Source organism: Oncorhynchus clarkii, chromosome 2, assembly GCF_045791955.1.
Source record: "Oncorhynchus clarkii lewisi isolate Uvic-CL-2024 chromosome 2, UVic_Ocla_1.0, whole genome shotgun sequence".
NCBI lineage: Eukaryota > Metazoa > Chordata > Actinopteri > Salmoniformes > Salmonidae > Oncorhynchus > Oncorhynchus clarkii.
This window is the reverse complement of record NC_092148.1, coordinates 32,258,386-32,380,281: the sequence shown is the minus strand read 5'-3', so window position 1 is coordinate 32,380,281 and position 121,896 is coordinate 32,258,386. Positions and strand designations below refer to the sequence as shown.

General features: G+C 43.2%; 9 protein-coding genes across 24 annotated transcripts in view; 3 read left to right on the top strand and 6 right to left on the bottom strand.

Moving 5' to 3' along the window:
• Positions 1–2,486: 2,486 nt before the first annotated feature.
• LOC139366855 (CD209 antigen-like protein C) lies at positions 2,487–6,868 on the bottom strand. Of its 2 annotated transcripts, none has more exons than XM_071104546.1 (6): positions 6,148–6,868; positions 5,472–5,582; positions 4,665–4,796; positions 3,893–4,044; positions 3,679–3,800; positions 2,487–3,314 (listed from the first exon to the last, which is right to left on the bottom strand). In XM_071104546.1, exons 1-6 carry the CDS (start codon positions 6,230–6,232, stop codon positions 3,152–3,154), a joined length of 765 nt encoding a protein of 254 aa, XP_070960647.1. In that variant the 5' UTR covers positions 6,233–6,868; the 3' UTR covers positions 2,487–3,151. The 2 variants fall into 2 exon arrangements, with proteins under 2 accessions (XP_070960647.1, XP_070960655.1); XM_071104554.1 differs by lacking the exon at positions 5,472–5,582 and adding an exon at positions 5,343–5,396 and having other exon boundaries at positions 6,148–6,574.
• Positions 6,869–7,451: 583 nt separating this feature from the next.
• Positions 7,452–9,880, top strand: LOC139366866 (perlucin-like). The gene is made up of 5 exons (XM_071104565.1): positions 7,452–7,661; positions 7,956–8,204; positions 8,808–8,965; positions 9,049–9,170; positions 9,374–9,880. The coding sequence occupies exons 1-5, from the start codon at positions 7,637–7,639 to the stop codon at positions 9,540–9,542; spliced, it is 723 nt and encodes a 240-aa protein (XP_070960666.1). The 5' UTR covers positions 7,452–7,636; the 3' UTR covers positions 9,543–9,880.
• A 1,352-nt stretch (positions 9,881–11,232) lies between these two features.
• LOC139366845 (T-cell surface glycoprotein CD4-like) lies at positions 11,233–22,274 on the bottom strand. The gene is given in 12 exon segments (XM_071104535.1): positions 11,233–11,346; positions 11,662–11,711; positions 11,839–11,945; positions 12,879–13,136; positions 13,814–14,212; positions 14,373–14,633; positions 15,268–15,423; positions 15,806–15,881; positions 15,883–15,959; positions 16,098–16,168; positions 16,331–16,407; positions 22,247–22,274. Coding segments are annotated over 10 exon segments (1,473 nt in total). The 5' UTR covers positions 16,156–16,168; positions 16,331–16,407; positions 22,247–22,274; the 3' UTR covers positions 11,233–11,315.
• A 10,074-nt stretch (positions 22,275–32,348) lies between these two features.
• Positions 32,349–37,829, bottom strand: LOC139380960 (T-cell surface glycoprotein CD4-like). 2 transcript variants are annotated; one of them, XM_071124173.1, is made up of 9 exons: positions 37,297–37,796; positions 36,332–36,373; positions 35,561–35,740; positions 35,254–35,391; positions 34,519–34,770; positions 34,329–34,433; positions 33,784–33,932; positions 33,287–33,354; positions 32,349–32,996 (listed from the first exon to the last, which is right to left on the bottom strand). In XM_071124173.1, the coding sequence occupies exons 2-9, from the start codon at positions 36,366–36,368 to the stop codon at positions 32,927–32,929; spliced, it is 999 nt and encodes a 332-aa protein (XP_070980274.1). In that variant the 5' UTR covers positions 36,369–36,373; positions 37,297–37,796; the 3' UTR covers positions 32,349–32,926. The 2 variants fall into 2 exon arrangements, with proteins under 2 accessions (XP_070980274.1, XP_070980266.1); XM_071124165.1 differs by having other exon boundaries at positions 32,816–32,996; positions 37,704–37,829.
• A 1,338-nt stretch (positions 37,830–39,167) lies between these two features.
• LOC139366817 (ubiquitin carboxyl-terminal hydrolase 5-like) lies at positions 39,168–50,906 on the bottom strand. 4 transcript variants are annotated; one of them, XM_071104527.1, is made up of 20 exons: positions 50,343–50,906; positions 49,612–49,740; positions 48,747–48,813; positions 48,283–48,410; positions 47,572–47,717; positions 47,021–47,205; positions 46,657–46,751; positions 46,110–46,303; positions 45,852–45,923; positions 45,126–45,216; positions 44,806–44,931; positions 44,548–44,701; positions 42,805–42,979; positions 42,375–42,463; positions 41,955–42,083; positions 41,382–41,525; positions 41,000–41,142; positions 40,572–40,722; positions 40,149–40,233; positions 39,168–39,929 (listed from the first exon to the last, which is right to left on the bottom strand). In XM_071104527.1, exons 1-20 carry the CDS (start codon positions 50,448–50,450, stop codon positions 39,836–39,838), a joined length of 2,505 nt encoding a protein of 834 aa, XP_070960628.1. In that variant the 5' UTR covers positions 50,451–50,906; the 3' UTR covers positions 39,168–39,835. The 4 variants fall into 4 exon arrangements, with proteins under 4 accessions (XP_070960628.1, XP_070960616.1, XP_070960622.1 ...); XM_071104515.1 differs by having other exon boundaries at positions 41,898–42,083; positions 50,343–50,657; XM_071104521.1 differs by having other exon boundaries at positions 41,898–42,083; positions 48,747–48,810; positions 50,343–50,630.
• Positions 50,907–51,438: 532 nt separating this feature from the next.
• LOC139380956 (prolyl 3-hydroxylase 3-like) lies at positions 51,439–70,178 on the top strand. Its single transcript, XM_071124153.1, has 16 exons — positions 51,439–51,833; positions 52,074–52,258; positions 52,711–52,869; positions 53,444–53,636; positions 54,635–54,766; positions 54,962–55,104; positions 55,557–55,646; positions 57,681–57,733; positions 57,846–57,925; positions 58,133–58,260; positions 60,165–60,260; positions 60,373–60,523; positions 61,392–61,509; positions 63,145–63,220; positions 68,762–68,902; positions 69,609–70,178. The coding sequence occupies exons 1-16, from the start codon at positions 51,521–51,523 to the stop codon at positions 69,786–69,788; spliced, it is 2,238 nt and encodes a 745-aa protein (XP_070980254.1). The 5' UTR covers positions 51,439–51,520; the 3' UTR covers positions 69,789–70,178.
• A 4,711-nt stretch (positions 70,179–74,889) lies between these two features.
• Positions 74,890–84,072, top strand: LOC139366806 (guanine nucleotide-binding protein G(I)/G(S)/G(T) subunit beta-3-like). The gene is made up of 9 exons (XM_071104510.1): positions 74,890–75,056; positions 78,735–78,857; positions 80,126–80,271; positions 81,371–81,434; positions 81,640–81,802; positions 81,964–82,030; positions 82,488–82,689; positions 82,967–83,183; positions 83,457–84,072. The coding sequence occupies exons 2-9, from the start codon at positions 78,801–78,803 to the stop codon at positions 83,561–83,563; spliced, it is 1,023 nt and encodes a 340-aa protein (XP_070960611.1). The 5' UTR covers positions 74,890–75,056; positions 78,735–78,800; the 3' UTR covers positions 83,564–84,072.
• Positions 84,073–84,628: 556 nt separating this feature from the next.
• On the bottom strand, positions 84,629–95,618 carry LOC139366790 (cell division cycle-associated protein 3-like). 2 transcript variants are annotated; one of them, XM_071104504.1, is made up of 6 exons: positions 95,546–95,566; positions 95,017–95,174; positions 89,698–89,815; positions 87,939–88,850; positions 87,774–87,853; positions 84,629–85,030 (listed from the first exon to the last, which is right to left on the bottom strand). In XM_071104504.1, the coding sequence occupies exons 2-6, from the start codon at positions 95,152–95,154 to the stop codon at positions 84,938–84,940; spliced, it is 1,341 nt and encodes a 446-aa protein (XP_070960605.1). In that variant the 5' UTR covers positions 95,155–95,174; positions 95,546–95,566; the 3' UTR covers positions 84,629–84,937. The 2 variants fall into 2 exon arrangements, with proteins under 2 accessions (XP_070960605.1, XP_070960601.1); XM_071104500.1 differs by having other exon boundaries at positions 84,630–85,030; positions 95,550–95,618.
• A 6,737-nt stretch (positions 95,619–102,355) lies between these two features.
• The window catches only part of LOC139366725 (peroxisomal targeting signal 1 receptor-like), a 22,444-nt gene continuing 2,903 nt past the window's right edge, over positions 102,356–121,896 (bottom strand). For 3 of the 10 annotated variants that reach the window (XM_071104427.1, XM_071104418.1, XM_071104434.1), the window contains 15 exons: positions 121,129–121,167; positions 120,849–120,969; positions 120,432–120,581; positions 120,196–120,280; positions 119,368–119,458; positions 118,826–118,948; positions 117,964–118,077; positions 117,370–117,453; positions 114,393–114,512; positions 113,691–113,834; positions 113,460–113,530; positions 109,855–110,067; positions 106,686–106,851; positions 104,354–104,511; positions 102,356–104,092 (listed from right to left, as the gene is read on the bottom strand). In XM_071104427.1, the coding sequence (XP_070960528.1) occupies positions 103,852–104,092; positions 104,354–104,511; positions 106,686–106,851; positions 109,855–110,067; positions 113,460–113,530; positions 113,691–113,834; positions 114,393–114,512; positions 117,370–117,453; positions 117,964–118,077; positions 118,826–118,948; positions 119,368–119,458; positions 120,196–120,280; positions 120,432–120,581; positions 120,849–120,969; positions 121,129–121,167 (1,920 nt within the window). In that variant the 3' untranslated portion in view covers positions 102,356–103,851. The remainder of the gene's footprint in view (positions 104,093–104,353; positions 104,512–106,685; positions 106,852–109,854; positions 110,068–113,459; positions 113,531–113,690; positions 113,835–114,392; positions 114,513–117,369; positions 117,454–117,963; positions 118,078–118,825; positions 118,949–119,367; positions 119,459–120,195; positions 120,281–120,431; positions 120,582–120,848; positions 120,970–121,128; positions 121,168–121,896) is intronic. The other 7 variants (XM_071104451.1, XM_071104443.1, XM_071104459.1 and 4 more) reach the window with 3 other exon arrangements.

Genomic DNA, 121,896 nt, shown 5'->3' with positions numbered 1-121,896 from the left:
ACGTTGAGACTGGACTATTTAATGAAGCTGCCAGTTGAGGACTTGTGAGGCGTCTGTTTCTCAACCTAACCACCCTAATGTACTTGTCCTCTTGCTTAGGTGTGCACCGTGGCCTCCCACTCCTCTTTCTATTCTGGTTAGAGCCAGTTTGCGCTGTTCTGTGAAGGGAGTAGTGCACAGCGTTGTACAAGATCTTCAGTTTTTTGGCAATTTCTCGCATGGAATTGCCTTCATTTTCAGAAGAAAGTTAATTGTTTCTGGCCATTTGGAGCCTGTAATCGAAACAACAAATGCTGATGCCCCAGATATTCAACTAGTCTAAAGACCAGTTTTATTGCTTCTTTAATCAGAACAACAGTTTTCAGCTGTGCTAACATAATTGCAAAAGGGTTTTCTAATGATCAATTAGCCTTTTAAAATTATGAACTTGGATTAGCTAACACAACGTGTCATTGGACCACAGGAGTGATGGTTGCTGATAATGTAGATATTCCATAAAAAAATCTGCCGTTTCCAGCTACAATAGTAATTTACAACATTAACAATGTCTACACTGTATTTCTGATCAAGTTTATGTTATTTTAATGGACAAAAAAATGGCTTTTCTTTCAAAAACAAGGACATTTTTAATTGACCCCAAACTTTTGAACAGTAGTCTACATGGTCCTCAATGAGGAATGCCCTGCCCCCCACTCCTTCCCCATCAGACAGCGCATCACATTTTGCACCTTCTTACACTTTCACACCACTCTCTCAATGTGTTCTGCCCAGGTTGAGTTAAGTGTCAAAGTATACCCCAAGGAACCTGAAGACCCCCGCCCTCTCCAAGTTTCTCCCATATAACCTCAAGCATATCTTATCTCCCACCTTCCTCCTCGCAAAATGAAACACTGTCTGAGTTTTCTCTACAGAGAACCTGAATCCCCACATTAAAAACTTTTTCAGGATCGGTGGGTCCCCTGCGGGACAGTTGAGGTTGTAAGTGACAAGAAAATATCCCAGGACATAGACATATCTGATATTGGCAGAAAGCTTAAATTCTTGTTAATCTAACTGCAATGTCCAATTTACAGTAGCTATTACAGTAAAATAATGCTGTGCTATTGTTTGAGGAGAGTGCACAGTTTTGAACATGAAAAGTTATTAATAAACAAATTAGGCACATTTGTTCCGTCTTCATACAACATTTTGAACATAAATGCATTGGTTCATTGGATCAGTCAAAAACTTTGCAAACTCACTGCTGCCATCTAATTGCACCTGGGCTGGACTAATACATTATGGCCTTTCTCTTGCATTTCAAAGATGATGGTACAATAATTTTTTTAAACGGTTGTTTTTTTATTTGTATGATCTTTTACCAGATCTAATGTGTTGTATTCTCCTACATTCCTTTCACATTTCCACAATCTTCAAAGTGTTTCCTTTCAAATGGTACCAAGAATATGCATGTCCTTGCTATAGGCAGTTAGATTTGTGTATGTCGTTTTAGGCGAAAATTGGGGAAAAAAGGGTCCGATCCTACTACCCACCACTCTACCTCATCAATTTCTTCCTTTACCTTCCTGACTGTTTATGGCACATTTCTCCCCCTCTTTCATAAGGCCCCATAATCTCCAAATAACGACCTACCAATATCCGGCCGTACCTGAGAGTAAACATCATTCATTTTGATTGAGAACAACAGAGGACTAATCACGCTTCCCTGCAGGTAGCTAGCTGCCTGATAGAGATTTCCCCACCCTCACCAAACAGGAAATCCTGTATCCAGTTGTACGTTCTTCCTCTTACCCCAATAATATCAATTTTTATTAAAAACCCCTTCTTCCACATCATATTATACTCCTTCTCCACATCAAAAAAAGACAACTACAACAGTCTCCTTGTCCACTTGAGCCTTCCTAACCTCTGCTACTAAGCAGAGCACTGGGTCCATATTTCCCCTACCCTTCCTGAACCCACTCTAATGTGGCGATAACAGCCCCCTGATCTCCAGGAAGTAAGTTGGCTTTTCTGTAATTATACGTTCCATAATCTTACATACATGTGATGTATGTAGTTGGCCGATAGTTTGTTGGCCTAGTTGGGTCCTTCCCTGGCTTCCGGATTGGTACCACTACTGCCTCCTTCCAGCTGCCTGCCTTACCCCTCCTCCCACCCTATGTTGTACAACACCAAGGCAAAATATGATGTAAGAAACAGTGTTGTCTTAAAGAAATTAAAATACGATTTCTGGATTAGAAATACGGAATAAAAAATACTTTCAGCAAATAAATATGTTTAAATGTGTTAAAAAACCACATGAAAACACATTCCTTTTTCAGGCTACATCATTGAGCAATAAAACTTTGGATGAGCAAAGACACAGGAGAAACCAACAGATGTTCGCCAAAGTCAATAAAAAAAAGGATATATTCCAGTAAAATGAAACATGCACGGGTAAAAACCCAGACACAAAACAGAAAGAGACATCAGCGGAAGAGTAATTCATTTGAACATACAGTTTTATTGACTCTCAGGAATTAATGTTCATGGTTAGTGCAGCAATACATCATATTTGGGAGATTTATGTACAGGTCACACACGTATAAAAAAAGCACTCAGATTGCTCAAAAGTATCCCAGCAATCAGTTTGGCAAGCAGCAGAGTTGATTAGAGCATCTACCTCCTTGATTGCATTAACTGATTTACTAAATTGAGTGCATTCATTGAAATTCTCCTTGCAGAAGGTGCCAGATTTGCAAAATGTTTGCATCTATTATTTTGAGTAGGGAATGAACATTTCATGAAACTAGCTATACCACAAAACTATCTTTATCTCCTCTTGTCATTCTATATCTTAGCCCTTCTCTTAACCTTTTCTGTCCCATTTTGTTTCATGGTTTCTGAAAAAATACAAAGTAATACACACACTTGGCAGTGTAGTTGAGTAAATCTGACCCATAACCTAGTTTAGTTTCTAGTTCTGATGCTTCCAGTAAGAATAATCATTTCACTTTTATAGCGCTTTTCATTGCACTAAAACATCTCAAATCGCTTGAAAGACATAAAAAGGATAAGCTATTTAAGAAAACATTGCCATCATTCATGAATGCATGGACAGTAGATCTAGATAATTGGGAAATTCATGGCTTAGTTTAAGTCCTGTGATTCAGTCTAGCCGGATGGCATCCATCTGACAAATGCGTTTGTAGATGTGGTCACACGGTACGTCAAACCAGGTCTGCGAATGGCTGTCCAGGGTGGCACAGTCCTCCCCGTGTGATCCTCCTGAGTGATGATTGTCAGGCTCAGAGCTATACTCATTCCAATACCTGAAAGAGAGACAGGGAGAGAAGGACGGTGAGAGAGAGAAAGAGAGAGACAGAGACAGAGAGAGAGACAGAGAGAGAGAGAGAGAGAGAGACAGAGGGTGAAGGCAGAGAAAATAGAGAGAGGGGGTAGGGGAGAGGGAGTAAGAGAGAGGGAGAGAAGTAGAAATCCCCAAAACAAAAGGAGGGAGTTAGGGAAAGAGGTAGAAAAAAAGGAAACAAGATAATAGAATGAAAGAAGAGGAAGAAGGAAAATACAAATGGAGAAAGGGAGCAAGGGAATGAAACATTGTAGAAAAGTAACTATTTGCCTCCCTCTCATTATAACACATGTGAAATTGGATTATTTAGGACGGGCTTCACATACTTATTTGTCAGTGTTGTGTTGTCCACCCATCTCCAATCCCCTTCCTTCTCTATATCTGATAGGCCAATCCAGAAGTGGTAGTCAAACCCGCCAATCCTCCGGGCCTCTTTTTCCAGAGCGTCCTACAAGCAAACAGTCATGGTTACAATGAGGGGAATACACATACACAAATACACACACACACACACACACACACACACAGACACTATCTTACATGCTGTTCCTTGCTGTGCAGGATGGTAAGGTGGCTGCCCAGGGAAGTACAACTGTCTCTGCTGCTCGGCCAGTCCATCTTGTCATTACTGAAGGAGTAACATTTCTCATCTACATGAATCCAGCTCTCAGGACACTCCCTACACTTACTTACTGTGAGAAGAGGAGAGGAGAAAGAGAAGAGGAGGAGAACAGGAATAGAGAGGGAGAAGAGGAGGATAAGAAGATGAAGAGGTGAAGATGAAAAGGACAAAGAGAGACGGATGAGTAAAAATGCATGGGTAATTCATATCTTATGTATATTGTACAGTGTACACTTTAAAGTAAGACTGTACATTATACAGTCATTTGGGGTATTATCAACAGTATGATACTGTGAAACGTTTTACTGCAGCATACTGTGAATTGTGATGCGTTGTAGGAACATTTTCTGGGCGGGGAAAGAATTGCTCTATTTTGAATGGTACTGCATTTCTGTCCCACAGAATACAGTATTGTAGTGTATTCTTGGAGCACCAAAAACCTTTTGACCACTAGCAGGTGCATGGTATTGTTGTTTCTGGCTCTATTTTTGTTGCACCCTTTAGTGAGAGTGCTGTACCAACTTAACTGTAGTAGTAGTAGTGCAGCATCAAGTTAAAATAAATAGTTGACAGATTCCTGTAAGTAACTGTTAACTTCACGGCAACCCCTTTACAGTGTACCATTTCTTACGTGAATGACAGTTGTCTAAAGTATCTATCCACTCTGAATAACACTTAACCCCCCTTTACCTGTCTTTGAGCAGCTCTGGCCCAGTTTGGAGTAGTCATCACAGAGACGGACATAACGTCCTCGAACTGAGTTCAGCTTCAGGGTCAGAGATGCTGTCTCCAGGGGAACACTAGGTAACGGCCTGCTCAACACTGAGAGAGAGAGAGAGAGAGAGAGAGAGAGAGAGAGAGAGAGAGAGAGAGAGAGAGAGAGAGAGAGAGAGAGAGAGAGAGAGAGAGAGAGAGAGAGAGAGAGAGAGAGAGAGAGAGAGAGAGAGAGAGAGAGAGAGAGAGAGAGAGAGAGAGAGAGAGAGAGAGAGAGAGAGAGAGAGAGAGAGAGAGAGAGAGAGAGAGAGAGAGAGAGAGAGAGAGAGAGAGAGAGAGAGAGAGAGAGAGAGAGAGAGAGAGAGAGAGAGAGAGTGAAATGTGAATAATTTTGCACGCCCAATTTTTCAGTTTTTGATTTGTTAAAAAAGTTTGAAATATCCAATAAATGTCATTCCACTTCATGATTGTGTCCCACTTGTTGTTGATTCTTCAAAAGGTCGCAAAGTTCAAGGGGGCCGAATACTTTCGCAAGGCACTGTAACTACTGAACAGTCTGGGCTGCCAGAGACTGAGAGTCCTGGGAGGGAGCAAATTTCACAGTTCTGGACTTTTGTTCCTTTTGGATTGCACAACTGCCACAACTGTTGTTGCCATTCTGCATGCCCAAAAAGGCATGACGAGGAAGAGTGAGGGAGAGGGGTGGTGCTGGGTTGGAGAGAGAGAAAAAGAGACATACAGACAGAGAGAGAGAGAGAGAAAGAGAGAGAGATGTTAACTCACAGAGCACGCTCAGAGCGATGTTGGCACAGATGGAGGCCAATAGACCAATCAGCACAAAGAGGGCTGTCTGACCTCTGAGACACTCTGACCCCCTCTTCAGCCCCTGGGCACCTGATCGGACAGATTACAGCTCAATGCAAAGAGTGACACATTTTCATTTGCATTCACATTGGAGTCATTTAGCATTTAACTATAGGCACAAAAAATAACCACATATAACAGTCATTGCAAGTCAAACCTTCTTCAAAATAGCATTCATCTGTCAAATCAGTACCAGTAAGAAAAGACAAGTGCGAGTGTGACAGGGCATTTTTTTTGTTCACCTGTCATTCACCTTTCATGCTTCAGATGTTTTTCTTGTCCAGACAAGTCCTTTGACTATGAACACTACCTCTCTAATCTACCTGTAACTGCCTACAATTGTACAGTGGGCTAACATGGAACCATAACGTTGTAAAAAGGTGACAATTCAAAATATTTCAAATGATTTGTTCTAAAGGATTCCAAAGGAACAGATGATAAACAGCCAATAAACTGAAAGACTATCTGTAAAACTCACACTGACTATTCCCTAAAGAGACACCATGTCCTTAGAGTTATGGTCAATCTCACACTTATGCACGCACGCACGCACACACGCACACGCACGCACGCACACACACGCACACACACTTACTGTGGTTGTTTAGGATAGGCTTGTTTCCTCTGGAGGATATGTCCTCAGTAAACTCGTGTAGACTGGTATAGTTCTCTACCTCCATGATTGAAGTTTCAGTTCTTCACCAGCTCTTCTCACCACAATCACTGTTTAACTTACTTATACCAACTATTGCAGAATCTCCCGACTTTGTAACTAACGGTAAATGAAGTCACTGCTGGGAAATAAAGTTTGTAATTCCAAACAGCTGAGATGGGAGTTGATTTCGCAATTCTGTTCCGTCAAATAGTTTTCTCAGTATTTATTGTTCTTCCTCCAGAAATTCACTGGCAGTTCTTTTAGTATTGCATCAAACCTGCTTACTCTTGGTCTCTCTCTGGCTCTGGCTCTCTGGCTCTCTTTTTGCTCTCGCTGAATCTGGCCAGAAGGACTGTGTGATAGGGGGATGAGGCAGGAGAGCGTGTGTGTGTCCGTGTGTGTGTGTTTGAACAAAAACTCTCAAGAAATTGGAAACTGGAAGGAGGGTCCATCATACTGTGTGTGTTTGTATGGAAAGTAGTGGATTTAGGAAATAACATAATCATGCTGTGTGTGTTTGTATGGAAAGTAGTGGATTTAGGAAATAACATAATCATGCTGTGAAGTAACGTCTTTGACTCTGTTTCTCTATGTGATTTGGTGTGTTAGAATCTGGCCAAAATGACTCTGTTTCTCTATGTGATTTGGTGTGTTAGAATCTGGCCAAAATGACTCTGTAACGTGCTAGTGAACTGGAGCCTGGAGGGACGATAGCATGCCAAGTTAAACAACTAGACATCTTACGGGAAGAGGTTGGGCAACATGCTGTGTATGTCCTTCTGTGTGTGTGTGTGTGTGTGTGTGTGTGTGTGTGTGTGTGTGTGTGTGTGTGTGTGTGTGTGTGTGTGTGTGTGTGTGTGTGTGTGTGTGTGTGTGTGTGTGTGTGTGTGTGTGTGTGTGTTTGCATATACACATGGATTTGATGCAGCTGCTCATTTGTGAAAACAAAACAAGTAAACCCATGCTGTTACAGAGCGTTCGGCTTAAAGTGCAATGTCATGCCTTTGTTGTAAACCTCTCTGTCAACCTCATGAAAATGCACAGTCATGTTTAGTGACTGTGCATTAGAGAGAACCTTGATCGCTCAGACCATTGGCAAATAATGTTCAAACTCCGTGACAAATCCAGTTAGTTCGGTAGCATTTGTTTGTTCACTGAGACTATTGATCCAACTCTGCATGACCAGCAGGGTTTAATTCCATGACAGATTTTCTGCTATTGCACCAGATCTATTGATTCACTTTCCCCATTCAAATCTGTCTCAGGTCCAGCAAAACGTTATTTCCACAATTTGTACTTTCCAACCAATTGCCTACACTCACAAACACACGCCGCGTCGGTATATAACACCAACTCTGAGTGGAAAGAGAGACAAATTTGATTTATGAACGGTTAACTGACCATGTACCAGTGATATTACACAGGGAACATGAAGAACTACCATTCTAAGCAAGGTAAAATAAACTTTTCGGTCTACACCACTGTGTGTGTGTGTGTGTGCGTGCGTGCGTGCGTGCGTGCGTGCGTGCGTGTGCGTACTTGTGTGTATCAAATTTGGGCAAGTCACTTTGTTACAATATTTAGGTTAATTTAAAATATGTAAAAAAACACATCCTGTATGTAGAACTGTTGCTGGAATACGAATTGTCACCTCAATTCTAGTCAGGTTAAACTGTCCCCTGACTGACATGCACAGTATTCTGTATAATATAACTCTATTGAGCTCTCTCTTTGATCAATCCAATCAGGTTCCCAGGGGGGGAAGAAGTGGGCAGGACTTCTGACGTGTCAGACCATCCTCCTTGTGCTGATTGGCCTCTTGGTATCCATCAACACCAATCAGGCAGCTGCAGAGCCCCTGTCAAATGTCACTCAACCTCGGGAGACCCCCGAGGAAGAGTTGGCAGCCCTGAAGTTGGATCTGAGTACTGTGCTGCGTCGCTACAGCCGCCTACGTGATAACTATGCCAGTCTGGCAAAAAACTGCTCTGCCACAGGTTAGCGCTAGCCATAAAACTCTATGTACGTGTTTGAGAATAACTCCATTGCCACTAGACGGCACAGAATCACTGATGGACAAATTACTGATCTCCTAAATAACTGCTCATTGTGTGATCGTGGTTAGTGCTTCCTGTTTAAACGTATCCCATCAAATATTCTGTATATTGTATGTTCCCAGATGGTTAGGACAGGGTCAGGAGGTCACACGGTCAGGTTCATGTGATTAGTGGCCCTAATAACATTCCCCAATCTATGGCTCTACATTCCCCTACCTCTTTTATCAAGTTCTCTGAATATTTCCATAATGCATTGCAGCAACATTTTCATAAATCTTGGGACATTCCACCTTTGACACAGGACATGAACCCACAGCTGGGTATAGTGAATACTATTTCTATCATACAGTACAAAGGTAGAATTATATCCAAATATCTTTCTTTCTCTCTCTCTCTCTCTCTCCCTCTCTCTCTTTCTTTCTTTCTTTCTTTCTTTCTTTCTTTCTTTCTTTCTTTCTTTCTTTCTTTCGCTCTCCCTCCCTCTCTCTCTCTCTCTTTCTTTCTCTCCATCTCTCTCTCACCATCTCTCTCTCTGGTTTATAGTGGTGAATTTCACAGGGTGTCCTGAGGGGTGGCTTCATGTACTGGTAAATGAAAAATGTTACTACTTCAGTAATGACAAGATGGACTGGCCGAGCAGCAGAGACAATTGTACATCAATGGGCAGCCACCTTAGCATCCTGCACAGCAAGAGCTTGCATGTAAGAAACTGTGTGTGCGCGTGTGTGTGCGCGTGTGTGTTCGTGTGTGTGTGTTCTCATCGCAACCATGTGTTTGTTTATAGGAAGCCCTGGAAAAAGAGGCAAGTAGGATTGGTGGGTTTAATAACTACTTCTGGATCGGCCTATCAGACAGAGAGATGGAGGGGGACTGGAGATGGGTGGACAACACAACGCTCACAAATAAGTATGTAGGGTCTGCAAACCCATTCAACAATCTCAACATGACACGTACAACATTGACTCAAAATATCTCAGTTGCTTTTTTCTCCACCATTTGTCCCCTCCTTTTTAACTTTTTTTCTTCTGTCTTATCGCTCTCCCTCTCTGTGACTTCAATTCCATCCTACCTGTCATATTTTCTCTCCCCCTACCTCCCTTTCCCTGTAGCTTCTGGCAACCGTACAGCTTGGAGCCTGATAACAATGTCTCCGGTGGGCTGGAAGGTGAGGACTGTGTGGTCCTGCAGAGTAACACTCATGCCTGGTCCGACGTGCCCTGTGAATTCCTCTACCACCGCATCTGTCAAATGGATGCCTTCCCCACTACTTCTCCTTGAATCAGCGGGTGAAAGACACCGCTGACCATGAAATGAACTTAGAGTGGCAGGGATTCAATAGAAGGCGCATTGTAGGGTTGCACTGTTGACAATGTGCATTTTAAATGCGATTTTCCCCATGTTTTAGGAATTCAAATTCCGTGTAAACGCGGTGGTAATCAAGTGTAAATTCCCTTTTAAAGTCAAACGCAATGTGCATTTCCCTAACGTGCATTGGATTGAATCCCAGTCACGGTAATGTAATCAGTCAAAACAGATGAAGAAGTGACCGTTGGTATCTACTTGTGTTGGTGTCCACCCACCACTGAAGGTATTTCAATAAAGCTGCCAATCAGTCACCCCTCAGTCACTGCTTGTTTAATTCAATCATTTCAATGAAATCAAACATTTTATTCGACAGTCCTATAACACAACAACAATAACCCCTGTATTTTCTCTGTTACTAATTCAAACAATTCAACAAAACTTTGGAACAAGCCTGATCACGCAGCGGTCTGCTCACACCACCTGAAACCGTAAGAAACTATAGTATTAAGACGGTTTTCCATTCTCTTAATAAAATATTCAGTAAATAATGGACTCTAAAACAGTCCTATGCAATATCCACTGAGTATACCAAAAATTTGGAACGCCTTCCTAGTATTGAGTTGCACCCCCCCCCCCCCCCCGAACAGCGTCAACTTGTCGTGACATGGACTCTACAAGGTGTCGAAAAGCGCTCCACAGGGATGCTGGCCCATGTTGACTCCAATGATTCCCACAGTTTGGCTGGATGTCCTTTGGGTGGTGGACCATTCTTGATATCAGTCGACTGGACGGATTCAAGTATGTTTATCCCCGTTTCGTTCTGTTTGCTTCCATTTAAGAAACGTTTTTCAACAGAGTCAACGGAATGAATAGACCCCTGATCACACGCAAACACAGTTCACTTTCATAGCAGCCACATGAAAACAGAATGATCACTCGGCGCGTTGTATAACTCCTTCTCGGGACTATCTACTCGCTCTCCTCCCCTTCGCTTGTGGACTTCAGTGCACAACACATCAGCTGTCTGTGACCAGGCGAAAAAAACAAAGGAAGACAGAAGCTAGCTGTCCCCCGGCTACACCATGGTGCTAACCTACAGAGTGCTGCTGAGGCTACTGTAGACCTTCCTTTCAGAACAGTGTGTTTTAATCAACTATTTGTTGACATGAATATATTTAGTATAGTTTTATCTAAAAAGGATTTAAAAAAATTATGTTTCACTATTTTAATTTTTAGGACATTCACTCAGGAGGATGGTCCTCCCCTTCCTCCTCTGAGGAGCCTCCACTGCGATACACACAGGAAACTGTTGACCGTGAAAACCCCAAGAGTGTTGCAGTTCTTGACACAAACCGGTGCGCCTGGCACCTACTACAAGTACCCCGCTCAAAGACACTTACATTTTGTGTCTTGCCCATTCAGCATCTGAATGGCACATGCACACAACCCATGGTGAATTTAACAAGTGACATAGCTTTCACCTGGATTAACCTGGACAGTCTATGTCATGGAACAGTAATACAGTGTACAGTAATACAAAAGTGACAGTAGCTATACATATTTATATACAGTATTTGTTCAATTGTAGCTCAATTATAGGTCATAAAGCATGACAATATACACTTGTGAAATCAATGATCAAACATCACATGAAAACATCTTCTTTCTTTGTGTCAGAATAGAATAGCTAAGACAAAACAGTAGACACATTGTCCATTGACAGGGATTCCGGTCTGTACAATATCTCTAGTTTCTGTAGAATCCTTTTGGTTTGGGGCTGTAACAGAGAGAAACAGAATGGTTAGCACTGTAAATAACCATTCTCACACAGTATTTCTTAAATATGGGAGGTGCAACAGATAGCCCAAGGCAACAAAATGTAGTTGGCAAGAGAGGCAAAATAGTTTAGGCTTCTACCTTGAACACGTGCGTGTGTATGTGTGTGTGTGTGTGTGTGTGTGTGTGTGTGTGTGTGTGTGTGTGTGTGTGTGTGTGTGTGTGTGTGTGTGTGTGTGTGTGTGTGTGTGTGTGTGTGTGTGTGTGTGTGTGTGTGTGTGTGAGCGCGCGTGCGTGCGCAGGAAATTACACTCACTCTTGGCAGTTGCAGAATCTGCGTTTGCCACGTCTGGGCATCATCACCCGCTGAAAACCGACAGAAACACACACAGGAAAGCTCAGTAACACTACCAACAAGACACAGCAAAATGTAAGAGATAGTGAGTACATTTTTATGCTAAAATAAATATCTGATTAAATCACCAAACTGTACCTGTCTGTGGCGTCGGATGAGGATGACAGTGAGGATGAGGAGGAGGATGAAGATGACGGCTGCGGCACAGATGGTGACCAACAGCCACACGTCCATGGGGACTCGCTCTGTCCATCAGAACAATATCAAGAGAAACAGAATCAGTATGCAAGTTCTACACTGATAACTTTACATTTACACTGATAACTTTACATTTACCTCAGATTTCTTTAAATTTACCCCAGATAACTTTACATTTACCCCAGATAACTTTACATTTACCCCAGATAACTTTAAATTTACCCCAGATAACTTTACATTTACCCCAGATAACTTTACATTTACCCCAGTTGGGTCGGCAGGGTAGCCTAGTGGTTAGAGAGTTAGACTAGTAACCGGAAGGTTGCAAGTTCAAACCTCCCGAGCTGACAAGGTACAAATCTGTCGTTCTGCCCCTGAACAGGCATTTAACCCACCATTCCTAGGCCGTCATTGAAAATAAGAATTTGTTCTTAACTGACTTGCCTAGTTAAATAAAGATCACTTTACATTTACACTGATAACTTTACATTTACACTGATAACTTTACATTTACAATGATAACTTTACATTTACACTGATAACTTTACATTTACACTGATAACTTTACAGCCTATCAAACCAATAAAGAAGTATTAACGTATGACAGTATGTGGTTTTCAATAAGAGTATTATAATTTTTTTTAAGTGATATATTGTATTTCTGGGTAGGCTTTACTGAAATATACCTCTATGCTCATAGCATACTGAATAGCATACCTGTAAGGTAGGTGTGCAAAGCACACATCAGAGCTTCCTTCTTTACAGGCTTATAGTACTGTCTGCTATAAGTACATTGTACTTAATTACTGTAGTAGTACTGTAGTACTATACTGTTTAAAGTGCTGCAGTAAGCATGGCCACTGACCAGTGAGGCTAATTTCACCCTAACCTCAATAGGTACAACCTAACCTCTACACACACACTCACCACACACCCTAACCACATCCTGACCATGTCACTTCCTGTTTCTCCTTTCTCACCTATCTTCAGAGTGATCTCCACTGACGTCAGCTTGGTTTTGTTCCTCCACAATTCACACCTCCACCTCCCACCATTTCCATACGTCGCTTCGGGGATGGTGAGAAGGGTGGGGTGGGGGGAGGAGTCTAAAGGGAGGAGGGAGGAGTGATGTGGTGGGATCCATTTCACTTCCAGGTCAGAGGTCAGAGGCTGGCCCAGGGTACAGGTGAGGTTGACCTCCTGACCTAAAAAGGCCACTGGACCTGGAGAGGTAAACACTGGACAGGAGAGAGAGAGCAAGAGAGAGAGAGAGAGAGCGTGAGCGAGAGTGAGACAGACAGAGAAAGAAAGAAAATTCACCTTTTTGATGTGATAAAAAGGCAGAGACAGACAAAATATTTTTTTACTTTTTTTTTCCCAAAAACGTGTAGAAACACATTTTTTTTGTTAGTATCCATCCAGCTGGCATATTATCCTGGCAGAGAGAAACCTCATTAAACACTATTAAAACAAGTGGAGCCAGACAAGTGTATTATCCAATGAATTAGACACAGGTCACAATACACCGGGGACAGACTGTTCCCAATGAACGACAGAAGGAGATGAGAAAACTGTCTGGGTGCAATAAACAGAAGCATAGAAAGAGGGAGTTGCATTGCCATGACGATGGTCTGGCGGGTTTGAATGACAATGAAGGGAGAAAGAGGGAAAGAGGGATAGAGAGGGAAGAAGGGAAGGTTAGAGAGATGTCGGGAGGTACTGATTATACAATTGAGCGCTGACAAATCAAAGTGATTTGTCACTCCTCACTTTTGTAGGCAGAAAGAAGTGGGAAATAAGCAAGGGAAGAGTTAAAAGGAAGGAGGAAGGAAGGTAGCGACAAAGTTAGGAAGTAAAGAAGGTAGGAAGAAAGGAGAAGCACATTTTCTCAGGACTGCCACAAAGCTTGACTTACCCTGTAGCACCTCCACACGCATTTCTCTCTTCAGGGTGTCCCCCCTCTGGAACTCCACAGCGCAGGTGTAGTCGCCCCTGTCCCCCTCCGTCACCCCTTTCTTTGACAGGGAGAGGTTTAGATTTTTCCTCTGCAGGGCTGAGACATCCAGCCCTCTCTTCTGATTGGCCACCCAGGCTAATGGAGGCCCCGGGGAGAGGTTGACGAGGGTCTGGACGACCCCAGTGAGGGAGCCTGCCGCTGGGCTTGGGGTAAAGGTCCAGCGGCCTCCCTGGATGCCCTTCTCCTGGCTGTCTGACCAGGATAGAGGAAGCGGAATGGAAAAGAAACATGGCAGATGGAGAAGAGAGAGGGAGGAGACGGAGGTGTAGATAGGCTGTGGATGAGCAGGGGAGAGGTCTGAGAAGGGGAGCGAGATTGAGAGAGTGAGAGAGAGCAAGAGAGTGAGGAGAGGGGCAGTTTAACCTCAGTCTGAAGACATTTTACTTCTTGAGGGGAAATGATTTAATCTAGAACACCATAAACCATAATCTAGAAGACCATACAATTTAACACTTACCTATTACAGTAACAGGGGTGTTGGCATAGGCTTCCCTGCCCTGGTATGTCACCACACAGGTCCACTCTCCATTGTCTTGGCCTGTGACATTCATTACGGTCAGGCCCCCGTTATTTCCAATCTGGGCACGCTTGTCCTTGTTCAGGTCCTGTTTCTGGGGACTAAGCCATCTTCTCTGTGTCCCCTCAATTATTTCCTTTATGTCACACTTCAGATTAAGATTCTTCCCAGCCAACAGGGGAGAGACTGGCTGTACACTCACTGAGAGAGGAGAGATGGAGAGAGAGAGAAATAGAGAGAGACAGAGACAGAGAGAGAGAGAGAGAGAGAGAGAGAGAGAGAGAGAGAGAGAGAGAGAGAGAGAGAGAGCAAAGAAAGAGAGAGAGAGCGCGAGAGAGAGAGAGAGAGAGAGAGAGAGAGAGAGAGAGAGAGAGAGACCAAGAGAGGGAGAGAGAGAGAAAGAGAGAGAGAGAGAGAGAGAGAGAGAGAGAGAGAGAGAGAGAGAGAGAGAGAGAGAGAGAGAGAGAGAGAGAGAGAGAGAGAGAGAAAGAGAGAGACCAAGAGAGGGAGAGAGAGAGAGAGAGAGAGAGAGAGAGAGAGAGAGAGAGAGAGAGAGAGAGAGAGAGAGAGAGAGAGAGAGAGAGAGAGAGAGAGAGAGAGAGAGAGAGAGAAAGAGAGAGACCAAGAGAGGGAGAGAGAGAGAGAAGAGAGAGAGAGAGAGAGAGACAGAGAGAGAGAGGAGGGGTAAACAAAGGTACATTTGCATACATGCGTGTGCAGTACTTGTTTCCCCCACATGATGGTGACAGAACACAATGTCCCCATTTCCTTCCTCATCTTTCTCATAACAGACATGAGACATAGAAATCCCTTCTCTCTATCACTCTGCACTTACCACGGGACAGTCTGAATGTGGTGATTAAGGTAATTTGTTTTGGGCTGAAATCTTTCAGTTCACATTTGAAGGATTTGAAGTCCTCCAGTCTGATTTTGTTGATGATCAGGGAGAAGTCAGTCTTGGACAGAGACAGCCTGTCTTTCCACTCTGGATCTGCATGTCAATAATCAAGTGATTAATAGTAGTAGTAGTAGTAGTAGTAGTAGTGTGAATGAGAAATGTGTCTTCTTGCTGTCTTATATTATTCCCAACCACCTGGACACCACACAAACATATGAGAACGTGGAAGCAGCAGAGGGCTACCTGCAGAGGCAGAGCAGTAAACCTGAGCAGGTCAAGGGTTAAGTGCTCAAGAGAACAACAGTAGTAGGCACCTGATATTCTGTTTGCCAGCAACCCTCAAATTGTAAGCTAGTCAAAATCACGTTAAAAAAAGCCAACTACCAAATACTGTTAAGCTCAATATGTTTCTAGCTCAAAAAAAATGGTCACGCTTGATTAAAGCTGGATACCCTCTCGCACTAATCTCACTCACCTATTATCTCTCGACCCTGGGCATTGCGGAATATCAAAGATTTTTGGTCCATCCCAAAGTACCATTGTACCGTCCGTCACCTTATCTGAACCCCACTTCAATCTGGGGAGTGTGACCGTCCCTCCCACCTGACCATACACCACATCTTCAGCCCCTGAGGGAGAACACAGAAGGCAAGATATATATATATATGTATACTTTACGTCCAATAGTAAGTTACCTTTACAGAAATGTATCTGTTGCTATATAATATAACATAGAGTATAAACACTCTCAGAAAATTCTATCTTACCTGTTGAAGAGATGAACAAAGCAATAACGATGGAAAGGAATCCAGAAACATAATTCATTTTGTAGCTTCTCCTGAAAACAAAGAGCAACAAACGCTGAATAAGGCGACTTGCTGTAGTCATGTATTTCCTGTCACCCAAGATCAAATACTGTGGAAACAAATCAACAGTTCACATCAAGTAGTAGCGCTTCTTCTTGGAATATAAAAGGTTAAACAATAACATCTAGCTATACCTTTTATATCCTACAGTATGACGGTATGATTGAGGAGATGATTGTGGACTTCAGGAAACAGCAGAGGGAACACCCCCCTATCCACATCGATGGAACAGTAGTGGAGAGGGTAGCAAGTTTTAAGTTCCTCGGCATACACATCCCAGACAAACTGAATTGGTCCACTCACACAGACAGCATCGTGAAGAAGGCGCAGCAGCGCCTCTTCAACCTCAGGAGGCTGAAGAAATTCGGCTTGTCACCAAAAGCACTCACAAACTTCTACAGATGCACAATCGAGAGCATCCTGGCGGGCTGTATCACCGCCTGGTATGGCAACTGCACCGCCCTCAACCGTAAGGCTCTCCAGAGGGTAGTGAGGTCTGCACAACGCATCACCGGGGGCAAACTACCTGCCCTCCAGGACACCTACACCACCCGATGTCACAGGAAGGCCATAAAGATCATCAAGGACATCAACCACCCGAGCCACTGCCTGTTCACCCCGCTATCATCCAGAAGGCGAGGTCAGTACAGGTGCATCAAAGCTGGGACCGAGAGACTGAAAAACAGCTTCTATCTCAAGGCCATCAGACTGTTAAACAGCCACCACTAACACTGAGTGGCTGCTGCCAACACACTGACACTGACTCAACTCCAGCCACTTTAATAATGGGAATTGATGGGAAATGATGTAAATATATCACTAGCCACTTTAAACAATGCTACCTTATATAATGTTAATGTTAATGTTACATTATTCATCTCATATGCATACGTATATACTGTACTCTATATCATCGACTGTATCCTTATGTAATACATGTATCACTAGCCACTTTAAACTATGCCACTTTGTTTACATACTCATCTCATTTGTACATACTGTACTCGATACCATCTACTGTATCTTGCCTATGCTGCTCTGTACCATCACTCATTCATATATCCTTATGTACATATTCTTTATCCCCTTACACTGTGTACAAGACAGTAGTTTTGGAATTGTTAGTTAGATTACTTGTTATTACTGCATTGTCGGAACTAGAAGCACAAGCATTTCGCTACACTCGCATTAACATCTGCTAACCATGTGTATGTGACAAATACAATTTGATTTATTTGATTTATTTGATTTATTTTGATGTCAGCAAAAACTGTCACTGAAGAGACCCAATTTCTGTTCCTCCCTTTTGTCATGTACTGTAAACGCCATCTTTTACCCATTTAAAACACACACATTTCGATAAATTCACTGATTCACATTAAATTGATTTAATTTACTTGACTGAAATTGGAGTACATTAACCCCGACTGATTCCCATTCACATGACAGTGATTCTTGTTGTCAGAGTAAAAAAAAAAAAAGAGAGAAAGGATGGGGTTTGTGGTGGTCTCTGATTTAGAGAAGTTGAGAGACAGACAAAAAGAAGAGGAAGAACGAAGAAAGGTGGAGGGAGAGAAGCAGTAGCTTTGTGGTGGGCCTTGGTTGAGAGAGGGATGGGGGAGGAGAGAGAGGGGGCGAATGCCTGAGGCTGTGGTGGACCCTGATTTCACAAAGTGTAGATTCGTATCCATATCCTCACCTCCTCTCCTCCCCGCTCACTCACTCACACACCCCCTCCCTTCCTCCTCTATTCCACGAAAGGCGGATTTCTCCACGCTTGATGGAAGAAAAAAAAGACCACAATGGCAGTCGTACACTGGGAGTGTGGTCTATGGTAGTTGTTTATTCTGTTTTCTGTGTTGTGTGTTCATGCATGCGCGTGTGTGTACGTGTGTGTACGTGTGTGAACGTGTGTGTACGTGTGTGTGTGTGTTTGTGTGTGTGTGTGTGTGTGTGTGTTTTAGTCGTAGGTGTGTTGTGGGTACTGTCACAATTTTTGTCTGAAGCATTCTGCACTCTTTTTTCTCTTTTCATCTCAATGCTTTAACCTGTGTGTGAACGGAGTACAGTCAGCTCCTGATGAATGTAACAGCTCGGGCTGTCATGACAGGGATGTGCACTTAAAGGTAGCATAGAGTTGTCAGGAGCAATTTAAGGAACGCAATATAATCACATCCAAAGTGCTCATCAGGTTTCAACTGTATCGTGTGTTGTGTCAACTAGGCTGCAAACAATTTCCCATTAGGGGATGATCATGATCTACTGAATGTAAACAATGCAGAATTACTCCACCAAACTACAAATATGTGCATTAATAAAAACACAGTTATATAACCTCCTCCCTGTAGGCCGTCTCGCCGTTGTTGGTAATCAAGCCTACCACTGTTGTGTCGTCCGCAAACTTGATGATTGTGGCCACGCAGTCGTGGGTGAACAGGGAGTACAGGAGAGGGCTCAGATGCACCCTTGTGGGGCCTCAGTGTTGAGGATCAGCGGGGTGGAGATGTTGTTACCTACCCTCAACACCTGGGGGCGGCCCGTCAGGAAGTCCAGTACCCAGTTGCACAGGGCTGGGTCGAGACCCAGGGTCTCGAGCTTGATGACGAGTTTGGAGGGTACTATGGTGTTAAATGCTGAGCTGTAGTCGATGAACAGCATTCTCACATAGGTATTCCTCTTGTCCAGATGGGTTAGGGCAGTGTGCAGTGTGGTTGAGATTGCATCGTCTGTGGACCTATTTGGGCGGTAAGCAAATTGGAGTGGTTCTAGGGTGTCAGGTAGGGTGGAGGTGATATGGTCCTTGACTAGTCTCTCAAAGCACTTCATGATGACGGAAGTGAGTGCTACGGGGCGGTAGTCGTTTAGCTCAGTTACCTTAGCTTTCTTGGGAACAGGAACAATGGTGGCCCTCTTGAAGCATGTGGGAACAGCTGACTGGGATAAGGATTGATTGAATATGTCCGTAAACACACCAGCCAGCTGGTCTGCGCATGCTCCAGTTTGCAAAGTTTCTCCCATTCCTCTCTGCAGATCTGTCAGGTTGGATGGGGAGCGCCGCTGCACAGCTATTTTCAGGGTTCAAGTCTGGACTCTAGCTGAAGCCACTCCTGCATTGTCTTGGCTGTGTGCTTAGTGTTGTCCTGTTGGAAGGTGAAGCAGTCTGAGGTCCTGAGTGCTCTGGAGCAGGTTTTCATCAAGGATTTCTCTGTACTTTGCTCTGTTGATCTTTCCCTCGATCCTGACTATTCTCCCAGTCCCTGCCGCTGAAAAACATCCGCATAGCATGATTTTATTTTTACTTTATTTAACTTGGCAAGTCAGTTAAGAACAAATTCTTATTTTCAATGACGGCCTAGGAACAGTGGGTTAACTGCCTGTTCAGGGGCAGAATGACAGATTTTTACCTTGTCAGCACAGGGATTCGCTCTTGCAACCTTTCGGTTACAAGTCCAACGCTCTAACCACTAGGCTACCTGCTGCCCATATGATTCTGTAGGGATGGTGCCAGGTTTCCTCCAGACGTGACGTTTGGCATTCAGACCAAAGAGTTCAATCTTGGTTTCATCAGACCAGAGAATCTTGTCTGAGAGTCCTTCACATCCCTTTTAACAAACTCCAAGCGGGCTGCCTTTTACTGAGGAGTGGCTTCCGTCTGGCCACTCTACCATTAAGGCCTGATTGGTGGAGTGCTGCAGAGATGGTTTTCATTCTGGAAGGTTCTCCCATCTCCATAGAGCAACTCTGGAGCTCTGTCAGAGTGACCACCTGGTTCTTGGTCACCTCCCTAACCAAGGCCCTTCTCCCCCGATTGCTCAGTTTGGCCAGGCAGCCTGCTCTAGGAAGAGTCTTGGTGGTTCCAAACTTCTTCCATTTAATGAATGATGGAGGCCACTGTGTTCTTGGGGACCTTGAATGCTGCAGAAAATTTTTGGTACCTTCCCCAGATCTGTGCCACGACACAATCCTGTCTCGGATCTCTACAGACAACCTCACTGTCAAATGTGGGACCTTATCTGGACAGGTGTGTGCCTTTCCAAATCATGTCCAATCAACTGAATTTACGTCAAGTTGTAGAAACATCTCAAAAGTAATCAATGGAAATAGGATTTACCTGAGCTCAATTCTCATAGCAAAGGGTCTGAATGTAAATAAGTATTTTTTATACATTTGCAAAATGTTCTAAAAACCTGTTTCGCTTTATCATTATGGGGTATTGTGTGTAGATTGAGGGAAAATTAATTTAATACATTTTAGAATAAGGCTGCAATGTAACAACATTTGGAAAAAGTGAAGGGGTCTGAATACTTTCCAAATGCACTGATAAGCACCCAAATAAGTATCAGCAGGTGCATGGGGAAAAATATATACAGTATATGCAGTCGTTACGGACCCAGATGAAGGTTTATTGAAACCATAAAAATAAAATAGCAATGTGCTGGAGTTTTCCTTTTTATTTATTAGCCTGACTCTTCATAATATGAAAATGCTTTTATTTAAGTGGCATAAAAAGATTCTAAAAAGCTTGGAGGCATTTCGGCCTTCGTCAAGATGCCGAAACTCATCTTGGCCTTCGTTGTTCCGATCTCTTTTCATGACAACCTCACCTCATCATTCTACTTCATCTCCTGCTACTAAAGGACAGGGGAATGTGTCTCCCTTTTGCCTTTCTCTTTATAAAAATGACTTTACATGTTTTTAAGATAAATGTTAGATAGAGATTTCAGGCGGTAGTTTGTGTAACTAAAATGTTATTTCATTCAGGCCAGCTGTTAGGCCTATGTTAATTGTTGTAGTACAGTACAATACAATATGATGAGATAAAATATGTTTTGAGAAATGTTTTGAAATATCTGTGTAGGTCATTCCTCACCTCTGAACTTTGTAAGACTTATCTGTCCGTTGAGGTTGGTAACGGCAGTGGGATATGAGACAAGTAGTGAGGTTCTGGAGGAAGAGGAAGTATAGAGCTATATAGAAGCGATAGAGGGAGCAAGACAGAGAGAGAGAGAGGACGAGTGATAGAGAGAGAGAGAGAGAGAGAGAGAGAGAGAGAGAGAGAGAGAGAGAGAGAGAGAGAGAGAGAGAGAGAGAGAGAGAGATCGCACCTGAACAGTTAACCCAGAAAAGCAGATGATCGTGTCTGTGGTCAGGGCGGAGGTTAAACAGCAAAGAGGGGGATGTGAAGGGGAAGGGAGGGGGAGGGAGGGAGGACAGGATACATCTATGTAAAAAGGTGAAGGAATAATCTTACAGAATTGTCTCCCATTTTAAGATAGTGGAACTCTGATACTGATCCCTGCAATTTGATTGTACACAGTACAAAACTGTGGAGTGTAAAATCGGACTAAATCATTCTTCCCCACAGAGCTTATCAGTATAAGTAATATGAGTATAATTGTTGAACCTTTATGACTTGTATGTGAGGTGTGTATAGCCATGTCACATCTGTAAACCAGGGGCTTGAATTTCAATGGGACCAGATAGGCCTAGCGCAAAGAGGAGTGTCTTTCGGTGTGAGAGCATCAGCTCAGAGAGAGCCTTTACAGTACATTAAAAAGTCATCATGAAATGTCTGCGAAACGTGGTAAAATACAATGGCAATGAAACCATGAAATGTCTATTTACCGGGGTAGCACGACAGGTAAACCCATCGGTGGACAAATGCGTTGGGTTGACTGCCATTTCAACATTTATCTGAAACGCACTTGTTACCTCTCTTATTCTAATTTAAGGTTAAGTTAACAGGTTTTACTTTACTGTGAATGCAAAGCGGGCATACGCTTATAGGACAGCATGTAACATTTGATGAAAGTGCAATAAATTGTGACAAATATTCTGCATTCACTAATGCAGAAGAAACCCACATATGTTTTCTCTGTAAATATAGTTGATTTAGACACTCGGTGGTCTACTACGAGCAGTCATAACAATGATTAATAGAGTTATTACATCAATACTTTCACATTGGGATACCACAAAACAATGATCATAGAGCGCTATTATACCATATTACGTCTAGCATCTCAGTTAACATCCTTTTCTATACTTACGTTCGGCGGATAGCATCGAGAGTCCCTCGCCAATGACGAAGAGCCAGGCGGAAATGTTGATTTTCAGAGAAACAACATTGCTTTTAAACCCTGTTGCACCTCCCTCACTACTGATTGGTCTAAAAGGAATCAGGAAATGTACAGTTATTGGCCAGGTGCATTAAGACCAAAGCAGTGATATTTTTAATTGGCTGAAGAAAGGGTGGATTATGTTAGCAAAAGTTTTCGCTAGCGTTTTAGCGCAGTAACAGCCGGTAATAACAAAATAGGCCACATAATAGTTATTATTTGAACCATTATTATTATATTCATTGTTGTTATCATCATCGTCAATATTATTCTAACCCACATGTCAACAATAGTTAGTCAATTTGATGTACTTCTGCCAGTCGTTGTTCACCTTACATTGCTTCGCTCGGGCCATAAAATTACAAATGTTTTACTCATCCACAGGTTTCATCTACATTAGACAGAACATAAATCAGCAGAGAGAAACAAGCAATCTATTAACACACACAAATACGTATCTCTGTTGTTTCATTGTAGATAACCAAACTACAGTTTAAACATGAAACTGGGTGCCTGCAGCACATGTTTATTGAATCATTAAAATTACCAAAACTGACATCAATATATATATATGTATGTGTGTAGCCCTTTCCTGCAGTCAAATTATGTTATTCATATTTTTCATAATTTTTCATAATTTCACAATTAATAAAAATAAATAAATAACCATGTGTGTGCGTACTTTTGTTTCAAAGTAGATTTGTTCAAGACTACCCAGAAACACTCTGTGTGGCCCTGATTTAGCCCACTGCAGTAAAAGCTTAACTAGGTGTACCGATTATAGGCCTGAATCAGATTCGTAGGCCTTTGAAATATACAAAGTTTAACAAAGCATCACATTTAAGAGCTTATAATAATGCTTTACTAAAGCTTCATCAAAAAAGCTGACCACTGAAAGACAAATGGACCTGGCCAATTCATCTGTGGTACTGAACCCTTGAAAAAGATAACACCATATTTAGCAGGATCCATTTTGAAAGCGCATAATCCATCCTTATTCTAATGACCACCATCAGACCATTTTTGGTTATTTAAGAAATGTAATCATTATCCCACAAACACATGCTCAGATTTGTAGCCTACATTTCCACACATGAACAAGTGAATAATTTAAAGAAGAATTCATCTTTCATGTGATTTGGTTGATTGTTTTTTTGTTGGTAAAAGCAACACGGTAACGTCACAAGATTGGGTACATGAATAAGAGCAGTTGAACGTAGACTATGTAATTAATTGAAATGACCATGGAACAGCAGGAACTATTGTAGATTGCATCTTTAAATGTTCCCACAGATTTGATGCGACTGTACCAGTACGCTACGTATTTAACATTGACCTTGAGTCATGCTATTGTTACTCATAATCAGACATACACATTGAACAATGTATTCAATGATATTCAATTTCCTACCCAGAGTCACAATGTTTACAAGATAATCAAATGACTTCAATCCTCTTCACAATGATTCCAAACTTATGTATATAACTCAAAATTTGTAATTCATAGCACACCTTATCCAATTGGTGCCCCGTGTGAGGAGCATCCCTTACACAATTTGTGCCCCGTGTGAGGACAATCTCCATCAGTACGAACCTCATCCCACATTGAGAATAACAATGATCTATTCTAGTAAATCAATGTCAAGTTCGGTTCATGTATTAAGCTATGTAAAATTCACCACTAGGCAAATTTTGTGGTGCACAATTTCGAAAAGAAAGAGTTGAGATAACTGAAATACATAAATGACACAAATGGTCAAGTATGATATACCAATAACAGAAATGTTCTTTCAAATACAAAAAATTGCAAAGAGTCATGCATAATCATTCATCGATGCTACCTCAAAGTTGAAAAAATGTACTAAATGTAATAGAGTGAATTGAAGCTTGATGGCACTTTTCTGTTTCACTCTACAACTATGATTGAATGTTTTACTAAGTTCAATATAAAACCCATAGCAATTGCAACACCCTTGAATCTAGTGCGTACCCTATTTGATAACTTTAAAAAAAAGCCTAGCAGGTTCTAACCGTTGTCTTGGGTGAAGAAACACCTGTGTTCACGTCACATGTGCCTCTCCATGCTGTATATACCCTCCTTAGTACATAGCTTTGCAGAAAGTGGGATCATGTGTGCACTCAAAACTACAGTAGAACCCCAGAACCCCATATACCACCTGTTAATCTATGTGTCCCTAACTACCTGCATTACAAGTTACTGTATATGAAACTAACTCTTAGAGCTGAAGTTTAGAGATAAAGTTGAGATGTGCTCGCGTAACTTGTCCACCACGTAAAGGCATTTCAAGACTTGTCTTGGTGAAGACATGACAGCCTAAAAGTCAACAACAAAAAGTATCCAACGTTCAATCCAATTGTTTTTGATTTTCAATAGTATGTTGGCTTTACGGTGTCGTTATGGGAAAGAGAACATGGGCGCCAGGTAGCCTAGCGATTAAGAGTGTTGGGCCTGTAACTGAAAGATCGCTGGTTCAAATCGCTGAGCCGACTAGGTGAAAATTCTGTCGATGTGCCCTTGAGCAAAAGCATTTAGCTCTAATTGCTCCTGTAAGTCACTCTGGATAAGAGAGTTTGCTAAATGACACACAAAAAAACTGTCTAACCGTTCAAGACCATCTTCTAAGTGAAATACATTGGCAAGGACAAAAAGGTTGATCTGACAAAGGTTCACAATGTGTTTGTACATTTGAGTGTGGGCAAGAAGTATCATAGTGTTTTCTAACGAGAACCTGTTTTCTATCTAGCTCCATGAAATGTGTGTGTTTGACTACAAATTAGGCCACTAAAGCCATTTTTCAACTGAAGAGTTACCTGTACTAGAGAAACACTGCTCAGGTGGTTTGGAGACAAGAACCACAACAAGCAACAAACAAACAAGTCACTCACGTCTCATCTCTCTCTGATGTTGGCATTCTTTCGTGCTCTCTTTGTCTGCCGTGCTCTGTTCTGAGATGAGCTGAAAAAAGGGTTGATCACTCCCGGTCTCGGAATTATCACCTACTTGGGCCTTCCGGTGGGACTTTAGAATGCTGCATGTATAAAGGTCTTGATAACGGTTTTACTAACTCTCTACGCATCAATACAGAAGTTAGGCGTAGGACCTCTGACGGAAATGTACTGGTTCAAGGACATCATCATCCTCACTCAAAAAATGTGAAAGACTGCAAAACCAGTTCAAAGCTCAAATACAGTAAGATATGTTATGCATTGACCCATAGAAATACACGTTGTCTCAGATTCCCAAACATTCAAAGTTTGTTGTAGTTATATTTGCTGATGCAGCATGGGAATGAGAAAACGTTGTAAAAAATTTACCAAAAAATATCCTGTGGAAAACACCTGAAAGTGAGGACTCCCTCGTTAGTCAGAGACCTAGCGATTTGAAGGTGTTGTGCCACACACCACACAAAGTCATTACCGAAAAAGAGAATGAGAGATAGTGTGGGGGGTAGGGATAAAAGAGGGGGTGATTGGTTTTTCGAGACATCCCTGATTCTTCTTATGATGTTCCCCTCTTTCCTATAGATTGGGTCTCTCTCACTCTCTCTCTCTCTCTCTCTCACTCTCTCTCTCTCTCTCTCTCTCTCTCTCTCTCTCTCTCTCTCTCTCTCTCTCTCTTTAACTCATAGGGTGTTTGATGGTCCATTAGACCACTGGATCTCCATATTTGATACGAAAGGCAGTCGAACTGAGACACGAAGAGAGCTGTGACCAAGACAGATAGGGAGGTACCTGGCACGGTTCCCTTTGCTTTCTGTCACTTTCAATCATACATACATGAACTCAGTTGTTTTCTTGTGTTTAAAGAAATAACAGTTAAATGTCAGGGGGAAGAGAGGCTAAGAATAGCAGATATGTGACATTTTGTGAAATGATTGTGAAAACACCTTTTTTTGCAATACACAATTCATGTCAGGTAAACTTGTTCAAGGCCTTTTGAAACCCCTGTGTTGTGTAACTGCCTTCGTTAGCCCAGAGAGTTTGTTTATCTGTTTATCTCTTTCTCTTTCTCTTTCTCTTTCTCTTTCTCTTTCTCTTTCTCTTAATCTTTCTCTTTCTCTTTCTCTTTCTCTTTCTCTTTCTCTACTATCCCCATGGTCTGCATGCTTTGATGTTTTCATACCGTAAAATGTTATGATTCATTTTATGTAAGTGTCCTGCTTGAAAACAACTTACCCCAATGTATGTACTTACTCCAACTCGATGTATATACTTACTCCAACTCAATGTATGTACTTACTCCAACTCGATGTATATACTTACTCCAACTCAATGTATGTACTTACTCCAACTCGATGTATATACTTACTCCAACTCAATGTATGTACTTACTCCAACTCGATGTATATACTTACTCCAACTCAATGTATGTACTTACTCCAACTCGATGTATATACTTACTCCAACTCAATGTATGTACTTACTCCAACTCGATGTATGTACTTACTCCAACTCAATGTATGTATTTACTCCAACTCAATGTATGTGCTTACTCAAACTCAATGTATGTACTTACTCCAACTCAATGTATGTACTTACTCCAACTCAGTGTATGTACTTACTCCAACTCAATGTATGTACTTACTCCAACTCCAACATGACTGAAACATCATAGTAATGAAACAATTGTCAAAATAATTTAGCATTAGGTATTTTTAGCAAACCACATTGAACACTTGTTGTGAATCAGGTGAAATTATATTTTGTCATGAAAACCTTGTCATAAGCTGACTGACGTATGTTTGCTGGAATTAAAAACGACAACCCAAGTGGAAATACAAGAGGGAGGACCAAATGTCAAACACAAAATCTCAGTCTTGCTTTGAATGGAGAAAACTGATCAACAGAGAGAGAGAGAGAGAGAGAGAGAGAGAGAGAGAGAGAGAGAGAGAGAGAGAGAGAGAGAGAGAGAGAGAGAGAGAGAGAGAGAGAGAGAGAGAGAGAGAGAGAGAGAGAGAGAGAGAGAGAGAGAGAGAGAGAGAGAGAGAGAGCGAGAGAAAGAAAGAAAGAGCAATTAGTCATGTTTATGAAAGTCTGAACGAGGGAATCCTTGTATCTCATTATGAAAAATTATCCCTCGCTTGCACAGTATTGGAAACATGAGATTATTTCTAGAGTGACTTTAACCAAAGGAACCACCTGCCTCAGCCTGAATGTCTGTTCTCAATTTTTTCAATGCACCTGCAAGAGAGGACCAAATATATATATATATATATATATTTCATAACAAAATATGTATGTTAAGACTATATTCCTTTACTTTTGTGTTCATAGGCATCCACCCATTCCTTTAATAGGCCATAGTTGTCAGTAGTGTTCATCAGTACTCAAGTATACTGTACGTGTCGTAACAGTAAACTACACCAGTAGCTTAAACTACACACATTTCAAATGACTGAAACCAGTACAGGTTAGTGTTAATGTAATATACTTTACAACACTGCAGCTTAGGCCCAAAATAAGATACAAGGAACCCAAACCAATGAAATGCAAGTAAAATATTCTAAACAGAATATCTGAATAATATCAGAATATCTGAATGGTGCATAGTGTGGCTTTGTACAATACTGTGCTGATTAGCCGACGTGTTGGATTAAAATGTGGGGTGAATACTATAGCATTGAATGTATTCACAATCAAGTCATACCGTAAATCCACAGAATTATGTACATTTACTCACTACACTGGGTGATGTGCAGATCCAAGTACAATGTACACCATTTGAAAAATAGTGCTTTATGAAAAGTACATCTCTGTTTGAGTATACTATTGTGAATGACGTTTTCACAATTACATTTGCTGGGATTTGCAGCCCTGGGGTTAAATGCATCTGGACTGAAGACTGCACCAATTTGATTGTTCTCAATATGGTATTCTATCGGAAACATTTTATAATAATGAATTTTAAGGTCTGCCTAAATTGCTTATCTTCATTGTTACGCAGTTAGGTGACCATGAAGTAAATAGATGTGCATCATTTTCTGTTCTTGATCTACACTGTATCTGACTACAGGAATGTGTAAATATGTGTTAAGAAATACATTCATTAGTGACATATCATGATTTACAACCAAGTAATAGTTTATTAGCTATTTAGCGGATCTTTAAATAAAGTGTTACAATAATCTATATATATATATATATATATATACATAATTATAATCCACTGATGTGTTTTGAGCTTGACTAAATATCATCTGTCAGGATTATAGCTATTCAATTGTAGTAGATACTGTGTACGCGTTGCAACTGAATACCTATCATTTTGGCTGCTTTTTAATGTTATCAGCACAAGCTGGGATGTTTCCTGTTGTTCAACGGACATTTAAATGAATGATATACCCATCCAATGAATGCTTTGTTTTCATTTGAGTTTTAGTAAACAATCGTATAAATGTATATCTTGGAAATATCATATCGATCTCAGGGACGGACCTCTTCTGGCATCCATTTGGAACGAAACAAACACTTAAGACTGTGACAGTGACATATTGTGATTGCCTTGGACAGGCACATGACTATAATGTTGTGTTCGTTCACATGACCATCCTCACGTTCCTTAACATTTAAAATAAAGAAATGTAGTGATTGAGTTTGCGGACCGTCTCTAGCAGGCCTAACCATTATTTTCCAAAGGACAGTGAAAAATACTACCCTTCGGGGTTGGGCTCAATTCCATTTCAATTCAGTCAAATCGGGAAGGAAACTGAAATTCCCAATCCAATTCCAATTTTACTCAACGCTTCTATATGTGACTGAATTCGATTTGAATCCTTGCTACTTGTATCACTGCTACTTGTTTCCCAAATGATATGTAAAGGAGGGACCCACTGGTGAACTGTATCCAATTCCTACTTGACCGCAGCTAAAGTCTGTGCTACTGCCAGAAAGACAATTCAAACAGCTTTGGGTGGGACATGACCCAAAGACGTTCATGTATCATGTCTCTCTTGCCACAGTTGCTGTTGTTTCCTTGGCCTCGGCCCTCATCAATAGACAGGACTTGTAAACGCTCCTCAGCAGTACTGAGACGTACATATATGTGTATACATTACACCTTACAAACACATAGAACTTGACAAAACTCCAGTGCCGTTGTAAACTTAATTTCTTGATGGTGGATATTATATCCAATCTCCTCCAGAGGACTTGTGGGTCTTTATATTAAGCGACTCGCGGTTACAACAGGTCAAATACTCGATCTTGCATTAGTTCTCTGATCACAAGAGCGCAGCCAAGTAGGAGTTACATCTTCTCTTTACCCTCTGGACGCACACAGGTAACTTCTGGGAATAATTCCGTTCTTCACAATAAAGGCCTTAAAAGAGGTCAGTAATAATGACTCGATAGTACTATACAAAAACCGAGGCTACACTATTGGTACAGTACGAGTACATGTTTTACCAGATATGTATGGCATACCCAATGCAAATGTTACTACGATCCCATGCTGCTATTGCGAACACACTTGTTATTGTCACAGAGAGCCTAGGCTAGAATAGGACCTAATCAGATTAGATATACAGCAAGTTGACATCTCTGCATACACTGTAGGCTGAACAATAGTCACACCCATTAGTGCATTTACTCACACCAAACACTGACTTCAAAGCAATCATAGAATTTACACCAAATAGCATCTGGCCAGCCATCACCCAATACTATCAACATGCCTGAAAAAGACCGTATTCAACACGTTATTACATTGCAACTCTGGAAGCATCTAAAGAAGGTGTGAGAATGGTTTAAATCACTATTGTAGGGAATGGCGACAGTGTAAGATCCCTTACGGGTCTCCTAGCATCGTAACAGGCCTACCTAGGCAAGGTTTGTTACACAGTCCCTTCCCTTCGGGAGAACGTGTCCCCACGCTTCACTATACCAATACCCTCTCTGACGGCCCCCAAGGCAACATCCCACATCCCACTAATTTTTGCAAATGGCAACAATGTAATGCCCCTTGTGGGTCTCAAACCTAGGTCTTCCAGCCTGTAGGCAAGACCTGCTAACCACTGTACCAATAAGAGTTAACTCCTTTTTGAGGGGATTGTAAACACAGTATATTCTACATAACCTGCATGTGTCAATTCTGTTGGATGTAGCCTACATACACTCAACCCGTTATTTTTAATAATCCGTCATATCTTCCGATATATATGGTTCCAGCAGTCACAAAGCATACAACTATCTAAGCTCCTGCATTTGAAAATAATATATACATGTACTGTATCTCAGGCAATTGTCCAGGTACAGATGGCCATGTGGGTGGAAAGGCCATACACTCGTTTACAGTTACGTCAGGATCATATTGCGAAATATTGGCAGGTATTTCACAAGTCCATGTTTGTTTGTTTGTTGCTGTTCTAAAACCTCCCTGCAACACATACGATTCCACCAACATCTTATTATTAGAAGCTGTGTCTTTTTCTCATTGTGTCAATTGTGCCACCAGAGAATATACGATTGATAAAAGTTTATATGGCTCTGGGTACCACTCATCCATAGCTATGTATTCCTTTAGTCCAATGTTATTAGAATTCTTAGTACTAGCACAGTGAATTAACTATTGTTTTTTTCCCTAGATAACAATTTGCCTCTACATTATCCTCAGTCTGACAAATCCATCTTTATCATAAGTGTGAAAAACACATATAGTAATGCTGTACTCACCAGTCTGATGCTCCCAGTGCAGAGATGAGATCAGGTCTGACATCACTCAAACTGTACTCACTGTTACACACAGGGAGACAGGAAGCTAGAATGCACTATAAGGTCCCCTCTGATCCTCTCACTGGTGCCTTCTGTGTTACATGCACGTGTACACACACACACACACACACACAGAGTGGTGTAAAGTACTTAAGTAAAAATACTTCAAAGTCGTTTTTTGGGGTATCTGTACTTTACTATTTATATTTTTGACAACTTTTACTTTTACTTCACTATATTTTCCCTGACACCCAAAAGTACCAGGACAATGGTCCAATTGACGCACTTATTGAGACAACATCCCCTGGTCATGTCTATTGCCTCTGATCTGGCGGACTCACTAAGCACACACTAACCACGCTTCTTTTGTAAAGGATTGAGTATTGGAGTCTGCCCCTGGTTATCCGTACATGTAAAAAACAAGAAAATGGTGCCGTCTGGTTCACTTAATATAAGGAATTCGGCTTTCCACATCTGCGGTAGAAGGTGGCCGAGCTACATCCGTGTTTGTCAGACCAGGAAACCTCACAAAAATCGGTCTTCTCACAAAAACGTGTGTAGCGTCCGAGCGGTTTGGCCTTTAAACACTATTATGGAATGGGTAGACTAACGAACACGATCGTGTTCTCCGTTTTGCTCTACGACCCCCACAAGTGTCACGAAGTTTGGAGGTAGTTTTGTGCCAAGAAAAACAAGGGGTTAAATATGTGTCCAAAAAAACAAATATATTTATTTTTTTGTCATTTATGAATGTGTTATTCAATGCGTTTCTAAGGGCTATAGTAGTAAAGACCAAATTCAATATTCTATTAAATAAAACAAATTCTAATCATTTCTGATACCTAAAGGGGTCCTAAAATTCTAAACGATCAATGGTATGACCATCTTAAAACAATTCCATATGTTAGCTTAGACAGCTAACCTTTTAGAGGTTTTAAATATATTTAAAACCTCATACTTTTAGACTTTTACTCAAGTAGTGTTTTACTGGGTGACTTTCACTTTTACTTGAGTCATTTTCTATCAAGTTATCTTTACTTTTACTCAAGTAGGACAATTTGGTACTTTTTTTTACACACACAGACACACCTGCATACTATTTTTTACTAGACTCGCACTCCCAAGACATAACTCGACATGGTTGGAGTCTACATTGTTACTGACAGCTGTCTGCACTCTACTGCACCAGTTAAGTGAAACATAACCACGGACAACGCCACTAGAATGTATGTAATAGGAGGCTGAAGTAAGTGGTAAAAAAGACTCAAGTAAAAAGTATACTCATTAAAAGTGAGACAAAGACTGCAAAAAATATGCTTTATTGGTTACTATGATCTTCATTCCCTTCAACAAGAAAACACATGAACTGAACAGGCATATCAATTCATAACTTAACAAGCAGGTATTTAAAAAAAAAAAGTAGCCATAAAGTTGACAAAATTGCAACGTCTGTAAATAGGCCACGCTGAACAATATAACAGCAAGAATCATTGCAAAAGCCTTCGAAAACCGTACGGTATACATCTGCGGCTTTGTGTGAAAATGAATAATCATTGAGTATTATCTAAGTACAAAGATGCAATGCATTAGAGGATGGCCGTACAATGCCAGGAAAGACGTCTGATGACATTCAATAACATAGGTAAGAATAACATTGCTTGTTTCTTTCTTCAACACGTGATTTTCAGTTTATATCATTTCATCATTCATATTTTTTAAATGGACATAAGCCCATTTACATTATCTCACCCCCCCCCCCACCCCCTCTCTCTCTCCCTTGGGTCACTCTAACTGTATAAGACTACTTTTCTCTCTCTCTCATTTTTCCATCCACCCTGTGTCGTCGATCAAGCCTGTTCCAGCCCATAATGCTACGCTCCATCAGCGCTGTTTCAGTGGTACAGCCAAAGGCTTCTCTCTCTGTGTCCTCCGAGGTGGACCCACTTGTGTGCTGTGAAATACATGTGTTACAATATTAAACTTGACAATGTATCACTAACTACTTTATATTACACAGTTCCGTGTATTTTAACTATTATTTCCATAGCCGGCAAACCTGATTCAACTTGTAAACTAATCATCAAGCACTTGAATAGGCGAATCAGGTGAGCTAGTTCAGAGCTACAACAAATTGTAAAGGGGGAGGTTTGAAAACCACTGGTCTATGTGACCGTTCAGGAATATACAGTGTGCAGAAATTCCCTTCTATGATTCTACTAGATATAGCAATAGAGTAGCTACCGGTTACACTGGCAGTAGTCGTTGGACTTCAAGGGCTCTCTGTTGTTCTTCACCTTCCGGGCTCTTCTCTGAGGGAGAAAAAAAAGTATTGTCTTTCTCTTTCATTTGCTGTTAAGCACTTGCTCCACTTGAATATAACTAAATGAATATTTAATTGGGTTATAGACATAGCTGTGGGAAGTCTGGGTGCTGCAGCACCCCCTGAAAAATCTGAATTTAAAAAAGTTATTAATAAAAATATATTTTTTCTCTCAAACCAGTAGTGCGTGCACTGGGCCTTTACTAGTCTTGTATTAGCAGACCAATACAGCTTTCTGTACAGACTTTAAAAAAAAAAAAAAATATATATATATATATATATATATATATATATATATATAAATATATAGAAATATTGCTTATATTATATATTATATTGCTTATAGATCACTTTGGGTTATAAGTTTGGCAGTGACATTTTCATTGATCCCTTCCTCCCCTCCTGCCTGTCTCCTTACCTTAATTATTTTGTTCCTGTGGTACAGGAGAACAATGGTCACCAGGAGTAAGACCACGACCAAGCATCCTGCTCCCACTGCCACCCACACCCACAGGCTTAAGCCCAGTATGGACACCCCCTCAACGGGCTGCTCAACGCCTTTGGTACCTGAGAGACACACAACCAGGGAGCGCCTCAGTGAAGACCTTGAAGTGACACTCACTACAAAATCTCTGTATTGACGTCAATGCACGGTTGACTCGAAATTTGGCATTTCACACCATGGTTTTTCAAGTTAGGATTTGTCCCCTATCTGTCAAATGGTGTGGAGATAGAATGTACCATAGTTTCTTTTGTGAATAATTGATTTTATTGAATCACTTTAGATTAATGAGAAACATTCAAGTATTTTGTTGTTTTTACTTTTTCAACAACCCCTCCTCCCACCCTGAATTGACCAATGTCAAGGAGGGATTGAATCAAGTAAGAGCTTCCAATACCTTTACCATGATGAAAATGAAACTATGAATCAGTATACAGTGTTCATAAAGTAGTGATACTCACAGTGATCGCAAGCTGTCACAGTTTTTACATCAGAGTTAGGTCCACTGTGCCCCTGCTCATCATCTGGGCCCTTCACCGGCAAGAGGGGCTTAGCAGTCAACAAACCTGGGAGAGAAAAGACAAAAGCATTGTTATTTAAATTTTTATCATGATTGTATTGGGGATGCTACCAAAACCACCTTTTACCTACTTTTCACATTGATGGTCTGAGTCTCTTTGTGTATCTTCTCATTCTGAGTAATCTGACATGTCCATTCTCCTGTGTCTGACAGGGCCACAGAGCTGAAAGTGACATTCCCAAAGCCAGGTCGTACAGGGGCCCCTGCCGCCATTCCACCTGGACTAAGCCACTCCACACTGGGCAAGGGATCCACTCCGGTCACCTGGCACTCGAGGATAGCATTGGTGCCTTGGATGAGGACATTGGTGGGGTGGACATTGACTGGTACAGACAGGAGGGGGGGGAGAGGGGAAATAAAGAGGGAGGGGTAGAGTATGAAAAGAAAGAGAGGAGGAAAAGATAGGGAGAGAAGAGACAGAGGGAGAAATGTCTAAATTGAACATGGAAGCTTTCGCCACATGAATTCTTCCATTATAATTTGCCTCTGGTGAAGACCTGGGTTTAAATACTATTTTAAATATTATATTAGCTTTAGCCTGCCTGGAGTGCTAAGTGGATGGGGATTGCACTTTTGAGACATTTCTATTGGTTCCATTGCAACATGGAAGCTCAATCAAGCACAGATACAGCATTCAAAATGATTTAAAATAGTATTTGAACCCAGATCTGCTTGGGTGGTGTCATTCAAATGTACTAGCAATAATAATATCACTTCATTATCACTGCTATAAAAACTGCTAGTTTGCAGGACTGGTGTCCACATTCACTTGCTAAACACCCCCATAACCCTATGTGGAGTGACACCTGTGACAATGTCGAGTCTGTGATCCATCTTTTTCCCGTCCACCATACAGATGTAAAGTCCGGCGTCACCACCCTGTAGAGCAGAGATTTCCAGCTTGTCCCCTCTTATTTTCGCCCTTTCAACCATGGGAGCATTTCCTGGCATGGGGAAAAGACACAGACTATAATGAACACGTACAAAGCGCCATGTGTACATTTGTTATACTTCATATGATCTCTGCAGTATTTTAGGAAACACTTATTGTTACTGCTACTTTTTCATGAAATAACCAATGTATTTCTTTATAATGAGCTCTCTTCTATCCACCTTTCCGCTGGCTGCCAGTCTTCCCTTTAATGCCCATGATCGACACAGATTCACTTTCACCCACAGCTTTATGTCTCCACTCTACATCCTTGTTAGAGGTCTTGACTCCACAATCAATATTGACGGGCAGACCAATTCTCTTGTAGATCACCTCACCCACCACATGGAGAATACACAGGGCTGAGCGGAGAAAGAGAGAGAATAAGAGAGGGAGAGAAAGTACTGCAATCACTTTATTATTGTTTAAGTACTTATGTTACTTGTATTATTATTTATTATTAACTTTCCATTTCAATAAAGCATATTGAATTGAAACTGAATTCATAGAGAGAGATATCTGTTCATTTATTTTCCCTTTCATACTATTTGCACATTGTTACAACACTGTACATAGCCAGCAATATAACATTTGAAATGTACATATTATTTTAAAACTTTTGTGAGTGTAATGTTTACTGTTCATTTTGGATGGTTTTTAGTTCCCTTGTTTATTTCCCTTTTGTTAATAGTCTATTCCACTTGCATTGGCAATGTAAACATATGTTTCCCATGCCCATAACGCCCTTTGAGTGTAATAGAAAGAGAAAGAAGAGAAAAATGTGTGTGTATGTGAAAAAGGTGTGTGTGTGTGTGTGTGTGTGTGAAAAAGTGTGTGTGTGTGTGTGTGTGTGAAAAAGGTGTGTGTGTGTGTGTGTGAAGGGTCAAAGTAAGAGTAAAATGAATACAATAACATTTTAATATTTCATTCATGTAGTGTAGATCTTTACCCACCAAACACAAACCAGGACAAGGTCTTCATATAGGACATTTTATCTGAAATATGGAATACAAATTTAAATTACATTCTTGCAGTCACAATGCATAGAACATTTTAAGGAGAGATTGACACTTTTGAAACATCTAAAATGTCAAATATATTCTATAAAAATTATCTTAAACCTTTGTTTGGCTTAAGTACATTTCTAAGTAGAGTTTAATCTAGACTTTATGTTCTTACACGTGCTTCTGTTTGAGCGAACTTGTGGATTCTAACCACAATTTTGAAATGGACAAAAATGCAGTAGCCAAATGATTCTTAGATTCGTATTATCATGATGTATTATCGCACCTTGATTAACTCACAAACAGTGATAGGCTACAGACAATTATTGTTTGATATTGTGTAGGTTATTGAGTAGGCGGTTAATCTATGGTTGATTTATTTGCAAAGAAGTAGCCTAACAAATAAAACATGGTAAAAAACGTAGATGCCTGTTCGATAAAAGCCTATGCTACAATATCTAATTGATATACTATTGATAAAGAGCGATTCATTTGCTATAACTATTATTTTTTAAACATATAATTATTCAAGTTAATGAAACATCATACATTTCCTTGTGTGTTATGGAACATTGTAATAGCCTACTTGATCGTGGTGATTCAACAGTTTTAAGGCCAGGCCCCACAGGCTGAAACAATTTTTTTTGCATCTACCTATCAGTTTTGACATTTGTTGGTGTTTGTCTGTTAATATTTGTATTTTCAAAAAGTAAACATAAAAATGCCAAAAACTTGATGAAAATGTAGATTTTCTTTAGTTAATCATACTACCATCATCAACATTTTAATGAATTTTAAACACTTTAAAATCGACGTATATCAATATTTTCAAAGCTCACTACAATAAATTACAGATAATGTAAATTCCCATTTCATAGAGAATGTCACAAACTGGACTATATTTAGTAACTTACTTTGAAGAGATGGTGATTCGGTCTAAATAGGCGTTTGGTAGTCTAAATTCAGTGTGTTAACTGCCATTTCCCTGAAGTCAGATTCTTCCCACACCCCAACTAAGAAGCATCTGCGTTAATCAAATTTTAGTCCGGTCCGGGAGTGTTTTAACAAAATGAAACCAAAATATTTAGGCTGGCTTCGTCCAGAAAAATGGATTTGTGCAATATAGTTGTGTCTAAATTCAACTGTTAAATGTTGATTGTCCGTCCCCTCTTGCCTTCAGCATTTCCCACGTTTAAAAAAATAAAAATAAAACTCCTCTCCTCTCCGGGTAAAAAAAAAACCCATATAGCCCATGTAACTGAACTAGCTCCGACAAAACATACGGAAACATTAATATTACCTGATCTGATTTGTAATTTACCTGAACTGGATTCTCAAAACGGCTTAGGTTACAAAAATCTGAGAAAAAAATCCTTACGCGACAATACACTAATGAGTATGCGTTGAGGATAGTGACAGTAGAGCAGAATGAGATCGAAGAAAAAACTTCTGCACTTTGGAAAGATTGTGGGTTTCCGCATGCTACCTGCATGCGCCTTTGCAAACTCCTTATTTGATTCTGTATTTACCTTCCACCACAGTGACCCAACTTCATAGGAAATGGGCTCCTTACTATTAAAGGTGCAATCTGACTGACTGCATATAACTAACAAGTATCGTGATATACTTTATGATTATCCTTTATAACGTGAACTTGACCGTGATACCGCCTAAACGTCTAATGTAAATATAGTATGTGCTTTTCCATTATCAATTGTAGCCTACTTTAAAAATCGACCTCATAAAACCACGCTATTAAAGAAAATAAATGTCGGATAGTCTTTTTTCCGCCTATCATCCAAATAAAATCGAATGGCAAAACTGATATTAATCAATGGGATGGCCTTGGGTCTTCGATGCATGTGGCCATGAAGATACACACACCTGAAAGACTACTAAATTAGTTATTTGAAGATCCTAGTAACAACCAGAGTAAAATGAGTCACAATGCAGTATGGCATCAGGTATAACTGATATCAACCAATTAACCCCCCTCCAAGCCACACAATGATCCCACTCCCACCCAGTGATGAAGACTAGACCTATGATTGCACTCTCACCATGTGTCCCTGTCATGTAACTGTTAGAGGAATTTTGATTCCTAGATGTTCATTAACCAATTCAATTAAAACACTCTGTCCGTTTCTAAGAATTTGTAAGATCCTTATTTGCATAAAATGGACAGAGACCAGCCTTAAAAGTAATCAGTAGAATTTATTTCCGAGAGCTCTGCTCTTAATCACATGTTCATTAGGTTATATCACACATAGCGTCATAGCTTTTATTATGTCCCTCCTCTTCTTGGACATTGTCTCTCTTCCTCTTGGACAATGGCTTAGCTACTTTTCAATGTAATTCCAACACACACATATTGTTTCTTATGTTACACAATCTATTGCAAGTCTTACGGTTTTTCCCCTCCCTGGATAGGGTCAGAATTTTCTCCTGTTGTTAGTTTCACTGTGGTCACAAGTTGTCTGTTAACACTTCCTCTTGGTCTATGTACAAACATCTTACTCTTCAGGAAGCATAGAATTCTGTTAATTAATGTTCGTTATAATTCCACATAAAATGTATACACTATTTAGTCATTATTGATAAAAATCCTCCAACAGTAACAACCCTCTGGAAGATGTTGAGCCTGTGGCCTGAAGTCAGTGCAGAGCACCATGACTCACCTGGTGTCCCTGGCTCTTCAGTAAGAGCCTGAATGTAAGGACCCAGCGCAGCAGGGCCACTAGACGACCAGTCACATCCATCTCAACACAATCACACAACAAGCAGGGGCAGCAGAAAGACATCTTTATTTTGTCACAGCAGAAGTAACAAAGTTATTTATTTTAACAAAATAAACAAAAATACACCAGATATCACCCTCACCACACTTGAAAGAACAACCAGTTTGGTTTTTTTAATACACATTTTATGACATTTTTTTGTATATTAACTCTCTCTATTACTGTGGACGCCGAACTTATGAAAATGCGATGTCGGAACACAGAAGGGAGGCGGTGCTTGGCTTAAGAAGCAATGACAACACAACAGATGCTAGTCAATAAGAGATGAGTGGCATGTTGTTCAGGGAAGAGGGGGGTGGGAACATTGTTGCATTAGACACTGTATAATGATACCAGTATCTATTATGAGTTGACTGGTGTCAGTTGCAAGATGAGTATAGACTTAGAAGGGGTGAACACACCAGCAGCCTTCCACCAACACTACAGTGTTTATTGTAAAAGTGAAATAAAAATGGAAAGACACTTCTCCTTTAAACACCCCATCCATTCCACCTGCCTGTGTCTGCGTACATAGCTGTAGGAAAATTGTATTTATTTAAACCCTACATTTGTCAGTTCAGAAGCTTGTGTCAGAGCATTCTTAGTAGCTCAGTGTGAGTGTGTACATGTTAGCGACCCTCTTCCCCTCCCTAAGTGAAACTCTGCCCCCCTCCGTTCACTCGGTGACTCTCCGGTAGAAGTAGAGGTAACCCAGGTCCTTGGGCGGCTTCTCTGAGGCACACACTTTCTGATCGTTAAAGATAACCCACCTGTGAGTGAGAGAAGAGGGAAGAGAAAAGGCACAGACAGACATGAGAAGACAAGAAACAGTACTTTAAAGCTTTGTCGAGATTGTTATAGCCACAGAATCTCAATAGCAACACCGTGCGCAACAGCAGTGGGGTATTAAGTAGAACGACAGTCATGTATCAAGTGTGTGTATAAAGGAGTGGTTTCTTCTATATGAAATGAAAGAGGATGGCGCTTACTGTTGGTCCTTCTTGATGTGGCAGACGTAGTGGCCGCACATAGTGCTCGTGCCCATGTGACTGATGAAGGCAAACAGCTCATACTCTGGAAGAGAGGGGGAGGGAGAGGAGTGGGGGGGATAGAGGAGAAAAAACAAGACATGCAAAGCGGAGACATCAGTGACAGTGTGCATCTATACTGCAAAAGGACATCAATTTGGAGTCTGTGCGTATTGTCGAAACACATTTAAATATGCTTTCCACAAAGAGTAAGTCAATAACCAATACATGTTGAGGGGGAAAAAAAGGAGTATATTCTTTGTTTTCCAGGAGTGCATACCTGTTCTTATAATAATAATAAAAAAAAGGATGCTTGAAGAGAATATTAAAATATGTTCAAACATCCAACCCAAACTAAATCCCTTCCTCTCACTGTTGACTTACTGCCAGGTCCGTCTCGGACTTTAGGCCCAGGAGGGGGCTCCCTGGACCCCTCACTCTCGGCGGCCGAGCGGCCCCCCTCCGAAACTTCCATGGACTCTAGATCATCCAGGTGGGAGAAGATCCAGTCCACGGCGCGCTCTAGGACGTTACTCTGGAAGAGAGGGATAGGAGAGACCACTTGGTTAAAGGTTGGAGACCTGACCAGCAGCACAAATGAGTGTGAACTTCAAACGTGTGCTAGAATAGAATATATTGTGCCAAAGGTCTAATCATATCAGTAAATTCCACAAGGTGAATACAGCTACTGAGCATGTGTGAAATCTCACTGCAGTTTTTGTATCATTTCTTTTCAGCAACATCAAGGAGTGCTGTCACTACAGCAGTGCTAGATGTGAAGGGTAGTAATGTTAAGGGAAACACTGTCTCACCGTGGCCCTCAGTGCACGCGTGGCCTGGTCTCGGCTGAAGCCCATGGAGACGATGGTTGCTAGGTGCTCCTCAGAAACGCTCTCTGTGGGCGTGGTTCCGGGAGCCGAGCTGGTGCCTGGCAACACCATGGGAGCGGAGAAATCTGCAGCCAATCCACAGATGGGGAGGAAACGTGAATGTAATAGTGAAATTACTATTGTAAAACTTGAGTAACAACATTGCTGGAAATTACTGACTGGTTCTACTTCACGTTCAAACACATGGCAGTCCATACCATCTAATTAAATCACTTACATTTCTCAACAACCACCACCCACTTACAGCCCTACATCCATTACAGACACACGTGTTTGATGGTGTATTTGGCACAACTGATCCCACCTGGGTCGTCCATGTGGCCCATGACCCAGTTCATGGCTGCGTCGATTCCAGTATTCCCAGTATAGTACACAGCCTTCCTGCAGGCCTCCAGTGGGAATCCCATCTCACACAACTGGGACACGGTGGAGTCGTCCAGGACTGGGGCTGAGAGAGAGAGAGAGAGAGAGAGAGCGAGCGAGGAGGGGACAGGGTCTAATTATGTGGATGCACTCCACAGACGGCAGCAACAATAAGGATGTCATGAATGGACTTAACTGCTGAGAAACTGGACATTTGGAGACGGACAACGAAATAAAACCACATGTTGGCAAACCATACTAAACTCATATTCTGGACAATAAGAGCAAACCAAGTCTCTTTCGCACCACATCACCTCATTGAAAATACAAAAACAAACTTCAAAAAAGGTTTGAACACAAAAACATGGAGAAAACATAAAAGAGGGAAAGAAGAAAGGAAAAGATGGTGACGGGACGACAGGATGAAGGAAGGGAAGATCAGAAAAGACAGACTGACACAGTAGTGGGGAGTAGAGCGAGTCGTCCTCCTCGTTGCCGTGGGAACCCAGGATACCTTTGACCTCCACGTCAGGGGTCATGAGAGGGGGTGGGGCCACCTCTGGCAGAAGCTCCTCCCCCGGCTGCTGGCCGGTCCCACGAAGCGCAGTCAGGTCCAGCGTGTCGGGAACGTCGATGCTCACGTCTGCAGGGATAAACAAACATCTATTTAGTTGACCGGGACTGTGCCACATTAATCCAACGTTCAATTCTCCCATTAATGGAAAAGTCATTTCATCTGTGGTTCCTTGGACTTGTCAAGAAACTACAGTGGAATTTCCCACTTGAATTTAACTGATAGCGTCTGTGATAACCCACAGGTGTAGATGTTGCATGCGTATAAATGACAATAAATGACAAATGTAAATGACAATACAATTCAATACAGAAGATCACGTAGACCTTGTTTACACTGTGTGCAGAGCAGACTACTCACCCAGTTTCTTGGGGACCCAGTCCTGTCCAAAAGTGAACTTCTTAACCTGGATAACCATGTGGTCAGGGAAAGAGGCAAAGCGGGTGGTCCTGAAAGAGGGGTGAAGAGAGAGAGAGGGAGACTAATTACAAACAACATTTTCCCTAGGAAAATGCATTGATTGATGGATGATTTAATTCAGTGTTTTACAACTCCAGTCCCCCCAACAGCACAGATTTTTGTTGTACCCCCCCGGGCAAACTCACCTGATTCAACTCATTGAGGGCTTGATGATTAGTTGACAAGTTGAATCAGGCGTGCCTGTCCGGGGCTATAACAAAAATCTGTGCTGTGGTGGGTACTCGTGGACTGGAGTTGGGAAATACATTTCATTGACTGGGAAACTGATTGATAGATTGATTGACTGACTGAATCGTGTGCGTTGTCATACTTGGTGGCGGTGGTCTTGGCCTGCGCGGCGGAGCTCCAGAAGTCTGTGAGAGTCTCTGGTTCGCTGAGCGCCGCCATGCACGCTGTGAACGGGATACAGGCGCGCACCGGCGCGGGGGGAGGGGCTCCCGACGAGTCTGCCTCCTCGCGCCGACGCTCAGCCTCCTGCAGCTCCTCTGATAGAGACATAATTCATTTTTTACATTTAAATAAATGTTATTTTATGAAGAATATACACTACCGTTCAAAAGTTTGGGGTCACTTAGAAATGTCCTTGTTTTTGAAAGAAAAGCAAATGTTTTGTCCATTAAAATAACATTAAATTGATCAGAAATACAGTGTAGACATTGTTAATGTTGTAAATAGCTATTGTAGCTGGAAACAGCTGATTTTTTATGGAATATCTACATAGGTGTACAAAGGCCCATTATCAGCTACCATCACTCCTGTGTTCCAATGGCACGTTGTGTTAGCTAATCCAAGTTTATCATTTTAAAAAGGCTAAATGATCATTAGAAAACCCTTTTGCAATTATGTTAGCACAGCTGAAAACTGTTGTGCTGATTAAAGGAGCAATAAAACTGGCCTTCTTTAGACTAGTTGAGTATCTGGCTCTAACCAGAATAGAAAGGAGTGGGAGGCCACAGTGCACAACTGAGCAAGAGGACAAGTACATCAGTGTGTCTAGTTTGAGAAACAGACGCCTCACAAATCCTCAACTGGCAGCTTCATTAAATAGTACCCGCAAAACACCAGTCTCAACGTCAACAGTGAAGAGGTGGACTCCGGGATGCTGGCCTTCTTGGCAGAGTTGCAAAGAAAAAGTTCTCAGACTGGCTAATAAAAAGAAAAGATTAAGATGGGAAAAAGAACACAGACACTGGACAGAGGAAGATTGGAAAAAAGTGTTATGGACAGACAAATCTAAGTTTGAAGTGTTCTGATCACAAAGAACAACATTCGTGAGACGCAGAAAAAACGAAAAGATGCTGGAGGAGTGCTTGACACCATCTGTCAAGCATGGACAAGGCAATGTGATGGTCTGGGGTGCTTTGGTGATGGTAAAGTGGGAGCCTTGTACAGGGAAAAAGGGATCTTGAAGGACGAAGGCTATCACTCCATTTTGCAACGCCATGCCATACCCTGTGGACGGCGCTTAATTGGAGCCAATTTCCTCCTAAAACAGGACAATGACCCAAAGCACAGGTCCAAACTATGCAAGAACTATTTACGGAAGATGCAGTCAGCTGGTATTCTGTCTATAATGGAGTGGCCAGCACAGTCACCAGATCTCAACCCTATTGAGCTGGTGTGGGAGCATCTTGACCGTACGTAAGAAGTGCCCATCAAGCCAATCCAACTTGTGGGAGGTGCTTCAGGAAGCATGGGGTGAAATCTCTACAGATTACCTCAACAAATTGACAACTAGAATGCCAAAGGTCTGTAAGGCTGTAATTGCGGCAAATGGAGGATTCTTTGACGAAAGCAAAGTTTGAAGGACACAATTATTTCAATTAAAAATCATTATTTACAACTTTGTCAACATCATGACTATATTTCCTATTCATTTTGCAACTCATTTCATGTATTTCTAAGTGACCCCAAACTTTTGAACGGTAGTGCATTTGACTTATAAAAACTTGTTGTTTGACTTATTTAATGAGGCTTCAATAAAAAACAAGGGCAGTTGATGGAGCAGAAGTAGACTCGCTGACACAAACTACATTTCCCTTGAGCCCCTCACCGGTGTTGGTGGCCTGGTCCATGGGCACAGGTAGCTGGAGGATGTAGTCCACCCTCTGCGTGTACTTTGCTTTCTGTGATTGCTGACACACGATCCTCTCCTCTACTAGGAAACGGAAGGCTTCAGACGGGTTCACCCCCGAACGACAGTTTCTCTGAAGTGGTGGTTAATAAAACAAAACTAAGAAAATGGGGTACAACAGGAGGGAACAATCTGATGACAGAAGATGGAAAGGGATGGAGTATGGGATGACTTTACCTCCACCATATTAATGAAGTGTAATAAGAACTCCTGGGCGTCTTGTTGCCGATTGGTGGAGAACTCTGGGTGGCCCCGCCCAACAAGTGCTTTGAACATGCGTGCCGCTATGCCAACCTGGTCACCCTGGAAACAAAACCATTTTTTATTTATTTAGACAATACACATGGAAAGTGAACACACAATCGCTTAATGTAAACAACTGGAAAAATCTTGTCATTTTGGAGGCAGGTGTTTGAGGCGCCAGTGCGCCAGGTTGCTAGCATTCTGACTTCTGAGAAAAACTTCTGCACAATCTTCCAGTGCTTCCATTCACTTACTCTGGGTTCAGAGCTGGGTTCAGAGCCCTCTCCGGGGTCAGGTGCTGGTTTGGAATACTCGCCCGACAACAGACCATAGCCCAGCTTTGCTCTGAAATAAGGAAGAGATGTTGAACACCAAAACAACATTGGAATAAAGTCCATTTAAAAATGTAGAAATAGAGGATAATAAAAACAGGAATTACTGATCCATCGGGAGAAATTCTACTTCTTAAAACTCTTATAAATTGTTTAAAGAGATTTGGTCCTAAGCCTGCAGATAGGTTTTTAGCCTGCATTTTGTTCTTCTTCAAATACTTAAAAATAAGTGCTAACAATTACCATCCCCGTATTTTATCTAATGCTAGCAGTGGCCATAGAAATTGATTGTTTTTGCTCAGATAAGTGAACAGTTAATGACATCTGGTGGAGAAAGACTGGCCTTTAGACAATGACCTACTGTCCATCCAAACATAACGCATGCATCTCACAGTGCCAATGACTATGCATGTGTGCCATAACAGTTGTATGCCAGTGTGACTAGCTTTGAATACACATGTGTTATAACCCCGACTCTGTGCTACTTCCAGACGCAGGTGTGTGTAGTCTCAAGGTTGTTGGGAAAGGGCAGGTTTAATTAACCTTATTTATGTTTGAGACTAAATGGTTAACAACGTTAAGTTTGTGTGTGTGTGTGTGCATGTTACACTGAAAAAAAAAAAAAAACAGCATTTGGTGGAAACTCACACTTGGGTTTTGAAGTCCTGGGTGGGGTCGCTTGGAGCTTCATCGAAGATCTTGTCAATGTTGGAGACGTACCTGAGGCGGGGTACACACACGACAGAGGGGTTTCGTGAGTATTTTCCAGCACTCTTTTCACAATCTGTCTCAATTTCTCTTTATCTCGGAGCCAATGGGCCCTGGTCAAAAGTAGTGCACCAGAAAAGGAATAGAGTTGAATCTGGGACGCAGACTAAGAGGTAGAAGTGATAGACGGTTACTGACTTGCTCTGGAAGTCAGGCACGGTGAAGAGGACTTGCATGACCGAGTTGAGGTAGCAGCTGTTGCCCAGGTTCTTCATGCCGGTGAGGCCAGGGCCTGACAGAGGCCGGAGGGTGGCCCCTGACTCCTGGATCACCTCCCACTCCCCCACACGCTGGTTCACCGCTATCTCCAGCTCTGTCATCGTATGCTCCGTCTGCAGGGGAAGAGAGGTGTCGAGGAGAGAGAGAAGAGAAACGGGGAAGGAACCGGAGAGGGAAAGACAATGACAGATGAACCAGATGGAGAGGACTGATCTCACTATGAGCCCCATCTCTCATTTCGTTGTTATAACACAATACATATGAGCTATTTAAAATGGGGCCAGGCCAGCTTTGAACATAATTTTGTCACTAAAACACTGGTAAGGCAAGTACGGAAAAGTATAGTCATTATTCATGAAGGAAAATGTCTGTCACTAAAGAAGAAGAGTCCTTAAACCACAACACAGCAGCAGGAGAGAGCCTGCCCATCGAGAACCTGTATCTTTTTTGATTTCGGCAGTCCTACCTTTTCCATGGTCATCATGTCGATGCCAAAGTGGGACAGGTGTTCGGGGAGCTTTGGATCCAGTACCATATCATCCTCGTCATAGGAGTACACATCTGGAAAGGCCACAGAAGCAAGTCAGACATCAAAAGCTCAAAGAATATAGCCTCTTACCCAGTTACAACTGTCTTCGAGTCAGACTTAAGTCTCAGAGTCCTTTTCCTTGCCAGTGTTTTCTTAATCTTCCCTTTTTAATAATAAGGGTAAGCTTCTCAATAGGGATTTGGTGACTGCTGGAATATTGGGACTAGTGAGAAGCACTTGGTAAATAAAACGGTATTGTGTTGTTTCAAGTGTCCAAGTATTCGTATTGTGTTGTCATCACCTGCTCCGTCGGGGGTGATGGTGCCCAGTTTGACGGCTAGAGGGTGTCCCGTCTGCTGGAAGTGCAGGAGGGCATGGTTGTTCCCCCCGGAGCCGTCAAAATACCTGCGACCGCAGAACACCCTTCCGTCCGACAGGTTCATCCACAGGTTCTCCTGCAGGTCACACACCTCACACCGCCAACCACTGGAAGACAGAGACAGAGCGAAAGGGGGGGGAAAGAGATGGAGAGGGGTGGGGAGAGCCAGAGAGAGAAAGAGAGAATCATCGAATTGTGGAGTGGAAGATGTAGGGACAATGAGAGATTGATAGAGAATTAACGATCATTCACTGAAACATTTATTTAGGCTACATATTGACATACATTATTTAATCAATTAATTACATTATCAGACCTTGTATAGGGTCCAAGTCTATAATGAAATTAATGGACATTTATGAAGCAAAAAGGAGGAAAATTGTCAACGTGTAAGTTCCTTTAATGCTGGAGTGCTCGTGACATTGTAGCCAATGCCAGCTCAGAACAGCAACCTAGCCTAACCAGCCTCTCACCTGGGAGGTATCTTGGTGCCGTTGTCGAGCTGCTTGAGTTCGACGGCGTGCCGGGACTCCGCCCGCACCTCGCCGTCCCACTGCTGCACCTGCAGGGCATGAGACACTGAGTCTGCAGACATCAGCCCTGCCATGGCTAGAGATACCTATAGGGATATAGAGAAGGTTAAAGGTGGTTACAACAAGAATGCATGGTCAATTTATATGAAGTGTAATACCTAGAGCAGGGGTCGTCAACAGGCTGCCCGTAAGGCTGCCCGTAGGCCAGAACCCTCCCGCTAGTGATTTTTTTGCCCCTCAAAGTTTTGTAAAAAAAAATAATAATAAGTGGAGGGTTCCCAAAAAAAATACTAAATTCAGCCAAAATTAGTTTACTTCAGGAAATCTGTTCCCAAGTATTCCCCACAACAAAAATTAGTGATTGTGTTTGAAAATAATTGAGACACGATCTCTTTTTGCGCTTAGCTGTGGTCAATTTGAAGAGTACAAATTATAATTAATTTCCATCTCCACAACCATTCCCTCTGACAAAAAAAAAAAAGCAGAATCGTGTTAGTTTCCTATGCACACACTGAATGAAGAGATTCAAAACTACATGCCCATGGCAATGATAGGGCCTATTTCTAAACACAGACAAACGCACAACACTCTTAAGAGATAATTAGCAAAGTTGAGGCAACACTTGAAGTGTTCACCCACAAAGTGTCTCACCCGCTCTCTCACAAGGTCCGGCATGGTGGCGAGGTCATCGGATGTAACTTCCTGTCTATCGGGGAAGAGGACGACTTTTACTTCCTCCTCATACTGCTCATGCTCCACGTTGAACCCACCCTCGATACCTGAGATAGAGAGAGGAGGAGGAGTATCAATAGTCATGATATAAGTTTCATCGATCTATCATGGCAGACTAATTTCTGAAAGTTTTGGTTCAACTGGATAGAATGGAAAATGTTGGTGTCAGCATCCCTAAAGGCTAGCCTGGGTACCAGTATGTTTAGTTATCATTCCACTCTTTATCATATGCTAAACACATGCTTTTCATGACATGGAATACAAGGATTGGAATGTTAGTAGAAACAGACTGGTACCCAGGCTACCTGAAGGCTGCTTCGGGATTCTTTGCACCTTTATAGCCCTGTCTGCTGAAAATGTGTTACTGTTAACTCTGCTGTTACCTATGGCTAATCGGGTTGGCTTCTTCTTGGGTGGGTCACCGGATCCAGAGTTCTCCTCATCTTCCTTCTGGGGAAAATGACAGTTCAAATTTAGTGAATTGTGGAATGTCTCCATCCACAAGAAAGGTGGGGCGGCAGGGTTAGAGTGTTGGACTAGTAACCGAAAGGTTTTAAGTTCAAATCCCCGAGCTGACAAGGTCTGTCGTTCTGCCCCTGAACAGGCATCATTGGCCGTCATTGAAAATAAGAATTTGTTCTTAACTGACTTGCCTAGTTAAATAAAGATAACTTTACATTTACACTGATAACTTTACAGCCTATCAAACCAATAAAGAAGTATTAACGTATGACAGTATGTGGTTTTCAATAAGAGTATTATAATTTTTTTAAAGTGATATATTGTATTTCTGGGTTCTGCCCCTGCCCTGGAAGAACGACACACACTGCCGTCATTGAAAATAAGAATTTGTTCTTCTAGAGACTTTGAGCAATCCAAACGGAATTAAAACCTGCTGAACAGGCCTCATTAGATGCTGCCACTTATATTTATTTTGTACGTCAATACTTTTGATACCAACTGAAATTTGGTATCAATGTGTTTGTGTGGCCGCTATTTATATTTTACCTTTATTTAACTTGGTAAATAGTTAAATAAACAAATTCTTATTTTCAATTAACAGAACGACAGATTTTTACCTTGTCAGCTCTGGGATTCGATCTTGCAACCTTTCGGTTACTAGGCTACCTGCCGCCCCAAGTGCCTCTACTGCTGGTTAGGCTACCTGCAGACACAAGTGCCTCTACTGCTGGCTAGACTCAGCCAGAGACTTCAGTAAAAGGTTTGAAGGAACAGCGTGTAACTCACCGGAGCTTTGCGGGTCCGGGAGATGTGCAGGTAAGCCCGCTGTCCGCTCCTGGTGTGGTGTCTATCCACATACTGGCTGCCGAACCCAAGGAAACTGTTCATGCACACATATAAGCCTCCTTCACTCTCCTAAAAAAAAGTTAAAATAAATGCGAGAACATTAAAAAGGGTTAGGCATTACATTGGCTGTCTTGGTAACTGGACAGCTGCTAGTTTACCCAACAACATATAACCGTACAGTAGTTGAAGTTTCCCACGCGACCAACTCATAACACTGAAGATTATCATGACAACAAATGACAGTGTGATTTTCTAGCATGCTAACTAGCCAGTTAGTTAGCTAAACAGTTGGAATGACACGTCGAGTGACAGCCATAGTTAGCCAACTGGCTAGCTAGCGTTAAACTTGAAATGTAACGTTGGCTAACTACGTAACGTTACTGCGAGTTCATGATGATAGTCGAAAATTATTTGACAACCTCTGGTTACGGCAGCTTGCTAACGTTAGCTGAATGGTAAAGATGTTAGCTGGCTAACGTTAACGTTTCTCAATGTAGCTACAGTAACGTTAGCAAACTAGTTAACGCGTTAGCTAGCTAACTACCCACTAGCTAGCTGTATAACTGGTAATTACACATAAAAAAATAAACAGCCCCAAAGAAAAAGTGTATATAAAAAAGACAGGTTTAATACTAAGCTAATAACGTTCGATCAGAAGATGGGTTACTCACCGGAGAAGAAAATGACAAGGCGCATTCGTCTTTGTGGACACGGTCCCCGGGCCTCGGAACCCGAATTGTGGACAGAACCGACATCAAAACCTCGCTTACCTCCGCCATCTCAAACTAACTAATTCTGCCTTCCAGTCGGACACTTGTTCCTGAGTTTGGACCCCAAGCTTTTGATTCCCCAGCTTTGAATATTGTCTGTTTGTATTGCTCTTCCCCTCTCTCTGTCTTCCTCCCAATGAATGGCTTGATGCCCCCCTGTTTGTGTGGACTCAAGGCCGAACGCGTATAGCACGCACCCGGTATCGTGGTAATCGTAATATATAGAGTATAAACTACTGCACAATTATGCGATGTTGCATTTGAGAGAGAAACATGAATTAAGTATGAATTCAGATAGCCAATTAATCAAATCTATATTAAAACGTTAATTAACTTCTAACAAATACATACAATAAGACGCACAGGCAAAATAGACAACATCTGCTTTATATCAAACGTAACCTTTTCCGTAATTACGGTCATGTTTAAAGGCTCGCCACCTCGACGATGAGAAGGCGAAAATGTCAGGGTTTTAACGCACCAAATTAACTACTGCCACCGCGTGGGTGGAAAGAGACTTCACACAAACCTCAGATATGGCAATGAAATAGTCTATTCATTGTAATTAATAGACTATGGAAAAAGATACAGGGTTGGATGTGTCATATCAGCTGCCACCTTTAATGCTGATTAACAAATTACTTTGTAGTCAAACAGGGTAAACATGTTACATGTTGCATGTTCAGACCTGCCAGGATTGATGTTTGGCCTATATAGCCTAAATAGTATGATTAAAAAAATTCTGCTATGAAAAAATAGGAGACTATGAAGACTGGAAACAATGTTTTTTTTGTGTGTAGCCTATACAGTGTTATGAATGAGTGTGTGTAGACTGTAAGCATGTACACTAAGCTAGACTATAATATTATTTTAGCATTATTTTAGTGTTTCCAAACACTGTTATTTACTGTGTCAATAAATCTACTTTCAAGTGTACTGCCTCTCTTTTTCTTCACGCATCCCACTCCTTCTCCTCCTCCCCTCATCACTACCTAGTACGTCTTTCCTGCCTTTCCCCACTTTACACTGTCTGGCCCTTTTCGTCCCGCTCTCTTTCTCCAAAATAACTACGGCATGCTATGGCACTTTTCGCAAATCACAACTCTGTCTACGTGGCGCTGCACATCCCTCTTATTCACTATCTTTTCTCATTCTTCGATTTCACCTCTCCAGTTGCTGGCATCGGGGCTTCTGCAGGATCGGCGTCCGGACTCATACCCTCTTACGATGTTTTGTATTATACCGGGGTACGTGCATACTTTAGCGAGGAGTGGGAGAAAGCTGCGGAGCTGCTCGAAAAGTCGATGACGACCCGGGAGGCTCTGTTTCGGACACGACGGCAGTGCCATGAAGAATGTCTGCCAGCGGGACATGACAGGCTCCCAAAACTGGGTGTGTTTGTGTTTACTGTGTTGTATGTGGTCGATTCATAGGGTGTGTGTGATATGTCTTTCTGTCTCCACGTGTGTGCTGTGTGCATGCATTAAATATATACAATTATAAGCTTGCATTCGGGCCTATATATCTCCCGGGAGTCAGTGATGACCCTATCTATGGTCATGAGTGCAAGACAGTCCTGGTATGGTACATTCCAGTAATGTTGCATCTATGTGTGTGCGTGTGTGTCCTCAGACACCGAGAAAGGGAATGTGTGGGACCTATGGGCAGTGGACTGGGTCCAGCAGCGGGCTGAGTGTGCGCGGTTCTGTTTGGGACGGGCTGTCACTCCTGCAGGACAGCTTCCTGTGTCTGCCGACATCGAGTACGAGTTTAGCACCCGGAACCCCTATAACTTCCTCCAGGTCGTCTACTGGAATGTAACTATTAGTATATTCACCTGCTGTTTCATTATGTTCCTGTGCATATGCGTGGCTAACATGTTGAATTGTAGATCTGAAGTGATAAGTGCTGCATCATTGCATGCTAAAGCGATTACATTGGTTATTCCACTGGTAGTTAGTTACTCTACTGGTAGTTAGTTACTCTGGTATAAAGCCTATATGACGTAATGTGCTAGCTCACTTTACTACATACTGTAGCAACAATACCCTACAACTTCATGCACTCCAGGTCATCTGTACTTAACTTTTCTTCTTAGTCGTCTACCTCATCCTCCTGTTATTTTTTTCCTCCTCCCCTCGTTCCCCTCTTCTACCTCGTTCTCGCTCTCTTTCCCCTCCTCTCCTCTGCTCTTCCTCCTTCTCTTCGTCTTTTACCTCATTCTCTATCTCTATCAACTTTTCCTCTCCTCCCTTCACTTCTTCCTCAGCTAGGGAAAGTACAAAAGGCGGCGTCAGCAGCCCACACATTCTTCGTGGCCAACCCCAGCCACCTGGAGATGAGGAACAACATTGAGAAGTATAGACGGATGGAGGGAGTAACAGAGGACGCATTCCAGGATAGAGAGATGGAGACAGAGAAACACTGGGTAATTTTTTTTTAAAAGAGTGGGAGGGGGGAGGGTTGTGTGTGTCTGAGAAATTGTCAAATACTGTAAACGCTAGATTGGATGCATAAATAAGTATTCATGAATCTCGTTGTAAGAAATATGCTTTGAAGATTCCCACATGTGGCCTGAGGGTTCAAATTCCTCTCTGTGTTTCACCTTGGGTACCTAACCAATCGTAAAAGCCCTTTGGGCTCAGTAATGTCTGAGTAACCTTACACAGTAACCTCTGCATGCACCCACAGCATTCCTGATAACATGTTACTAATGGAGTGTACTATAAATGAGAACACATCATGTGAACTTTACTGGACTTTTGATATCACTGAAGCCTAACAGGAAACAAAAAAATGCAGTTCATTTCACTGCTCTGTTTTGTTTGTCTCCAGCATGTCTTTGTGCTTTCCGTACGTACTATGCCCATTGGGAGTATAGGCCATCGACGACTCCTCTCCGTCGCACTCTGTTCTTGATGTTTACCAATTATAGCCAACCTTTCCAGTTAACATTCCTCCCTCCTCTTTACCCATAACCTCCATCCCTCTATTAACCACAGGTCCTGTATGACTCCGCCCTCACCTCTGAGGCCTCCTTTGATTGGACGCACGCCGTGGAGAAATGGAGGGAGTGTGTGAACGAGACACTGAGACAGACTGATGAGTGTAGGGCGCAGTGTGAGGTCGCCTCACAGCGGCTCCCTGAGAACAGAGGAGAGGATGGAATGGACGGGGTGTTTGAGAAGGCTGCAGGTGAGAAAAACATGTTTGTTTGTTTAAAAATGTATATTTTTAAGGGTTTTATATATCCTGATTGAGATAGGACAGTGAAGAGGACTGAAAAGTTGGAGAGATTGTGAGTCAGAAGGGCATGGGTCGGATTTGAACCCATGCTGAGATTGGAAGCTGGGCTGTACACGTGACACTAACCACAGGGCCACACAGGTCACAAGAAAAACATGTTTGTGTTCATGAATCTGGTTGTCTATGCAGGGCTATAACTCATTCATTGCTAGGAGGCTGAACCTCTAGTAGGCTGAAAATGTCTGTAAGGTGTTATGTAGCGTTATAAAGGCCTTATTACAGGGGGAGTGTTACCAAGACAGCTGACTGTATACAGTATAATGTCACGCAGTGCATATTTGGGTTGGTCCAAAACAAAGCAAAGATTGTAATTCTTATTTTTTAATTAAAATAGATTTTTTTACCGCTTTTTCTCCCCAATTTCGTGGTATCCAATTGGTAGTTACAGTCCTGTCTCATTGCTGCAACTCCCGTACGGACTCGGGAGAGACGAAGGTCGAGAGCCGTGCGTCCTCCCAAACACAACCCAACCAAGCCGCACTGGTTCTTGACACAATGCCCACTTAACCCGGAAGCCAGCCTCACCACACCATATACCTGGCTACCGTGTCAGCGTGCACTGTGCCCGGCCCGCCACAGGAGTCGCTAGTGCGTGATGGGACAAGGACATCCTTGCTGGCCAACCCTCCCTTAACCCGGACGGCTGGGTCAATTGTGCGTCGCCCCGTGGGTCTCCCGGTCGCGGCTGGCTGCGACAGAGCCTGGACTCGAACCCAGAATCTCTAGAGGCACAGCTAGCACTGCGATGCAGCGCCTTAGACCACTATGCCACTCTGGAAGCCTGTAATTAGTTTTACGTGTAGTTGTCCTACTATTTTATTCTTATGCTATTCTCTACTTTTCTAATCTTTCTCCTTATCATGTGACTTTTATCTCCCGTCCTCCAGCACTCTCCCTCTCCCTCCTGTCCTGCCAGCAGGCCTGTGTGACCCAGGTGGCAACGCGACCCGGAAGGATTTCAGCCCAGGAGGACCTCCTACCCACACAGCTGGAGCATCTACACAGTGCACAGTTCAAAGGTTAGACAGGGGAACGGTCATATCTGAAGTTACAGTAATGACCACATGATGACGCTAATGACAATTATGATGGTAACTCTGCTTCTACTGCAGCTGATTTTTTTAAATGGGCTCTGGTGCTTCATACAGGAGTTGACATATCTAGTGAACAACCAAATCCCATCTCCCTCTCTCTCTCTCACCTATTTCCCGCAGAGGGCGATCTAGGAGGAGCGGTGTGTTCTCTGCGGTCTCTCCTCCTGTTCTACCCCTCAGACAAAGACTCCCTCAGTAACCTAGAGCTCTACACAGAGACACTGGGAGGCGACACTGAGGCACACGGGACAAAGCCCTTCCAGGTACTACTGGTGCTCAGCCTCAAATCAACAACCCCTAGCCTGGCCCACTAGGGAGGTTTCATTTTAGAAACAACACTCCTCAAATTTGATAGATACATTATTGTATCTTACTCTACTGTCAAGACCAGTATATTGGTGTTCTCCGTAGGCATCACTCTTTTAATTAAAAAAATATATATATATTGGTCGCATACATGCTTTAGTTCCTAGCTCCAACAGTGCAGCAGTATCTAACAATACACACAAATCTAAAATAATAGAATTAAGAAATATATAAATATTAGGACGAGCAATGTTGGAGTGGCATTGACTAGAATACAGTAGAATACAGTATATACATATGAAATGAGTAAAACAGTATGTAAACATTATTCAAGTGACAAGTGATTCCATGTCTATGTACACAGAGCAGCCTCTAAGGTGCGTCTAAGCCTCTGTCTTTATATTCTCAGGAGATAGCCAGGTATGTGAGCCGCTCACTGCAGGAGAAAAAGCTACTCTACTTCGGAATGGAAAACCTCAACTTTAATTTCACCGACCCGGTATGTTGACGTTGTTTATTGATTATCACTGGATCTGGTTTGGCCCAGAGCCATAAAGTAGCTACTGTATATCTAAGCTATATATGGCTCTGATTTGGTCTGTAACGCTTCTCCTCTTCGTCTGAGGAGGAGTAGGAAGGATCGGACCAATATGCAGCGTGGTAAGTGTCCATGTTCATTTATTAGAACTGAACACACAAAACACTAACAAAGTGAATGAAAGAAACGAAACAGTCCTGTCAGGTGAAACAACACACTAAACAGAAAATAACTACCCACACCCATAGTGGGAAAACAGGCTGCTTAAGTATGGTTTTCAATCAGAGACAACAATTGCCAGCTGCCTCTGATTGGGAACCATACCAGGCTGAAAACACAAAACAGAATGCCCACCCCAACTCACACCCTGACCAAACTAAAATAGAGACCTAAAAAGGGAACTAAGGTCAGGACGTGACAGTACCCCCCCCCCCCCCCCCCCCCCCCAAAGGGGCGGACTCCGGCCGCAAAGACAGCCTGGTGCGTGGGGCTGACGGGCTCCTGACTGACGGGCGGCTCCGGCAGCTCCTGACTGACGGGCGGCTCCGGCAGCTCCTGACTGACGGGCGGCTCCGGCAGCTCCTGACTGGCGGGCGGCTCCGGCAGCTCCTGACTGGCGGGCGGCTCCGGCAGCTCCTGACTGGCGGGCGGCTCCGGGAGCTCCTGACTGGCGGGAGACTCTGGAAGCGCCGGACAGGCGGGAGAACCTGGAGGGAGGAGACGGAGAGACAGCCTGGTGCGTGGGGCTGCCACAGGACCCACCAGGCTGGGGAGACCTACAGGAGGCCTGGTGCGTGGAGGAGGCACCGGATGGACCGGGCTGTGGGGGAGCACTGGAGCTCTGGTGCGCTGCCTTGGCACCACTCCTCCAGACTGGATGACCACTTTAGCCCGGACCCTCCAGAGTGCAGGCACAGGTTGAACCGGGCTGTGGGTGAGCACTTGAGATCTGTTGCATACCACTCACACCTCTCTCTTTGGCTCAATGCCCATATTCACCCGGCACGGGCGGAGCGCAGGCATAGGGCGAACTGCACCCTCCCAGCTCCCCGGAGACAAAGCACGCAGCGCCGGCGCAGGATACCCTGGGCCGAAATGGCGTACCGGAGATCAAACACGCTGGGCCGGCACAACACGCCCTGGCTGAATGCCCACTCTCGCATGGCACTTGCGGGGGGCTGCGATGTAGCGCACTAGGCTATGCATGCGCACTGGGGACACCGTGTGCTTCACCGCATAACACGGTGCCTTCCCGGTCGCTCTCTCGCCACGGTAAGCACGGGGAGTTGGCTCAGGTCTCCTACCCGACTTTGCCAATCTCCCTGTGTGCCCCACCAAAACATTTTTTTGGGCTGCCCCTCGTGCCTGTTGCGCTGCCTTACCTTATACCACCGCCGCTCTGCCTTGGGGCGGAGATATTCCCCAGCCTGTGCCCAGGGTCCCTTGCCGTCCAATATCTCCTCCCAAGTCCAGGAGTCCAGAACCCTCTGCTCCTGGTTACCACGCTGCTTGGTCCGTTTGTGGTGGGTAGTTCTGTAACGCTTCTCCTCTTCGTCTGAGGAGGAGTAGGAAGGATCGGACCAATATGCAGCGTGGTAAGTGTCCATGTTAATTTATTAGAACTGAACACACAAAACAAAATAACAAAGTGAATGAAAGAAACGAAACAGTCCTGTCAGGTGAAACAACACACTAAACAGAAAATAACTACCCACACCCATAGTGGGAAAACAGGCTGCTTAAGTATGGTTTTCAATCAGAGACAACGATTGCCAGCTGCCTCTGATTGGGAACCATACCAGGCCAAACACAAAGAAATAGAAAACATAGAACACAAAACATAGAATGCCCACCCCAACTCACGCCCTGACCAAACTAAAATAGAGACCTAAAAAAGGAACTAAGGTCAGGATGTGACATGGTCACTCACATTTACTTTCAAACTGAACGATACAGCAGTTTGTTCCTTTTGTGTTTTTTTCCCCTCCCATATAGGATCTCTGGACTCCAGAGGAGGTTGTTCCTGAATTGCTAAAAGACACATGGAGGTAAGAGGAAACGTGAAGGAGAAAGTTACTGCAAAAGAGGACGGGAGTGTGGAGAGAAAGGGCCTTGAAGTGCTATTGGGCGGTTGAAAGCCATTTCCTTTTTGATTTCCAGAGCAGAAAAGGAAGTGCTGAATGAGAAAATGAAGGAGGGAGAGAAAGAGGTGGAGATGGACGATAGTGGATTCTATGCAGGTAAGGATAAACATTAGTGTTAGGCATGTTACAAGCACTCATTGACAGATTGGTAATGACAAAAAAACATAATTGGCTCGGGTCTCTGAGGATTGGGAAACACTCATCTGATAAACATTTATTTGATTTAAATGTTTGTGTGTGTGCGTGTGTGTGTGGACCCTCTTCCTGTGTCTCACTCACACCTCCGTTCTGTTCCCTCCCCAGGGGGTCCCGTACCTCAGGTTGGTGTCACCATCAGCATGGACGACAATTCTTTAAATGGAACTAATCGCGTCATGCTGGACGGAGTTCTAGATCAGAAGGAATGCGATACAGTACTGCGCCTAGCTACCGTAAGCTTGCATATGATTCGCTCAGGAAACAAGACTCCTTCAAACACAGGAAGAGAAGTTCAACAGAGATATGGAATTTGAATGAGCCCTGTCCCTTTGGTGTTTCCCATTGGATTGGAAATAGTAACTAAACCTGCAATATAGTGAAAATCACACCGAGCATATCAGGGGCCATATACAGTATATACACTGCTCAAAAAAATAAAGGGAACACTAAAATAACACATCCTAGATCTGAATGAATGAAATATTCTTATTAAATACTTTTTTCTTTACATAGTTGAATGTGCTGACAACAAAATCACACAAAAATTATCAATGGAAATCAAATGTATCAACCCATGGAGGTCTGGATTTGGAGTCACACTCAAAATTAAAGTGGAAAACCACACTACAGGCTGATCCAACTTTGATGTAATGTCCTTAAAACAAGTCAAAATGAGGCTCAGTAGTGTGTGTGGCCTCCATGTGCCTGTATGACCTCCCTACAACTCCTGGGCATGCTCCTGATGAGGTGGTGGATGGTCTCCTGAGGGATCTCCTCCCAGACCTGGACTAAAGCATCCGCCAACTCCTGGACAGTCTGTGGTGCAACGTGGCGTTGGTGGATGGAGCGAGACATGATGTCCCAGATTGCTCAATTGGATTCAGGTCTGGGGAACGGGCGGGCCAGTCCATAGCATCAATGCCTTCCTCTTGCAGGAACTGCTGACACACTCCAGCCACATGAGGTCTAGCATTGTCTTGCATTAGGAGGAACCCAGGGCCAACCGCACAAGCATATGGTCTCACAAGGGGTCTGAGGATCTCATCTCGGTACCTAATGGCAGTCAGGCTACCTCTGGCGAGCACATGGAGGGCTGTGCGGCCCCCCAAAGAAATGCCACCCCACACCATGACTGACCCACCGCCAAACCGGTCATGCTGGAGGATGTTGCAGGCAGCAGAACGTTCTCCACGGCGTCTTCAGACTCTGTCACGTGTGCTCAGTGTGAACCTGCTTTCATCTGTGAAGAGCACAGGGCGCCAGTGGCGAAGTTGCCAATCTTGGTGTTCTCTGGCAAATGCCAAACCTCCTGCATGGTGTTGGGCTGTAAGCACAACCCCCACCTGTGGACGTCATACCACCCTCATGGAGTCTGTTTCTGACCGTTTGAGCAGACACATGCACATTTGTGGCCTGCTGGAGGTCATTTTGCAGGACTCTGTTAGTGCTCCTCCTTGCACAAAGGTGGAGGTAGCGGTCCTGCTGCTGGGTTGTTGCCCTCCTACAGCCTCCTCCACGTCTCCTGGTAGCGCCTCCATGCTCTGGACACTACGCTGACAGACACAGCAAACCTTCTTGCCACAGCTCGCATTAATGTGCCATCCTGGATGAGCTGCACTACCTGAGCCACTTGTGTGGGTTGTAGACTCCGTCTCATGCTACCACTAGAGTGAAAGCACCGCCAGCATTCAAAAGTGACCAAAACATCAGCCAGGAAGGATAGAAACTGAGAAGTGGTCTGTGGTCCCCACCTGCAGAACCACTCCTTTATTGGGGGTGTCTTGCTAATTGCCTATAATTTCCACCTGTTGTCTATTCCATTTGCACAACAGCATGTGAAATTTATTGTCAATCAGTGTTGCTTCCTAAGTGGACAGTTTGATTTCACAGAAGTGTGATTGACTTGGAGTTACATTGTGTTGTTTAAGTGTTCCCTTTATTTTTTTGAGCAGTATATATATATATATATATATATATATATATATTAATTATACACTTTATGAATTTAGGCCATGATCTTTATGGTTCTTAGGGATATGAGCCAGGGGTGGATTTGGAAATCAGCAATAACAGAAGTATTCAAAAAGGGCTATGAGCTCAAATCCTCCATGATGACTTCCTGTGTTGTCCCTGACAGAATGCTGCGTCCACTGGGGATGGTTACCGGGAGCGACGGTCCCCACACACTCCACATGAGAAGTTTGAGGGCCTGACTGTCCTCAGAGCTGTCAAGGTGAGAACGATGGATCTGGAGATGAAATCTATCTCTCCGTCTGTCTGTCTTATCTCTCTGTCTCACATGGCCACATAGCTAATGAACAGTTAAACACTTTTCTGCTCTGCAGTTGGCTCAGGACGGCATGGTGAACCAATCAGACGCTAAGCTGCTGCATGAGATGGGGGAGAGGGTGAGAACCCTCCTGCACTCCTACTTCAGGAGCCCCTCAGGGCTCCATTTCTCCGACACACATCTAGTGTGCCGCAGCGCCATCACAGGTATGGTCCACTCAAGCAATGCCCTCTATTTCTTGAAATGATGGTTCCACATCTTCATATTTCATGTTCATTTCTGTTGACTCCATTATGTATTACACTTGTGGGTCTCAATGCAAAACGCTTTTCCCATTTCTAGTGTAACCCAATAGCTAACCCCTGACTTGTATCAGGTGTCTTATCTGCTCTGTGTTATGTCACCCGTTGTGTTACCGGGGTCGTGTTCATTAGGGCATGCAATGGAAAATTGTCTAAAACATTTTGCAACGGAAAACTAAAATGAGTGTTTCATATTGGACAACTCCAGGATGTCCCTATATTTCAGTCCATTTTCTTCTGCTTGGTGCTGTTAGGTTCTAATTCTCAGAGTAAAAACTCGACTGACACTCTGAAAGCTCAAACCAAGTATATTCTTCCCAGAGGGTCAATACAGCTGCAATAGACAAAGACATGTTTACAATAGCTGTGGTATATGTACCCCACTTTGGGTGGAGTCTCCTCCTTCTCGCTACATTGTATCTTTATTGCTAGGCAGGAAACGTAAGTGATACGGGCCATAAACTTTTCTTTCTCCCTTAACGTGACCTGACCGTGACCCCCTTCATCGCTAATCCATGGCTCTCTTCCCTTATCAATGCCTGCCACATGTGATCGTTTTCCCTGCACTCAGCACATTCTAAGCTTAATTGTACACACAATATACCTTCCTCCTACAGATAACCATTCACTTCTGGTGTAGACCCTCTGAACCTAAGCACTCGATATTTCAATAGGATACCTAATAATTAACCCTATCCCAAGTTTAGGAGTTAGTACCCAGAATCTATCGGTGCCTAATGAACATGGCCCTCATTTTGTGTGTCCTGTCCAGGGGACCAGGAGGGGAGACTGGACCTGTCTCACCCTGTTCATGTGGACAACTGTCTACTGGAACCTGAGACCAGACAGTGCTGGAGAGAACCACCTGCCTTTACACACAGAGACCTGAGGTACACACACACACATTCATGCGCACACACGCACAAGCTGTCAGGACGCAAAAACACACACACGCATACTGGCAAAACTATGCATGCACAGACATGTAATTACACTTAAAAAAACACACACAAGACTTGGAAGTTGAGCTATATAATACCACATACACTCCCATGTGTATGTAATTGGACAGTGAAGCTAAAATTGTAAATCTGTCTCTATACTCCAGCAGTTTGGATTTGAGATCAACTGTTTCATACGAGGCGACAGTACAGAATGTAACTTTTATTTGAGGGTATTTTCATACATATCTGTTTTACCATTTACAAATGGAAACACTATGTATTTTGTCGCCAATTGGCAGTTTCATTAAATAGTACCCGCAAAACACCAGTCTCAACGTCAACAGTGAAGAGGCGACTCCGGGATGCTGTCCTTCTAGGCAGATTTCCTCTGTCTAGTGTCTGTGTTCTTTAGCCCATCTTAATATTTTCTTTTTATTGGCCAGTCTGAGATATGGCTTTTTCTTTGCAGCTCTGCCTCTTCAATGTTGACGTTGAGACTGATGTTTTGCGGGTACTATTTAATGAAGCTGCCAATTGAGGACTTGAGGCATCTGCTTCTCAAACTAGACACTCTACTGTACTTGTCCTCTTGCTCAGTTGTGCACCGGGGCCTCCCACTCCTCTTTCTATTCTGGTTAGAGACAGTTTGCGCTGTTCTGTGAAGGGGGTAGTACACAGTGTTGTACGAGATCTTCAGTTTCTTGGCAATTTCTCGCATGGAATAGCCTTCATTTCTCAGAACAAGAATAGACTGACGAGTTTCAGAAGAAAGTGTTTGTTTTTGGCCATTTTGAGCCTGTAATCGAACCCACAAATGCTGATGCTCCAGATTACTAGTCTAAAGAACAGTAGTGTGAGTATGTAAATGTGATATTTCAGTTTTTTATGTTTAATACATTTGCAAAAAAAACATTTGAACCTGTTTTTGCTTTGTTATTATGATATATTGTGTGTAGATTGATGAGGATTTTTAGAATAAGGCTGTAATGTAATAAAATGTGGAAAAAGTTGAGGGGTCTGAAAACTTCCAAATACGTCCAAATACTTATGACTTCTTCAAATGGGGAGACAGGATACATACTATGCTTTTATTTCTAAACGGAAAAACAGATACGCCTGAAAATACCCTCAAATAAAAGGTGACATTCTGTACTGTCGCCTCATATGAAACATTTGATCACCAATCCAAAAATGCTGGAGTGTAAAGCCACATTTGAAAACATTGCTTCACTGTCCAAATACATACGGAGTTGAGTGTATGTACATATCATGAACAGACATTCCCATCCTGAACAAACTCAAACCAGTACGGCATGGCATCTTAATACTAACATTGTTTGATGGTCTCCTCATTCGAGGGTAAACAAACACAGCATTCAAACGAACACAGGTGCCATTCCACAGCCAGGTCTAAGATTCTTGATTTCAGGCAGGGGGGGTGTGTGGAAATAATGTGACATGCCTCTGGCAGTGTGCTATATAGTACCACTAGGTTTGTTTACTAAGCAATAAAGATGGCAACTGACAACTTTGATTAGACTTGTTAAGTGCCGACTTAAACCATGTCTGATTACATTCCAGCGCTGTGCTTTATCTGAACGACGACTTTGACGGTGGGGAGCTCTTCTTCACAGACAGGGATGCCAAGACTGTCACAGTAAGTCACTTGACATGAAAACTCAAGTAGAACACTTCACACTGGCTGGTCTTCACATGACCTTTGACCTATGCCCCCCCCCTGTGACCCGGTCATCACTATCTGGTCATGCTAGAAGGGATGGAAGCACAGCTTTCTAACATATTGTTATGGTGAGTGAATGAGGACCCAAAAGCGAACTAACTTAAACAGAGCTTCTTTAATAACCAAACATAGGTAGGCTCAGATAGACCGGCAGATTCCGACAGGACAGGACAAGGTTACAGCAAACATGACGATAGTCTGGCTCAGGCATGAAACACAAACAAGAATCCGACAAGGACAGGAACAGAAACAGAGAGAGATATAGGGACCTAATCAGAGGGAAAAAGGGAACAGGTGGGAAACGGGGTGAATGGGTAGTTAGAGGAGACAAGGAACAGCTGGGAGAAAGCGGGGGAGAAAAGGTAACCTAACAACGACCAGCAGAGGGAGACAGGGTGAAGGGAAAGGACAGAGACAAGACACAACATGACAGTACCCCCCCACTCACCGAGCGCCTCCTGGCGCACTCGAGGAGGAAACCTGGCGGCAACGGAGGAAATCCTCGATCAGCGCACGGTCCAGCACGTCCCGAGAGGGAACCCAACTCCTCTCCTCAGGACCGTACCCCTCCCAATCGACAAGGTACTGGTGACCACGGCCCCGAGGACGCATGTCCAAAATCCTGCGGACCCTGTAGATGGGTGCGCCCTCGACAAGGATGGGGGGGGGGGGGGGGGGAAGACGAGCGGGGGCGCGAAGAACGGGCTTAATACAGGAGACATGGAAGACCGGGTGGACGCGACGAAGGTATCGCGGAAGAAGAAGTCGTCTTAAGGGGAAGGTTCTGAGTGGAGAGCCAAACTCTCTGACCGCGACAATATCTAGGACTCTTAGTTCTACGCTTATTAGCAGCCCTCACAGTCTGCGTCCTATAACGGCAAAGTGCAGACCTGACCCTCTTCCAGGTGCGCTCGCAACGTTGGACAAAAGCCTGAGCGGAGGGGACGCTGGACTCGGCGAACTGAGATGAGAACAGCGGAGGCTGGTACCCGAGGCTACTCTGAAAAGGAGATAGCCCGGTCGCAGACGAAGGAAGCGAGTTGTGGGCGTATTCTGCCCAGGGGAGCTGTTCTGACCAAGACGCAGGGTTGCGAAAAGAAAGACTGCGTAAGATGCGACCAATAGTCTGATTGGCCCGTTCTGCTTGACCGTTAGACTGGGGGTGAAAGCCGGAAGAGAGACTGACGGAAGCCCCAATCAAACGGCAAAACTCCCTCCAAAATTGAGACGTGAATTGCGGACCTCTGTCCGAAACGACGTCTGACGGAAGGCCATGAATTCTGAAAACATTCTCGATGATGATTTGTGCCGTCTCTTTAGCAGAAGGAAGCTTAGCAAGGGGAATGAAATGGGCCGCCTTAGAGAACCTATCGACAACCGTAAGAATAACAGTCTTCCCCGCTGACGAAGGCAGTCCGGTGACAAAATCTAAGGCGATGTGAGACCACGGTCGAGAGGGAATAGGAAGCGGCCTGAGACGGCCGGCAGGAGGAGAGTTACCGGACTTAGTCTGCGCGCAGACCGAACAAGCAGCCACGAAACGACGCGTGTCATGCTCCCGGGTGGGCCACCAAAAACGCTGGCGAATGGAAGCAAGCGTACCCCGAACGCCAGGGTGGCCGGCTAACTTGGCAGAGTGAGCCCACTGAAGAACGGCCAGACGAGTAGGAACGGGAACGAAAAGAAGGTTCCTAGGACAAGCGCGCGGCGACGGAGTGTGAGTGAGCGCTTGTTTTACCTGCCTCTCAATTCCCCAGACAGTCAACCCGACAACACGCCCCTCAGGGAGAATCCCCTCGGGGTCAGTGGAGGCTACTGAAGAACTGAAGAGACGAGACAAAGCATCAGGCTTGGTGTTCTTAGAGCCCGGACGATAAGAAATCACGAACTCGAAACGAGCGAAAAACAGCGCCCAACGCGCCTGACGCGCATTAAGTCGTTTGGCAGAACGGATGTACTCAAGGTTCCTATGGTCAGTCCAAACGACAAAAGGAACGGTCGCCCCCTCCAACCACTGTCGCCATTCGCCTAGGGCTAACCGGATGGCGAGCAGTTCGCGGTTACCCACATCATAGTTACGTTCCGACGGCGACAGGCGATGAGAAAAATACGCGCATGGGTGGACCTTGTCGTCAGAGAGGGAGCGCTGAGAAAGAATGGCTCCCACGCCCACCTCTGACGCGTCAACCTCGACAACGAACTGTCTAGAGACGTCAGGTGTAACAAGGATAGGAGCGGATGTAAAACGATTCTTGAGGAGATCAAAAGCTCCCTGGGCGGAAACGGACCACTTAAAGCACGTCTTGACAGAAGTAAGGGCTGTGAGAGGAGCGGCCACCTGACCGAAATTACGGATGAAACGACGATAGAAGTTCGCGAAGCCGAGAAAGCGCTGCAGCTCGACGCGTGACTTAGGGACGGGCCAATCAATGACAGCTTGGACTTTAGCGGGATCCATCTTAATGCCTTCAGCGGAAATAACAGAACCGAGAAATGTGACGGAGGAGGCATGAAAAGTGCACTTCTCAGCCTTCACAAAAAGACAATTCTCTAAAAGGCGCTGGAGGACACGTCGAACGTGCTGAACATGAATCTGGAGTGACGGTGAAAAAATCAGGATATCGTCAAGGTAAACGAAAACAAAGATGTTCAGCATGTCTCTCAGGACATCATTGACTAATGCCTGAAAGACAGCTGGAGCGTTAGCGAGGCCGAAAGGAAGAACCCGGTATTCAAAGTGCCCTAACGGAGTGTTAAACGCCGTCTTCCACTCGTCCCCCTCCCTGATGCGCACGAGATGGTAAGCGTTACGAAGGTCCAACTTAGTGAAAAACCTGGCTCCCTGCAGGATCTCGAAGGCTGAAGACATAAGAGGAAGCGGATAACGATTCTTAACTGTTATGTCATTCAGCCCTCGATAATCTATGCAGGGGCGCAGAGACCCGTCCTTCTTCTTGACAAAAAAAAACCCCGCTCCGGCGGGAGAGGAGGAGGGGACTATGGTACCGGCGTCAAGAGCTACAGACAAATAATCCTCGAGAGCCTTACGTTCGGGAGCCGACAGAGAGTATAGTCTACCCCGGGGGGGAGTGGTTCCCGGAAGGAGATCAATACTACAATCATACGACCGGTGTGGAGGAAGAGAGGTGGCCCTGGACCGACTGAACACCGTGCGCAGATCGTGATATTCCTCCGGCACCCCTGTCAAATCACCAGGCTCCTCCTGTGAAGAAGAGACAGAGGAAACAGGAGGGATAGCAGACATTAAACATTTCACATGACAAGAGACGTTCCAGGAGAGGATAGAATTACTAGACCAATTAATGGAAGGATTATGACAAACTAGCCAGGGATGGCCCAAAACAACAGGTGTAAAAGGTGAACGAAAAATCAAAAAAGAAATGGTTTCGCTATGATTACCAGAAACAGTGAGGGTTAAAGGTAGCGTCTCACGCTGAATCCGGGGGAGAGGACTACCATCCAGGGCGAACAAGGCCGTGGACTCCCTTAACTGTCTGAGAGGAATGTCATGTTCCCGAGCCCAGGTCTCGTCCATAAAACAGCCCTCCGCCCCAGAGTCTATTAAGGCACTGCAGGAAGCTGACGAACCGGTCCAGCGTAGATGGACCGACAAGGTAGTGCAGGATCTTGAAGGAGAGACAGGAGTAGTAGCGCTCACCAGTAGCCCTCCGCTTACTGATGAGCTCTGGCTTTTACTGGACATGAAGTGACAAAATGACCAGCAGAACCGCAATAGAGACAGAGGCGGTTGGTGATTCTCCGTTCCCTCTCCTTAGTCGAGATGCGGATACCTCCCAGCTGCATAGGCTCAGCTCCCGAGCCGGCAGAGGAAGATGGTAGTGATGCGGAGAGGGGGGCAACGGAGAACGCGAGCTCCTTTCCACGAGCTCGGTGACGCAGATCAACCCGTCGCTCAATGCGAATAGCGAGTTCAATCAGGGAATCCACGCTGGAAGGGACCTCCCGGGAGAGAATCTCATCCTTTACCTCTGCGCGGAGACCCTCCAGAAAACGAGCGAGCAAAGCCGGCTCGTTCCAGCCACTGGAGGCAGCAAGAGTGCGAAACTCAATAGAGTAGTCTGTTATGGATCGATTACCTTGACATAGGGAAGACAGGGCCCTGGAAGCCTCCTCCCCAAAAACAGATCGATCAAAAACCCGTATCATCTCCTCCTTAAAGTCCTGATACTGGTTAGTACACTCAGCCCTTGCCTCCCAGATTGCCGTGCCCCACTCACGAGCCCGTCCAATAAGGAGAGATATGACGTAGGCGACACGAGCAGTGCTCCTGGAGTAAGTGTTGGGCTGGAGAGAAAACACAATATCACACTGGGTGAGGAACGAGCGGCATTCAGTGGGCTCCCCAGAGTAACACGGCGGGTTATTGATTCTGGGCTCCGGAGATTCGAAAGCCCTGGAAGTGGCCGGTGGATCGAGGCGGAGATGGTGAACCTGTTCTGTGAGGTTGGAGACTTGGGTGGCCAGGGTCTCAACGGCATGTCGAGCAGCAGACACTTCCTGCTCGTGTCTGCCTAGCATCGCTCCCTGGATTCCGACGGCTGAGTGGAGAGGATCCGAAGTCGCTGGGTCCATTCTTGGTCGGATTCTTCTGTTATGGTGAGTGAATGAGGACCCAAAAGCGAACTAACTTAAACAGAGCTTCTTTAATAACCAAACATAGGTAGGCTCAGATAGACCGGCAGATTCCGACAGGACAGGACAAGGTTACAGCAAACATGACGATAGTCTGGCTCAGGCATGAAACACAAACAAGAATCCGACAAGGACAGGAACAGAAACAGAGAGAGATATAGGGACCTAATCAGAGGGAAAAAGGGAACAGGTGGGAAACGGGGTGAATGGGTAGTTAGAGGAGACAAGGAACAGCTGGGAGAAAGCGGGGGAGAAAAGGTAACCTAACAACGACCAGCAGAGGGAGACAGGGTGAAGGGAAAGGACAGAGACAAGACACAACATGACACATATGCTATTCTAACCTTAACCCGTTCAGTAACCGTACACCTAATATTATCCCTAACACTAAATTAAGAATAAATAGTTTGTGTTGTGTGTACTTCTCAGTAAGTTCTGACCATATTGCCTCTTCTATCCATTCTAGCATGGCCCTTATAGAGGCTACCCTTTCTGACGCTCTCTTTTCCTCTCTCTCTTTTCCCCTCTCCCTCTCTCTTGTCCCCTCTCCCTTTTTCCTCTCTCTCTCGCGCTTTTCCTCTCTCTCCTTTTCTCTCTCTCTTTTCCTCTCTTTTCCTCTCTCGCTCTCTTCTTCTCTCTCTCTTTTCCTCTCTCTCTTTTCCCCTCTTTTCTTCTCTCTTTTTCGCTCTCTCTCTCTCTCTTCCTCGCTCTTTCTTTTCCTCTCTCTCTCTTTTCCTCTCTCTCTTCTTCTCTCTCTCTCTTTTCCTCTCTGTCTGTCTGTAGGCCCGGGTGAAGCCCACCTGTGGTCGACTGGTGGGGTTCTCCTCCGGTCCTGTCAACCCCCATGGTGTGACCGCTGTGACCTCCGGCCGCAGGTGTGCACTGGCCCTCTGGTTCACCAAGGAGAAGCACCACAGGGATATGGTGAGAACTGTTATTGGATTGGTTGTTCTATATAAGCCTGGCTCAGATCAGATACGTTTGGCATGACAATGACCATAGGAGTTGGCAAGACAGCACAAACAGATCGGGGACCAGGCTAACACTATAACACTATAGAGTTTTTGTGTTGCCCCTAACCACTTTTTTAAAATAAATATATTGTATTAATAGTTAGGTAGGCGAAGCTGATCCTAGATCAGCGGTTAAGGTGAACTTCTACCACAAGCGGTGAAGTTACAAAAGTGACTGCAAGGTTATTGTTTATAGCAACATACTGTACATAGCAACAAGATCAGCTGCAGACAAACAAACAGAATGTACATGCAAATGTAATGGTTGTTGCTTTTTCATTTTTCCCCATCTAGCGCTGACATCTCAAAGCTATTTTCCCTATGCTAATTCACTTTTTGTTTAGATATCGCTTTTGAACAATAAGTCTACGGCAGTTAGGGTTGGCAGTCAAATAACATAGGCACTTCGATTTGACCGTTGGTCAGTTTATTAATCATCTATAATGTTAAGGTTGAACTTGAGGAAAGTTCTGGCACAATTTTCCCTAGATTTGAAAGGAGCACTTCTGCTTCTTACCCAGCTAGCCTGGATTTTGTCTGATCACGGCCGTGGTGTGAATAAGGTCCATTTAACCTCACTTTACCTCACATTACTGTACCTTCTGTGCCTCATGCAGGAGAGGGAGGAGGCCGAGGCCCTGTGGGCTGCGGATGGACAGAGTGTGACGAAAGGAGGAGAAGTCAAAGAGGAGGGAAGAGAGGGCACCGCTTCCCCTGCTCGGAGTGGTAGAAGCGGAAGCCAGTCGTCGAGGAGTAGAGGGAGGGGCAGGGTGACAGGGGGAAAGGACGAGCTGTGATGAGCTGCTGTGATGGATTTAAAGACTGAACCACCCACGCTGAACAACGGGGTAGTCCTGTTCACCTCCCTGTCCTACTTGGTGGACCGTCCCGGTCCAGCCACCAGTCCCCTCTCCCAAAAGACCATGAACTCTTCTCTATTTTTACACCAGGCTTTTCAATCCCTACCCACGCTACCTCTTTCGCTCTCTCTCTGTGAGACCATTTGTGAAAGAAAGTATTTTTTGTGGTCTTTCCATCCCCTCCATTGACAATCAGTCCATTTGTGTTACAGTGTAGGCCTTAGTGTTTGCTGTGTGTTACAGTGTAGGCCTTAGTGTTTGCTGTGTAATAATTGTTACATACCTGCTGGAGAAAAGTAAGAGAAATTGAATAAAAGGTATTCAAAATGGCGGAGAGAGTGGCGAGAGTGGGAATGAAAAGGCCATAGCCGAGGTGCTTCCGAAGTGGCATCTCCCCTCTGTCGGGAAAGAGGTATAATAAGTGGGAGAGAGAGAATTTAGAAATCCCCTTTATTGGGTCAAGGCCATACATTGCACGTTAAAACCATGACCTATTATACATCGACATCCACAAAATCTCTCATACACAACCCTGTCCAAGGTTAAAAGATCAACCCCAAACCGCCTGCATGATCAACTGTTTAACCCTTTACACTTATACCCGTGTAGGGGTTGAACATGGCAGATTTAGAACGCAGTGGCTGTACGGTAAAACGCTATCCACGACGTTAGAGCTCTGGCTTTGCGCTTCACAGCGCTGTATGGGTTTTGACTGACCGCCGTTTTGGATTTGAGCACCGCGCACGACAAGACGTTGCCCCCGGATCCCACCTGGTAATTGGGCCACCTTCGCAAATGTTTTGTTGACTGAGTGAGCGAAACGCGGTAAATTACGATGACTCAATGTATTCTGAAAGATGAGACGTTGAGGGTTATAATAAATACAGCTTTGATGTCATACAAGCAAGACAAACACCCATAGGGACCAAACGTGCACTTCACATTTCCAAATCATAAAACTCATGTCATATACAGTGTCAACGTTTATGATCACTATGTTTGATGTACAGTTAGAAGATGACATGGCGTCATACCCTGGGTTGTTCTGAACAGAATGAGTTTACGTTTGTTTATTGTTAAGAAAATGTGCCGTGGCACGCGCTCCTCCTCATGACTCCTTTCAATGCGCACCAAAATGACGATCTGTTTCTCTGAATTGCCTTGTGAAAGCCTAACACTGGAAGATCGTACAAAACGGGTTGGCAACCGAACAAGCTTTCAAATCACGCTCACCTGACCCAGATTGTAATTTTACAATGGACCGTTTTTGGATTGCGTAAAAACAACACCAGTAATTCTGTGATGGCAGGTGATGCAGGGTTGCTTTCCAAACCAAACAACCACAAGTGTGCTTGCTCTAGTTCCTCAACGGCACAGCTGGGAGAGCATTTTCCAGGAATATCTTTTCATAATACTGAATGTATCTAGATCATTTTCTGATTTCGTTGTCAACAAAAGCGGCGAAAAGTACAGTAAATGTCAAATGCACAAACTCCACAGTGTAGTGTTTCGATTCAGTCTTGTGTCAGTTGAACTGTTGCGTACTGACCTTTGGTCCAATAATTTCCCCATTATCTACACAATGTTCCCTTTCAATTGGTACCAGGGTTATGTATATGGTTTTCATATTTATTCTGGAAGAAACATTTCAATTTAGCCCTATCCATATAGGCAAATGCCCACGAGTGTAAAGGGTTATAAAACAACAACTGCATGTGACTAGAGAGAGAGACTGAGGGAGAAGTGTTGGGGTTGAGATAATGGGGATAGGTGTGGATTCGTAGAGTCCATTAACTGATTACCTCAGTGCCAGGCTGCCCTTTAACTGTGTGGAGATTAAGACCATGAAACCAAGAGAGGGTTAATGTTTGAGTGTCAGAGATGGAGGAGAGGTAGAGGAGGGGAAGGGAAGGGAAGGGAGGAGAGAGGTAGACAGATAAGGAGAAAGATATCACACCTGCTCAGGGACTAGACCCTGCAGTTCAGAAACACTGACATAGAAAGGGAAAGACAGAGAGGGAGGGGGAGATAGACCAAGCCCTGCAATGCATTAAAAACTGATGCTTACGGGGGGAGAGAGAGGGAGAGGCAGAAAGAGACAGAGAGAGGTATGCAGAAGGGGGGAAGGATAGAAAGAGAGATTACCGTTAATCCCTCATAAATGAGTGCATTTGTTTATGAAGCTTAGGAAACGTCTCCCATTTAGAATATGGAATCATAATCCAACTAGAAATCATTTAAAAATTCACATCCAGTCGGACACACTCACATCTTCTCTCCCATTAAAAACATTCCCCAATTTATATCTCCCACCCTTCTCCCCCTCCTCGCATTACTGAGTCACGGTCAGTCAAGCACTGTTTACCACCCATATTAACTCTCTCACCCCCCCCGCGTCATAATCCGCGAGTGCTGCAGAATTGGGTCGACTGGCCTGTTAATGGACTCCTGGTTTTAACCGCTTCCATCCCTTAGGCTACCCTCTCCAGCTGCTGTTTCCCTTAAAGGCCCAGTTAATCTGTGTTTGAGCAGGCGTACATCCATGTCGTGCATCTCAAGCACCCCACTATCTAGTGTCAAATGATGTGTCTATATGGTGTTTCCTCTAATTGACTAAGCATACACATCCATATTATATACAGTATATACACTTAAGTGTACAAAACCTCTTTCCATGACACAGGCTGACCAGGTGAATCCAGGTGAAAGCTATGATCCCTTATTGATGTCGATCGTTAAATGCACTTCAATCAGTGCCGATGAAGGGGAGGAGACAGGATAAAGAAGGATTTTTACGCCTTGAGACAATTGAGACGTGGATTGTGTATGTGTGCCATTCAGAGGGTGAATGGGCAAGACAACATATTTAAATGCCTTTGAACGGGGCAAGGTAGTAGGTGCCAGGCGCACCGGTTTGTGTGAAGAACTGCAACGGTGCTGGGTTTTTCACACTCAACAGTTTCCTGTGTGTATCAAAATGGTCCACCAGGAGGACATCCAGCCAACTTGACACAACTGTGGGAAGCATTGGAGTCAACATGGGCCAGCATCCCTGGGGAACGCTTCCGGGCACCTTGTAGAGTCCACGCCCTGACGAATTGAGGCTTTTTTAGGAATATTAGGAAGGTGTTCTTAATGTTTTGTACACTTAGTGTATATACATGTCAATATCCATATATCCTTTTCAGTATGTCCTACTAAGATTTAAGCAAACATTAGCTCCTCTAAGGCCGGTTTAAATATACCCTTTTTGATACTTGTATAGTGTCAAGTCGAGTGATCCTGTCATTTTAACTAGTTCATGTAGTTGCACGCTTGTAGGTTAGTGCCGTCACACTGTAGAAGCACATAGGTTGAAGGTGACAAAGACAGGCTGATAAAAGTATCGCAACAATTGACCGAGACAGGGTTGTTTAGTATTAGGTAGGCTTTCACTTCAGTGTCTTCCCAGGTTGTTTGTCGATGGCGGATTCCTCTGGCTGTGCGATATGACATTTAACCCCATCCTCCCCTTCCCTTTGTTTAAGACTGGGACAGAGAGACAGTGGGGGCTGCTAATGGCTGTAGTATTATTATTATGCTGTATAGCATCACAAAGCAACAGAAGGCTCAGTGCTCTTTCCTGGCTGTCACATCCCAGCTGCAGCCAAAAGCTGCTCTGCAGGCTCACCGCTGACGCGTGTAACTTAGCTGAATGTGCGAGACCAATAGAGACGACCCACACAAAGCTTAACAGATTATATTTCTCTGCCCCACGCTGGTTCGCTCACATTCCCCGCCATAACTCTTGCTCCCCTACTCTCTTTCTATCTCCTGAATCCAGCGTCAGCGCTGTCAGAAAAAGGGGAGCGTCTGTTCAATCAAGTCCTGTTGCTATTTGACCATGCGAGAGAGGGTGGAAGTACTGGGTTAATACTAACTATCAAAAAAAAGTGTTCAACTAACTATCCACTAACCTATGATTATTTCACCAGAGATAAGGTATTGTTTTGTTGAACGGAATAACCTTTTTGCTAAGCAAACGCTAACAATCGTAGGCTACTGAGTCAGCAGCGTGAAGATAAGTTCAGAAAGTCAAAAGGGCAATGTAGTGAAACTCTGCCTGTCGCTTACTCGCTGTTTGTTTCCTCTCACTCTCTCTCTCACTCCCTGGACACTTTCTGTATCTCTCCTTTTTACTGTGTCTCACTTTTAGCACATTGCCTTTTGGATGCATATTGTACAGTATAATGTAGCTCATCGATACAATGAAAAGTGCCGTAAATACAGTATTATGGACCACACCTATGAACCACGGTACGAGCCTGAGAAAGAGAATGTCCTTCTCAGAGGACAATAGAATCTATTCTATTCTTACATTTGCTACAAAGCCACATGGGTATCTTCATCAGGTCATTGTTAGGCAGGTTGAGGTGCTGGCCTTAGAGGTTCATTCATGCAGGTGTACTAGAGGAACCTCTCTCCCCTGGTGGCCTGAGATGTGTGCGCGTGAGTTAACAACGTCACCACTGTCCCCTCGTCTGGTCCCCATCTCCCTGTCTCTGTCTCTGTCTGTGCTACTGGCTTTTCTTATATTATACTTTTGTCAAGTTTACAAAACACTGAAGCCCCCTGCCAGTCACAGGCTTTCATACCACACCATAAAAAACCATGGCCAGGAGTGCATTTTTTACTTCATTTTTTTATTAACGCAGGACCGGTTCCTGTCTTTTGACCCCATGACACGTTTGCCCACGTTGTTTGGTGTGCTTTGCTCGCCTCTCTCTCTCTCACTCCCTTTCTCTCTCGCTATGTCTCCCACTCTCTCTCTCTGTTTCTCCTTCTCGCTCTCTCTCTGTTTCTCTTTCCCTCTCACTCTCTCTCTGTCTCTCCCTCCCTCTCACTCTCTGTCTCTCTCTTTCTCCCTCTCTCACCCCCCTCACCCTCTCTCTCTGTCCATCGCTGGATTTATCCCTTCATCCCTGATCTCTCTTCATCCGCTCCAATCCTCATCTGTTCCTCACAGGAGAGAGAGTGTGTGAGAGAGAGATATAGAGAGACAGAGAGAGCAAGAGGGTGGAATATCCATTCTGTGTGTGACAGGAAAACTGAATAAAAAAACTGAAAGTTTAGTAACAGAAGAGGGGTAAACATATGACAACCAAACAGAGGGACCCTGAAAAGTGAGAACAGGTTAAGAAACCCACTGGAGAACTTCCTTATTTGGTGAGTGGGCAGACATATCATTTTCTTTTACACCTCAATTGTTGTTTTTGTTTGTTTGTAGTCTTTGATTGGATATGTGAATAGATGTGTAAGTGAAACACTCTGGTCACAGTAGTGCTGTATGGAGCTCTTGGTTAAAACAGATTTGTACATTTTTGTCATTTAGCATACACTCTTATCCAGATCAACTTACAGGAGCAATTTGGGTTAAGTGCCTTGCTCAAGGGCACATCGGCATATTTTTTTTTTAACCTATTTGGCTCGGGGATTAAAACCTGTGACCTTTTGGTTACTGGACCAATGCTCTTAACCTTTTACTGCAGTGGGCTAAATCAGGGTCACCCAGAGTGATTCTTGGTAGTCTTAAACAAAAGCATACATCTCACACACACACGGTTTTCAAAAAATAAGACACCTGCACCATGTCAGATATAGAGTTGAAATGTATTACATTTAGAGTTTGCATCCCAATATTACATCACAGAAGACTGAAACGTAGCAACACTGTTTGACGTAGAAACACAGGATTGTCATCCGTTTTTTTTTTTTTACATAATCTTTATTAATGATGAAATGATGAAAAATATTAATAACATTCCACCGATGAGGCCGCTTTTGGTAATTGACTGTAGGAAAGGGCTACCCGCTAGGCTACCAGCTGCCTGCTGCCGCCAGATTAGTTTGGGGGAGTGTAGAAGTACTTTTAGTTCTGGATTGAGTGTGTCCTGATTTTCTCATATAATCAAAGTGAGTGGGGTCTGTGGGATAAGTATCCATTTCATTTGATAGCACTATGACGAGGGTGCCGTTTAATGGCGACAAAGAACAAACAGTTAATCAATACTGTAAAAATCGATTAATTTTCTCTCTACAACATGGAAGGGAATTTAATTTAAGAAGTATGGAAGCATGGTCAATTCCTTTGAGATTACATGGAAAGAGAACATTAACTTGGATTGGATATATTTATTGAATGTTTTACATTTCATCATAACGAGGATTTGCATATGATGTATATATTATAAGGCATGTAATATTGCTATTGCACTACTAATGCCCTACTCTGCTTACAGATAATCTTAAAGGAAAACATTAATTGTATCTTCTAAGTGGATTTTCCCCATTGACAGACCGTTTACACATGCAGCTTAATTCTCATATTTTTTCCACTAATTGGTCTTGACCAATCACATCAGACCTTTTCACCTCAAATCTTTTTCAGGGCTGATGTGATTGGGCAAAAGACCAATTAGTGGGAAAACAAAATCCGAATTGGGCTAACGCAGTCCATTTGAATGATCACATCATTTGTTTAAGTGTTTTTTTAAAGAGCATTTTAAAGTGTTCTCTCTGATACATCCATTTTGGAATGCATTTGATTCTCTGCCAGTGGTATGACTAGTGTTGTGGGTGTCTAGCTGGCATAGGTGCTGAAACTTGGTACTTTGTGTTAGACCCTTTCATAGCATGGAAACACAGTTCAAGGCGTTGTCATTCAAATCAAAACTGAAGTGTCTTGCTACAAATTGGAAACAGTTCTTCAGTCCCGTTCTCAGAAAATACTATTTTAGTGCTAAATTCTCACTAAGGGATGGCCACCGGTCACCGTTTTTCAATCTGCCTAATAGTATGTGACACAATACTAATGGCGTGTCAATAGTGAAAAGGTGAAACATTTACAGCGAGAAAACAAGATCGACTTACACATCCCTACAGTCACTAGCTCTAGTTCATTGCCCATTTAATACAGAAATCACCTCTCTCACCCTATCCTAGATTTTAACCACCCCATTCTCTCCCTTCTCCCTCCCTCTTATCCACCACCACCAGTTTGCCCCTCCCTCTCTCATCTCTCCATCACGCCCCTCTCTCTCTCCACCTCTTATCCAGATGCAAAGAGCAGTCAGTAATCGGATGAGAGCAGATTTGATTCAAAAGGCTTCCTTTAAAATCTCAGCCACTAGGATTTAAACTCACTCTCTCATGCGTCGCCTCTACACACAGCCCCACCCCCATTCTCTTTCTCTCTTTTTCTCCCACCCCCCTCTCTCTCTGTGTTAATGCACTCCACTCTGCGACAACCTCTAGCAGGCATTTAATCACATGCAACAATGGCAGGCCAGGGTCTCAGGGACAGGATGGCAAAAGGGCAATAGCACAGTTGAAACACTTTTTTAAAAACGGTCCCGTTTTATTGGGTTAGTACTATTTATAAATGTAATTTTCTCAGGGAACCAAATATATGGCCTAAATCAGATGAAGGCTAGATAAGGTGACCATTGTGGATACTACTCCCTTTAGGTGAGGGAGCAGGACACCTATGAGCGCAGCTAACTTCAGATGGATGCAATCGCCTTAGGGTTAATTGTTTTAGGCATTTCTATATTTAGACGTACAATTTACAGTGTTTTCATACATGCATGTGCCCTACAGTACTAGACAGATAGGAACAGCAAGGAACAACAGAAAGGGAATATCTTTCTCTCTCTGAGTCACTGCCTCTTCTCTCTCCCTCTACCTTTCTCCTCAAACAAATGAGAGGCAAATTAATTTGGTAATGAGATTTGACAGAGACACTTTAGACAAATAGAGAGAGAGAGAGATTGAAGCAAAGAAACAGAAACACATCAAAGCCAGGGATATAAGGCTATTCTTCTCCTGGTAGTTTTCAAGGTAAGAAAGAGTACGATCCGAATAATTCAATCTGTCACAAATATTATGAAAACATGTTATTAGATGTGTGGATGTTACATGAAATGTTATGTTATGTGATTATCATGTTTAGAGTGTTTTAAAGTAAGGGTTATCTTCTGATTTCATAGAGAATAGTCTGATACCATTGCCAGTTTAAAAGTTCCTTATTTGATAATGTGACAGAGATACTTGAGAAAGTTGATTCTGACTTTTTGTCTTTACTGTATAGTAGGCCTAAACTTAGAATATTTTGGCCTGTCAAAAAACTACTCAGTCCTCATTGATTCAGTCGACATGATTAACTGCATCATTAGAGCGCTGTGAAGTGATATCACTGGAATCACAAAAACACAAGTGCTTTCCGGGCTGACGTAAGATTGGAAAACTTTCAAAGTCTATGGCACTAAAGTGTATTGAGATAGAAAAGGGCAAAGTAAATACTGTGTTCGCTTAGCTAGTATAAGCATGAGGATGAGGAGAGATGTCAAACAAGAAAAGTGTGAGCATTAAGATGACACACCATACAGGTTTGAGTTTACAATCAGGGTGGGAAAGTGTGTTCATGTATATGCCGTATGTGTCATATGAACTAGTTCATGTAGTTGCACGCTTGTATGTGTGTGTGTGTGTGTGTGTGTGCATATGCATATCTGTGCAAGTGAGCTTGTTTGACTATGGGTGTGGGTTTGTGAGTGTATGGGTATTAGTGTGTGTGTGTATGTGTGTGTGTGTGTGTGTGTGTGTGTGTGTGTGTGTGTCTGTGAGGGTTTGCAAAGCAGTTGAGGGAGGTTTGAATTGCAAAACAGTAGCTAAACAACAAATAAAAGGGTAGACCTTGATCTAAAAAGCTGGTAACATGCACATATATATATATATATCATGTGTTGCTGTGTACAGGTACAAGACATTGACATTACAGTGAGAAGAATGGATAATTAACTGATCAAATACCATTTTCCATTTTTTTCCCTCTCTCTTCCCCAGGATTACGTCTGCTCACCTGATTTCACTTCCTGTCTCCATCGGTGACAACGCCTACCAACCGTTGCCATGGGCGAAATGGAGGAGCTGCGAAAGGAGGCGGACAACCTCAAAGATCAGATCACTGTCAGTTATCAACCAATAATTAAGATCATATTATTGATCAAATGCACACAGCATCCAACCAAATTTTGACTTCCGCTTTTAAGTCAACCCCTCCCAAAGACACACATACAGTACACACACATACAGTACATATACAGGTTTTGGAGAGTTGCGGGCGCTGCCACACTGGGCGCCCGGGGAGCTGTTGTTGTGGGGGGCTAAGTTCCTTGCCCAAGAGCACCACGGCAGGCAATGTCATTTAGGATTTGATACCAGCAACCCTCTATTTGCCAGCTCACTTCCCGCCCATTTTCTTACCGTCAGACACAGGATTCGAACTGGCAGCCCTCCGGATGCTGTCTCCTTTCTAACCGCTAGGCAATAATCAATCACTAGTGTGAATAGAACGCCTGTCTGTGTTCCTTGGATCTCATATGCTAGTACTTTATTAAACTATTTGCATTTTGCTGAACATTTTATCATGATCATCAACCATAAACTGAGCAAGAATCATCATCCTATAGACCCTCAAAGGCCACGTATAGACCACAAAAACCCTAATTAGAACTGGGCAAAAGAGATTTTACCTCAGGGCAGTGAAGTCCTGGAACTTCTTGACAAAAAGTTTTAAAAACTTGCCAAATAGTTGTTTGAAGAGATGAATTCATAAAATGTATTGAATGACTAGAGTGGGTCTATGAAGTTCCAGTAATATGTTATGTTGTATTTAAATTCATATGTGGACATGAGGTATGTGGGTAGGGGGAAGGAGGGGGAGGGGCTGGGGGGGGGGGGTGTTACTCATAATATGTCTAGGTAATAGGAATGTGAAACTTTGTTTTTGTGCTTTAATTTCAGCTTTTGTTGTTTTTCTAATTTCTACATGTTTTTTTAAAAACATTTCTTAAGGACTTTTGGAAAACTATCCCTTGGGCTAAAAGAGATTATAATACAATAATATAACATCCTAACTGTTCTGATTCTCCTTACGGTCCAGAGAGGAATCACTGTCCTTCTCCGTATAGGTGTTCATAGCACCACAGTCATATCTATGACAACCGCTATGACCATACATCCCCACCCCTGACCGCTCTGTTCGTCCAAAGGCAGGAGGAGAAGGTGTAAACAGCAGTTTTGTAAAATGCAATATGTTTTCTTCTGAGACCAGGTTGCAGCAGCAGCAGCACACCTTGAAAATTACAATAGTTATGACAGTGGTTTTAGCCATATTTAAGTGGACCATAGTTATTATAACCATAACTTGACCATACACAACCATCACTCTACAGGAGGCCCGAAAGGTAGTGCAGGACACCACCCTGCAGGAGGCGGTTGCTGGGACGACGCTGGTGGGGCGTGTCCAGCTGAAGACCAGGAAGACGCTGAGGGGTCACCTGGCCAAGATCTATGCCATGCACTGGGGCACTGACACCAAGTAAACACACATACACCCACACAAACAGGCACACAAAACGTACACACAGGCATGCATACACACACAAACTGGACCACTAGCTCAAAGTGGACAATGACCCTTCACAGACTTGTAGCCTGCACTCTTTTCCTGGGGATTTCTTGTCGAGTCGTTAAAGTATTCATTTAAGTATTCATTCAATCGTTCAATACTTTATGTTAGCTCTATCATTAGCCATTATAGCAATATATATATTAATCTGCTCATCCGTTCATTCAAACATATTGCTGTTACAAATACTGCCATAGTTTAAAACAGGCGTCACGTGGTGCTCTGCGTTTATTGGTTAATTGGATTGGTGTGGCAATTCCATCCCTTGTTTTAATTGGATGAATTAGTGGAGCCAGGAAACACTAACTGACTGTCTGGCAACACTTTAAACCAACATTACCCCTGAATCAATTAATTATTGCTGATACTACAACTTGAATGTGCACTAACCAACCTTTTACCCTTCATGTTGTCCTCCTCTCCTTCTTACCTCTCCCTATATTCTCATTTCATCTTATCTCTTCTCTTTCTCAGTTGTAGCAAGTTAGTAAGCTTATTAGCTTCTCCTGGGTTTACAATACTTGGGGTGTCCTACATTTAGTGGGTCTAAAAGACAGCTTTTACTAACTTAACCAGTGCTGGGCTTAGAGGTTCTGTTACAATGCCTCTCTCGGTCTTAACACAATACAATCCAATACAACTTTATTGTCCCTCAAAAGGGGAACTCATTTGGCAACTGTGAACACTGAACAGACAACATATTCACACACACTCCTCCATAGTGGCTCGACATAACTACATAGCACACTATATCATCATCACCAGCATCATCATCCCCATCATCATTTGTCCCGGGAAACACCTGGAAACATTAGTCAGTTACCATGTCATGGCTTTTTAGATCAGTCATAGTGAAGACATGTTGCCATTGAGACAGAATAGTCTCTGTATCTATTATCGATCTGTCTGTCTATTTACCTTGAGCTGCTGCATCTTTTACTGTACGCTGTCTCTCTCTCTCCCGCTGTCTGTTTCTGTCGCTCTACTCCTGACTTGTTCTCTCTACCAGGTTGTGTGTCAGTGCCTCTCAAGATGGAAAGCTGATAGTGTGGGACACCCTGACCACCAACAAGGTATGGCTGGGTTTACAGTCTGGGGAGTTTCGGTCATGGGACAGTGTTTTTCCTTGAATATGGCATGTCATGACAATATACTGTAATATCAACCATATCCTGTAATATCAACCATATACCGTAATATCAAGTGCTCACATTGACATATGTGCGTTCACACATACACACTGGTCCACGTGAGGAATCACTGTGCTTCTCCGCTCAGGTGAACGCCATCCCTCTGAAGTCCTCGTGGGTGATGACGTGTGCCTACGCGCCCTCAGGGAACATGGTGGCGTGTGGCGGTCTCGACAACATGTGCTCCATCTACAACCTCAAGGGCAAGGACGGCAACGTCAAGGTCATGCGTGAGCTGGCCGCGCACACAGGTACCGCACTCATTAAGACAGCATTACTGGCAACACGTTTAACGATGAGTCATTTCGATCAAACTCAACCTAAGAACATACGAGGTAGTATTTATATAGTCTATCCAATACAGCAATCTCTCATGCTTGTGTTTATCTGATGGTGTTCTCTTATTGCCCAGGTTACCTGTCCTGCTGTCGTTTCCTTAACGACAGTGAGATCATCACCAGCTCTGGCGACTGCACTTGGTAAGATCATAGAGATGGGAGTCTCTATGAGTCTTGTGTGCAATAAGGGGTTACAATGACTGACCAGAGATCAGTCCAATCTGTTAATGTTACCATATCATTCTAATTCTATGGCTTGTACTGTACCCTTCATTTGATCTGCATAGTCTTATCTATTACTTTTCTGCAATGGTGTCCTAAACATTGGGGCGGCAGGTAGCCTAGTGGTTAGAGCGCTGGGCCAGTAACCAAAAAGGTTGCTAGATCGAATCCTCGAGCTGACATGGTAAACATTTGAACAAGGCAGTTAACCCACTGTTCCTAGGCCATTATTGTAAATAAGAATTTGTTCTTAACTGACTTGCCTAGTTAAATTATATATATTTTTTAAATTCTCTCTTATTTGGCCATGCCCCTGCCATCTTCTTTGCCCACCTCTATATCCATCCTCTCCTCCTATTCCGTCCAAACTTTATAGTATTCTATGGGACATTGAGACAGGGACAGAGAAGACCATCTTCGCGGGCCACTTGGGTGACTGCATGTCCCTGGCCGTGTCCCCCGACTTCAAGATGTTCATCTCGGGGGCGTGTGACTTCACAGCCAAACTGTGGGACATCAGGGAAGCCACCTGCAGACAGACGTTCAGCGGCCACGAGAGTGACATCAACGCCATCGGGGTGAGCAACCCCAGCATTTATTTGTTTATTGATAGTTTAGTATTCTGATAGTCAGATGCATTGCACCCAGCAGTTCACATGGAGAAAGACTTCTACGTTTTTACAAATTTAAGGAATATCATTTTAACTTAAAAAATGAATTTGATGCAACTGTTTCCTCAAACAGTTGATTCGTTTAATGAGGTGAACAAAAGCCTACACCCGCCCTGTAGCTCTCCAGACCACCAGAGAGACCACTGCTTTGACCTCCAACCTCTGACCTCTCCACTCTGTCCAGTTCTTCCCCAATGGTAATGCGGTTATAACGGGCTCAGACGATGCCACCTGTAAGCTGTACGACCTGAGAGCAGACCAGGAGCTCATCACCTACCAGGACTCGGGCATCATGTGTGGGGTGACCTCCCTCGCCGCGTCCCTCTCCGGCCGACTTCTCCTGGCCGGATACGATGACTTCAACGTCAACATCTGGGACATGCTTAAAGCCGAGAGAGTGGGTGAGTACGGAGGGAGAAAGAAAGGGAGATAAAGAGAGAGAGTGGGTGAGTACGCAGGGGGAGAGAGAGGAGAGGGTGAGTACGCAGGGGGAGAGAGAGGGTGACTGGAGGCAGAAAGAGAGGGAGACAGTATGGGTAAATAGAGGGGATGGTGAGAAGAGAAAGGAGAATGCGAGTGGGACGAAGGGAGAAAGAGGGAGAGAATGTGGATGCAATGTAGGCAAACAATATTTGCATCCATTCTATACTGATGTAATTCTCTTCATGGCTCAGGAGTGCTGGCTGGTCATGACAACAGGGTGAGCTGCATCGGAGTATCCTCGGACGGAATGGCATGCTGCACAGGATCCTGGGACAGCTTCCTGAAGATATGGAACTGAGCCAGTCCTCTAGAGAACAGAGAATGAAAGACTAAGAGGAGATAGAGGAAGGGTATCATGAAAAACTGGTAGATTGAAGAGGGGGGACTAGGAAGCCATGGGTTAAAGAGGTTATTTTTTATTGTGCCAAGTCTTATTCGATTTGAGAGGATTATGAGAAAGTCTCGTCTCTTCCTACTTCTAACTCAAGTTTAGAGTTGGGCGGGTGGGGGACTTTTGTAGAAAAACATGGATTGTTGTATCAATGAAGGAATGATTTGTCAAGGTTAAAAACTGAATTCTAGCGTTATAGGAAATGCAGGAAAATATTCATGTCAAAAGAGCAGTTGCCAAAATGGAAACGGTAGAGACTTGGATGAAATAACAGGATAAGATAAATAAAAAAAAATGACCACTGATAGACTGTAGGTTTACAATAACTAGGTTGTTACATACTTTTATATTTGAGGCGAGTTAAAATGTTTTGTCAGAGGATGAATGTGTAAGCATTAAAATTTGTGTCGAACAGATGTTTGGGTGTTGGTTAGAATTCCCTTGTTAGTTCTGGGTTTTTTCCTTATTTTTACAGTCACATTTGAACACATTTTTTTAGCTTGCAGATTTCTACATTAGTGTGGTTCTGAAAGTTGACGCATGTCTGTGTTTAATAGGATATGTTTACCATGAGTTGGGGTCTAATCTTTTGGCCTACTTCCCAATGGCTGGACAGATGGGATGATAATAGATCGTATGGTGGACTGACACAAAAAAAGGCAGCTGAACAAAAACCACAACATTTCACATTCGTCAGAGGACTGGAGGAACCTCGCCTGGTTGTGTATATCTAAGTGACAGTAGCAGCTACACTCGTGGTTTGTTTTACCACCTGTTGTGCAAGCGAAACATAACAGCGACTCTGTACAGCACAATATCTCAAAGTGGCTACGTTTCTTTCCAATGGCATCACACACACACGTGACAAGTTGGACAGCCTTTCTATACCATCAGAACAGACTGTGCATATAGTAAATCATTCATTTACATTTGTCAAGCCCTTTTTTTAAGGTGCTAAGTAAAGCCATACCTTTCGACTAATAAACATGTACCTCCCCTTATAGGTGTATTCAGTTAACACAAAAATAGATTTAAAGCAAATTTATTTACATAAAAGGACAGGATAGCAAATACAATGATAGACACTTGAAATAAAGACAAATCATATCGATGGCACTTCCAAAAACAATGTACACATTATCATTTGTTAGCAGTTTGAAAAAGTCAGTTAAAAAGAGACTGTACACTTTAAAAAGGCTCGTTATTAGACAGATAGAAAAAATGGCAAGATTCTATACACTGGCCAGTTAGTGTTTGTGCATGTTCCTCTGCAACAGCCATCTATCGGTTCTCCTTGTCCATGGACACAGTCAGGACTCTCCGGTCCAACTGACCCAGCCTCTGTCTGTCTGGGGTGGACACCTTCAGCTTCATCTGATGGGCAGGGAGGGAAGAGAGAGACAGAACCTTTCAGTTAGACCAGAGGTTTAAAAACAGTTGTGATTGTTCATTTTCCCCTGACCCACCAAATAGAGCAATCCTGTTCCTTAGGCTTTAGTGTGCAGACATGAAAGAATGAGATGGCAAGAGTGAGATATCGATGCAAGCACATGTGCAGATAGTTCCCTGAGGGAAAAGTGTGTGTACATTAGGGCTGGCACAATTACCGTATAACAGACTGTTATGGATGACAACAGTCATGAAAATAAAATATGTTTCTCTTCAAAAAACATTTGTATTATTTTGAAACTAATAGCTGACTGAAGACGGGACTGCCAGGCAGTAGAGTCAGTTTCCGAAGTAACATGGGCTCTTTACAACGTGAAACTTTGTTGCTCCTTGCTGAAACAAGCAAGGTCTTGTAGCACAGAGAATGGGCTTGCAACCTCTGACCCCGGCAATTTGACTGTTGAACCGATTGGCAAATGCACAATGGCTGCCTGGTATTGTGATGCAATAACTTCCATGGCAATGTAGAATGATCATTCTAATTATGTTAACGGATGTCACCATTTAGTTGAATGTATTTTTTTTGTTATGTCAGTTGATTCAACAAATCACAGCACATATTGGTGGGTACACTCGCAATGGGGTTCCCACTAGTTGTGCCAGTAGCAAAGTCAAAATGGTCCAACTACATTTTGCTTTTTGGTCTTAAGGCCAGGCACCACAGGCAGTGTGATCTTTCACATTTTCTGATTGTGATTTTTGCAACGTCCATAAAATGTACAAAAATCTAAGTCTAAAAATAAAGTATCATTTATCCCAACGCCGTCAACTACACCTACCATAAACGTTGTTCTTGACAGCATGTTTCATGTAGAACTTCAACCACTGTTTTTTTATTTTATTCAAAAGCTTGTTTTCCGGAGCACATTGTTAGCTATTCCATACATGGCTATATCCTTTGTAGACGTAATTCTGAAAGATTAGTAATTTCCTGACATGCGATTGGTTACTGGCATCTAAAAAAGGCCCTTTCCAGCTACCCGATTGAAAAAGTGCTGAGACATTTGAACTAAACAAAATCTCCTGCAAAGAATCAATGTAAAACGAGACAAAATGAGAATCGAAGAAGATACCTACAGTATGTGAATAAAAATAGGCGATCTCAGTTAGCCAATGCGAGAAAAGCAGTGAATGAAAGAAAATAATTTGAGCCGCCGATCGAGGCAGTACAGGTAGAGGAGGTATCCCATAGCAGCGCGTTGAGATGCAAATTAGTTGAGATGAAGATAACTGTAGCAGCGATCAACCAGACAGCGGCTTTTATTTCACGTCTCAAATAAACCAACATGTACATTATTTGATTTGCCCCAAGTGCCTAAACACTGGACTGAAAAATCCACAGACTTCAGTCATTATAAAATGTGATCTTGATGCATTTAAAATGTGGGGATGGTTCTTCTAGCTGTGTAAAAATAGCCTAATGTGATTAGTGAGAAATTAGCTTTACATAAAGTAAATGCATGCTGATATTTACATAGGGTCACATGCTGACATTTTGCCCTGTAGTTATGTCTAATGTCAACAGACAAATACCCCCCCCCCCACACTTTAGTTGCAGAGAGGGCTACAGTCAATGGAGAGCGCTGCAAAGATAATTAGAAGAGCATACGCAGATATAGACCCAGGCAGTTGCTGAAGGAGGATGCCATCATGACATTAACGTATTCTTCAATGGCTCAAGAGAGGATTCACTTTCAACTGCAGGATCGGTGTGTGCTTTGGTGCTGGTGCCAGCGAGCCATAGAAAATGGTGAAAAAAGCCACCCTGTCACAAAAAAAAAAACCTTGAGGCCATTTTTTTTTTTTTTTTTAATTGAGCGAGGTTGCACAGAAAATAGTACCTGTATATCATAGGATGTCAAATGATAACGTCCTCAAATAGAATGTAGCACAGAGGAACCCAGAATGCAAAAAAAAAAAAGTGTCTGAACTCTATGGTTGCGATGCCCCAAAACTGTCTTCGTGGACAAAAGCCGTATTAACTCAGGACCTTACATGTGGCAGGCATAGCTGATAAATAATCTGAACATTGCAACAGCCATACAAAATCCTTGTATGTGACAAATTGAGCAAAGTGATGAGAATTTGTCTCCATGCTCGATTGCTTGAAACAAAATGTATTAAACATGCTAATGTATTTGTAAAAGGTATATTTGATATTTACTGGTCAGTTTAGAAGTGATCTATGAATATGAGTTGAATTAATGTGACAAATGGTCATATTTATGGGAAGCACATTTTAACTGCATTAGCATATCTTTATCAGCCATTTTCTTAAAATGACATGTTCCCGGTGCGCCAATTAATTTCTGTCTTAGACTTCTACAGAGGCTTTTTTTAATGTGTAAATATATACACAACAATATATTGTATTTATGTTTACTTTCAGCTGGTAAAGTTTGATGAGTAAAGAAAGAAAATAATCCATATTAAACTGTGGTGCCTAGCCTTAAGGTAAGCAGTGTGGTTAAGGTTTGGTTTAAAATAAAAGACCATTTTGAAAACCGCTTGCCCAGATAGTGACGGTCTCACAACGGCCGCATGCAACCATTGTTGACTTGAATGGGGACTCCCACAATGCTCCTATTCAAATGATTATAACGATGACCAATAACCATCATCTGAAATTCCATGACTTTCACAGCCCTAGTGTACACCAGATATATACCTGTGTTGCTTGCTCCCGGGGGCAGTTGGTCTCCTTGAGCATCTGCAGAGGGGAGCGGCCTTCAGCCACTAGTGCCTTGTCTGCCACACAGGAGAGGAGAGAGTTAAAAATAAAAGGGGGAAAAAAGGGAAACTCTGCTAAAAATGAACAAAGACACCCACATACCTCTCTGCTTCTGTTTGACCGACTGCCCCTTGTTCTCATTGGCTGCATTCTTGTTTCCAACCTGGACGGAGAGTGGTGAAGAGGACAAGCCCCCCTTGCCTCCTCTACCTCTGGCCCTCACCCCTGTGGCCCCGAAGCCCTTCCCTAGCCACTGGGGCTTGAACACCACTTGACTGGGGCTCTTGGTGTCGAAGGTGGGGCAGCGGATCCCAGTGGCTTGGGGCTGCTGCTGGCTCACTCTGGGGCCAGTGGTTGCGGTGGATGGTACAACAGGCGACACCGTTACAGGCATCATTGGCTCCTCCACTGGTGTTGGGACCTCCACTTTAAGCATCTCTGTAGCAACCGTGACTTCAGTTAACTCTGTAACGGTGGGGATGGATGGTTCAGCCATGGGAGTCAGAGGTTGTGCGGGGTCAGAGGTGACCGAGGGAAGGGCATTCGCGTGGTCAGGTTCCTCCTTGTGGAGTTCAGCAGCAGCATTTTCAGGGAGAGGAGATGCAGGGCTGTCGTAGTGCACCTCGGCGAAGGTCGGCGATGGGGCGACACCATCGTGGCAGGTGATCAAGCTCATACTCAGGCGCTTGTGTAGTGAAGACTCCTTGGCCTCTTCGGCTTCCTCCAGAGTGAAATCGGCTTCGACGTCTACCTGGGCTTCCCCCACGAGAACGAAGGGACTCTGGATGAGAAGCATATGACTAGCCACGCTCTGGGGAGAGGGCTGAATCATGTCACCTGAGACCTGTGATGGCTGAGGGGAGAGAAGGGGCTCGCTGGAGCCTAACTCTCCCTCTACCACGGCCTCTTCCTCCACATTGAAGTTGGGAAACTTGAAGGGCACAGGGGCAACTCTTTCTACAGAGTCACTGTGGAGGAGCATGCTGAGGCGGTGGGCGAAGGAGCTAACTGTCACTGAAAAAAAAAAAAAAAAGTTTAAAATAACAACTTTGACAAAAAGGCAATGCTGCATCTACAGTTTTGGGCAGGGGTAGTCTCTGCAGAGTCCAACAACATTCCGGTTTTCAAGGGAAATGGAAAGACTACCACTTTAGACATTAACAAGGCAACATGCCATCTTAACTCCACCACATTTACTGGATTAGTTGATTGGTCTAGTTTCAGGCGTTTCTTCTATGCCTGCTACATTAGGGTTGGGAAAACTACATATATGACCAGCAAGCTCATTCAATCAAGTTCTGTGTTGAATTACTATGTCCCAGTATGCCCCTCAGACCAAAAAGTTTACCCACCCCTGGACCTAAAGGCGTGCACATGCTTCTAATCTGAAACAGTTGACATATTACACCTCGAAAGTTTGAAGTTTAGGTCTCCGGCAAGGTTTTTTTTTAGCTGTTTGTACACACACAAATTCCTGAGGCGAGCTGAAGTCCACACCCCTTCGTTGAGCGATACGTCAACAGTAAGGATTCTTCAATTAAATTAAGGGTTTGTCATTCAAGAGACAACTTGTTTTCATGCACATTTTTTACTTGAGAAATACTGCAAACATAATATGTACAATTGTGTGACTAAGATCACCTCTGCAAAAACTTTAAAATGTATTACAATTGAGTTCATAGATTAATTCTGACTATTGAGGAATTTATACTGGCTACGGTTACTCAAAAGGGACAAACAGTACTATCGCAGGCTAGTTTTTCAAGCTAAGATTTTTTTTAAAGGGAGTATGTGAGGCACAGATGTTCACGGCCTTCCAGTGCTTGACTGGATAGCTTTGCCACTTGGTTAAGATATTTACCGCTCATGGAGTCCTTCATTGGGGTGCGGGTGACACCGACTGAAGGTGACCGAGGGTCGCTGGCTAGAATGGAGCATTCACTCTCCACAACTGGGACACAGGAGACAGTTCCACCCACCTGAAAGATGAATACATTCTTGTTGTTGTATGTATGCATGCATGCATGCACGCACAAAGCTGTCAAGGCAAAGGGTGGCTACTTTGAAGAATCTCAAAAATATTTTTTGGGTTACGACATGATTCCATGTGTTTTTTCACAGTTGTCTTCACTATTATTCTACAATGTAGAATATAGTAAAAAATTAAGAATAATCCTGGAATGAGTAGGTTTGTCCAAACGTTTGACTGGGACAGACATTACATACACATAGTACCAGATTAATCACATTTTACCATCTGGCAGTCCGATTTACGAATCTGGGTTTGGCGGATGCCAGGAGAACGCTACCGGCCCCAATGCATAGTGCCAACTAGAGTTTGGTGAAGGACAAAATGGTCCGAGGCTGTTTTCATGGTTCGGGCTAAGGCCCCTTAGTTCCAACGAACACTACAGCATACAATGACATTCTAGACAATTCTGTGCTTCCAACTTTGTGGCAACAGTTTGGGAAAGGTCCATTCCCGTTAAACCCAGACCAGAAACGGCTTCAACGTCCTGGAGCCAGAGGTTCCAGCACCATCTTCACCATCCGGGGGTACCTGCACCGTCGCCCTCTGTTCCGTCTTACACTCCAGTGGCTTCTACCTCGGTCTCAGATCAGCGCTACCACCCTCAGACAGTGAGTCTGCCTGAGACCAGCCCATTCATCATTTATGATGGATACTACAGCTGGCTCGGGTCCATCGTGCCCCACTGCCGTTCGGTACCCGAGGGGGTCTAAGAAACCACTTGAGGCAAAAGAACAGCCAAACCTCCACAGCCACTGCACCAGCTGTCGTCACCGGCAGATCTATTGTAAGAAACATCTTGGTTCCCGCAGCAAAAACCTTGTACTGGTGCTCCAGGATAGCACAAGACATTACAAGTCTGCTTCCTACAGATGCCGGGAGCTGAAGCTATCGTAATCCATGTGGGGTGAAACGACATCAGGAAGGCTAACTCGGAAATCCCGAAAATGGATTTTATTTTTTATTTAAATAAACTTATTTCAGGACTGTAAGATAAAAAAAATGTATGCAGAGGCAGTTTGCCTGTTGGCAATATCAGCAACCACTGCATGTCATGATTTTTTTATTGGCAAGATTAGCAAAGTTAGGCATGCCATGCCAGCAACAAACACTCACTACATCTGACTAAATTACAAAAGACAAGCGCTGTACTAAAGTGAGTGTGGAAGTGAAAATTGTCCATCAACAATGGCAAGCCACCAAGGTCTGACAACTTCAATGGAAAATTACTGAGGTTAATAGCTGACGATATTGCCACTCATTTTTTCTATATCTTCAATTTAAATCCTACTAGAAAGTGATTGCCCTCAGGCCTGGAGGGAAGAAAAAGTAATTCCACTACCCAAGAATAGTAACCCCCTTTACTGGCTCAAATAGCTGACCAATCAGCTTGTTACCAACCCAGATTGCAGATGGAAAAAATGATGTGTTATGGCTTTACACCCCCTGCTATATATTGTAGATAGAGTTACTTGTCTAACAGAACACTGAGTGTGTTGTTTAATTGAAGCCTCTCCAACATAATCAGGAATTCCCCAGGGCAGCTGTCTAGGCCCCTTAGTCGTCGTCCCCCTTCACTAACGACATGCCACTGGCTTCAGACAATGTGTCCATGTATGCAGATGTTTCAACACTATACACTTCAGCTACTGAAATGACTAACACTTAACCTGTTGGATCTCTAGGGGCGCTATTTCATTTTTGGATAAAAAACGTTCCCGTTTTAAGCGCGATATTTTGTCACGAAAAGATGCTCGACTATGCATATTCTTGACAGTTTTTGAAAGAAAACACTCTGAAGTTTCAGAATCTGCAAATATATTGCCTGTAAGTGCCCCAGAACTCATTCTACAGGCGAAACCAAGATGATGCGTCAACCAGGAAATGAGCAGAATTTCTGAAGCTCTGTTTTCCATTGTCTCCTTATATGGCTGTGATTGCGCAAGGAATGAGCCTACACTTTGTCGTTCCCCCAAGGTGTTAGCAGCATTGTGACGTATTTGTAGGCATATCATTGGAAGATTGACCATAAGAGAATACATTTTCCAAGTGTCCGCCTGGTGTCCTGCGTGGAATTCGGTGCACAATTGCCAGCTGCTTGTACTTTTCCATTTGATTGAGGGGAGAAACCATGCTTCCAAGAACGATATATCAATGAAGAGATATGTGAAAAACACCTTGAGGATTGATTCTAAACAACGTTTGCCATGTTTTCAGTCGATATTATGGAGTTAATTTGGAAGAAAGTTCGCGTTTTGAGGACTGAATTTTCGTTTTTTTTGGTAGCCAAATGTGATGTATAAAACGGAGCTATTTCTAATACACAAAGAATCTTTTTGGAACAACTGAGCATCTGCTATCTAACTGAGAGTATCCTCATTGAAAACAGAAGTTCTTCAAAGGTAAATTATTTTATTTGAAGGCTTTTATGTTTTTGTTGAAATGTTGCGTGCTGGATGCTAACGCTAATGCTAACGCTAAATGCTACGCTAGCTAGCTACTTTTACACAAATTATTGTTTTCCTATGGTTGAGAAGCATATTTTGAAAATCTGAGATGACAGTGTTGTTTACAAAAGGCTAAGCTTGAGAGATGGCATATTTATTTCATTTGCGATTTTCATGAATAGTTAACGTTGCGTTATGGTAATGAGCTTGAGTCTGTATTCCTGATACCGGATCCGGGATGGGGAGATCAGAGAGGTTAACAGTTTCAGAATGGGTGGCAAGGGTGGAATAAGTTCTAAATATTTCAAAAACAGCATTACAAATTTCACTAAACCTCAACTAAATCTTGTACTGAATAATGTGGAAATTGAGCAAGTTGAGGTGACTAAACTGCTTGGAGTAACTCTGGATTGTAAACTGTCATAGTCAAAACATATTGATACAACAGTAGCTAAGACGGGGAGAAACACCATAATAAAGCTCTAACTTCTTAACACTATCAACAAGGCAGGTCCTACAGGCCCAAGTATTCGCACCAGGACTACTTTTCAGTCGTGTGGTCAGGTGCCACAGAGGGACCTTGGAAAATCACAATTGACTCAGAACAGGGCAGCATGGCCATCCCTTAAAAGTACATGGGGAGCTAACATTGATAAAATACATGTCAATCTTTCATTGTACAAAGTGGAGGAGAGATTGACTTTATCACCACTTGTTTTTGTAAGAAGTGATGACAAGCTGAATGCACCGAGCGGTCTGTTTAAACTACTAGCTCGGATACCAATGTATACCCCATAAAATCTCTTCACAATCCCCAAGTCCAGAACAGACCATGGGTAGGCGCACAGTACTACATAGCCCCATGACTACATGGAACTATTCCACATCAGGTAACCGATGCAAACAGCAGAATCAAAAAAAATTTAACAGGCAAAAATATACTTTATGGAACAGCGGGTACTGTGAAGAGACGCACACAAAAGGTACAGACACACATACAAGCTCTACACACACGTACATTGCAATATTGTTGTATAGTGGCATTACACCATTTGTATTGTGGATATGTTGTGGTGTAATAATGTTATATGATGTACTGTTTCATGCCTTAATGTGTTTGAAATCTAGGAAAAGTAGATGCTGCTTTGGCAGCAGCTAACGGGGATCTCTAACAAATACAAATGCCCACATGCACAAAGCAAAGTCCATAGAGAAGTGGTTTGTTGAGACCGGTGTGGAAGAACTTGACTGGCCTTCAGAGTCTTGAGCTCAACCCCATTGAAACCCTTTGGGATTAATTGGAATGCCAACTGTGAGCCAGGCTTAAATCGCCTAAGATCAGTGCCAGACCTCACTAGCTCTTGTGGCTGAAAGGAAGCAAGTACCGCAGCAATATTCCAACAGCTAGTGAAAAGCCTTCCCAGATGACTGGAGGCTGTTAAAGCAGCACCAACACCATATTAATGCCTATGACTTTGGAATGAGAAAGTATCTCTGCCCTATCGTCTCTAGTAATCTTAGTGTTCAATCTAGTAATGTTGGCACAGATGGGGGGGGAAGACAAAGTGTATTTGATGCACAACCAATTCAGGAAGTGAATCAGAAATCACTTTTATGTAGAGCCCCACAGTGGTGGTGTCATAATACCCATAAAACCTAGGGGTAAAAATAGGTTCCAATCGCTTTTCCACCTATATTTTCCTCCCCAATGGAGGATATTAGAAACACTTTAAAAATTAGGGCTGTGCTTCGTGTAAGCTTACCCGAGTGACGTTATGAAAACAATGTAACTCTCGCATAAGGAACTTTATCAATAGTCAGCTCTATTTACTCAGATTTTAAAATGTTAATTAGGAGCAAAGTGGACATCATGCAAAACTACAAATCCCTACAAGGCATCTAGCTGACACCTTTGCTAACAGGTATTGTAAATGTAAAACTTGCACAAGACACTTCACAGAATTGTCCCTTTAAAGAAATGTTGCCAATTTGTGCATTTGCTATTACATAACTAAATTAGATAGGAAATAATTTCTGGATTAACTTTCCCTAGATTCAGCACTTTTTTTTTTAACTAGGCAAGTCAGTTAAGACCAAACTCTTATTTTCAATGACGGCCTAGGAACCGTGGGTTAACTGCTTTGTTCAGGGGCAGAATGACAGATTTGTACCTTGTCAGCTCAGGGATTCAAACTTGCAACCTTGATTACTAGCCCAACACTCTAACCACTAGGCTACCCTATTACAGATAATCCAGGCATTTGCATTTCTTTATGGTAGTCAAATTAGTATTTTTTTTTTTGGGGGGGGGGGGTTAAAATAAATTAGATTTTACACCTGAGCCTAGAGAGATTGCAAGGTCATCAAAAACATCCCCCGGGGTAAGCCTACGTTAAACACAGACCTTCATTTGAATGGTTTCTAAAAATTAATGATGGTGAAACGATTGGAACTATTTCCCTCGTTTTATGGGTATTATAACACCTCCACTGTGGGGCTATATTCGTAAAATACATTTACCCAGAATTAGACTTGGTGAAATGGTGCTGGCAGTTTATAGACAAAATATACAGCCAGAACAGGCAGTAATTTACAGACACAGTAAACAATTACACATGACAGGAGTATTCTAATTGAATTCAAATGCATGAGTTAAGAGTAAATAAACCATTTTCAAATGCTGGCCCTTGTCAGTTAACGTTACCTGAATGGGTGTGCGGTCAATGGCTACAGATGGAGACCGTGGGTCGACAAGCTGAGAGAGACGGTCGTGTTTGATCCGATGGCTGGGGTCATGTTTGGGCGTTGAGGCCACAGCAACCTTGCTCTCGCTGGATCCCATGACGATAGATGGCTAATGTCCTGAGACAGAAGTTAAACAAAAGTTTACATTAAAGTTAAAGCGAGTCTGTTGTGCCATTCATTCTTCTATCTAGCTAACTATCTTAGCTAAAAACGCGTTCTTATTTTTCAAGCCAGATATTAAAAAAAATACAAATTTAGTCCATTTACAATTATTGTGGATAGGTTGGTAAAAAGTTAGATTGAGCAAGTTTTCCGAACCAATCTAACAAGTCACCTTAGCTAAACTAAAGCCTTCGGGTGGCTAAACTCAGTTAACAATGTTATATTAAAGCTAGCTGCAAAACATGGTTCTTGCTCTTCGATTATTTCTATGTGATTCAAATTAATCTGCTAGGTAATAAAGTAGCTTTCAGCAAACAATGACTTACTTACCTTGCACGTTTCGCTTGAAGTGAGTGAGTGTCCTTCCACTTTTTCGCAGCAAAACATGAGGATTTAAATTGCGAAAATAATGTATTTAGCTATTTTCAAACCAGCCAATCAGTGAAGTTGGTACCTCCGCCTTCCCAACAGAGATTGGCTGATTGCAACTACGACGTTTAAAATGGGTGTGGTTTGCTACTGAAAACCAATTTAAAACCTACAATCTCTGGCCTTGCATTGCGGATTTGAACTTGAGCCTCTTGAATGTTGTGCAATGCAACATTATTTGAAAGCCGCAGTCTTATCTCGTGAATGGAAATACGTTTGTGAAGGAGCATGTTTGGTTGTGCTATACCCATGGAAAGAGCCCAGAGAAAAATACTGTTTATGTGCAAAACCTATAGATAAGTAAAGTTCAATGATGTATATAAACCCATAACGTTCTATACAAAGTAGTCCTTGCAGCAGATACTAGTAACTTAATTTACCATTTGCTGTTTTGTGCTGAAAAAGAAGCCATATCCTGGGTATTTTTGTCCTATTTGGGTCTACTCTACAGCAATGACATGATATGGTGGGATCTTGAAATGGTGGTGGAAACGCCTTTATGGGCAAATATTGATATAATAACCATAATATCGAGCCACACAATGATATGTTGTATGGTCCTCCCACTATGACGAAGGAAAGCATGCAGTTTATTAGGCTACAGATGAAAAGTTATGATGAATTTCACAGGGTGTTGAAACTGCACGGTGATCTTGATTACTCCGTTCCAATAAATGTAGAGGGTCTTATTCTGGTGACATGAGCGATGCTTGACTGCGTTTGACAAACACAAATACTCTCGCTGTTATCCATAATAATCTCATCATGTAGCCTATATTCCCTACTCGCACTGCACTCGCACTGCAAACTGTTGTCTGGAGTCCACATGCCAAGAGTAGGCACATTTGCTGCTTTTCCCAGAACTCCACACTGCTGACACAGAGGCTGCGTTTCAAACTCACGGGCTCGGATTCAAACTCATAAAAGACACCCTCCTCCACTTACCCTCGCCTTATACCCTTGGGGAAATCCCCGCGGCCATCTATGGTCCCTAAGCAAGGGAAGTTGACAACGTAAGCCCCTAAACCCTTTTTGATCGAGTTTGCCAGTGTACAATTATGTTCACTTCGTTGCTGAAACGCCCCATTATTTAATTCGCGATGATTGTACATCCGCTAAGAAAAGTACGGCCAAACTTAAAACCACCATTAATATGGTATTATTTAGAGTATTGAAATCTAAAACCTCAAGACCTCCTTGTTCTTGGGTATTACTGAGAATATATTTTTGTGGATAGTGAGGCTCGTGTGAATATATACCTGCCATAAAAAAAGAAGCTCACACAAATAATGCTCTTCTTTTCCCCAAGAAATACGTGTTTTATCAGTTGCAAAGGGGAGTACCCCAAGGTTCAAACCTAGGCCCCACACTCTTCTCAATTTACATCAACAACATAGCTCACAGGCTGACTACACCGCTCACGTCTTGTGCGCGAGTGTTGCAAAATAAATGTAGAGATCTATATTATTCAATTATTGCACCCACACTGCTCGCGCGCACCAACGAGTGTCTACGTTGCCAAGGGCTAAAATAGAAGTCAGTTCTATTTGTGACGCAGTTCGCGCTGCAAGTCTTGCCTCTTTATAGAAGCAGGTACCCACGTGCCATCTCCTCATTGGTTATACCCTCGTGGGTGATTGAAAGACGAACGAAGACAGTGGCGGTAATGCACCTAATTTATGAAAGTTGCCAATCGCAATATAAAGTCAAGAGAAGAAAAAGCCTGGAAGGAGGAGAGATGACTAGAAACTATTTGGTTGACCGTTTTATGTGTGGATTAATTGTCGGACTAGAGGACCTTGTGCATAAAATAACAACTCAATGTTTATATCCCAGGACAAATTAGCTAACAACAGCAAGCTAGCTAAATAGGACAAATTAGCCAGCAAGTGCAAGCTAGCTAGCTAAATTGCCATAAATGTTTAATGCTTTTCGACCTGTCCCCTCCAGGAGACTGTCAAATATGATGGCACCACCACCCCAACGGATGTTGCTGGGCAGCTTCCATGTGGTGTTCGTATTCTTTTCACTTTGCTTGGTGAGGTAGATTGCTGATGTAACTTGATGACCCTTCACATACCTTACCATTTCATTGGCTCTCTTGTAGGGTGTATCCATTGTTTTCAGTGCCATGATGTCCTTGAGAAGCAGATTCAATGCATGAGCAACACAGCCAATGGGTGTGCTGTGAGGGTAGATCTCCTCCACTTTAGACCAAGCAGCCTTCATGTTCGCAGCATCGTCTGTCTCCAGTGCAAATACCTTCTGTGGTCCAAGGTCATTGATGACTGCCTTCAGCTCATCTGCAATGTAGAGACCGGTGTGTCTCTTGTCCCTTGTGTCTGTGCTTTTGTAGAATACTGGTTGAAGGGTAGAGATTATGTAGTTAATTATTCCTTTCCTACGAACATTCAATCACCCATCAGAGATGATTGCAATACAGTCTGCTTTCTCTATGATTTGCTTGACCTTCACTTGAACTCTGTTGAACTTTGCATCCATCCAGCAAATGAGTAGATAAAGCATGTCTAGTTGGAGGGGTGTATGCTGGGCAAATAACATACAGAAATCTCTTCCAATACACATTGCCTGTGAGCATCAGAGGTGAACCAGTTGCATACACAGCTTGAGCAAGATATTCATCAGCATTTCTCTGACTGCGTTCCTCCACAGTCAAAAAAAACTCTAATTCCAGGAGGACTATGAGCTGTTGCTATCGATAAGGTGTCCAATTCATAATTTTCACCTTGAATAGAAGTAGAGGGATTTTGTCAGAGGTTGCTTGGGGTTTGTCAGAGGTTTCTGAGGGAACTTTATGCACTTGGCCAGATGATTCTGCATCGTTGTTGCATTCTTCACATATGATTTGGCACAGTATTTGCAAATGTGCACAGATTTTCCTTCTACATTAGCTGCAGTGAAATGTCTCCACACGTGGCATTTTCCTGTAAAGATTCGAAAAATGAATGAAAAACAACCCAAATACAATTCCATGTACAGATAAATAGTTAAGCAGTTAGTTAAAACATTTATCTTACAAAGGAGTTGTTTAAAAATGAAACATTTATGGAAACAGGTGAATTAACTCTCCTCAGTTAGCAGGCTCAAGCAAGCTAAAACCCACATGGTAGCCAAAACTAACTAGCAGAAATTGTTAACAAGTTAGAAATGATTTAAACACACTTTGCTGAATGCTACTATTTACTAGTTAACAAAAAAAGTATATTTGTCATATAAAATGTATTCACCTCCCCAGTATTGTAATCAAAACTTACCAGAAAGCATGTAGTCCTTGGCTCAGACAGTGTAGAAGTGTGGGCTCAATAGCATCTCATTAGTGTGCGAGATCTTGAGAATCAGCTGTGCATGTGATGGAAGAATGCACTGTGCATGCAGAAGGTTGCAATTCCATTGAATTGGGGATAGTTTAACCAAAATATGCCACAAGACCTAGAATTGCCTTATGTGTATCCCACAAAAAAGGTTCAGTTATAAGCTAACTTTTTTTGATGAATTTAAGTAAAATTCCTGGGCTTAACGTCCCCCATGGAAAATTTCCAGAAAATTTCCGGGAAAGTTCATGACCCTTTGCAACCCTAGTTCCACTTGTTTTTTTGGAGGGCCCACCAAGATTTACATGCTAAAATCGTCACTGGGGATGCTCAAGGGCTAATGTGAACTCTGATAAAGGTTCTATAGTGTACTATACTTTAGGCCAATGACACACTAGAATTACCCAATGTGTCAAGTGAAAATGTGCAATGGCATAATATACCAAACATTAAGAACACCCCTCCCCCTTTTCTCTCAGAACAGCCTCAATTCCTTGGGGCATGGACTATACAAGGTGGCGAAAGCGTTCCACAGGGATGCTGGCCCATGTTGACTCCAATACTTCCCACAGTTGTGTGAAGTTGGCTGGATGTCCTAGGAAACTGTTGAGCATGAAAAACACAGCAGTTTTGCAGTTCTTGACACAAACCGGTGCGCCTGGCTCCCCGTTATATACCATACCCAGTTCAAAGGTACTTAAATCTTTTGTCTTGCCCATTCACCTACTGAATGGCACACATACAAATTCCATGTCTCAAAATCCTTCTTTAACCCGTCTCTTCCACTTCATCTACACTGATTGAAGTGGATTTAACAAGTGACATCAATAAGAGATCAGAGCATTCGCCTGGAATCACCTGGTCAGTCGATGTCATGGAAGGAGCAGGTGTTTCTAATGTTCAGTACACTCAGTGTAGTACATGTAAAGACCTTAAATAGTATGTTTGGGCATATGCTGGATTTATTCCTGATCGATACGATGTGTAAAATGTCCATATTTTATTGTCCTGTTTTATCTCCTATATCCCTGGTGTATCTCTCTTACCTCCACAGCAGCATTAGCTTGCTGGAAATCTGAACCAACCCACAATTCCGCAGACCCCACTGAGATCTGACCAGGAAGGAAGGAAGAGGTAGCAATGACAGACGTGGACACCAAGTTGTCCATAACAACACAAAGTGGGACTAACAGATGTTGAGGTTGTGAATGTAAAGGAGGAGCAGAAAAAGGTGGGGAAGAGGGATGAAAGAGGAAGACAAGAAATGAATGGGAAGAAGCAAAACACAGAACTACACCCATTCTCCCACTCCCTTAATCCCCTACAATCTACACAACTCTGGCGCAGGCCGTCTTTCCTACTTTTCTAAAAGGATTTGCTTTAATCTAAATGCAAGATGAATCAGCGAAAACTATTTGCTTATGCACACTGTATCTTCCTGGGGTTTGTATCAAAGAAACAACATAAAAACTACAAGGGAGGGGTGAGAGTTTTAATTTGGTACAAATTAATTGGGGTTGTTAATGGAAGGTGAAAGGCAAGTGTTCACGTTAGGGTCAAAGGGGGAAAAGTAGATGTCACAGTTAAAGGTCAACCATGAAAACTCCTATGACTACATACTCAAGGGTAAACAGCAGGTCTGAGGTCTAATTCAAGAAGTGACTTGGAATTCAACTCATGATAATAAAAACAAAACACAAAAAACCCTGATTATATTTCCTCCCCTACCTAAATTGAAATATTATTAAATTGTTAAAAACATACTGTATGACTTCACTTGACAAGGGGAACTGGAAGTCTGATTCAAGAGAACAGCTATGATGATTTTCATTGGCAGATAGAAATCGTAGGCATACGTTTGAACTTTTGTTTAATAATTGCCAATGTTGGGCAATGCAACATACACTACATGACCAAAAGTATGTGGACACCTGCTCGTTGAACATCTCATTCCAAAATCATGGGCATTAATATGGAGTTGGTCCCCCTTTGCTGCTATAACAGCCTCCACTCTTCTAGGAAGGCTTTCCACTAGATGTTGGAACATTGATGCAGGGACTCCATTCAGCCACAAGAGCATTAGTGATGTTAGGCGATTAAGCCTGGCTGGCAGACGGCATTCCAATTCATCCCAAAGGTGTTCGATGGGGTTGAGGTCAGGGCTCTGTGCAGGCCAGCTAAGTTATTCCACACCGATCTCAACAAATCATTTCTGTATGGACCTCGCTTTTTCCACGAGGCGATTGTCATGCTGAAACAGGAAAGGGCCTTCCCCAAACTGTTGCCACAAAGTTGGAAGCACATTGTATGCTGTAGCGTTAAGATTTCCTTTCACTAAAGGGCCTAGCCCAAAACCATGAAAAACAGCCTCAGACCATTGTTCCTCCGACACCAAACTTTACAGTGGGCACTATGCATTGAGGCAAGTAGCTTTCTCTTGGCATCCATCAAACCCAGATTCGTCCGACTGACTGCCAGATGGTGAAGCGTGATTCATCACTCCAGAGAACGCGTTTCCATTGCTCCAGAGTCCAATGGCGGGGAGTTTTACGCCACTCCAGCCGACGCTTGGCCTTGCACATGGTGATCTTAGGCTTGTGTGTGGCTGCTCAGCCATGGAAACCCATTTCATGAAGCTCCTGACAAAGTTATTTTGCTGACGTTGCTTCCAGAGGAAGTTTGGAACACAGTAGTGAGTGTTGCAACCCAGGAGAGACGCGCGCTTCAGCAGTCCCGTTCTGAGCTTGTGTGGCCTACCACCTCCTTGCTGTGACGTTGTTGCTCCTAGACATTTCCACTTCACAATAACAGCACTTACAGTTGAGCAGGGCAGAAACTTGACAAACTGACTTGTTGGAAAGGTGGCATCCTATGACAGTGCCAAATTGAATGTCACTGAGCTCTTCAGTAAGGTTATTCTACTACCAATATTTGTATATGGAGATTGCATGGCTGTGTGCTCAAGTTTTTCACCCGTCAGCAACGAGTGTGGCTTAAATAGCCAAATCCACTAATTTGAAAGGGTGTCCACATACTTTTGTATATACAGTGTATTTGAAAGCCAAATACTTACCTTGTGAATACATATGTGAATGTACATGCCCCGCCCAAACCCCCTTGTACTTACAGGGAATACTTGTCCACTTGTTGTATGCTACTTACTATTCATAGAAAGAGCTGGATACGTGCAAAACAAAGTAGTCCCTGTAGCAGATACTCTTGGCTGAATTAACAAACTGCATTGCCCATTTGCTTTTTCGTGCTGTAAAAGCAGCCTAATCCTGGGTCATATTGGTCTATTTGGGTCTGCAACTGGCCAAGGAAAATACAAATATGGGAAATTACTGCCCTTTCAAACATGAAAAGTAGACCTAATCAATGAGTCAGAGCTTTATTGCTGAATATCACATTAATAATCATTACAGTATGGTTAACTATTTTGAAAACAGTACAATAATTATAGTACAGACAATATGGCAAAAAAGCATTATTTTACAATTAAGCTAATTATTTTACAAGGGCATTTGTTTGAAGAAATAAGGGTTGAGGGAGGGAAGAAGTCCAAAGACACCTCTTTCAGTATACCATCCCCTTTACACTGATGTCATCCTCTGTCCAAAGCTGAGTCATTCATTATTGCACACTGTAGCAACAGAAAATGAAAACAAGCGTTTCTTGTCGGACAAATTCAGGTAGGTCCCTCCCCGTTCGCTTCCATTGGGTTCCTACTAGTGAATACGACTCTGGTGTGTACAACTCATGTCAGCAGTCTTTCATTTCTCTCAAGTACTTCATTGATTGATATGTCATTGATTGGACTGAGTAGGAGTATAATTCATTCTCCGATCTCTATAAAATATGGGGGGGGGGACTAAAGACACTGTGGCCCTCAAGGACCGGAGTTCAGCACCCCTGCTCCAAAGCCAGATATCTATATTACTGTAATGATCTCTTTTTTAACCTTCAGCAATTGATTTCGGGACCAGTAAGCCAGCTTTACAACACTTGAACTTCTTATTTTCAAGGGGGAATAAAACACGAAAAACAAAGGTCCTCCAAATAAACATGATCCTATCTTCTCTATACATTCCAGGAACATTCATCTCAACTTGATATTTTGCTCTACCATGTCCGTTTTATTCCCTCTGGAAAACCTAAGGTGCAAACTTTTCACTAGTATCCAATGGATCATAGGGCTGTATGAAACTAAGGGAGTCAAGTGGCTCCTCAGTTTCAACGGGCATGACGATGCCTCTGATTATGAGGGGCACAACAAGAACATCCCTGTGCCAGTTGCTGAGGACAGAGGGGAACAAACCAGACATCTGTGAACTAGTCTGGGTGCTAGTCTGTTTCTGCTTTGTGCCAAACATGATAATGAAAAAAGTAGGAACCAACTGGCAACCAGGTGATGTCAGAGTGATCAGGGGAGGAAATAGTATGTATTCAATACACCTGGTGTACACTGTGCATTTCCCTCGGTTACTGAAAGACACATCAAATGTCCTTCTCACCTCTCCTCCCTTTCGGCCTACTCTCGCCTTGTCACAGTTCATCATCCCTCTCTTCCTGAAAGAATTGGATAGGTATCAGGGTTGGAGTCAGTTCCATTTCAATTCAGGAAGTAAACTGACCCCAACCCTGGTAGTTATAAGATGGCAGAAATGCTACGAAAGGAGCTACTTCCATGTTGTTTATACTTATCCAATCATTTCAGGTTTATATGAAGTGCCTATAGGGTTAATGGGTTGTTTGTGGACAGGACCTCTCTCTCTTCCTTTTCACTCTCTACATCTCCCAGACACCTTCCTCCCCTAAGTACGCGCACACACACTATCAACTCTCCTCCTGCCCCTCTCCCTCCCACACCTTCATTCCCCCCCCGCCTGACAGAAGTAGGAGAGCAGCGTGTCGAGGTCTCGCCGGTCGGCCGCCACATCTAGCGAGCTCTCTCCCATCATGCTTAAGGCCATGCGCAGGGTGGACCAGATGTTGTCGGACATCATGGTAGCTGCGGTGCTCCCCGGGCCCCGGCTGGCACTGACCTTCTCGCCCTCCCCCGACGCCTGGCGCTGCAGGGACAGGGCTTCCAGGAAGTGCTCCACGGCCTCTCTGTAAACCAGGAAGAGAATAGGGGTCAAAATGAAATTGTCATTCTGGTGCATTCAATAGATTTTTAATAAGGCAAAAATAATTATATTGTGAACAAAGTCAATACATTATATAAAGTAAATTTCTACTCCTGGTATGACCTGAATCTACAACTTAACTTCGACGAACATAAGAAAGTACAGTGTTTTAAGTGGTTTTGATCAAATATTTTTTTTTTTACAAAACGGTGCATCTCTGGCCACAAAAGGCTCTCCATCTCACCTGTGGGCTCCTAGGTTGACACAGCTGATTCCCAGGTTGTACCGACTGCGGATGAAGCCTGGCTGCAGTTCAAGCGCCCTCCTATAGGCGGCAACAGCCTCCTCTGAGCGGCTTCCATTGGCCAGCGTGGCGCCCAGTTTATTCCACAGCAGATAGTCCTGAGAGAGAGGGAGACAGAGAGGTCATGAGCTCCTGAATTAGTGTTGGATACATTTGAAGTTTTTCCACATAGACTTATATAGAAAACTACCCTCTGCATTACCTAAACACCAAATTGAAAAATTCTAACTTACAACCTTGATTTTGGACAAAATGACTTACTGCCAAGAATTATTCAGCAAACTTTCTAGCAAACCAACAATCAGCATAAGAAGCTCCGGAGAAACCTGAAAACACCACCCAACCTGCAACTGAGTGAGTAGATGTTCAGTCTGAAGCTACTTCTAAAGCCAAGAAGTAAAATACATTATAGTAATCTCTAGATATCTTACTATACAGACTCAGGACAGACCCGGCTGCAACGGCATTTGCACACTGTGGTGTGAAATGAAAGGTGTGAAAGCCAACAATGACAGCAGACCATCACAGCTCCCCTCACCCCTGTGCAGAGGCCATCATAAAACAGTACCCCTCCCGGAAATTAAACATGAAACAGAAACAGTACAAACAGAAGCTCCTTAAGGACAATCCAGAGACACTATTTTCTGACTCTTACAAACTAGGGATCATACACTTCTTTTTCCTCACATACTTTGCATGGCACAGTTACCCTTCTGTTAAGGAAGAGGGTACGAGCAAAGGATGGAAACTAAGAATAATGGACAATGAAGACCCTGACACTGACAAAGGTTATGTCAACCTGTACAGATCTGGAACAGTATTGGTGCACTATTGTTGCAGGGCGGCCTCAAACCGTTTTCAGCAGGACTCCTACAAGATCAAAGAGAGAGCACAGCATAAGAAGCTCATCCTTGGACCACGTCCCCACCCCATAGACGAGCAGCCCCAAGAGGAGTGTCCCCTCCCCTAGACCTGAGAAAACCCAGGTCCCACACTGCTCCTGCATTGATCTGGGGGAGAAATGGACCAAGCTGGAGATAAAGCTGGCACAGCTCAAGGAGCTGTCCAGAACACTCGAGACAGCAAAGACCCAAACAACAGGCCAGCACAACAATACCCCCTCAACAAGACCCAGAAGGCTGAAGGAGGAGAGAGAGACAGCTGTCTGGATGAAGGAGAATAGTCCACCTCAGACCCCCAGCACAGAAGGTACAGACAAGAGTGAGAAAGAGAGAGAACATCCGTTGAAACAAAAGGTGAGCCGAGTAAAGTTGTTCAAGAGGGGGTAGTTTGTGTGTCTGTGAAAAGGGAAGGGCAATCACAGAAGCACAAGGAGGTAACTGCTAGCTACATGTGACTAGGGATGGGTAGTTTCAGAGAGAAAAACAAGTTTGAATAGGGAAAGAAAGTTAAAAAGGGGAGGGGGCGGGTGGGGGGGTGGTTAGACATACCGTTTGAAGAGGAGGAAAGTAATAGACCCTTTTGGAATACCTAAAAATGCATTCCCCGGTCTCCTTCCTTTAAGTATATGACAGTCTATGATTAAAACAATGAGGTATGGTCCACAGATCTAATTGAGTCTGAACAACCCTTTAACTGGAACAGAATATGATACAGAATAATATACTGTATTTGAACCTTTGTTACTTTCTTTGCTTTCAGGCCCACAGGGAAAGGGTGGTACGGAGGGGTCTCTTGCAATCTTAGGGAGGGCTGGCGGGGATTTATCAGGAATGTAAGGGGTGACACGGGATGGATAGGTGGGAGGGGGACTGATAGGCAACTTCAGTTGCTGGATGGGAAGGGGTTAGAAACATGGTTTCTGGGTGGGGAGGGAGGATGCGGGAGGGTGGATGGGGACTGGGTTGGGTTATCTATGTATGCATTTCTTTTATCATTTTTGTACCTGTGACCCACCGTCTCAAAGTTTATAAAAAAAGGTTGATCACAATATTTTTTACAATGAGATGGACCCAATTGCTTTCAAGTAACCATTTAGCATACAGATCAGAAATGACTTCAAGGAAGCAAGCAAGGAAGGATGCATGTATTCGAAGACATTTGAATTTATCAACTTTATGCTGTTTAAATCAAATTAATCAAATTATAATCAAGTGTGTTTATTCTCCAAACACACATGAACCACAGATTGTGGATAACCTACTAGTGTACCTGTGGTGTGACAGAGAGGGCTGCTGTGAAGTGGATAACCTGCTAGTGTACCTGTGGTGTGAGAGAGGGCCACGGTGAAGTGGAGAACCCGATAGCGTACCTGTGGTGTGACGGAGAGGGCTGCGGTGAAACAGTCCACGGCCTTGTCATACTCCCCGCTCAGATTGAAGAGGACTCCCAGGCCACACTGTAGCTGGGGGTCGACGCAGGCGGGTTCAGAGTTCGCCGCACTGAGGAACAGGGACTGCACCTCGGTAAACAAAAATCTGAGAGTGGGGGAGGAAGGCACAGAGATGGGAAAAAAGGAGGAGGGAGAAGATTTAACAATTGTGATATTTTAAGCCAACAGATAGAATCCATGTTTTTGTGACATACAGTGGGGCAAAAAAGTATTTAGTCAGCCACCAATTGTGCAAGTTCTCCCACTTAAAAATATGAGAGAGGCCTGTAATTTTCATCATAGGTACACTTCAACTATGACAGGCAAAATAAGAAAAAAAATCCAGAAAATCACATTGTAGGATTTTTAATGAATTTATTTGCAAATTATGGTGGAAAATAAGTATTTGGTCAATAACAAAAGTTTATCTCAATACTTTGTTATATACCCTTTGTTGGCAATGACAGAGGTCAAACGTTTTCTGTAAGTCTTGACAAGTTTTTCACACACTGTTGCTGGTATTTTTGGCCCATTCCTCCATGCAGATCTCCTCTAGAGCTGTGATGTTTTGGGTCTGTTGCTGGGCAACACAGACTTTCAACTTTCTCCAAAGATTTTCTATGGGGTTGAGATCTGGAGACTGGCTAGGCCACTCCAGGACCTTGAAATGCTTCTTACGAAGCCACTCCTTCGTTGCCCGGGCGGTGTGTTTGGGATCATTGTCATGCTGAAAGACCCAGCCACGTTTCATCTTCAATGCCCTTGCTGATGGAAGGTTTTCACTCAAAATCTCACAATACATGGCCCCATTCGTTCTTTCCTTTACACGGATCAGTCGTCCTGGTCCCTTTGCAGAAAAACAGCCCCAAAGCATGATGTTTCCACCGCCATGCTTCACAGTAGGTATGGTGTTCTTTGGATGCAACTCAGCATTCTTTGTCCTCCAAACACGACGAGTTGAGTTTTTACCAAAAAGTTATATTTTGGTTTCATCTGACCATATGACATTCTCTGGATCATCCAAATGCTCTCTAGCAAACTTCAGACGGGCCTGGACATGTACTGGCTTAAGCAGAGGGACACGTCTGGCACTGCAGGATTTGAGTCCCTGGCGGCGTAGTGTGTTACTGATGGTAGGCTTTGTTACTTTGGTCCTTGTTTGTTTGTAGGTGACCAAATACTAATTTTCCACCATAATTTGCAAATAAATTCATAAAAAAATCGTACAATGTGATTTTCCCCCCTAATTTTGTCTGTCATAGTTGAAGTGTACCTATGATAAAAATTACAGGCCTCTCTCATATTTTTAAGTGGGAGAACTTGCACAATTGGTGGCTGACTAAATACTTTTTTGTCCCACTGTAAAACATGAGAAAATACAGAAGAACGTCCTGTAATTCATTTGTGTTATATTGATTAGCAGTTATAAGTACAGTGCCTTGCGAAAGTATTCGGCCCCCTTGAACTTTGCGACCTTTTGCCACATTTCAGGCTTCAAACATAAAGATATAAAACTGTATTTTTTTGTGAAGAATCAACAACAAGTGGGACACAATCATGAAGTGGAACGACATTTATTGGATATTTCAAACTTTTTTAACAAATCAAAAACTGAAAAATTGGGCGTGCAAAATTATTCAGCCCCCTTAAGTTAATACTTTGTAGCGCCACCTTTTGCTGCGATTACAGTTGTAAGTCGCTTGGGGTATGTCTCTATCAGTTTTGCACATCGAGAGACTGAAATTTTTTCCCATTCCTCCTTGCAAAACAGCTCGAGCTCAGTGAGGTTGGATGGAGAGCATTTGTTAACAGCAGTTTTCAGTTCTTTCCACAGATTCTCGATTGGATTCAGGTCTGGACTTTGACTTGGCCATTCTAACACCTGGATATGTTTATTTTTGAACCATTCCATTGTAGATTTTGCTTTATGTTTTGGATCATTGTCTTGTTGGAAGACAAATCTCCGTCCCAGTCTCAGGTCTTTTGCAGACTCCATCAGGTTTTCTTCCAGAATGGTTCTGTATTTGGCGCCATCCATCTTCCTATCAATTTTAACCATCTTCCCTGTCCCTGCTGAAGAAAAGCAGGCCCAAACCATGATGCTGCCAACACCATGTTTGACAGTGGGGATGGTGTGTTCAGCTGTGTTGCTTTTACGCCAAACATAACGTTTTGCATTGTTGCCAAAAAGTTCAATTTTGGTTTCATCTGACCAGAGCACCTTCTTCCACATGTTTGGTGTGTCTCCCAGGTGGCTTGTGGCAAACTTTAAACGACACTTTTTATGGATATCTTTAAGAAATGGCTTTCTTCTTGCCACTCTTCCATAAAGGCCAGATTTGTGCAATATACGACTGATTGTTGTCCTATGGACAGAGTCTCCCACCTCAGCTGTAGATCTCTGCAGTTCATCCAGAGTGATCATGGGCCTCTTGGCTGCATCTCTGATCAGTCTTCTCCTTGTATGAGCTGAAAGTTTAGAGGGACGGCCAGGTCTTGGTAGATTTGCAGTGGTCTGATACTCCTTCCATTTCAATATTATCGCTTGCACAGTGCTCCTTGGGATGTTTAAAGCTTGGGAAATATTTTTGTATCCAAATCCGGCTTTAAACTTCTTCACAACAGTATCTCGGACCTGCCTGGTGTGTTCCTTGTTCTTCATGATGCTCTCTGCGCTTTTAACGGACCTCTGAGACTATCATAGTGCAGGTGCATTTATACGGAGACTTGATAACACACAGGTGGATTGTATTTATCATCATTAGTCATTTAGGTCAACATTGGATCATTCAGAGATCCTCACTGAACTTCTGGAGAGAGTTTGCTGCACTGAAAGTAAAGGGGCTGAATAATTTTGCACGCCCAATTTTTCAGTTTTTGATTTGTTAAAAAAGTTTGAAATATCCAATAAATGTTGTTCCACTTCATGATTGTGTCCCACTTGTTGATTCTTCACAAAAAAAATACAGTTTTATATCTTTATGTTTGAAGCCTGAAATGTGGCAAAAGGTCGCAAAGTTCAAGGGGGCCGAATACTTTCGCAAGGCACTGTATATGCTGAATATACACACACACCACATTTGTACACAATGTAAATAGGTCCACTCACTCGGGCAGCAGTGAGCCAAATCTCTCCCTCTCTCTGGTCCCTCTGTCCTTCTCTCGCTCCCGTTCACTCTGCTCCAGGACTGGCCGGTATGCGGGGTTGTGCCTCAGCCAATCGCGAAGGGTCTCACAGGCCTGCCTGTGCAGCGATTCGTTGGTGAAACTGACAGCCAGAGCCATCAGAGCGGTCAGGTTGTCCTTCTTCAACTCTATGCATCTATCGGTGAGAGAAAAAGAGAGAACAAGAGACAGAGAGAAAAAAAGAGGGAGAGAGAAAGTCGAGTGAACCCGAGAAAATGTTGCGTCACAGGCATCATGTAACTTCGAGGACTTCCTATTTCGCACCCAAGTTCCTGCTTATCACAGCATCTTTGTATTCGAGCCACACATAAAACATGTATTCATAAATCAAATAAGTACATACATATATAAGGACATACTCTTATTGTCACAAAGGAGCTGCGTCCCAAAAGGCACCCAAATTCTCTATATCAGGGGTGTCAAACATACAAGCCAATTCAATGCAGCTCAAGGGTGGTTTAAAAATACATACACACACACACACACACACACACACACACACACACACACACACACACACACACACACACACACACACACACACACACACACAGTACCAGTCAAAAATTTGGACTCACCTACTCATTCAAGTATTTTTTTTACTATTTTCTGCATTGTAGAATAATAGTGAAGACATCAAAACTATGAAATAAGACATATGGAATCATTTAGTTACCCAAAAAGTTAAACAAATCAAAATATATATTCCATTTGAACTTCTTCAAAGTAGCCATCCTTTGCCTTGATGACAGCTTTGTGCACACACACACACACACACACCACACGCACAGTTGAAGTCGTAAGTATACATACACTTAGGTTGGAGTCATTAAAACTCGATTTTCAACCACTCCACAAATTTCTTGTTAACAAACTATAGTTTTGGCATCTACTTTGTGCATGACACAATCATTTTTTTCCCAACAATTGTTTACAGACAGATTAATTATCTTATAAGTCACTGTATCACAATTCCAATGGGTAAGAAGTTTACATACACTAAGTTGACTGTGCCTTCAAACAGCTTGGAAAATTCCAGAAAATGATGTCATCGCTTTAGAAGCTTCTGATAGGCTAATTGACATCATTTGAGTCAATTGGAGATGTACCAGTGGATGTATTTCAAGGTCTACCTTCAAACTCAGTGCCTCTTTGCTTGACATCATGGGAAAATCAAAAGAAATCAACCAAGGCCTCAGGAAAAATTATTGTAGACCTCCACAAGTCTGGTTCATCCTTGGGAGCAATTTCCAAACACCTGAAGGTACCACGTTCATCTGTACAAACAATAGTACGCAAGTATAAACACACTGGGACCACGCAGCCGTCATACCGATCAGGAAGGAGACGCGTTCTGTCTCCTAGAGATGAACGTACTTTGGTGCGAAAAGTGCAAATCAATCCCAGAACAACAGCAAAGGACCTTGTGAAGATGCTGGAGGAAACAGGTACAAAAGCATCTATATCCACATTAAAAAGAGTCCTTTATCGACATAACCTGAAAGGCCGCTCAGCAAGGAAGAAGCAACTGCTCCAAAACCACCATAAAAAAGCCAGACTACGGTTTGCAACTCTGGTCTGATGAAACAAAACAGAACTGTTTGGCCATAATGACCATCATTATGTTTGTAAGAAAAAGGGGGAGGCTTGCAAGCCAAAGAACTCCATCCCAACCGTGAAGCACAGGGGTGGCAGCATCATGTTGTGGGGGTGCTTTGCTGCAGGAGGGACTAGTGCACTTCACAAAATATATGGCATCATGAAGAAGGAAAATTATGTGGATATATTGAAGCAGCATCTCAAGACATCAGTCAGGAAGTTTAAGCTTGGTCGCAAATGGGTCTTCCAAATGGACAATGACCCCAAGCATACTTCCAAAGTTGTGGCAAAATGGCTTAAGGACAACAAAGTAAAGGTAGAGTGGCCATCACAAAGCCCTGACATCAGTCGAATAGAACATTTGTGAGCAGAACTGAAAAAGCGTGTGCGAGCAAGGAGGCCTACAAACCTGACTCAATTACGTCAGGAGGAATGGGCCAAAATTCACCCAACTTATTGTGGGAAGCTTGTGGAAGGCTACCTGAAACATTTGACCCAAGTTAAACAATTTAAAGGCAATGCTACAAAATACTAATTGAGTGTATGTAAACTTCTGACCTACTGGGAATGTGATGAAATAAATAAAAGCTGAAATAAATCACTCTCTACTATTATTCTGACATTTCACATTCTTAAAATAAAGTGGTGATCCTAACTGACCTAAGACAGGGCATTTTTACTAAGATTAAATGTCCGCAATTGTGAAAAATTGAGTTTAAATATATTTGGCTAAGGTGTATGTAAACTTCCGACTTCAACTGCACATATACTTTAAAATGACTCAAACCAAATCAAAATGGTGTAGAAATTATACAGAACAAAAATAAAAATGCAAACATGTAAAGTGTTGGTCCCATGTTTCATTTTATACTTTAACTTTTGATACTGAAGTACATATTAGCAATTACATTGATACTTGAGTATATTTAAAACCAAATACTTTTACTCAAGTAGAATTTTACTGGGTGACTCACTTTTACTTGTACTTTTCTATTAAGGTATCTTTACTTTTACTCAAGTATGACAATTGGGTACTTTTTCCACTACTGATCATTACACAGGTGCATGTGCTGGGGACAATAAAAGGCCACTCTAAAATGTGCAGTTTTGTCACACAACACCACAGATGTCTCAAGTTGAGGGAGCATGCAATTGGCATACTGACTGCAGGAATGTCCACCAGAGCTATTGCCAGATAATTTCTCAACCATGAGCTGCCTCCAATGTTGTTTTAGAGAATTTGGCAGTATGTCCAACCTGCCTCACAACCGCAGATCACGTGTAACCAATCGCAGCCCAGGACCTCCACATCCGGCTTCTTCACCTGTGGGATCTCTGAGACCAGACACCCGGACAACTGATGAAACAGAGTATTTTTTATCTGTAATAAAGCCCTTTTGTGGGGAAAAATAATTCTGATTGGCAGGGCCTGGCTCCCAAGTGGGTGGGCCTATGCACTCCTAGGCCCACACCCCTGCACAGTCATGTGAAATCCATAGATTAGGGCCTAATGATTTTTTTTCAATTGACTGATTTCCTTAAATTAACTGTAACTCAGTAAAACTGTTGAAATTGTTGCATGTTGCGTTTATATATTTGTTCAGTATATAATATAACCTACATTCATACAGTTTCCTCACTCTGTCTTGCTAACAATCACTGAAACAAAAGCTAGAATCAGGGAGCATAAAAAAACTCAAAAACGATGAAGAGGAAATGTTTTTGCATATTTTGACAGCAAGGAACATTTTCAGTGTGGCCCTCCGGACCTTGTTGAAGACAGAATGCGCCCCCCCCCAGGTCAACATGAGTTTGACACCCCTGCTCTATATAGTGCACTACTTCTGGCCTATATAGGGAATAGGGTGCCACTTGGGACACACTAGGGACTTCTCTCCAGTCAGTGAGGCTGCTATTCCAACTCTTTACCTGCGGAGGGCACTGATGGCTGCAAACTCTTGTTCATTCTCTGCCTGACAGGTTCCCAGATATTGCCATGCCTAAAAAAAAAAAAGCAGGAAAAAGTGTGAGAGTGCTTAGTTCTCTTTACCCACCTAATGCTAACAGGGTAGGAAAGAACCCCCTTAGTCGCCAACGTTTGTTAGCCAGAAATAATTTCACCTTGAGATATTATTAAATCAGAATTACTGAGTGTCTTACCAGCTGGTTGTCTGGTTCTCTCTGTACGGCACTCTCAAATAGACGCACGGCCCCAGGGATGTCCCCTGCCTCCATCCTCCTCACCCCCTCAGCAAGGGGGCCCTGGTGGGACAGGTACGGGTTGTCCTCCTCAAACTGGTAGCCCTGGAGGGGGTGAGAGAGTGAGGGAGGGAAAGAGAAAGAAATAGAGAGAGAGAGAGAGAGAGTTAAATCATGAACAGCAACTTGGCAAACAAGACAAGGCATTTATTTTTTTTGCCTGGACAGGTAGGCATGCTGAACATATTCATTGTGATCTAGAAGGCTAAACTTATCCTTAACTAAAAACAAACCCTTATTTTAACCAGGTAAGTTGGCGGAGAACACTCTCATTTACAGCAACAACCTGGGGAAGAGTTAGAGGGGAGAGGAGGGGGATGAATGAGCCAGTTGGAAGCTGGGGTTGATTAGGTGGACATGGACACCGGGGTTAACATAACTACTCTTTATTAAAAATAACATTTTTTACCCCTTTTTCGTGGTATCCAATTGGTAGTTACAGTCTTGTCTCATCGCTGCAACTCCCGTACGGACTCTGGGCAATGTCCCCAATCACTGACTTGGGGCATTGGGATATATTTTTTTTTAGACCAGAGTAAAGAGTGCCTCCTACTGGCCCTTCAACATTACTTCCACAGGTGGATAGGAAGCTATGTCAAGTACCTTGTCGTAGGAGCTGCTGAGCATTTGGTCAAAATCAGAGAGCCAGGGGTGACTTTCTGCGTCTCTCTTGGCCATCTCCTCCCACTCCTGCTGCAGCTTCTCCCAGAAGTCCACATCGCTCTAATACAGAGGAACAATCACAATGTCAAAGTCAGGGGTCAAATGATGGGGGTGCTGGGCATCATCATCATACCAGTTGCTGTGGGAATCCCGCCAAAACTTTAACATTGGTCCAAACCACTATTTTTAGGGGATGCCCAAGGGGCAATGTGAACTTTGATAAAGGTTCTATATACAGTGTACTTTAAGCCAATGATACATGGTAATTTTATTTTTTATTTCACCTTTATTTAACCAGGTAGGCTAGTTGAGAACAAGTTATCATTTGCAACTGCGACCTGGCCAAGATAAAGCAAAGCAGTGTGACAGACAACACAGAGTTACACATGGAGTAAACAATAAACTAGCCAATAACACAAAAAACAAGTCAATGACACAGTAGAAAAAAGAAAGTCTATTTACAGTGTGTGCAAAGGGCATGAGGAGGCCATAGGAGCGAATAATTACAATTTAGCAGATTAACACTGGAGTGATAACTGAGCAGATGATGATGTGCAAGTAGAGATACTGGTGTGCAAAAGAGCAGAAAAGTAAATAAAATAAAAACAGTATGGGGATGAGGTAGGTAGATTGGGTGGGCTATTTACAGATGGACTATGTACAGCTGCAGCGATCGGTTAGCTGCTCAGAAAGTTGATGTTTAAAGTTGGTGAGGGAGATAAAAGTATTCAACTTCAGCGATTTTTGCAATTCGTTCTAGGCACTGGCAGCAGACAACTGAAAGGAAAGGCGGCCAAATGAGGTGTTGGCTTTGGGGATGATTTGGGGATGATCAGATATACCTGCTGTGCTACGGGTGGGTGTTGTTATTGTGACCAGTGAACTGAGATAAGGCGGAGCTTTACCTAGCATAGACTTATAGATGACCTGGAGCCAGTGGGTCTGGTGACGAATATGTAGCAAGGGCCAGCCGACTAGAGCATACAGGTCGCAGTGGTGGGTGGTATAAGGTGATTTGGTAACCAAACGGATGGCACTGTGATAGACTGCATCCAGTTTGCTGAGTAGAGTGATGGAAGCTATTTTGTAGATGACATTGCCGAAGTCGAGGATCGGTAGGATAGTCAGTTTTACTAGGGTACGTTTGGCGGCATGAGTGAAGGAAGCTTTGTTGCGAAATAGAAAGCCGATTCTAGATTTGATTTTGGATTGGAGATGTTTAATATGAGTCTGGAAGGAGAGTTTACAGTCTAGCCAGACACCTAGGTATCCACATTTTCTAGGTCGGAACCGTCCAGGGTGGTGATGCTAGTCGGGCGGGCGGGTGCGGGCAGCAAACAGTTGAAAAGCATGCATTTGGTTTTACTAGCGTTTAAGAGCAGTTGGAGGCCACGGAAGGAGTGTTGTATGACATTGAAGCTCGTTTGGAGGTTAATTAGCACAGTGTCCAAGGAAGGGCCAGAAGTATACAGAATGGTGTCGTCTGCGTAGAGGTGGATCAGGGAATCGCCCGCAGCAAGAGCGACATCATTGATATATACAGAGAAAAGAGTCGGCCCGAGAATTGAACCCTGTGGTACCCCCATAGAGACTGCCAGAGGTCCGGACAACATGCCCTCCGATTTGACACACTGAACTCTGTCTGCAAAGTAGTTGGTGAACCAGGCGAGTCAGTCATTAGAAAAACCAAGGCTATTGAGTCTGCCGATAAGAATATGGTGATTGACAGAGTCGAAAGCCTTAGCCAGGTCGATGAAGACGGCTGCACAGTACTGTCTTTTATCGATGGCGGTTATGATATCGTTTAGTACCTTGAGTGTGGCTAAGGTGCACCTGTGACCGGCTCGGAAGCCGGATTGCACAGCGGAGAAGGTACGGTGAGATTTGAAATGGTCAGTGATCTGTTTATTAACTTAACTATTCGATGCTAGTGCAGTACGCCACAGGATGTTTTTGTGCTGGTCAATGGCAGTCATATCTGGAGTGAACCAAGGGCTATATCAGTTCTTAGTTCTGCATTTTTTGAATGGGGCATGCTTATCTAAGATGGTGAGGAAATTACTTTTAAAGAATTACCTGATGTGTGAAGTGAAAATGTGTAATGGCATTATTAGTGCAATATAGTACATGGAAAGAGCTTAATATATACTGAACAAAAATATAAACGCAACATGTAGTGCTGGTTCCATGTTTCATGAGCTGAAATAAAAGATCCCCGAAACGTTCCATACGCACAAAAAGCTTATTTCTTTCAAACGTTGTGCAAAAATGTTGGTGAGCATATCTCCCTCCTTTGCCAAGAAAATCCATCCACCTGACAGGTGTGGCTTATCAAGAAGCTGATTAAACAGCACGATCATTACACAGGTGCACCTTGTGCTGGGGACAATAAAAGGCCACTCTAAAATGTGCAGTTGTGTCACACAATACAACAGATGTCTCAAGTTTTGAGGGAGTGGGCAATTGGCATGCTGACTGCAGGAATGTCCACCAGAGCTGTTGCCAGATAATTTAATGTTCATTTCTCTACCATAAGCCTTCTCTAACGTAATTTTAGAGAATTTGGCAGTGCATCCAACCGGCCTCACAACCGTAGACCATGTGTACCCACGCCAGACTAGGACCTCCACATTCGGTTTCTTCACCTGCAGGATCGTCTGAGGGGGTGCTTTGGAGTATTTCTGTTTGTAACAGAAGCCCTTTTGTGGGGAAAAACTCATTTTTATTGGCTGGGTCTGGCTCCTAAGAGGGTGGGCCTATGCCCTCCCAGGCCCACCCATAGCGGCACCCTTGCCCAGTTATGTGAATATTAGGCCATGGGCTAGAATTATTCTTGATAGATACAATTTGGAAGATGTTTAAAAATACTTATGGTCATTATTCTGTTATCTTTCCTATTGTATCGTATCTCTCTTACCTCCACAGCAGCTTTAGCTTGCTGGAAATCTGGACCTGCTGTGGCAAACTCATCTACCCATGATTCCGCTGACTCCACTGAGACCTGAACAGGAAGGAAGAGGTAGCAATGGTAGATGTGGACACCAAGTTGTCCATAACTCTATAACAACACTTAAAGTGGGATGTTGAGGTTATGACAGTAAAGGAGAAGCAGAACAAGATCGGGAAGATGGGTGAAAGAGGAAGACAAGATAAAGGAATGGGAAGAAGCAAAACAAATCAGAAAACCACACCCATTCTCCCACTCCCTTTCTCCCCTACAATCTATACACCTCTAGTGCAGGTCGTCTTTACTACTTTTCTATAAGTAATTGCTATAATCTAAATGCAAGTTTAAATCAGCAAAAACAATGCATCGTCCTTGGGTTTATACATAGTGCTAAGAAACTATGGGAAAACCTACATGGGGCACAACATTCTGCCACTAAAAACAGCCATCAAACTACCGTAAAAAAAGGCTGATGAAAAATATCATCAGCTCAACGCAACTTTCTTGACAGAAAGCCGGTTGCGGAGCCACTGGGCAGTGTTGCCATGGCGTCAGGGGTCCTACCTGCCTGACGACAGAAGCCCATTGATGTGCCTGTTTAGCCTTAGCTTTGGTAAGCTTTTGATCCCACTCTTGGGTTGTCAAGGGTAAAGTCCCTCCCCCAGTCTCCTCCAGGAACTATGGCAACCAGGGAGCGGAGAACGGGGGGAGGCATGATTGTTTTGTCGCAGGTGTGAGGCGTTGGGGGTGGATTTTTGTTTTGGGAGGGGTGAGGATGGAGGAGTTTTCATTTGGTACAAATGAAGTGGGGGTTGTTAATTGAAGGAGGGGAAAGCCAAGAGTTCACAGCAGGGTCAAAGGGGGAAAAGTAGATGTCACAGTTAATGAGAACTCCTATGACTACATACTCAAGGGTAAACACCAGGGCTGGGGTCTTATTCAGGAAGTGACTTGGAATTCAATTCCTGATGAAAACAATACAAAAATGCCTATTATTATTTTTCAATCCCCTACCTTAATTGAGAAATGATTTGCCCCAACCCTGTTAACATACGACTTCACTTCACAATGGGAACTGGAAGTCTGATTCAAGACTGGAACAGCTAAGAGGATTTTCATTGTCAGAAGTCGGCATATAGAAATTGCATGTATAGAAAGAACAATGCTCTCTTTTCCACAATAATTTATTTCTACATATACCTTTTCCAAATTATACATTGTACAGCCTAGTGCAAGGCTCACATACAGAAAAGTTCATGGCCATAACTTGGTTATGTAGTTAGTAACAGTTGCAGGGGTCTGCACCAAATACTGGGACGTGGGGGGGTCATGAGGCACAAAATTAGGAAGTTTGAGCCAAGATGGCTCCCTGTAGGTTGACAGTTGCACCCTTCCCCTTGTGTCTTCAATGGAAGTTGGCTCCTACCTGGTTGAGGTTGGAGGCCCAGTTCTGAGCCTCCTTGGCCTGAGCTCTATCTGTGTGCTGTTTGCCTGCTCTGTCCTCCACTGTGACACTGCCCTCGCCAATCTGCCTAATGAACCGCAGGAACTACAGTGCAACACAACAACAACAACATAACAATGACACAATATCCATTATGGCTATGGCTAATGGCGTATGGACCTAGACTGGTCATTAAATCAGTTTGTGCTTTAGCCAAATCCCAAATAATGACAGGGGAGTTGGATACCACACAAACAGTTCTGAAGGCCAGGTTGTAAAGAGTCACTATGCTACTACGGTCCATCACTGCAAAATGCTTTCCCATGAAACATTTTGATGTCTAATTGACTACAAAGAAGTGTGTCTCACTGAACACTTCAAAAGAAATGGCTACAACTACAATGATCCTGTTATTACAAAGCTACATTACTTCCATGGACAAAGAATGGGGAAAGGGTATGGGGATAGATATGTAGAAGAAAAAAAAATAATGAAACACACGCGACATGGAAACACAAACACACCTCAGTGTTCTGTAACTTGGGGTCATTGACCTTTGCGACCAGCTCATTGGCTGTTTGCTTCAGTTCGTCTCCTGGTAGGTACTCTTTCGTCCTATTGGATTGACAAACATTAACATCAAAGGGTTAATTTAAACAGCTAACTGAGTCTCGAACAGTGATCATTTTAAAGAACAGGTAGGTTAAAGAGACAATGTACATATTACATAATCACTCTGTATCCTTGTAAATATATTGTAATTGAAATGCATTGTCTCTTTTCAAAAATCATTTCCAACAAGGATAGAATCAAAAGACGCTTTTGAATACCTAATTAAATGACAGCTACTTATTGGGTCAACGCATTACATACACAAACTAAAAGACTGCATGTGTAACAGTATAACTTTAGACTGTCCCCTTGCCCATACCCGGGCGCGAACCAGGGACCCTCTGCACACATCATCAACAGTCACCCACGAAGCATCGTTACCCATCGCTCCACAAAAGCCGCGGCCCTTGCAGAGCAAGGGGAACTACTACTTCAAGGTCTCAGAGCAAGTGACGTCACTGATTGAAACGCTATTTAGCGCGCACCGCTAACTAAGCTAGCCGTTACACGTGCGGGATTAACTGGTTTTCTTTTTTTTTTCTTGACTTAGAGCTATGTTATGGCCAAAGCCTTTATAAAGTGAACGCAATAACACAGAGTTCTGAGAGGACGACATCAAAGATTTTAAGACACACTTAGTGGCTCAACATCACAATCTTCTCTGGAACGTTCTCAAAAGTTCACTGTATCCATCTACGTGTCCCTTGCTCTCCTGTTTTTCTCGGTCTCTCCATTATTACCATTCTTGCTCCCTCTCTCCCAGGTCTCCAAGCCATAGCTTCTCCTCTGACTGCTCCAGATACTCCTCTGCCCAACGCCCGGGATCTGAGAGAGAGAGAGAAGAGAGAAAGAGGGGAGAAAGGGAAAGAGAGTAAGATACCGATTATTTCTCTACCTGCTAGAAGTCATGGCCACAAAGTACATTCAAACAAATGGTTGGCAATTGTGCCTACCATTGACACTCAAAAAAATGTACCTGTGCCATCGGTGATGAACTCTCTGGTCCAATCAGCGTCAGCCGGGTCTCCAAGTCCCGCCTGCCCTGAAGAGGCGGTGGCGGCATCCGCTCCCGACAGAAACTCAGACGTCCAATCACCAGACAGGGCCAACGCGGCCACACCCGGAGCTACGGACAGGACAGGAGGGAAAGGGTGTTGTTTTCTTCACACATTGGCAAAAAAAGTGTGTTTTTCAGTGCAAGTACTTGGATGGAAGGGACAGGAAAACATAATAAAAGGTGTCTTGAAGTGTCAACATATGTTCCAAAACCTGTGGGGTAACAATATGGAAGTGCTGCCGGGCAGCTGGGCAGGCACACTGCAAATCTATAATGGTGTTGCTTCTGCTGCGTTGGAGAGTATAATAGGGTATACTATTTCTGCTGTGTGTGTACCTCTCTGTGGAGCCTGTCTGTAGCTCTGCTGATCAATCTGCTGCATTTCCTCCAGTAACTGGCCCATGTCAAAGCTGTGAGGGGGCCGTGGAGGCGCCTGCTGCATGAACTCATTCACCAACTGGAGGACACACATGCAGAACATCAAACGCAAGCCTATTCAAGGACGATTAACAAACCTCCCGTGAACGAAACGTGTTTTCATATTCATTTTTTAGAATATGCAGACAAAGCACAACAGTTTGAATCAATAGGACTGGGAAGGTAATATGAGACTGACCTCTTCTTCTGTTGCTATTTCAATGGGTGTAGGGGGAATCTAGGAGAAAAAGAGGGATGAAAGTGACACCGTTAGATACATTTGTGAAAGCTATAGTACAACTAAGTTGTATGGTCCAAACAAACTATGATGAATGAACTTGTTCAAGTATGGGTAGATGGTTCCAGGGCTCTAACGTGCAACAAAGTTTGTGTGCGAGACCAGGAGTTTTATTTTGGGAGCTCTACGCAACTAGGAAAGAAATCTCCAAGATAATAATGTGGCAATAAGGCGTCGCTGTACTGTTGTTTCAGAGTGCCTAAGAGGGAAAAAAAGCGAGTGCAGATTCGATCATAGCCCAACCAAGTCAAAAGATCTGACCCATATTACAGGCACAACATTTTTATCTTCCTGTAGCGAATCGCCGGGACCACATTTTACATTCATAAACCATGTTGTGAGCCGTTCGAAAACTATGTCGTTAACCATTTGTTTACACTTTTTTCATTCATGTTACCTCATTGGCTAGCTAGCTAACAAACCGGTAACTTCACCAATATTTCCAAATATTTGGGGGCACAGAAAGAAAGGAAAAGGTATGGCTTCTTCAGGAGATCAATGATCATAGAAATCACAAACCTGACGTTTTTAAAGAGAAAGTGTACAATTTTAAATGTAAAGCATCTCAACATGTAAATAGTGCTTTTTCACAATGTAGAAGCCTAATATTCCGCAAATGACTTGGTAATTTCATTTGAACTTTTAGTAAAATACATTTGTTTATTATGT

What these genes read in the sequence shown, in the direction of transcription:
- LOC139366855 (XM_071104546.1), bottom strand. Translation starts at nt 6,232, where the DNA reads ATGGAGGTAGAGAACTATACCAGTCTACACGAGTTTACTGAGGACATA. An exon ending in CCAGAGCTGCTCAAAGACAG is followed by an intron (nt 4,045 to 4,664) that starts GTAAAGGGGGGT and finishes CTCTTCTCACAG; the next exon opens with TAAGTAAGTGTAGGGAGTGT. An exon ending in AACACAACACTGACAAATAA is followed by an intron (nt 3,315 to 3,678) that starts GTATGTGAAGCC and finishes TCTCTCTTTCAG; the next exon opens with GTATTGGAATGAGTATAGCT.
- LOC139366866 (XM_071104565.1), top strand. Translation starts at nt 7,637, where the DNA reads ATGAAGAACTACCATTCTAAGCAAG. An exon ending in GAACTACCATTCTAAGCAAG is followed by an intron (nt 7,662 to 7,955) that starts GTAAAATAAACT and finishes CAATCCAATCAG; the next exon opens with GTTCCCAGGGGGGGAAGAAG. An exon ending in AAAAAACTGCTCTGCCACAG is followed by an intron (nt 8,205 to 8,807) that starts GTTAGCGCTAGC and finishes TCTGGTTTATAG; the next exon opens with TGGTGAATTTCACAGGGTGT.
- LOC139380960 (XM_071124165.1), bottom strand. Translation starts at nt 36,368, where the DNA reads ATGTCCTATATGAAGACCTTGTCCTGGTTTGTGTTTG. An exon ending in GACTGGCAGCCAGCGGAAAG is followed by an intron (nt 35,392 to 35,560) that starts GTGGATAGAAGA and finishes TCCCCATGCCAG; the next exon opens with GAAATGCTCCCATGGTTGAA. An exon ending in CAGACTCGACATTGTCACAG is followed by an intron (nt 34,771 to 35,253) that starts GTGTCACTCCAC and finishes TGTCTGTACCAG; the next exon opens with TCAATGTCCACCCCACCAAT.
- LOC139366817 (XM_071104515.1), bottom strand. Translation starts at nt 50,450, where the DNA reads ATGGCGGAGGTAAGCGAGGTTTTGATGTCGGTTCTGTCCACAATTCGG. An exon ending in GGGCCACATGGACGACCCAG is followed by an intron (nt 41,143 to 41,381) that starts GTGGGATCAGTT and finishes GATTGGCTGCAG; the next exon opens with ATTTCTCCGCTCCCATGGTG. An exon ending in CACATCAAGAAGGACCAACA is followed by an intron (nt 39,930 to 40,148) that starts GTAAGCGCCATC and finishes TCTCACTCACAG; the next exon opens with GTGGGTTATCTTTAACGATC.
- LOC139380956 (XM_071124153.1), top strand. Translation starts at nt 51,521, where the DNA reads ATGGCACTTTTCGCAAATCACAACTCTGTCTACGTGGCGCTGCACATC. An exon ending in TGACAGGCTCCCAAAACTGG is followed by an intron (nt 51,834 to 52,073) that starts GTGTGTTTGTGT and finishes GTGTGTCCTCAG; the next exon opens with ACACCGAGAAAGGGAATGTG. An exon ending in CAGTACTGCGCCTAGCTACC is followed by an intron (nt 58,261 to 60,164) that starts GTAAGCTTGCAT and finishes TGTCCCTGACAG; the next exon opens with AATGCTGCGTCCACTGGGGA.
- LOC139366806 (XM_071104510.1), top strand. Translation starts at nt 78,801, where the DNA reads ATGGGCGAAATGGAGGAGCTGCGAAAGGAGGCGGACAACCTCAAAGAT. An exon ending in CACTGGGGCACTGACACCAA is followed by an intron (nt 80,272 to 81,370) that starts GTAAACACACAT and finishes TCTCTCTACCAG; the next exon opens with GTTGTGTGTCAGTGCCTCTC. An exon ending in ACACCCTGACCACCAACAAG is followed by an intron (nt 81,435 to 81,639) that starts GTATGGCTGGGT and finishes TTCTCCGCTCAG; the next exon opens with GTGAACGCCATCCCTCTGAA.
- LOC139366790 (XM_071104500.1), bottom strand. Translation starts at nt 95,154, where the DNA reads ATGGGATCCAGCGAGAGCAAGGTTGCTGTGGCCTCAACGCCCAAACAT. An exon ending in TTGACCGCACACCCATTCAG is followed by an intron (nt 89,816 to 95,016) that starts GTAACGTTAACT and finishes TTCATCTTTCAG; the next exon opens with GTGGGTGGAACTGTCTCCTG. An exon ending in AATGAAGGACTCCATGAGCG is followed by an intron (nt 88,851 to 89,697) that starts GTAAATATCTTA and finishes TTTTTTTTTCAG; the next exon opens with TGACAGTTAGCTCCTTCGCC.